The sequence below is a fragment of the Phyllostomus discolor genome, chromosome 2 (assembly GCF_004126475.2).
Source record: "Phyllostomus discolor isolate MPI-MPIP mPhyDis1 chromosome 2, mPhyDis1.pri.v3, whole genome shotgun sequence".
NCBI classification, from domain to species: Eukaryota; Metazoa; Chordata; class Mammalia; order Chiroptera; family Phyllostomidae; genus Phyllostomus; species Phyllostomus discolor.
In genome coordinates this window covers 80,636,008-80,755,243 of record NC_040904.2, presented here as the reverse complement: position 1 = coordinate 80,755,243, position 119,236 = coordinate 80,636,008, and the positions used below count along the sequence as shown (strand labels likewise).

General features: G+C 38.1%; 2 protein-coding genes and 1 pseudogene across 6 annotated transcripts; 2 read left to right on the top strand and 1 right to left on the bottom strand.

Moving 5' to 3' along the window:
- Window positions 1-9,296: 9,296 nt before the first annotated feature.
- TBC1D23 (TBC1 domain family member 23) lies at window positions 9,297-77,867 on the top strand. 4 transcript variants are annotated; one of them, XM_036018010.1, is made up of 21 exons: window positions 9,298-9,513; window positions 11,781-11,858; window positions 15,217-15,221; window positions 32,340-32,451; window positions 34,029-34,134; window positions 35,126-35,330; window positions 40,682-40,805; window positions 44,165-44,289; window positions 44,373-44,419; window positions 45,323-45,426; window positions 50,313-50,435; window positions 52,547-52,639; window positions 54,958-55,128; window positions 57,209-57,251; window positions 58,745-58,854; window positions 66,012-66,151; window positions 67,632-67,676; window positions 70,713-70,801; window positions 73,217-73,352; window positions 75,131-75,325; window positions 76,214-77,867. In XM_036018010.1, coding segments are annotated over exons 3-21 (2,052 nt in total). In that variant the 5' UTR covers window positions 9,298-9,513; window positions 11,781-11,858; window positions 15,217-15,219; the 3' UTR covers window positions 76,296-77,867. The 4 variants fall into 4 exon arrangements, with proteins under 4 accessions (XP_035873904.1, XP_035873903.1, XP_028359770.1 ...); XM_028503969.1 differs by lacking the exons at window positions 11,781-11,858; window positions 15,217-15,221 and having other exon boundaries at window positions 9,440-9,513; XM_036018011.1 differs by lacking the exons at window positions 11,781-11,858; window positions 15,217-15,221; window positions 50,313-50,435 and having other exon boundaries at window positions 9,297-9,513.
- Window positions 77,868-88,244: 10,377 nt separating this feature from the next.
- On the top strand, window positions 88,245-105,143 carry NIT2 (nitrilase family member 2). Of its 2 annotated transcripts, XM_028505180.2 has the most exons (10): window positions 88,246-88,349; window positions 91,838-91,956; window positions 93,501-93,621; window positions 94,653-94,741; window positions 98,847-98,940; window positions 99,444-99,518; window positions 100,608-100,686; window positions 102,333-102,431; window positions 103,309-103,364; window positions 103,742-105,143. In XM_028505180.2, exons 1-10 carry the CDS (start codon window positions 88,322-88,324, stop codon window positions 103,831-103,833), a joined length of 852 nt encoding a protein of 283 aa, XP_028360981.1. In that variant the 5' UTR covers window positions 88,246-88,321; the 3' UTR covers window positions 103,834-105,143. The 2 variants fall into 2 exon arrangements, with proteins under 2 accessions (XP_035873902.1, XP_028360981.1); XM_036018009.1 differs by lacking the exon at window positions 103,742-105,143 and having other exon boundaries at window positions 88,245-88,349; window positions 103,297-103,365.
- Window positions 105,144-117,743: 12,600 nt separating this feature from the next.
- On the bottom strand, window positions 117,744-118,339 carry LOC114491085 (annotated as a pseudogene).
- Between the last annotated feature and the right edge of the window lie 897 nt (window positions 118,340-119,236).

The following is a 119,236-nucleotide window of genomic DNA, read 5'->3' as shown; positions in this document are numbered from 1 at the left end:
CAAACAGAAGACATGCTCACTGGAAGAAATACTAACAATCGATCGATGTGTAAGGTGAATGTTCCCCCAAGTTCTACCCACCAAAAACTATCACAGTTAACAATTCCACATATTCTTTTAGACCTCTCTAGTTTATGCCCAAATATATATCTCACTTTTTAAATAAGTGACATCATGCTATTCACACTGTTATGAGTTTGCTTCCCCCCAACTCTTTTATTTTATTTTAAAATAAATAAATAACATAGTTAACACAATTCCCAGGGAGGAAAGTGACTTGCTCTTGGATACAGCTTTTTAAGACTAGATAGAACTAGAAATACACCAATGTACTATTCTGTCAGTGGTTGGGGAACGCTTAAGAGGTTTCTTTATTTAAATTTTTTCAGCTTTACTGAGATATAATAAATAAAATTAGAAGATATTTAAAGTGTATATGGTGATGATGCACACATACATTGTAAAAGGGCTCCATCTAGTTAACTGACACATCCTGCAACTTGCTTATTTAACTTAATATATCATAGACATCTTTTGTGTCGGTATACATAGCTTTAACTATTTATCTTAGCTGTAATATGGTATTTTATCATTCGATGTACCATCCAATGATGGATAATTTAGTTGATTCAATTTTTTTAACCATTACAAGCCAAAAAAAATACATCAATGGACATCCTTGTATTTACTCTTGCTCAATTGTACAGATATCACTATAAGGTAAATTCTACAGAGCATGTTTCAATGGGTATGTCTTTTAGATGTTGATGAGTATTTCCAAATTCCCCTCTAAATATATTGTACCAGTTCAGCTCCCCTAGCTGCATATGAGCATGCCATTGCCTTTTGTGCTCCTGAACTTAGCTTACATGAAAGAGACCAGAATAAAAAGTTTACAGGATTTGGATTCTTAGACCTATTGAGCCATGGCCCTGTTTCCTCCAGCCTACTACATCCTATTTCCATCAAACCTGTATCTTCAACGGGTCATCCTCCTGAGGCTCTGCTCCTCCCATGGCCACTAGCGTCAGGGTAACTCCCCCTCACCTTGTCTCCCATATCCAATCGGGGACTCTGTCTCTCATAATCTTTCTCTTCTCAGTCTCTCACATTCATTACTTTTCTTTGAGCTTGTGGCTAATATCCCAGTTCAGAATCTTACTGCCTCCTTCCTGACCTTCCCCATCCCTGATCTCTTCCACCTTCAGTTCAATCTGAACTTAAGACTATGATCATCTTTGTAAAACTCTCCTTGAATCATGTGGGCCTCTCCTATTTGGGAATCTTGATTCTCGGCCAGATCCTGGCTAAACTTTCTCTCCTGTCACTAGCCTACTCTACTAATCACCAGCATGCCTGGTGCTTGTCTACATTTGATCATGTTAGTCCTTCCCTGAAGTTTTTTCCCCATATTTCTGCCTAGGAACACTATTCAAGTGAACCATAAAGATGTCTGGGGGAAGAGCTTTCCAGATGGAGGGAATGTTGGGGTTGCAGATTATGTAGTGTCTCATAGGACATTGCAAAGATTATGACTAGGCAAAATTTAAGCATTATCATTATATATGAGTATATAATGTGTCTCTGCTGACAGATGGTCACTAAATGCTTTTTACAAATCCATAATTTTAAAAATATTTTTATGGCAGGAATAAATTATTTTGTGTTAGACTAAAGATGATGACAAATGATTTTGCCTCTCCCAGACAGGATTTCATTAAGCAGAAGCAAAAACTTCAATTTAGCAACTGCACCTACTTATGACAAAAAGGACCCTGAAGTAATGTCTTCCTTATTATTCATCTTTTGTGTGTATTTATTAGCTTATTTTTCTTATTTAATACAAATGACAATCATTTCTACTTTTAAAGAGGTGATTCTTAAATCATGATAGAAAACTACTTGCCTATTTTATTTAACTTGAATTCATATTACATATTTACTCATTGCTAATTCATAGGGTTGTTGGGAGTATTAAATGAATTAATAGAAGTGCTTAGAACAATGCCTGGCTTATAGTAAATGCTCTATAAGTACTTGCAGTAATAATGTTCTATGTATATGAGGCCTGTCTGGGAAAAGTCCAACCATTGTTAATATGGTTTGCGAGACATCCTTGTAACCTGGCAGCCAAGGAGAGTGGACTGGAATGCACATATGTGAACAATGACAACTTCACGTTGCTAGTCAATGGGAGTGGTAGATGCTATTGAGTGATCATGTGTATGTATTGTGTGGCTGACGCATTCAAAATAACTGAGTGAGTAGAGCAACAAATCTGCATCAAATTTTGCGTTAAGCTTGAATATTCCTCCATGGAAACTATTCAAATGATTCAGAAGGTTCCAGCTATGGGCAACTGGTGATTGGCAGCTTCATCCCGACAATGTGCCCACTTATGCATCACATCTCATACAGAGTTTTTTTGGTGAAACATCAAATCACCCAGGTGACTCAGCACCTCCACAGCCCAGATTTGGCACCCTGTGATTTATGGCTTTTCCCAAAACTAAAACTACCTTTGAAAGAGAAGAGATATCAGACCACTGATGAGATTCAGGAAAATACAATGGTGTGGCTGATGGTGATTGGGAGAACTGTGTGAGGTCCCAAGGTACCTACTTTGAAGAGAACTGAGGTGTCATTGTCCTATGTCCGATGTTTCTTGTATCTTATGTCTTCTTCAATAAATGTCTCTATTTTTTATATTACATGGCTCAGTACCTTCTGGATAGACCCTGTATATACAATCCATTCATTCATTTATTCATACAGCTAGCTAATTATAACTATGTACTGAGTACTATGTCAAGCACTGGAAATTAAAAGCATATTAAGCTGGCTGCAAGGATCCCATGTGTAGTGGAGAAAATAAATGTATAAACACATAATCAAAATAAAGTGTGATAAATTCAATAACTAAGGTATATTTAAGGGGAAGTGGTTGTTAAAGGGCAAAAGGAATGATTCTGGTTGAGAAAGAAAGTTACAGAGAAAATGTTGCTCCCAGCCATATGGTTAGGTGTAACCAGTTGATGAAAGTTGGTAGAATGTAACAAAACAGAGGAAATTACCTTTAACAAAAACATCAAGTCATGGAGCAGCAGAGTGCATGTGGGGCCTGTAAACATGGAATGGCTGAAGTATACTGTATGTATACTTCATACAGGATAGGGAAGAAGGAAAAGTACTTGAGATTATGAGTGTAAGGGCAAGGAATTTGGACATTCTTTACAAGGGATGGCGAGCAATTGAAAGATTTTAGGTAGATTTCCATTTTAGAAATAGGCAACAAGAGGCACAAATTCAATACCTTGGAGGACTAAGCAAGTACCAAACATGTAAATTGGGGGCTGGTCTAAAATTTTGGGAAGTGGTGGGGAGATAAACTGAAAAATGTATAAAGACATTTAGGTTATTAAAAGCTACAACAAAATTAAAGGTGCTAAGAAAATAAGTCCAGCCTGAGAGCTGCCAGTTTGAACCCCTGGTATAGAGGCTTGGGGAACAGAGTGGAAGGAGGAGGAAGTGAATTAAGGAACCCTTTCATGTAAAACATAATGAGAAGCAAGAGAAAAGCTGCAGGGGTGGAGAAGGACCATACCTGAAAAATATTTAGGGAAAAAATCCATAGGCCCTGATGGCTTATGGTAAGGCAGAAGGAAGGAAGCTAGAAAATTTCCACATTTCTGGCTTAAATGACTGGATATATGGTAAAACTATTCACTTCTATAGAAATGGTAGAAACTGGGGGCAGGTAGACACAATGAGTTTGGCTTTAGAATATTTAGTTAGGAGTGCTTGTGGGTTATCCAAGTATGAGCTCTCAGTAGAAAGCTAGATTTATAGATGCAAAGTACAAAAGTAAGGCTAGGGTTGGAAAGACAGATACAGGAGTTGTTGGGTTATAGGTGGGAATTAACAACAGAAAAGTGGTGAATATTGTCCAGGGAAAAAAAGTGTGAGCAAAATTATAAGAAAAATTCTTTATCTAACAATTTTAATACTTTATGTATCTGTGGTCATTTTCATATTCAGTATATCCTAAAAATTTAATTTTGTATCTTTCTTATGCAAATTTAAAATGTAGAAATAACAGTGAAAATCTATATACTTACCATGGGTATTAGAGAAACCAACCTGTAAATAACATATATAGAAATTATAACACATCCCTAAAATTTTTACACATATTTCTAAAAGTATATATAATCCAAAGTGCATATAATTTTGTACAATTACCTTAGATGGACCCTTGCTATTTTATTTGGCAAGACACACAGCTAAAAGGGTGGGTGCAAGTGCCTGACGTGTCTGGGGACAGAGGGAATGGCACAGTCATGGTCTGAGGACACTGTTCACAGATAGTATGTGCACGCATATGCAAGTGTGTGTACTCACAAAAAGCAAGAAGTTAAGCTTTAAAAACCAAAGCTAGTTCCAGCTCATGTATTGTTTACAGTCCCTGTTTCCAATAGCAGTGACTCAGCCATAATAAGCGCCTTTTGTCTCAAGCATTGGGGAACAAATTTGGACTGAGGAAAGGGAGGAAAGGTCTCCACATTAAAGAACATACATCCCAAAACCAAGAATGGGTCAATCCCTATCCAAACGTTTTCTTTGGGTCTATATCCATAATCTTAAAGACTTGTCTTCAATTAGCAAAGAGAAATACTGGAAGGATAATGGAGAAACATTATGGCTGCCAGCTCCTTTTAATCACTGTTTGCTCAACACTTTTAAATGAATTAAAAGCAGATGTTTAAATTGCTGCCAACTGTTCACTTGTCAGCAGTAAATGGGAATTAATTTGGTTTTGTTCATCATTAAATTAAATGTTAGACTTCAATAGTTTAAAGAGTCTTGGAATGAAGGTCCTGATGAGATTTTAAAGTTACAAATAGTACATAATTTTGGTAACTGTGAAAACATTTGTTGTTGTAAGATAACAATAAAAATTCTGAAACCCTCACACAATATCTGACAAAACAAAAATCAATTTTGTGTTATTCGACAAGAACTTTTGGGTGCCATCTGTACCTTCAGCCCTGCATTTGCCATAGTGGAAAGCATGAAAGAACTTAACAATGTGTGCCATTCTTGGTGTTCAAGAATACAAGATTGTGCCCTGGCTGCTGCCCACTCACTTGGTCGGGGTGTCTTCCAATAAACTGAGTTCTTATCAAGCTGAACTCAGCTTGACAGATGTCCTGAACTTCACAAGCAGGAATCATACAGGAAGCAGTAGGGGGCAGTCTTTGAGATTCTATGCTGGAAAAAGAAGCTCCTGTAACAATTTCACTAAGACAAAGTGGCTTTACCAACTGAGAAAGAAAACCTTTGTAACTGTACATTATTCCTAAAATTTAGAAGGAGGAGAAGGAGGGGTACCTCTGGAAGCTAGCTAAGTTATATAACCCCCAAACCCCAACAGTCGGAGTACTTAGATTAACTAAGTACCCACTTGTAGACTTGGCTCAAGTGTATAGAACAAACTCACTAACTTAATAATAATAAACTTACTAACAACTTTCTTACCTCTGTATGTGGGGCATTTAGATTTGCCAGGTGCCTGCTTGCAGCTTTGTGCCTGTATGTGTTTCATAAATAAACTTGCTATCTCGTTTCCACTATACATGTTTGTTTCTCGCTTGAATTATTTTCTTGTGGGCGAGACAAGGCCTCCTGACTCAGGTCTCTCTCCCCATCTGTAACAGTATTATTGATGAAATCTTCTTACAAAAGGAGAAAGCGGTAATGTAAGAAAATACAGGCAGATAATGTCATCATAAAATTCCATCTAGCATTTGAAAAGGTTTTTATTTTAAGCAGAAATCTACTACTAAAACTTAACATATTCTACAATAATCCAGGTAAATAGCAGGACTTTGAGGGTTTTTTTTAAAGCACAAAAATACTCAAAGTTTCACCTATAAAAATTTGCATCCACCTAGAAAATGTTCTGTGGGCATAGTGTGGTCCTTGTCACCTCAGAGAGTGAGGCATGTTAGGGAAAATATGGTCAAACCTGGTCCAGAGTAAGAGGAAGAACTCATGATCAGAAAGCTCATCAGCCAGGCATTGTACACTGACTCAGCAACCTGGAGATCAACAACCCAGTGTGGTGTTTGTCACTTCAGAAGACAAGCCAAAGTGAGGGGAAGGTATAGATGATCCCGATTTAGAGCAAGAGAAAGAGGAGAAAGGGCTTATGGGAAGAATATTCATCTATCACTGAGATCTGCAGTAAGTCAGCAGCCTGTATATCAACAGGCTAAACCTGAGCAAACCTAAAGAGTGAACCAGTGGAACCTGTTCAAGAAAAAGAAATCAAAGAAATACCAAGTTCAAGGCCTTGACCTAACAACCAGATTCCTAGAATTACCACTGGAGGAAGAGGATGTCATTTTGGTGAATATCATGACCTCAGAGTATGTTCAGTAGAGCATAAAACAGGTTAATGAGAAAAAGGACAGATGACAAATATTTCACAAAATATCATTGCTAAACATTTTCAATTGAAACCTTATCCCCCAACGGGTTATATACTAACTAACATCATATTGATCCTATCTAAGATAGGCTACATAATTTGTGTGGGCCTAGTGCAAAATGAAAATGAGGAGCCTCTTGTTCCAAAATTATTATGAATTTCAAGATGACAATTGCAGAGCACTAAACCAAGTCCCAGGCCCTTCCAAGAATAGGGCCTTGTGTTATTGCACAAGTTGTATACCCATGAAGCTGACCCTTTCTACAGAATGGAGAACTGCTTGCAAATGTCAAATAATATATTCTTAATGAAATAATATTTTACCACATGGTGTATAAAGCAGTCAGTGATTTAATTACACTCAAGATAAATTGTAGCACTGGCCCATGTGGCTCACTTGGTTAGAGTGTTGTCTGGTAAACCGAGGTCACAGGTTCAATTCCCAGTCAGGGCACATGCCTGGATTGCAGGTTCTGACCCTGGTCATGGCAGCTGATCTATGTTTCTCTCTCACATCAATATTTTTCTCCCCCCTCTCTTTCCCTCCCTCCCCCTCTCTCTAAAATACTCAATAAGCATGTCCTCAGATAAGGATAAAAAATAAATAAAACAAAAAGTTTTAAAAAATGAATTGCAACTGAGAATTAGAATCACCTTAACAAATGAACAACTGCTTGCTATGTCACTGAGTTAATAGCTTTTAAAACCTTCTGAAATTTAGAGAACCTTCTGAAAAGCCACTGACAGGAATGAAAGGGAACCAGCAGAAGTCCTGAATATTAGGAGAGTAATTTGACCTAGATTCATGTCTTTTAGTCTTCCTGTTAGCTGTGATCTAAACCCTCATTCCATGTTAAAAGAAATTTTTCCCATAGAAAAACTGAACAGCATGCAGATCCTGGGCTTGGAAGTAGGTGCAATAACATGTGGCTCTGTATTATCCCTCTTTGGGGAAGAGAGTGAACATGTTTTTGATTATAAATAAATAGCTGTACTATGATTTGTGCTGATTTTGATCAAATACTTTCTAAAATTATGAAACATTTTAGAGACCAAAGTACAGACTCTAAAGAACACTGAACACCCACATAGCTACTTCTCAGTTCTTAAGAAACAAAATATTAAAAATATAACTGAAGCCATTTCCTGCCCTCCCCTAAATATAATTGTGAGAACTACAGAACTTTCTGCTGATAAAAATACTCTGTTCAAGCCCCTGCACTAAGAAACTTGGCCAAACTCTAGCATGGTTTCTAGCAATATAAGCCTGTGTCCCTAGGGTGACCCCAGGTCCTCACTGAACCCCAGCTCTCTATTAAGTGCCTGACTGAGAAAGCTCAACGCTGCCAAGAGAATTTACTGTTTGTTCTAGCCAACAACACCTGATGATAGGCTCCTGACCTCTCTTTCTTGGACTATTTACTGGAAAGAGCTTATGATTGTGAATCCATATCTCATAACTTAGAACTGTTCTCCCAAGGACCTAAGACCATTCCTTTGAAATGCAATCATCCAGAAGGATACGGCCTCTGTCTCCCAGTCTCTGTGGGAGGATAGAATTCGTACTTCAAATATTACCAGCTAACAGACACAGCTGGCCTAGTCACAATTACACTGACCAACCCTTTGTAATTTTTCACTTCTCTGACTAATGAGCCCCTACTCTCCCCCTTCCTCATTCTCCCTTTAAAACCCCTAGTCACCTCTGCACAAATCAGAATGGAGCTCAGCTCTTTCCCCTACTGCCAGCAGTTTCTGAATAAAATCTCTCTTTACTGCTTGAACTAGCGCCTGGCTGCGTTTGTTTTTGAGAACTGTCATTCTGATCTTTGTATATATCATTTCCCTAATTTTTTTTTAAAAAAGACATATGTATCTATTCATAAACAATATATTGTTTTGTCTAAGGCCAAATATGAATGACATATGACCAGTCGTTCTGCAGTTCATTTAACATCATACTTTTCAGATTTATTCATATTGTTACATGTAGCTCTACTTGGTTCCACGACCTGCAAAATCATTTCGGGACGGGGAAGCGGGGGAAGCATTTCCTTAGGTCCATCTTTCTGAGCCTGTGCCACACCCCAGGCCCGGGAAGGGTCAAGCGGGGACTAAAAGCCAGTGGTTTAGTTGCGGTGGTGGTGTGACCAAGCTTGCATGTGGAGAAGGCCAAGGAGCCCATATGTGTGAAGGGGAAGTATGGTGGGAAGAAAAGAATCGTGAGCAGCTCTCCCTGCTTGGAGTTCGAAGAATTTTAGAATCCTAAATTTGAGCTTGACCTTCCAGGCTGTTAGGAAGCTATAGTTATAAAGATGGGAAAGTAGAACATATTTCTTTTACTGTTTAACTTCTTTTATAAACTAACTTTCAAGTATTCAAACATAAAGTATGTAGCCTCCATTTGTTCTTTTAACTGCACCGTACAAATAAAGATGAACCTGCCATTTTTCGACACCCTACTTTCCTCAAACCCAGCTTTTATAGAAGAAAATTACTGAAATGTGGTACGTTCCTACCTCCTAGCTCCACGTTCGAAGTGGAATTCCCACCTCGTCTCCTCCCTCCACTAGTTAAGTCTCTCAACACTAACTTCTTAAGTGCCACGCCAAGAAGGCAGGAAGACCCTAACTGGACGTCCAGGAGCGACTCTCACCTGGGCTTCCTCCTGGAACTACCTTCCCCACCAAGCTCCGCCCGCCCCGACCAGCCTGGGCCCCGTGGCATCCTGGGACGTGTAGTTTTGGAGGGGAAGCAGCCTCATCCTGATCTCCTCCCCTTAAAGATGCCTTTGGCCCTCAGGACGCCGTGACGTGGTGTTCCTCCCGTCCCTCGCCTACTTCCTCGTTCTTTCCCTCTCCAGAGTCTCAGCCCTAGGCTTCCTAGGGCCTTTTACGACATTGGGTTTCAGAGTGTATCTCGGCGCCCGGTCCACTTTTCGGCAAAGTGACGTGGAAGTCAACAGCAATGGCGGAAGGAGTGGAAGTCCCGCCGCTGCCACAGTCTAGCGACGACCGCTGGTGAGTGGGAGCCCGTGGCTGATTCTCGCTGCTCTTCCATTCCCCTTTCTCACCACCCTGCCTGTCTCTGAGGCCCCAGCCGGCACCGGCACCGGCGTGGAACCGGGAGGCCGGTCCTCCTCCGAGTCCCTCGCCCTGCCCCGCCCCCTCTGCCCGCCGGGTCGCCTCATCCATCCTAATGCCGGAGGGGCTAAGACCGGACTGGAAGGGAGAAGGGCGTCAGTGGTCGGGGTGCTGGGCCTTAGTGCGGCCCTCCGCCTCGTCCCCCGGTTTCCAAAGTGTGCTACAGGGGGTGGGCTCAGGGCCGGGTTTGGCCGGAGCCCCTGGTCGTGGGTGTTAGAGTGGACTGCTGAGGAAGTTTCGCGGTGCGGGTCTGAGGCGCTGGAATACCACTTGAAGAACAGAAATACCACTTGAAGAACAGACCACTTGAAATCACCTTTGCCACCTTTGCCTGCGGGGTCAGAGGTTGAGACACACACCCACGGAGGATCCTTCCGACATAGTTGATATATATGTTTTTTAATCTTAGTTTTTAGTTCTCGTTTCGAGCTCCAGCAGTTTCCACCGTTCGTCTCTTTCACACAAGTCATCTTTTCCTTCCTACCACTTTCCTCACAGCTCGAGCTTCACAGCTTTGGATGCAACGTGGGCCGTTGCTCTTGCTGCTCCCAAGCGCTTGCATGCTTACCTGATTTATACTCGGGGTTTTGGGGAGCCTCTCCAGTAGATTTTTGGTAGACTTCAGTCACGCGGTGTTGTTCATCTTTAGGAAAGGCCCCTACTTTTGAAATAGTTGATGTTCACAAGACATTTTTAGGGACATCGTAAAAAAAATGGAACCTTGAGAGGCTTGTCGAATTTTTACAGTCAATTTAAATGTGTTAGCCACATGTATTAGATAATTACAGGTTCCGCTGTTCATCAAATGTCCATACAGCTCATTGACATTCTGCATAAAATAATACAGAATATTTGTACATATGGACTTGAATCCCTGACAAAAAATGGAAGTCTTTGAAAGGGATAGGTAGTACAGTACTTGGGAAATTCACCTCTCAATTAGCTGACATCTGGTGTTACTTTAGTGCACGTACACTCGAAGGTGTAGGAGGAAAGTTTGTGATGACCTAGATGTAGTTTCTTTCCTCAATTTGCTTATTTTGGAGTTGGGGGTCTCTGACAGGTGCAGTCAGTGACAAGGTAGAATTGATCCAGTTCTCTGGGAATGTGAATAACAGTGCTATGAGACATCAGGGGGCAGAAACCACTTCCACTTGGAGTCACTGGGGGAAAACTTCATGGAGGCAGAGGTGTTTGAATTAGGCCTTGAGGAATGAAGAGGATTTGGACCAGTGCTGTTCAGTACAAAGTACGCTGTGAGCCAAATATGTAATTTAAATGTTTCTACTAGCCATATTAAAAACTAAAAAGAAACAGGTGAAATTAATTTTCATTTTGTATGTTATTTAATCAAACATACCCAAATATTATTTTAACGTGCAATCATTGTTAAAAATAGATAATTTTACATTTTTTTGTACCAAGTCTTTAAAATCCAGTGTGTATTTTACATTTACTCTACATCTCAACTTGGTCTAGCCACATTTTAAATGTTATATAGCCACACATGGCTAGTGACTAACATGGGATAATTCAGTCAGATTAACGGATTGGAACGGCCTCTGAATGGAGTGATAGCATGAGCAAGGACATAGGCAAGAAAATGGATTTGTTTGGAGAGTATTGACTCGTACTTCATGAAGCTTGCTGTTTTGGAGGAATGAATTGTTGTGTTTCAAACTGGCTGTTATCAGATGCTGATTGAAGGCCAGGAGGGAAATATTTCTAGAGTTAAGGTGTCTTTGAGGAGTTTTTGTTCAGAGGAGTGTGAGCATGTGTCTGGTTCACAGGGGCAAGGAACATGGAGTGCATGGTTGTTAGGAGTACCATTTGGTCTCTTCTAGGGTTGCTTTATCTTTGATGTGGCCTTCTGTTTTTCCTCTTTTAATTGTCGTAAGTGGAGGAACCCTGAGTTTTTCTGTGATTTCTGCTTTCCCTCCATTCTGTTTTAATTGTTCTCCTTTTTCTCTACTGACTCCACTCATCTGTCCCCTAGAAGTGAATCTGAGTAGTGTCAGAAGAGATATTAGGATTTGGAGCCAGTGGTTCAGTAAAGCCTCTACTTTTAGACTGCTTGGTTAATGGGTTGTTACAGAATAGGGAGGTTTTACTCTTTAAAAAAATGCTGTCATGTTCTTTTTCAGATAGAAATTTTTCTGAAGTGTGTAATATCTCATTGCCCAATTTAAACTCATCTAAATAACTTAGGATCATCCAGTTTTGCAAATATAAGTATATAAGAATAAAGCTAGATCTCTGTTTTTAAGGAATTTGTGATCTAGTTAGAGGAATAACTAAGAAAATCAGTTACTGTTACAATTCTGTAACATAGTGAGATCTTTAGAGCAGATAGGGTAGATTGTCGCTGTGTTAAATGACCCCACTCAGGGATCCCATTTTGAGAATGCTTGTTACCAGTTTTTCCTATTTTCTTTCTTTGTTGTTAGTGGTATCTCCCAGTTTGTTCCTGATCTGTGAACCTAGGTAGCTACATTTGTTGAAATTGTGTATACATTTGTAAAAAGGCTCAGGATGGGGCCTGAAGATCTTAAAAGTATGAGATGTCACTTTTACTTACTTACTGGTTTTCAGTCATGTTATAGATTACTGCTTCTCGGAATTTAAATATACAGTGGGTTTACCTGGGGATCTTGTTAAAATGCAGATTCTGATTTAGTAGATTTGCTTGGGACCTGAGATTCTGTATTTCTGACTTACTAGCTCCTAGGTATTGACAGTTTTGCTGGTTCATGGACCACATTCTACTTAGCAAGGTTCTAAATAATGCATATTTCAGAACGAGTTTGTCAGAGGGATTTATCTCTCTATATTATATATTATATGTTATATTGTATCACTTAACATTGTACTATAATTTATTGGATTACGTGGTTTATCATTGATTACTCTTTAGATAGTGAACTTCTCAAGGGCAGTGGCTGCTAGCAGGTAGCTCAGTAAATGTTTATTGTCTGAGTGTATGTATGAATGAATACAGACTTTTGTAAAATCGTGTGCAATAATATATCAAGCTATGATCTCATATAAATTTTCAGACTCCTGTGTTTTGTGAGCTGTATAATTGCTGGTATAGTGTTCACTTTTTATGGAAAGCCAAGGTTATCAGAAAGTGCCTCAGCTCTCAAACTTTCTGAAACTGCAGCCATATAGTTACATGGAGATATTCTTGTAAAACTGTATAGTTAGTTTGAAATGATCTAAGTTTAATTAATATAAACTACAGTTATTAATTAGAGTGCAAATATTGGTAATTGTTCTTCTTGGTAGTGAAGAAACCAGCCTTGGATTTGAACATTAGGTGTCATTTTCTGAGGCTTTCTTCCTGAAATAATTCCTGAAGATTAAATCATCATTAAATTTTTTTTTGTATAGACATTAATCGTGTAACTGTTGGTATTCAAAGTTTGTTTTGCTTAGTTTAACATTTTTGTACAACATTGACTTTAAAGTCATTTTAATTTATTGCTAAACTTGTCAGTTCTGTAAGGAAGCCTCTGTTGTTAATTTAAGATGTGAATAGAATTGTTTTGAGAATAATAGGGTCTTTTTCAAAGTTGTATGCACTTTGTGAATAGTGCTTTCAATGCTTCCCATTTCATAAGTATTGAAATAGGAGAGATTTAAAATGTCACCTGAGGAGTAGGTAATTGCAGTTACAGATATGATATAAACAAATAAATGCATTTAATATGAGAGAGGATGGAACCTGTTGTTGAAGGGTATTGACAGCCTGGGATCCTGGGAAGGCTAGACTAGATATTACCTTACAAAAAATGAAGAGGAAATGAATCTTACTATCCTGAAATAGGGGCTTTTAAGTGCCAAGTGATTTTGTAGACTATAAGCAGAGGGCAAAGATTAGAAATTAAGAAGACTTATTTATACCATGTACATTAATGTTTTATTGTAATTCAGGTTTTACTGTTTTTAGAGGTAATTCATAAATAATAATTCACTTCTATAATTTAATAACATTTATTTGTATTTACAGCAGGGAGTACAGGTGCTTTCCCTATCTTATTGCGCAATTCAGGTAATTCTGGAATACCCAGTTAAGTGTACAGCAGTGTACAACCCAATTATGAGTAAGGTGTCTTCTAAACAGAATTGATAAATTATACTTGGCAAATCATTTCTGCTGTTTATGCAGAAATGTGGATTCTACTTGGTATAAACTCAAGACAGTGCCGCCACCACCCATCCCCCGTCTATCAAAAAGCAAAATAAGGCGAGGGAGGGGAAAAGAAAAAGCAAAATAAAGTTTAGCAAAGTATTCGTTCATAACTCATTCAAAAAACATTAACTTTTTCTTCTATTTTGCAACCATACTCAACCATTTCTGTGAGCATCCTGATTATCAGTGTTTTGAGCTCTGCATCTGATAGGTTGGCTATCTCCTCGTCGCTTAGTTCATTTTTTGGAGTTTTGATCTGTTCTTTCATTTGGACCACATGTCTTTGTTTTGGCATTCCTGTTACATCATAAGGGATGGAGCCTTAGGTATTCACCAGGGTGGGGCAACCCATGCTACTGTGTTATAGCCAGTCCTCTCTGCCCCTCCCACTTGTCCAGATGAATGTTTCTTTTTTAACTCCTTGTTTATCTGATTTCCATACAGTTCAATTTTCTGGCAGTTCTGGTTGTTTTTTTTGCTTTTAAATTTGTTGTCCTTTTGGTTGTGTGAGGAGGCAAAGTGTATCTACCTACAGCTCCATCTTGGCTGGAAGTCAGTATTTTTTGTTGTTGTTTTTATTCAGTGATATTGGAGAAATAAGAAGCTTGTTTTTAAAGTAACTTCCTTAATGACTATTTTCCCCTTTAAAAAGTTTCTAGCCTTTTTTTTGAAGTATAAAAGTGACACATAGAAGGATGTATGTATCTCATATTACGTGTATGATTGAATACCAGAAATTCTTGAGCTTTGTTTTGTAGATTCCACTTAGATTTAATCACTGCTGTGAAAATAAATGAGAACCCCTTTTACCAAATAAATTATAATCAATGGTTGGAATCCAAGTTTAAAAAAAAATCTATCATCTCCTTCTTTGCCAGGTTATGATCTCCATTGGTAAAGTACTTTGGAAGGAATTGTCCAATGTTGCCAAGTGTTGTCACTTCATTTGCAATAGTTGTTCCTTTATTTACCAAAATGATGTTTGCAAGAAAAGGAATATTGGTGGTATTTCTTTCCTCATTATATTTTGGATAAAGTGGAAATTTGTAATAGAAACTGTACTTTTCTGTACGTTTGTGTCAATTTGTGCTGTTTTCATTCTGTTCTTTCTGGTAGTCAAAGGAGACAATCTATTTTCAGTTTCCAAATAAACTACTGCTTTGTTTGGAGGAAGGAACCCTGATGCATTTCTTTGTGCATTAAAAATGCTGGAAAGTCACCTCATGTGTATAGAAAAGAGCAGTGTTTTAGGAACTTTATTTTAAGGAAGCATGAAAGAGGAAAAGATTTAGAGCACTTTCTAAAGTTAACTTCTACCAAGTAGAGAAGTAGAGAATATCTTAGTAGAGAAGATATTCTTCTATTTTATTAGCCAAGTCTTACAGCAAATGCATTGCAACCTTACACATACAGTAATCTAAGTTTTTTCTTAGCAGAGGAAGGGGCACCATTGGTGCAATTTGAGCTACATGGATTATAGATCAAAAATAAGTCTGTGAAGGTTTACAGCATCTGTCCTATTTGTAGTTAATTTTAGTAGTTTACAGAAAAACATTCTGTGATCTCCATCTCCTTTGCCAATTATAGTGCTTAAATACTGTAGTTATCATGTTTGTTTGACTCCTCAAGTCAAAAGGACTAGGTTTAGCACCTTCTTTACTTGGCACCTGGTTAAACACAAATCCTGGGAAGGATTACATTATTTGAAAAGGGACTTTCCTAGAGTGGCTTTTGTAAACTTGATCTTGAAACAGAGTTTCACCAATTGTGTGTGTGTGTGTGTGTGTGTGTGTGTGTATGCCCATATTTGTGTGTTGGCATTCAAATATACAACTTGTTAAAATGCTCTAACAGGAATGTCTGGTTCTGACAAAAGTCTAGATAATTTCAAGATTTCACAATAATCAAATTTTGCTCTCACATGGTCATGGTCATATTATTTGTTGTTAGGAAGTTTTGATAGTTTGAGATGGGTATTTAAAAATAAGTTACATAGTACACGTTGTAGTCATTGAACTCCATCCATCTCTACTATATAAGTTAATCTGTAACAAAGTTGTGGTAGTAATTTGTAACCCGTGTGCTAACAATAGTAGCAAAATAGGTTCAGACAAAGCTTTAGCACTGTTGTCTCATGACGTGGGCATTAAGAAATAATCAGAAATATGGTGGCACAAAGTAAGTCATGCAACCACAACTCAACATGTGCAACTTAGCACTGTTACTCTTACACAATTTACTGGTGCTTACAACTAGTTAGCTGATCATTTTTGAGTTTTAAATAATTGATCAGAAGTTTGTGCCTAGGTATAATATATACATGGGCAAACTGACCTGTCATGGTTAATCTGTGCTTATAGTGGTTTATGCATTCTAAACAAATATGAATAGACCACACCTCAGGAAGAGCTGCTCCCACCTCTGTTCATTCAGTTTTAGATAATAAGACTTGGGCTAAAATCTTGGGATAGTCAGCTAGAATGTAAACTATGTAAGAGCATGGACTTTTGTTTTTTAGATTATTTATTTATTTATTTATTTATTTATTTTTAAGGTGAGGGGAAGGGAGGGAGAAGGAGAGAAACATGAATGTGAGAGAGAAACATCAATCAGTTGCCCTGATTGGAGACCAAACCAGCAATCTTTTGCTTTGTGGAATGACACCCAATCAACTGAGCCTCATTGATCAGGGCAAGAGCATATGGACTTTATCTTCACTGCTGAATCTCCAGTGACTCACACAGTGGCTAGCACGTTGTAGGTGCTCAGTACATATTTGTTGATGGTTTTGAATTAAAGAATACTTTTGTCAGGGAAGGAAAGAATTCAGATCATGGGTTAGAGATATAGGAGAATTGAAACTGAAGGAGTGTTTTAAGGAGAGGCTAATCTTGGAGAGTATGTAAGGAGGACAAGGAATGAAAAAGATGATAATGACTTCTTGGAGCAGTTTTAGTAGAGCAGTGGAGAGTTTCAGTTATTGAGAAGAAAGTAAGGGGAAATGAGTGGAGACCGTATTTAGGGAGTTGAACTCTAAAGGGAAAGAGAAAGATGACTTCTTGAGAGGAAATAGGTTATGTATAGGAACTTTTGAATAAGCACATGTGGAAATATTTGAGGAAAAGAGAATGACAATCACAGGCTATACTGTTCTTTACATTTCTGAATACTAGAGATACTTTAGGTGAAGATTTCAGAGTCTGTTTTATCACTTGGCTCTATTTAATATGCCAGTAGACTCAGAGGTTTGAACAATATCCTATGCAGTAGGATAACATGTTTAAGATGTTTAGATAGGAGCCTTTGAGCTTTTATTGATTTCCCCAGTAATTCAGTTTTTGTATTTTTATTTGAATCAAACAATAATATATCTTAGACCCTGACATTTTAAGACATAAAATCAATTTTTTTAAATTTGGCAATTGGGTTTTCTTTACAATTTCTCTGTACTCTGCATTTCAGTTTTAAGTGATTACGTATATTCTAGGTCCTAAGTGGTCTTTTTGAACTGTTACAATCTTTCAATCTTTTTTTTACAATTACAGAAAAGGATTGAACTTAAAATTTTTTGAAAACTGGTGATTTGACTTAGCTTACTTGATAGACTAAGAAGCTCCATGAATTAAAAAAAAATTTTTTTCCAATCCAGAAAACATCCTGTCTTAAGTGTTTTTAGAAATTTATCTCAGTATTGTCAGGTGTGAAGTTGAATAGGCTATGGGAAATTTTATAGACCATAAGTTGCTGGAATTATTGCCAACTGCTTAATTGTAGGGCTATTTTATTACTTCATTTTTTAAAAAAACATACTATTTATTTTGTCTTTAAAGATTTGTTCTTGACTAAATGAAGTGACTTAGCAATTCCTATACATGTTTGCTCTTGTCCTCTAATTTTAGCTTTTTCCACATTTTATTGTTTTTTATGTCTCAGGGTTTGTGTCACCTGTACCCAAATATGGTTCATATGAATAATACCTCACTCTCTGACACTGCTCTCCTTTGCAAAACAGTGAAGACTTCAGTGTCTATGGGAGTCCTGTATGGAGACTATCCTTAAAGAGAAAGTTGAAAAGGACAGATTCAGGCAAGCTGTAGGCATTACCATGGAATGGAAGGAGGACTCAGGGATATTTTGGTAGAACAAGATAATTCATATTCTGTATGAATACTGTCCACCTCTTTTGATTAGGTGGTATCTGGTACTATCTCCATTTTATAGGTGAAGAAACTGAATTTGTATCCTAGGTCACACAACTAGCTGTTAAGTGTGTGGAGTTTTCCAATGTCATGTTTTCTAATTTTAAATTTTATACTGTTTTGCATTAATAATACTTTGCCTCTAAAAACCTTTATATCCTTAATTCCTTGGTACTTTTGCTATTGAGCTGCCATGGCAACTGTTTAGGAGGTTCTTCTTTTCTACTATAGTTGTTAACATGTACTGCTAATCAATTTGAGGAATTAAAGAGATGTTTGAACCCTTCACAGTGATATACTCACTTCAGTGAAACGTTAAGTGAGAGTTTGACACAGTAGCTTCCTCTTGAAGTCCTAAATTAAAGAGTTCCTAAACTCCTTCTAAAGAGTTATTTTTGGGGGTAGTATTTTTAGTGAAGATGTAATTCTTGTATCATAAAATTCATCATTTAAAGTGTGTAATTTGCCCTGTTTAGTGTGTCTCAGTGGATTGAGTGCTGGCCTAAGAACCAAAGGGTCACCAGTTCGATTCCCAGTCAGAGCACATGCCTGGGTTGTGGGCCAGGTCAAGTAAAATCTTTTAAAAAAATGAAGTGTATAGTTCAGTGGTTTTAGTATTTTTACAGAGTTGGGCAGTCATAATCATTATTTAAGTTTAAAATATTTTCATTATCCCCCCCCAAAAAATTCCATACCCATTAGCAGTCACTCTCATCCCCCCTGTCACCCCAGATCCCTGGTACTGCTGATCTGCTTTCTTGTCTATGCATTTGCCTATTTTGGACATTTCATGTGAATGGAATCATACAATATATGGTCTTTGTGTCTGGTTTCTTTCACTTTGTATCATATTTTTAAGGTTTATCCATGTATCTCATGCATCAGCACTTGATTCTTTTTATTACTGAGTGATACTCTACTGTATGAATATATCACATTTTATTTATCCATTCATCAGAGGTGACAGACATTTGCAAGGTTTCTACTTTTTGGCTGTTATGAATTAAACTGCTGTAAAAATTCATATGTAGGTTTTTTGTTACTGTCTTTTTAATGTAAAATTATATAATATAAAATTTACCATTTTAGTCTGTACAGTTCAGTGAAAATAAAGTTCACTCACAATATTGTTTAACTGTCACCACTATCCATTTCCAGAGTTTGCCATCATCTCAAACAGAAACTGTACTTCATGCACAGTAAATTCCCATTCCCCCTACCACTGGCCTCCAGTAACTTCTATTTTACTTTGTGTCCTTAAGAATTTGCCTATTTTTGGTGCCTTATATAAGGGGAATCATACAATATTTGCCCTTTGGTGACTGGTTTATTTCACTTAGCATTTGTCTTCAGAGTTCATCCATGTCGCATCGCAAGTGTCAGAATTTCCTTCCTCTTTATAAGGCTGATTGATATTCTGTAGTATGTATATACCACATTTTGTTTAGCCATCTATCCATTGATGGATATTTGGGTTGTTTTTGGCTAGTATGAATAGTGCTTCTTTGAACACGGATTATAAATAACTATTTGAGCCCCTGCTTTTAGTTTTTTTGGGTATATGTCCAGAAGTGGAATTGCTAGATTATATGGTAATTCTATTTTTGACATTTTAAGGAACTGCCCAACTTTTCCACAGTGGCTGCATCATTGTACATTCCCAGCAGAGCATAAGGATTCTAATTACTCCACATCCTTGCTGTATGTTTTTGATGCTAGCCATTGTAATGGGTGTGAATTGCAATTATCATGGTTCACATACAAGTTTTGTGTGGCTATATGTTTTGAGTTTTGAGGGGTATCTATCTAGGAGTAGAATTGCTGGGTCATACTATAACTTTTAACATTTTGAGGATCTGTCAAACTGATTTCCAAAATGGTTGCACCACTTAACATTCCTATCAGCAGGGTGCGAGGGTTCCAGTTTCTCCACATTAAACACAATACTTGATATTATGTCTTTTTTTTATATTAGCTATCATAGTTATACTAACTAACCACTGCTTTGAACATGCTTGTAGCTGAATCATTTTACTCATTCTCAATTATTGCTGGGTGAAAGGGTATAAATGTTAAAAAGGCATTCATAAATATTATTTAAATATTCAAGCAGTGCATACAAATATAGTACATGTTATTTACTCATGTACTCATGTATTTACTTATTTATAGTACATGTAATGTACTCATGTTATACTGACCGATGCTGTGTGAGAAGTGAACATTTTATTGCCATCTCCTTTTTCAGAAGTAACCACCTTCCACAATTTTTGTTTTGTTTTTGTTTTAATGTTGTTGTTTGTTTTGTTTCTAGAACACAGTTTTGGTTTTCGTTCCAATGGCTACCACCAGCACCACCATAATTCTAAATATCTTATGCCTGCATTACTTAATTTTTAACATTAAAATGTATTGAGTATTGAATAATTTTTTAGGGAATTTGTGCTAAGGATAAGTGGGAAAGATTAATGCAGGGGAAATTTAGAAAGTAACATAAATACCAAGCAGTAGAGGAATAGCCAAATCAATTAGCCATTAAAAGTCTGATTTTTAAAAAATATTGAGTGACTTAGGGAAGTGTTCATAATATAGTTGAACAATATGAATAAATGAATCTTTCAGGGTATAAAATTATATATTTAGTATAATCCAGTTTTGTTTTCTTTTTGTACACATACACACATTTACACACACACACTTATATATGAAGAATTGAAAAAGTAATTCACTGAATGTGAACAGTGTCTCATGGTAGTGAAATTGTGACTGGTTTTTAAATTTTTTAATACATTGGTCAAATTCTCTAAAAAGATTATGTTACAGTAAGGAAAGTCATTTTTAAAAAGTTAGTGTTGTCCAGCAATAACGAGAGGTAGTAGTTTTCATTGTTTCTGCTTATTGAAGAATTGTGTCAAGTATTGTATTTGTAATCTGTGTTCAGAAATTTATTTAAGCATCAACCAACCACATAAGGTAGGCATTGTATTTCTATTTGTGTTACTTGCTTAAGATCATATGGCTATTGAGTTGGGCCAGTAATGAATCTCAGATCTGACTTTAAAGCCTAAATTCTTGAACATTTGTGAGATACTGAATAAAGTTGTTTTTTTAAATTGTGAAGTACATATAAAACTTATGTTAATTATTTTACGTGTACAGCACAATACGCTGTAGGATATTCCCATTGTTGTGCAGCCAGTCTTCAGAACTCTTATTTTATAAAATGGAAATTCTGTATGCATTAAGTACTGCTAACTCCTCATCCCCCTCTCCTCCTGCCTCCAGTCCCTGGCAACCACTATTCTACTTTCTGTCTCTGAATTTGACTTTTCTAGGTACCTCATATAAGTGGAATTATATAGTATTTCTTATTTCATGACTCCTTTATTTTACTTAGTGTAATTTTCCCAAGCTTCATCCCTGTTATAAATATGTGAGAAATTTCTTCCTTTCTAAGGCTGAATAATATTCCATTGTATGTGTATATGTTCCATTTTGTTTATCTGTTGAAGTATATTTAAGTGGGTTCTACCTTTGGCTATTTGAATAATGCTGCTGTGCACATGGGTGTACAAATATTTGTTTGAGTTTCTGCTTTGACTTCTTTTTTAAAATATATTTTATTGGTTATGCTATTACAGTTGCCCTGTTTTCCCCCTTTACTCCCCTCTACCCTGCACACCCTCTCCAACCCACATTCCCCCCTTTAGTTCATGTCCATGTGTCATAAGTTCTTCAGCTTCTACATTTCCCATACTATTCTTGCCCTCCCCCTGTCTATTTTCTACCTATTGTCTATGCTACTTCTTCTCTATATTTTTCTCCCTCTCTCCTCCTCCCACTCCCCTGTTGCTAACCCTCCATATGATCTCCATTTCTGTGGTTCTGTTCCTGTTTTATTTGTTTGCTTAAGTTTACTTTTGTTTTAGGTGTGGTTGTTACTAATTGTGAGTTTAATGTCTTTTTTTACTGTTCATACTTTTTATCTTCTTTTTCTTAGATAAGTTCCTTTAACATTTCATATAATAAGGGCTTGGTGATGATGAACTCCTTTAACTTGACCTTATCTGAGAAGCACTTCATCTGCCCTTCCATTCTAATGAAAGCTTTGCTGGATAGAGCAATCTTGGATGGAGGTCCTTGCCTTTCATGACTTGGAACACTTCTTCCCAGCCTCTTCTTGCCTGTTAAGGTCTCTTTTGAGAAATTAGCTGACATCCTGATGGGAACTCCTTTGTAGATAACTGTCGCCTTATCTCTTGCTACTTCTAGAATTCTCTCCTTCATTTTTACCTTGGGTAATGTAATTATGATGTGCCTTGGTGTGTTTCTCCTTGGGTCCAGCTTCTTTGGGACTCTCTGAGCTTCCTGGACTTCCTGGAAGTCCATTTCATTTGCCAGATTGGGGAAGTTCTCCTTTATTATTTGTTTAAATAACTTCTCCACCTGATGCTCTTCCTCTTCTCCTTCTGGTACCCCTATAATTCAGATGTTGGAACGTTTAAAGATGTCCTGGAGGTTCCTAAGCCTCTCCTCGTTTTTTTGAATTCTTGTTTCTTCATTCTTTTCTGTTTGGTTGTTCCTGTCTTCCTTCTGCTCCACTCCATTGATTTGAGTCCCAGTTGTCTTCTCATCACTATTGGTTCTCTGTGCATTTTCCTTTATTTCACTTAGTGTAGCCTTCATTTGTTCATCTAATTTGTGACCAAAATCAACTAATTCTGTGAGCATCCTGATCACCAGTGCTTTGAACTGTGCATTTGATAGGTTGGCTATCTCTTAGTCGCTTAGTTATGTCTGCCGTGGAGCTTTGATCTGTTCTTCCGTTTGGGCTTTTTTTTTTTTTGGTCTTGTTGTACCTGTTATGTATGAGGGGTGGAGCCTTAGGTGTTCACCAGGGCGGGTCAACCCAGTTGCTGGGTTGTGACCTTGTATGTGGGGGCGGGGTCCGAGAGGGAACAATGGTGCCTGCTCCGCTCTCCCTAGGACTTCAGTCCCCTCTGCCGCTTCCCACAAACAGATTGGGCCCTTCTGGTGCTGGCTTCTGGGCGGGTGGGCTTGTGTACTTTCTAGGACTCTGTGGGTCTCCCCAAGGAGCTCTCCTGTGAGGCTGAGAGATTCTCCCCGCCTCGACCCTCACAGGTGTTTTCAATTGGTACTTTTAGGCTTTGTTGCCCGGTGCTGGGTCCCTGGGTTGTGCGGTCTGTGTCGCTGCCTGTTTTCACCTAGTTTATCTGTGCTCGAATGTGTGACAGCGGATAGCCAGCTGCCGTGCGCTCCTCACTAGGTCTGCTCGTTGCTTCCCTAGCCCAGGGTCTGCCACTGGGTCAGTCAGCTGCCCCTGCCCCTCTGGGGTCTGCCAACTGCAGCCTGTGCCCTGCATGCTGGCGTCTGCCAGCCACTGCATTTTCCTGCTGGGACCCCTCGACCCCTCTCCGTAGGCCTCTGACTCCACGCCCCCTTACCGGTCTGGATGAATGGTTGTCAGACTTCCATTCAGTTCATTTCTTTCTGTTCTGGTTGTTTTTTTTTTTTTTCTTTCTAAACTTTTGTTGTCCTTAGTTTTGGTTGTGCAAGGAGGCACAGTGCATCTACCTATGCCTCCATCTTGGCCGGAAGTCTGCTTTGACTTCTTTTAGGTGTATACACAGAAGTTGAATTGCTGGATCATATGATAATTCTATTTTATAATTTTCTTTCTTTTTTTTATTTATTTTTTATTTTTTTAATATATTTTATTGATTATGCTATTACAGTTGTCCCATTTCCCCCTTCACTCCCCTCCCCCCTGTGCCCCCTCTCCCACCCACCTTCCCCCCCTTTAGTCCATGTCCATATGTAATACTTATAAGTTCTTTAGCTTCTACATTTCCCGTACTATTCTTGCCCTCCCCCGATCTATTTTCAACCTACATTCTATGCTACTTATTCTCTATACCTTTTCCCCCTCTCTCCTCCTCCCACCCCTACTGCTAGCCCCCCCTTGTGCCCTCTATTTCTGTGGTTCTGTTCCTATTCTAGTTGTTTACTTAGTTTCTTTTGGTTTTGCTTTAGGTGTGGTTGTTAATAATTGTGAGTTTGCTGTCCTTTTACTATACATGTCTTTTCTTTATCTTCTTTTCTTAGATAAGTCCCTTTAGCATTTCATAAAGTAAGGGCTTGGTGATGATGAACTCCTTTAATTTGACCTTATCTGAAAAGCACTTTATCTTCTCTTCCATTCTAAATGAGAGCTTTGCTGGATAGAGCAATCTGGGATGTAGGTCCTTGTCTTTCATGACTTGGAATATTTCTTTCCAGCCCCTTCTTGCCTGTAAGGTCTCTTTTGAGAAATCAGCTGACAGTCTGATGGGAACTCCTTTGTAGGTTACTGTTCCCTTATCTCTTGCTGCTTCTAGGATTCTCTCCTTCGTTTTTACCTTGGCTAATGTAATTATGATGTGCCTTGGTGTGTTTCTTCTTGGGTCCAACTTCTTTGGGGCTCTCTGCGCTCCTTGGATTTCTTGGAAGACTGTTCCCTTTGCCAGTTTGGGGAAGTTCTCCTTTATTATTTGTTCAAATAACTTTTCCACTTGTTGGTCTTCCCCTTCTGGTACCCCTATAATTCGGATGTTGGAACGTTTAAAGGTGTCCTCGATGGTCTTAAGCTTTTCTTCGATTTTTTGAATTCTTATTTCATCATGCTCTCCTGCTTGGTTGATTCTATCTTCCTTCTGGTCCACTGTGTTGTTTTGAGATTCAGATTCCTTCCTTTCACAATTGGCTCTTCTCCGTGTGTCTTCCTGCATCCCTTTTATGGTAATCTGCATTTTTTCATGTAATTTGGATCCAAAATCCACCAGTTCTGTGAACTTCCTGATCACCAGTGTTTTGAACTGTGCATCTGATAGATTGGCTATTTCTTGGTCACTCAAAAGGATGAGTCCTGGGGGTCTGATCTGTTCTGCTGGAAACATATCTTACGTCTTTCCCCGTCTCTCCTATTATTTTACTTATTTATTTTTTCTCTGGTCTGGTCGCTCTTGTTACGGTGGGGGGCGGAGCCTTAGGTGTTCACCGGTGCTGGGCGCCCCAGTCGCTAGCTTGTGACGTTATATGTGGGGGCAGGGGCGGGGGCGGGGACAGGAGGGATCAATGGCGACCCTTCCGTTCTCCTGGAGTCAGACACTTCCCTGGGCTTCTGGGCTGTGAGCTCTGCCCTGATCCCCAGTCGCTGCCCCACTGATTCCCCCAGCCGCCGCTTGCGTACTCAGGGATCACCGCTGCACCGCTGCGCTCTCTCCTGCGTCCAGGATTGCTGTCGCGCCGATTCTGCGCCAAATTTCCCCCGACCTCCGCGCGCCTGTGACCCGCGCCAGCCCCATGCCTGCTCGCTCGGCTCGTAGTCCCCTACCAGTCTGGATGTATGGGTCTACTTCAACTTCTAGGCTGTCCGTCTTCCATTTAGATAAAACCTCTGACAGTTCTGATATTATGACTGCAAATCATTGTTGTAAATTATTGTTGCTGTGTTCTTGGTTGTGCGAGGAGGTACGGTGCGCCCACCTATTCCTCCATCTTGCCGGAAGTCTATTTTATAATTTTCTGAAGAATAACTTTGCTGTTTTCCATAGTGGCTACACCATTTTACATTCCCACCAACAGTGCACAGAGTTTCCGTTTCTTCATATCATTTTCCAATATTCATTGTCTGTTTTTTTTTAATAGTGGTTATGGTATGGGGTTTTTGTGTTTCTTTTGTTGATTATGCTATTACAGTTGTCCCATTTTTTTTCTCCCCTTTATTCCCTTCCACCCTGCACTCCCCCTCCCACCAGCATTCCCCCACCTTAGTTCATATCCATGGGTCATACATATAAAAAGTCTTTGACTTCTCCATTTCCCATGCTATTCTTAACTTCCCCTGTCTATTTTGTACCTACCGTTTATGCCTCTTATTCTCTGTACCTTTTCCCCCATCTTCTCCCCACACACTCTCCTCTGATAACCCTCTATGTGATCTCTATTTCTGTGTTTCTGTTCCTGTTCTAGTTCTTTGCTTTGTTTGTTTTTGTCTTTGTTTTTTTAGGTTCAGTTATTGATAGTTGTGAGTTTGTTGCCATTTTATTGTTCATGGTTTTGATCATCTTCTTTTTCTTAGATAAGCCCCTTTACATTTCATATAATAAGGGCTTGGTGATGATGAACTCCTTTAACTTGACCTTATCTGGGAAGCACTTTATCTGCCCTTCCATTCTAAATGAAAGCTTTACAGGATAGAGTAATACTGGGTGTAGGTCCTTGCCTTTCATGGCTTGGAATACTTCTTTCTAGCTCCTTCTTGCCTACTAGGTTTCTTTTGAGAAATCATTTGATAGTCTTATGGGAATTGCCTTATAGGCAACTGTCTCCTTTTCTCTTGCTGCTTTTAAGATTCACTCCATATCTTTAATCTTGGGTAATGTGATTATGATGTGCCTTGGTGTGTTCCTCCTTGGGTCCCAATTCTTTGTGACTCTCTAAGCTTCCTGGACTTCCTGAAAGTCTATTTCCTTTGCCAGATTTTGGAAATTTTCCTTCATTACTTTTTCAAATAAGTTTTCCATTTCTTGCTCTTCCTCTTCTCCTTCTGGTACCCCTATGATCTGAATGTGGGAATGTTTAAAGTTGTCCCAGAGGTTCCTAAGCCTCTCCTCATTTTTTTTTTTTTGAATTCTTGTTTCTTCATTCTGTTCTGGTTGAATGTTTCTTTCTTCCTTCTGCTCAAAGTTGTTGATTTGAATACGGGTTTCCTTCCCTCACTGTTGGTTCCTTGTACATTTTCCTTTATTTCATTTTTCATAGCCTTCACTCTTTCCTCTATTTTGTGACCATGCTTAACCAGTTCTGTGAGCATCTTGATTACCACTGTTTTGTACCTTGCATCTGCTAGGTTGACTATCTCCTTGTTGTTGCTTAGTTATATTTTTGGTGCTTTCTTTGTTCTTTCATTTGGCCATATTTCTTTGTTTCGGCATTCCTGTTATGTAGTAAGTGGCGGAGCCTTAAGTATTCTCCAGGGTGAGGCAACCCACTCTCTGCATTGTGGTGCTGTATGGGGGAGATAATCTGCTTGCTCAGCTCTCAGCAGTGTTTCAGTCACTTCCGCTGTTACCCACAAACAAATTGGCCCATTCTGGTACTGATTCCCAGGTGGGGGACCCCCTGGGTCTCTCCAACAGACTCTCCTGTGAGGCTGATAGTTTTGCCCACCACCACAACCCCACAGATTTTTATAGCCAGAGGGTTTGAAGCTTTATTTTCCCAGGCTGGAACCCTGGGTTGCACTGTCTGTCTCATTCCCCAGTTGTTCCTCCCTGTTTATCTATACAAAGATGTGGGACCATCTAGTTTGCCAGCTGCTGCCTTGCCCACTGCAGTCCTCCTGCTGCCACCTTGCTGCAGGTCCTTTCCACCTCAGCTTCCCATTTCCTCCCCTCCTATAAGTCTGGGTGAATGTTTCTTCTTTAATTCCCTGGCTGTCGGACTTCCATACAGTTCGATTTTCTGGCAGTTCTGGTTTTTTTGTTTGTTTGTTTTTAAATTTGTTGTTGTCCTTCTTGGTTGTGCGAGGAGGTAAAGTGTGTCTACGTACACCTCTGTTTTGGCCAGAAGCCTGGGTGATGAAAAAATGAAGGTCATGCTAAGTGAAATAAAGGAAAATATACAGGGAACCAGTAGTGATGGGAAGGAAACTGGGATTCAAATAAAGAATTTGGAGCAGAAGGAAGAAAGAAACAACCAAACAGAAAAGAATGAAGAAACAAGAATTCAAAAAAACGAGGAGAGGCTTAGGAACCTCCAGGACATCTTTAAACGTTCCAACATCTGAATTATAGGGGTACCAGAAGGAGAAGAGGAAGAGCATCAGGTGGAGAAGTTATTTAAACAAATAATAAAGGAGAACTTCCCCAATCTGGCAAATGAAATGGACTTCCAGGAAGTCCAGGAAGCTCAGAGAGTCCCAAAGAAGCTGGACCCAAGGAGAAACACACCAAGGCACATCATAATTACATTACCCAAGGTAAAAATGAAGGAGAGAATTCTAGAAGTAGCAAGAGATAAGGCGACAGTTATCTACAAAGGAGTTCCCATCAGGATGTCAGCTAATTTCTCAAAAGAGACCTTAACAGGCAAGAAGAGGCTGGGAAGAAGTGTTCCAAGTCATGAAAGGCAAGGACCTCCATCCAAGATTGCTCTATCCAGCAAAGCTTTCATTAGAATGGAAGGGCAGATGAAGTGCTTCTCAGATAAGGTCAAGTTAAAGGAGTTCATCATCACCAAGCCCTTATTACATGAAATGTTAAAGAGATTTATCTGAGAAAAAGAAGATAAAAAGTATGAACAGTAAAATGACATCAAACTCACAGTTAGTAGCAACCATACCTAAAACAAATAAACTAAGCAAACAGCTGGAACAGGAACAGAACCACAGAAATGGAGATCATATGGAGGGTTAGCAACAGGGGAGTGGGAGGGGAGAGAGGGGGAAAAGATAAAGGGAATAAGAAGCATAATTGGTAGGTAGAAAATAGAGAGGGGGAGGGTAAGAACAGTATAGGAAATGTAGAAGCCAAAGAACTTATATGTATGACCCATGGACATGAACTAAAGGGGGGAATGTGGGTTGGAGGGGGTGTGCAGGGTGGAGGGAATGGGGGGAAATGGGACAACTGTAATAGCATAATCAGTAAAATATATTTTAAAAATTTATGTATGTATCTATTTATTTAGAGGGGAAGGAAGGGAGAAAGAGAGGGAGAGAAGTATTGGTGGAAGAGAGAAACATCGGTCATCTGGTTGCCTCTTGTACTCATCTGAATGAGCACCAAACCTGCAACCTAGACATGTGCCCTGACCTGGAACCAAACCCATGACCTTTGAGTTTGCAGGACTATGCCCAGCCAACTAAGCCATACTGGCCAGGGCTTGAAAGCATTCTCAGTGAAAGAAACCAGAGACAAAGACCACATGTTTATGATCACCTATATAGAATGCCCAGCATAGATAAATGTGTAATGACAGAAAATAAATCAGTGCTTACCCGGGCTGACAGCCAGGTGGGAAGGAATAGAGAAGGCTGATAATAGATAGGTTCTAAGTGCAGAAATACATATGTGAAAAAAAATTTGGTAACTGAACTGTCTTATTTTTAATCTCCCATTTGTAGTGTATACAATTAAGGTTTTCATAAATTTTGAAATGTAGGGAAAAGAAGTTTTTAAGAACATTATTGGGGGAAACAATTTAGAAAAAAGTATAATACATAGTTATTTTTTCCTCCTGGCAGGTTTTACTCTAACGTTTTATGTTTTAGGAACATCAAATATATAGTCTAGTTACTTTTAAAAGTATTATTTTAAATATGGCTCAATGTATGGCTTATTTATACAATAATTATAAAGTTTCAAATTGAATTAGTTAATCCTAGAAGCATTTATAAACACGTTTTATTTTTGTAGTGCTTGAAAATCTATATCCTATCTTCATCCTAAGCCCCATCCTCCTTTGTCCCCTTCCCCAACTTTCATTGTGCTGATTTCCATATACTAGAATTCGTTCAACATTTGGTTGAGGAATAAAAATCTAATTCATTTGCTAGCTTGAATATAAACAGTAACTAATTTCATGTAAATTTACTCATGTTTGCCTTGCTATAGTTCTAAGGAACAATGCTTAGATTAGGTGATTTTGCCACAGGAGATCAGGTAAAAAGAAATTCTGATATGTTTTATTTAGGTTTTGAAAATGTCATTTATAGATTGGCAGTAACTTACAGTATTATACTAACATATTACAGTTTGAACAATACAGAGCCAGGAAAAGATGCATTTCTGCTTTTCTATAATCCTAAAACTTCGGATATGCTCTGCCTTGAACCATCTGCGCAAAAGAGACAGTTACTTATTTTTTATACCTAATAGGGTAAATGGACAAGGCCTGTACTTTTGTATTTTAATACCTGTCTGAGTGTCCTGTATATTTCTATCAACCTTTAGCTTGTAAGGTCAGCAACAAGTTGCCAAAATCAAAGACTTAAAAACTATAATCTGTATAATCACATCTGACCAGACTTGTGTTTTTCTTTTCAGTGTTAGGTATTGCTTGTTCAAAAGTAGAAGGAAAATTCTACTTGAGAGCTCAGTGCCATAGAGTTCCTATCTCTTGATACAAACTTGACCTTTTTATGAATTATTTAACTTTACTTATTTTTAGTTCTTTTACTACTTTTATAAGCACATTTATAATATTGAAGTTCTGATAACTGAACCTTTGAACACCATGCTTAGAAGATAACGTTACTTTTAATTATTTACTTTGTGAGAAGTGCCTTTTACTACTGAAGGTGGAGCATTTCTGCTTTCTTAGCTCATGATTGTGCTGCTGGGGACTATGTTTGTGGTTCCCTGGGGGCAGCATCCAAGAATCCAACAGTGGCTGTATCAACAGAGATGTGCTTGTACTTTTCTATGATTTAAAAAGTATGTTGAGGATTAAGCATTTTACCCCCAAATACCAATTACTCTGTTGTCTGGAATAGTAGGGGATTTGGAAAAGTTACTTAAAAAAAAAAAACAAGGGTTTTGCACTGAAAAGTAGAAAAATTCTAGTTCCTCATTTATTTGGTAAAAGTATTTCATCTCATTAAATGGTGTTTTTAGTTTACACGTTTAATTGTTTAAAAATATGGTATTTATTCATCAAAGATTGTTTTAAATTTTCTTTGTTCTATGATTACAGATAATACTTCAGATTCTAACAGGCTGTCTTATAGACTTTGGCCAGAATAACATAAATAGATAAACCTCAGTTTTTATCAACTACAGGCCTGAAGTATTTCTCAGCAGTAGACTTGATCTCTCTTTCCCTCACTTTCCTGTTGAACAGTTTTGGTGGCCATATAGCAAAAGAGCAAAATATTCCTTGTGTAGTTACTAGTTATCTTTTTGTTCATATGAATTTATAGTACCGTTGTTAAGAAACCTTTCAAGTTTGATCACAGCTTTTCTCCGAAGTGATTATGTTTTCAATTAATTCTTTTATTTTAAGAGGGCAACACTTTAGGAAATTTATACATTTGAACTGATATTTTTGGAATCCTATCAATATGAGAGATTTACATTACCTTATTAAGAAAATGTGGAATGAGAGTAATTTATTTTTCTCAGAATGACAGAAATGACAATCTTGATTCTGGTGGCATGCTCTGCCTTTCAGGCTGCTTCAAGGAATTTTAGAAATTGTCTAGCTGAGTTACAAATTTTTATTTGTAAAGATTTCCTGTGTATTATATGCTAAAATTCTAAGTAGTGACTGAAACTTCATCTTTAGAGAATTCCGAAGAAATTACTAAGTGCTTATTTGTTGGCCAAGAAACAATTCATACCTTTGTGAAAGTTTTTAAATTATTTTAACTGTTTACAAACCAAACTAAAATCTACTTCATACTTTTCACCTAAGCAGAGTAGACTGAATATGACTGCTTGTTGATTTACTTGATAATTTACTTGATGTGGTATTATTTTTCTTTAATATGTAATACAGTGGTGCCATTAGAACCTTTGTTTTTCCTCTAACATTTATTGAATATTTACTGTAAGCTGGGCACTGCTCTAGGCATATGTTTGTATAGTTATATACTAAATATACCTTCTCATAATGCAGTGCTTTGAATTCCTGACTGAATTTTGTTTCTCCTTGCCACTATCTAGCATAATGTTAAAAACATAAATTCTGTTAAAATTGAATCCTGGCTCCACTACTTACTAGACATATGGTCGCAAACTACATAACCCACTTTTGTCTCAATTTTTCACATCTGTAAACTGGGGGCAATGATATAACCTTCTTCAGAGGGTTGTTGTGAGAGTTAAGAAGCAAAACAAAACAAAAAAGAAAACATATGAATGTTTAGAAGAGTGCCTGGCACACGGCTTGTGTTGTATTTAATGTTAGCCATCACTACCACCACAAATACTACTATCACTGTGACTTAATACTGTCAGCTGGCTTGCCCTTTGTTATCTTTTTAAATTTCTTTAATCTTAGAAAACAGATAACTAAGCTTGTTAAATTAAGTGCAAATTGAGTAAATTGAGTGTATGAAACCTGAAATTTCCTTCCAAAAAACCAAAATGCTGTGTTTGCTTTGGCATTGCATTTTGGCTGCTGAGAACATTTTTATCTTAGACACAGCCTTTAACAAACCATGCTTATAAATGTCTCTGGAATAAGATAAAATAAGAATTAAAATTTCCCTTAATAAGTAGGACTTTTTTTTTTTTTTTAAGGGAAAAGGATCTTGAAGAAGCTCTGGAAGCAGGAGGTTGTGATCTTGAAACTTTGAGAAATATAATTCAAGGGAGACCACTACCCACTGATCTGAGGGCCAAAGTTTGGAAGGTAACTGGAAACTAAATAAATAAAATGTGATCATTAAGAATAATATTTGAGAATGTTTTCAGTTGTCTTAGTTGCAGACGACTTTATTAGCCTATGGGCATGCTACATGTAGAAGATTTTTCAAACAATAACTTACTAAAATGTTTCTGTAATGTTCAGTATATTCAATAATTTAGGTTTTGAAAGGCAATTTTTTGTAAGCCATTAGAAATGATGTTTATTTAGAAATGGGGGAAGGGGATTAGGTCCCTGGGTGTTAGAATTACAGGAAACTTTTCTTCTTTATTTTCTTCTTTATTCTCCAATGCATGAGTATTTTCATTTTTTTTTATCTTAAATTAAGATTTTGTTATGATTACAATAGAAATACTTATTTTTGTTAAAACATGTATATGCAAAGGATAAGCTAAAAATCATCTGTTATCTACCATCTGTAGGTAAAATACATAATAATGTCCTGGTATATATCTTTTTACTTTTTTACTCTTTGCATTTATATATATATATATATATATATATATATATATATATATAAAAGAAATGGAATTATAACTGTATATAGCATTCTCAGTGGGGATTTTTTTTTAATGTATATGTGAAGGATTCTTTTTAAAAAAAAATTTTTTTATTTATTTATTTTTAGAGAGGGAAAGGAGAGAGACAGACAGACAGAAACATCAATGTGCAGTTGCTGGGGGTCATGGCCTGCAACCCAGGCATGTACCCTGAGTGGGAATCGAACCTGCGACACTTTGGTTCACAGCCCGAGCTCAATCCACTGAGCTACACCAACCAGGGCTCGCATTCTCGGTGGTTTATTACAGAAATGTAAAACACAAAAGTTGAGACACTTGTATAATGAACACCATCACTTAGCTTTAACTGTTAATCAACATTTGGCCAATCATGTTTAATTAATATTCCAATTCTTTTCTCTTCACACTGGATTAACTAACTCACTGGATTATTTTAAGGCAAATCCTTGGTGGTACACTAAAATACTTTTAATATGAAAGTCCAGAAGATAAAAGACTTTTAAAATAACCATACCATTAAACTTGAAAGAATAGTAATTCCTTAGTATGTCCTCACATGAGTGAAGGGAAAGGGAGCTCTCTGGGGTGTTTTTAATAAGGACACTAATTCCATTTATGGGGGCTCTGCTCTCATGACATAATCACCTTGCAAAGGCCCTACCTCCTAATACCATCACATTGGGGCTTAGGATTTCAATACATACATATGGAGGCTGACATAAACATTCATCTTACATAACATTGATGATGTTTGTTTATAATAAATTTATGTATGTAATCATGTAACTATTTTGCATCATTCCTTCTATTCACTGTATTGACAGGGAGTAGTACAGTTTAATTTAGGAGGATTTAAAATGATTGTGCTGTTTCATTGTGAAATGACTAAGCTCAGTGTGTGGTGGAATATAGATGCATTACTTTGTAACCTTTGAAGTATGCATTATTATTCCTAAATTCAGGCCTTTCCTTGTTTCAGCGTCTTTCCAAGGAAAGAAATAACATACAAAGCTACTCACTTTTTAAAAATTTTTCTTCCAGATTGCTCTAAACGTTGCAGGAAAAGGTGATAGTTTGGCATCATGGGATGGTATGTTAGACCTACCAGAACAGAACACTATTCACAAAGATTGTCTAGAGTTTATTGGTAAGTTTAATAATTGTTTTCAAATAGTAAAACAATTTCAAAATAATAAATTTGGGGTGGAGTAATCACTCTTTAGTAGAATTATCTTGTTATAATTTGGGATATGTTGAATTTATAAAGGCCTAGTAAATATTGTAGCTTTAGAACTTTTCTTTTGAAATTCTTACAAAATATTGTCTAATATTTTAAGAAAGGGAGCCCAATTTTTAATGTTTTTATATCATATGTTTAATTCCTTAAGTGTCCCTACAGTTTTATTGCAGTTTAAAACATTTTTTGTATAATTAAAATACATATATGATTGTATATAGTTCTAAATTAAAGGAAGCTGTGTTCTAAAAGTGTATCTATGTAAAGTCATAGGTCATGATCTGCTATAGAAAAACTAAATCATGGTTAAATAGTTTTCCAGCCACCCTGTGAGGTCTTTTTCAAGATTAAATTAATTTATTTTATATTTCTTTTTAATAATTCATCTATAGGCTGTTGGAGTCTTTTTGTTTCTCTTTCCATTATATTCTGATGACGTTATTAAGTATGCTCTTGTTTACTAACCAGATAGGAAACAGTGTTGCTGGTGTGGGCAAAGGAAAATTAATTTGGAAGTAGAGAATGAATCGCTTTACCTGCCCTTAACAAAGCTATAGTGGCAGCTCGCCATCACGGGGTAGATGATAATCTGTTGTTTAGAAAACAGTCTTTTTATTTTCTTGGAAAATGGGTTGTGACTCTCTTTCCTCCCTTTATACTTCAGATCAGATGATCCATTATTATTTAATCTCTATTTAGGTCAAGTGTTATTAAATTAAGCAAGTAAATGTTGAACGGCTAGTAAATACTGAATAATTATAAGGAAAAATGTGCTTTCATGTAGTGATGCCATGCTCTAAATGCACTAACATAGTATTATATATTTGTAAATAGGTATTATATTCAATAATAGAGCCTCGAGCAGGCGTTTGGTAACTTTATTTTGACACTTACTTTCTAGACCATCTTACAGTGCCAGAAGAGAAGGCAGCAGAATTACTTTTGGATATTGAATCTGTAATTACTTTTTATTGTAAATCACGTAACATTAAATATAGCACGTCCCTTAGCTGGATACATCTACTCAAACCACTGGTGCACCTTCAACTGCCACGCAGCGATTTATACAACTGCTTTTATGCTGTCATGAATAAGTACATCCCCAGGTAAAATATGATTTAGTTACTTATTTTAAAATGAATAACGGTCTAGTTTGCTTGATCTAAAGTTGTTAGATTTACTCTGGTGATAAAATGAAAGGATTAAATAATTTTGAAAGCTGTTTGAATCATAATTGTTACTTGACTTTATTTTTGTGATTATAAACATTTTCTTAAAGATTTTATGTATTTATTTTGTAGAGAGAAGAGAGGGGAGGGAGAAAGAGAGGGAGAGAAACAGCAATGTGTGGTTGCCTCTCACAAACCCACTATTGGGGACCTGGCCCACAGCCCAGGCATGTGCCCTGACTAAGAATCAAACCAGTGACCCTGTGGTTCTCAGGCCGGCGCTCAATCCATTGAGCCACACCAGCCAGGGCTGATTATAAACCTTTTTTTAAGGATTCTTTAGTTAAAAATTTATGTTTTTAGAGTACCATATTTTGCTGTGTATAATGTGCACCCATGTTTTTTATGCACATTGTACACCGGATTATTATGCCCAATGGATGTAAACATTCTATCCATGTATAATGTGCATCCTTATTTTTCCCTCAAAAATTTGGGCAAAAAAGTATATTACACATGGCAAAATATGGTATATACAAGTATATATGTAGCATAATGCTATACTTTTTCAGTGATATCTTCACCTATAAAATAAAAATAGCATTATACTGTATAAGTGAAAAGTAAAAATTTTGGAGTGTGACAGCGAGTGACGTGCTGGAGTCTTAGTTTTAGAAATACAGACACAAACAAGTAATCAGAAGTGTACTGAGTGTGAGGAAGGTGAAATAGCACTACGAGAACGTATAATAAAGGTGGCCAAACCTGCCTTTGAGATCAGGTATGGCTTCCCAGGACAAGTGACACTTAAGCTGAAACTAGACAGATGTGTAAGTGGTTGGGTGTTGGGACGGTAAGTGGTGGGGGTGGCACTCATGAGGCCAGAAAGAATCCTTGTAGTAGCCAGTGCTATGGATCAGGTAGTCAGGATTTTAGAGCCAAAACTTTCAACATCATCTAAACCAGTGGTTTGGCTTCACACTGAACCTTGGGTACAAATTGGAATCATTGGGGCTGCTCTTAAAAACCTGATGCCTGTTTGCAACCTGATAATTAAGTCAGATCTCTGAGGAGAGCACGCAGGCATCAGTGTTTAAAAGCTTCTAAGTTGATTACAGCATGCAGCCAACGTAGAGAACTGCTCTTCTGGAGCTTGGTAGTTAAATGAGTACCATTTTTTACTACTCTCTGTGGTAACACACTGTATTAACTGTGGGTCACAGGTGGCAAACACAAGGTCCACAGGCCAAATCTAGCTCTTCACTTTGGCTTATCCAGCCCAGCACCTTGTTTCTGCCCAGCGGCAGTGCGTAGCTCTCGCTTAGCTGTTAAGGAATAGTTACATTTATGTATCCTAAAGTGAGTTTGACACCCCTGCTGTAGGTGCTTTGTGTATTTTTTCATTTAAATAGTGACCACTCTAGAGTAGGTATCTCTGATTTACAACTACAGAAAATGAAACAAAAAGAGATTAAATGATTTATCCAAGATTATACTTCTTGTGTGTGACTGAGTCAGGATTTGAACCTAAGTTTGAATGGACACCTGTGCTTTACTAATATGGTTCTCCACACTGGGTGCTTGTTAGAATCAACTGAAGACTTCCCCCCCACCTCCCCTTTTTTCTTTTTACTAATAGCTCTATAAGATATTATTCACATATCATAAAATTCATCCTTTTAGTATATACAATTCAGTGGTTTTTAGTATAGTCACAGAGTTGTGTGACTGTAACCACAATCATTTTTAGAGTATTTTTGTCACCTCAAAAGGAAATTGCATAACCCATTAGTAACCAACTCTCCATTTTCCTGCAACACTCTCAGCCCTAGACAGCCATTACTCTACTTTCTGCCTCTATAGATTTGCCTATTCTGGACATTTTACATAAATGGAATCATATAATATATGGTCTTTTGTGACTGCCTTCTTTCACTTAGCATAACATTTTAAAGATTTATCCATATTGTAGCATATATTATTATTTCATTTCTTTTTATTGCTAAAGACTATTTCATTGTATGCATATAAAACATTTTATTTACTCATTCAGCAGTTGATGGACATCAGGATTTTCACTTTTTGGCTGTTAGGAATAGTACTGCTGTGAACATTTGTGTACAAGTTTTTGTATGGACATGTAATTTCATTTCTCTTGGGTATATACCTAGGGTGGAATTGCTGGACCATATAATAACTCTGTGGTTAACCTTTTGAGGAAGTGCCAGACATTTGCACAACAATTGCGTCTTTTCACATTTGCCATCAGCAGTGAATGAAGATCCCAATTTCACCACATCCTCATCAACACTTGTTTTTTTTTTTTACTATAGCCATACTAATAATGATTGTTAAGTGATATATTATTATGGTTTTGATTTGTATTTCTCCTACAGGTAAAGATCTTGAACATCTTTTCTTGTCCTTAGTGATGATTTGTGTATCTCCTTTGGAGACATGTTTGTTCAGTTGAAGAACTTTTAAAACATGCTGGTCCTTGAAGTTTCAGATATAAGCAGATGAGTTAGAGGCTAGGTGTGGATATATTTTAAAAACTCAGGTGATTCTAATATATGCCAGAGTGGAGAACCTCTTTACTATCTTGAAGCCATAGTGCTTCCTGTAAAGAAAACAGACCCCAAGATTCCAGGACACACAGCTAAGGTCATGGTAGATCCAAGACTGGAATTCATATTTGGGAAATAGTTATACTACGTCTCTTAACTGCTTATATTTTAGCACCTCTCAGCATAACAGAGCTAGTAAGAGCAAGGGGCATGAGGTTCCAGCTTTCTTTATAGAGACTGTTGGTGGTGGATTATAGCTAATAATAGAGGGGGAAAGTAATGTTGAGCTGTGTAACACACTGTCTTGTCAGGTTCCTCCAGTTAACTGTTTTCATGAGTTCTACCTGTAACATAGTACTTCAGCCAGAGTCAGTGTTAATGCCCTTGGTTGGAACACAACTCTGCAAAATTGTGCTAGAGGAACTCCATTATAATAACATCTTTTTATTGCAGATTCAGATGTAATGTGGATAGAATTCTATCAAGCACAGTGCCTTGTAGGAAAAAGTAACTTCGCAGTACACAGATATTAAATGAATAGGTGCTGTTGCAATCAGAGGCTGACTCTCTGAGATGTCCCACTTTTTCTGAAGATGAGACCACAAACTAGGCACTTGTTCCTATAATGTATACCCCTACTCAGTCTATAAGCATTGCATTGATAAAGTAGGGAAAGTATTTAGACTAAGGAGAAGATAATCTTCAGTCTCTGGCACCTGAATTATCAACCTAGGGCCTTTCTACACAACTTCACTGCCAAACTGCAGTATTAAAAAATGGCAGATAGTCATACCAAAGCCTGGCATTGACCTCAGGTCTTGGATTTGTAGAACTTATTTTTTCTTCCCACTTGAATAGCATTTTAAAACATACATAACGTACAGAGTAATATTGAATGTAAACTGTAGTTGAAAAATAAAAATAATAAAACAAAAACATGATGCTTTTATGTTAAAACTGTGCCATTCATTTCATTAATTCTTTTGCATGAAGCCTTTTACCTTAATTTCTTTACAGTTTGCTTTTTTAGACTATACCCCTACCAAAATACCACTTGTTAAAATATCAAATTACATATATGGAAGGGTAGTATGGGATACTTTTTAAAAATATTTTATTTATTTATTTTTAGAGAGAGGGAAAGGGAGAGAGGAAGAGAGGGAGAGAAGTGTCAAGTGTGGTTGCCTCTTGCACATCCCCCACTGGGGGCCTGACCAGAGACCCAGGCATGTGCCCTGACTGGGAATCAAACCAGTGACCCACTGGTTTACTGGCCCGCACTCAATCCACTGAGCCACACCAGCCAGCATGGATAATTTTTTTTTAATGTTTCAGAGGCATACTTAATCTCCTGTCCTTTTTAAAAAAGGTTTTATTTATTTATTTTTGAAGAGAGGGTAAGGGAGGGAGAAAAAGAAGAAGAGAAAATATCGATGTGAGAGAGGAACATTGATCAGTTATCCTCTCATAGTGCCCCAATTGGGCAGTGAACTCACAAGCCAGGCATGTGCCCTGACTGGGGATCACACCAACAACCTTTTGCTTTGCATGATGATGCCCAACCAACTGAGCCACATTGGTCAGGGCAGGCATAATTGTTTGATACCCAATTTCTGTGTACAAGTCTTAGTTTCATCACTTCTTAGATAAGTGACCTTGGGTGAACTACCTAGCCTTAGTTTTCTCATCTGTACAATAGAGGAAATACTAGTGTCTATTTCATAGGGTTGCTTTTAAAGATTACCTGAGATAACTGTAAAGTTCCTGTTAAGTGTCTAGCAAGTGGTATTTCCTCAATATAAAGGGACTTTTATTATGATGACCTGTACTTTGACTTGTTTATGTTTTTACTAATTTATTTAGACATACGGGAACAAGGAAAGACATGGGATGGTTATTCAGTAAGATGAGTGTTTGGCACCTCCTAGAATTCACATAAAGCACCTGGTACCCAGGCCACTTAAAAAAGCTTCTAAGGCTCTTCTAAGTGTGTCTATTCTGAAATGTTCAGCTGGCCATTTCAGACTTGTACCTTTGCTGAAGGACAGTACTAATTGTGTGCATTAACTGTGGAGCTTACCTGAAGCCTTCTTAGGAGTTTCTTCTTTTGGGACAGGAGAAAAAGAGGGCTGAACTTCTTCAGGACTCTCAAGATCTCCATTTGGGATCCAGAACTTACCAAACTACCCTAAGTAGTCCTGCTGTTTTCAGTGGTCCCTGTAGAGCTTTTTTTTTTTTTTTTTTTTTTTTTTTTTTTTTTTTTTTTTTTTTAAGATTTTATTTTATTTTATTTTTAGGGAGGGAAGGGAGGGAGAGAGAGAGAAAGAGAGAAAGAAACATCAATGTGTGGTTGCTGGGGGTTATGGCCTGCAACCCAGGAATGTACCCTGGCTGGGAATCGAACCTGGGACACCTTGGTTCCCAGCCCACGCTCAATCCACTGAGCTACGCCAGCCAGGGCAAACTTTTGTTAGAGTACTGCCTGGGTTCACCTGGGGAGAATCTCCCTAGACTTAGCTATGGACCTGCTGTTTCTGTGATACAAATTTTCTGTCAAATCACGTCCATTAGATGTTAGTAAGAGAGCTCTGCCTGGTTGTAGACTCGTATTCAGGTGTTCTAGGAGTAGGGAGAGGAGGCGTACATTACAGGAGGGTTGGTTACTGATTTGATCATTTCTGACCTATTAATGCAAGAAACCTGTCTTCTCTTGTCTTCTAGGGATTGTTCCCTGAAGGGGAGACCGTTTCATCTTTTCCGATTACTCATCCAGTACCATGAACCTGAGCTTTGTTCTTTTCTTGATACAAAGAAAATTACTCCAGACTCCTATGCACTCAACTGGGTAATAAAGTGAAAGTAGGAACACTTAATGAAAAATAGATTTCTACAAAACTATAGTTAGGGGTTTTTTTCCCCAAGGAAAAGGAAGAAAGTACTTAATTATAGACCATTACTGCTTAAATCAAAGGAGTAAAATTATTGGCACTTCATCAATAGCTTGTTTTGCTCCTCACTTATGTTAGTGCAGATTATTTAACATGAAGGTTAGTGTTTTGTTGTTTTACAATGAAATATGTCACATATTTATGAGGTCTGTCCAGAAGGTATTGGGTCATGTAATATGAAAAATTAAGACATTTATTGAAGAAGATACAAGATACAAGAAACATTGTACATAGAACAATGATGCCTCAGTCCCCTTCAAAGTAGGCACTTTGGGACTTCACATAGTTCTCCCGGTCACCATCAGCTACCCTGTTGTAGTTTCCTGAATCTCGCCAATGGTCTGAAATCTCTTCCCTTTCAAAGGTGATTTTAGTTTTGGGAAAAGCCAGAAGTCACAGGGCATCAAATCTGGGCTGTAGGGGTGCTGAGTGATGTTTCGCCAAAAAACCCTGCATGAGCTGTGATGCATGAGCGGGATTGTTGTTGTGATTGCCCATAGCTGCAGCCATCTGATCATTGGAATAGTTTCATGGAGGAATGTTCAAGCTCAGTACACAACTTGATGCAGAGTTGTGGCTTTACTCACTCAGTCATTTTTAATGTGATAACCAGACAATATACATGCTCACTGAACAGCAGCTACTGCCCCCACTGACTAGTATAGTGGAGTCGTCATTGTTTAGGCATGTGCATTCCAGTCCACTCTCTTTGGCTGCCAGGTCACATGGATGTCATGCAAATTGTTCTCGTTACATTACTAATGACTGGAAATTTCCCAGACAGACCTCATATATATGTATATACGTATATACACAAATATACATAAATACAGACATATAACCATATGTATGTAATATATGATAACTGTCAGTTCACTTTAAAACTTAGACGTGATATTCAACAATGAAAATTACTTAAAATATCAAATGATTAATATAAAAGAATACAAAGTATATCTCACTGCTCTGACATCCTATATTTGTATTTTCAGTGGGAGGTCTTATTTAAGATCATGGTTTTCAAACCTTTTGGTCTCAGGACCACTAATAAATACACAGCATTTATTGAGAATCCACTGTTTATATGGATTGTGTTGACTAGAAATTAAAATTAAGAAGTCTTTATTATTCATTTATTAACTTATTTAGAAGTGATGATAATCTGTTACATGTTAACATAAATACCTTCCTTTTTCAATAAAAAGTAACTTTTTCAGAAAATAGAATAGTCGCATTGTTTTATATCTTGTAAATTTCATTAATATTTGGCTAAATCACAGACAGGTAGATTTTCATATCTTCTGGATTCAGTCAGTGATACGACCACATGTAACCTTTGAAAAATTCTATTGTTTGTAAGAGGATGAGTATGAAAAAGGCAAATAAAATCCAAGTATTATTAAGAAAATAGTTTTGACATCATGGACTTCCCCATAAATCCTCTTGGAGACTCCCAGGCCTCTCAAACCACAGTTTGAGAACTGATCTTCTAGGTGTAATTTAAGATCTTTCTAAAACCATGATTGGGTGCTAGAAAATATATATTCAAAAATTAACATATTCCATGATCGTGTCTTACCTAACCAGGAAATTCCATTTCTGTCACTATTAACTGTGTGATTTAAGATAGCCTCTGAGCCTCGGTTTCTTCATCTGTAAAATGGGAATGATAATAGGACCTATCTTAGATGGTCAGGGGATGAGTTAGCAATCAAGAAATGCTGAGAGAATCCTAACTGATTTGAACTCTGTCCTATTAAATCTGAAACTATAGCAGCCTATTCTTTAGTTCCCTGTTGGCTACAGTCTTATCACTTTGAGTTAAAATGATAAAATACCTATAAAATTGTAGCTTCTCTGAGACTCATATGTTGACATTAACTACTTATTTGTCTTGAAATAAGAGACTATTTTTTTAGCATTCTAATACCTAATAGAGATCTCTCTGGTCATGTCATGCATAGGAAATGCCATTTCTGTTGCTAGTACTCAGTGCTCTTAGCAGATTTTAACTGAGTACTAAAAGGACTGGTGTCTCTTCAGTTGATGCCCCAAATAGTTCATTTTTGCTACTAATATCATATCTATAGAATGGAGTCTTTTCTTTTTAATCATGAGGTGAAATAAAACTAATTCATAAGCCCTGAAAACCTGTTACTATGCACAGTGCAATGGTAGTTTTAGTTTAGCTGAGTGAGGTTAATGATCACCATATATTGCCATTCCTTTTGTATTTGCATCTTCTAATCTGTATTTGTAATAGTAATTTTTAAACAATAACAAAAAATACCACTACTATTATGTAGTAGTGGTATTTAAAAGTTTTGTGCTCAAGTGTAGTGGTAGTTACATGGGCTGTGGCATCTTAAGTGTTTATTCTAGTCCAAATACCACCACTCACTAGCTCTGTGAACTTGGGAATGTTATTTAACACATCTGTTCCCTCACTTATAAAACAGGGAGAAAAAAATTTTTTTTCAAGGCCTGTTATGTGAATATTTAATACTATGACGGTAGCTTAGTACCTGGCTTAAAATATGTGTTCCCATTAGCTGCCTTTAGCCATTAAAAATGTTTTAAATTTACACCTCTATATGGAATTGTTTCTGTACCTAATGAAAATAGAAAGTATCACTGAATTCACAATTTTAAAGCACAGTTGGGCTTTAGATAAACTTATGCATTAGCAATTTTTTTTATTTAGAAGAGAAAACCACAGAGCTTCTGAAACCCACTGAAGGATATAAATGTTGTCTCATCTATTTCAAATGATATACAAGTATATTTTGAGAGCAATTCACATTTATATTGTCATCAAATTTGGGGGGGATGCTTTTAAATTACAATGTTTGAGTCTCACAATTATAAGTCCTGGAATAGTTATGCTAGTTATCCTTAGTTCAGTGGGATATCATGTTAGTTATTATCCTGTGGCAGATATGTGACAGTTACCTTAGGTATTCTTACAACAATGTAAGAAAATGGGTAGTAGTAATACTTTTGTTTTTAAATAGAAGTAGAAATGAAAGCTTTAAAGTTTGTTTTGTGCCCTAAGTCAGGCAGCTAGTAAGTGGCTCCATTGTGCTTTGAATCCCCATGTTGTGCCTTTGGATTATATATACTAAAATTAAAGTGCACATTAAATTTCAGGTGCAGACAATTTGATGTAATGTTACTCGTGCATTTGCTTTAATACTTTTAAAAAAACAAGTAATTTCTAACGATTTACATTTGTCATTTTATTGCCTGATTACAGCTTGGAAGCCTTTTTGCATGTTACTGTTCCATTGAAGTCACTCAGGCAATATGGGATGGATATCTACAACAAGCAGATCCATTTTTTATTTATTTCTTAATGTTAATAATCCTTGTTAATACAAAGTAAGTATCAAGTTGGTTAGATTTTTCTCCTCTATTCTCAGAGTACTCCGTTAATATTAACTCATTTGATTCTTTGTTTACAGAGAAGTTATTTTAGCACAGGAGTCAGACGGCAAAGAGGAAGTTATCCGTAAGTAGCATTTAATGTAGAAAAAACATTTCACCTCACTTAACTTTCTTAAACTCAGTTTCCCCACCTATAAATTAGTCTAAAAGAGCTCTGAGGTTCCCATTCAACTCTTACACACTCTTCAGGTACAAACCTTAGACTATTTTCCCCAGTTTTTCTACATTATTCATTCATTCATTCACATATGTTTTTTCACTTTTTCATTCCTTTCCATATACTATTCCTTTGCTTTCATTGTTCAAATAAAATGCCTTACCCTCCTCTCCTTTCTCTTCCTCCTGTCTCCCTCCCTTCCTTCCTCTTTTTCTCTCCCTCTTTCTTCCCTTCTTTCCTGTCCCCCTCCATCCCCAGCCCCCCTCTTCCTCAGTTTACCTTTCAATTCTCTGTTTTCTTTGTATCTCCATTGTGAAACCTTGGTTCTCCTTTTAGGTTCTGCCCACTCTAGCCCCCATACAGATTTAGTTATTTTCTTTCTACGTTGCCTGGCACTTGGTACTATCTGTATTATAGTGTTTATCTTGCTAAATTTTAATGATTTATTTTAGCTTTTCTCACACAAGACTAAGTTCCTTATATTAGTTTCTTAGTCATTTTTATTTCCATGGGACCTGGCACCTATTAGGTGTTTGTTAACTAGATAAATAACAGTATTTTGATCAAGGCTAAAGAATTTGATTTGATTGCTTGGCACCATCATTCACTAACAGAATTGCATTAATAGTTTCAGCTCCTCTGGGGACATCCACAACTTCCTAAATAGTTTTAGAGGCATCACAGTTGAGATACCTTTTATATAATTTTATTATATTGAGAACATTCTAGCTTTGATACATAAATAGTGTTCATTATTATATTCTTCATAAACAATTTTTAAATGTTGTTATGTCTATAATCCTATTTCAGAATTCTTGGAAAAAACTCCATCCAGTTTGAATCTAGAAGATATAGAAGACCTTTTCTCTCTGGCTCAGTATTATTGCAGTAAAACACCAGCTTCATTTAGGAAGGTATAAGACAAGAAATTCCCAACTATTTGGTATTTCCATTTTGCACATTGTTTTATTGTTTACATTGTATCCATTTTGGTTATTCAGATGTTGCAGTTTTGTGTGATTGTCCACTGTAAAGACTCTCCCTAGTGAAGGAACAAACAGATTAAAAAAGATGGTATAAAAATGTACTAAAATCATCTCACCTGTACTCTGATACTTATTATTTCTGATCATTAGAAAATTGACTATAAGATATTTCCTAAATTAGTGCTCTCAACTTTAAAAATTATATTACAAAAATCTAATGGAGCATGTATAATTATGCCTTCTTTATCTGTAATTCAGCTTTGCACAGCTTGACCGATGCAGAGCTGTCTTATAAGCAAAAAGGGTCACTTAGCCCCATAAACACCTAGACTCTTTCTCAGACCAGACAAATGCATTCAAGAGAAAGGACACCAGATTAGAAGCATGAGTGCTGTCAGGTCCTAGAAAGTAAAAGTCCAAGAAACAAAAGCTCATAGTGGAGGAGGTACAGAAGTACCTCAACAACTGGTGTACTGCACACAGGTTTGTCTGTGACCTTACGTGCCCATGAGAGCATTATTATTATTTTTTAAGACAACTTGCTAGTTGGTAGTTATGTCACTGAAACATCAAGATGAGGTTATGTTCAATGTAGCATGTTTTACAAGGCAGGTAAGAGGAATCTTTTAAGAACATTTCCCTTGAAACTCATTAATTTAAAAGGAGATTCTTTTTGTTTCTAGGAACTAATTTCAGCTATTTTATAATTGCCTTATGTAGATTGCCTCAGTTCCTAACAGTGTTGAATAAATCAGATGGTGGAATAGTGGTTTAGGATGTCGGGTGAAAAAGAAGTCTTATAATTTTTTTTCCATTTTTAAATCATTTTTATTTTTCAATTACCATTGACATACTTACTGTATTTGTCTCAGGTGTACAACCAGAGAGGTTATATATTGTATAACTTACTAAGTGATCATCCTGATAAATCTCACACCCATCTGACACAATAAATAGGTATTAGAATATTATTGACTATATTTTCTTTGCTGAACTTTACATCTCCTGACTGTTCTATAACAACCAATTTGTACTTCTTAATCCCTTCACCTTTTTCATCCTTCCCCCATCTCTCCTCCATATGTCAGCCATCAAAATGTTCTGTGTGTCTGTGAGTCTGTTCTGCTATTCATTTATTTTGTTCTTCAGATTCAGTTGAGAGATATGTATTTATTACATTTTCTTATTCATATTTTTTATCTTTTTTTCCTTCTTCATAAATAAAACCCCTTTAACATTTCATCTAATACTGGTTTGGTTGTGAAGAACTCCTTTAGCCTTTTCTTGTCTGGGAAGCTCCTTATATGTCCTTCAATTCTAAAGTGAAGCTTTGCTGGGTAGAGTAATCTTGATTATAGGCCCTTGCTTTTTATCACTTTGAATATTTCATATGCCATTCCTTTCTGACCTGCAAAGTGTCTGCTGAGAAATCAGCTGACAGTCTTACAGGAGCTCCCTTGTAGGTAACTAACTGCTTTTAAGATTATCTCTTTGTCTTTATGCCCTGGCTGGTGTGACTCAGTGGACTGAGTGCTGGCCTGTGAACCAGAGGGTGGCTGGTTTGATTCCCAGTCAGGGCACATGCTTGAGTTGCAGGCCAAGACTCCAGTAGGAGGTGCTTGAGAGGCAACCACACATTGACATTTCTCTCTCTCTCTTTCTCCTGTCTAAAAATACGTAAATAAAATCCTAAAAAAAAAAAAGATTCTCTCTTTGTCTTCAACCATTGCGTTTGAATTATGATGTGTCTTGGAGTGGGCCTCTTTGCATCCATCTTGTTTGGGACTCTGTGCTTCCTCGACTTGCATGTCTATTTCTTTCACCAAGTTAGAGAAGTTTTCTCTCATTATTTTTTCAAATAGATTTCCAATTTCTTGCTCTTTCTCTTCTCCTTCCAGCACCTTGATGACATGAATGTTGGTATGCTTGAATTTGTCCCAGAGGCTCCTACTAGAATTCTGCATCTAGTAGATTGCTTGTCTCCATTTTATTTAGTTCTGTTCTTTCATTTGGAACAAGTTTCTTTGTCTCATTTGCAGCCTCCCTGCATTTGTTTCTGTGTTTTAGGTAGAGCTGCTGTGTGTCTCCCAGGCTTCATAGAGTGGCCTGATGTAGTAGGAGTTCTGTACATTCCAGTGGCACAGCCTCCATGATCACCCTAGCTGGGCACTTAGGGTGCATCCCCTGTGTGGGTTGTGTATACCCTCCTCTTTTAGTTGAGCCTTGATTGCTATTGGCACATCAATAGGAGTGGTTTACCCCCAGGTGGATCAGCTGCAAGAACTGGCCTTGACCACCAACCACTGACCTCTGACCACTGTGGAGGATCAACTGTACAAGAGAAGGACTTACTTCATCAGGGTTCTGGTGCCTGCTGAGTCTGCCCCTTAAGTGTGTTGCACACACTTGTGGAGGTGGTTGAGTGGTAATTCTTCGATCTGTTCTGAAGCTGTCCACTGGATGTACTGGCTCTGAGGCCTCCAGGGAGGTGGCAAGCCAAGATCAGCCACTACCTCTGTTTTGCCCCAGGGCCACCCTCCATGAGCTACAAAGCAATCTGCAGATAGTTGTACTTGTGCTGGGCTTAGAGGTGCTGAGGCGAGGCCAAGCAGCAAACCAAAGTCCGCTGTTGCTAGTGCTAGGGCTGGGACCACTTAATGACAGGTACGAGGCAGGCTGAGGCCAAATGTTGCTTATTTCAGAGATTTTAGGAAAATCTGAAGCATGAGCCAAGACAGGCCATTCGAATGGAAAAGCCACTGGAAACAGCTTGGGTGGGCCTGCAAGTGGGGTGGGGCAGAGTCTCAGGGAATCAGCAAGGCTGCGCAAACAGTATGAGCCAGGTTGATGGAGTTTTGAATATGACTCCCACTTGTTGGTTCTGTGTGGGGAGGGCTCAGAAAAGGAACAATGGCGTCTGCCAGCACTTATTTTTTTTAATGGCTTTTTTTAAGTATACTGTATCGATTATGCTATTACAGTTGTCCCATTTTTTCTTTTTATTTTCCTCCTCCATGCACACCCCCTTCCACCAATATCCACCCCCCAACCTTAGTTCATGTCCGTGGGTTGTATATATAAGTTCTTTGGCTTCTCCATTTCCCATACTATTCTTAACTTACCCCCTGTCTATTTTGTACCTACCATTTATGCTTCTTATTCCCTGTACTTCCCCCCCATTCTCACTCCTTCCCTTCCTCACTGATAACCCTCCATGTGATCTCCATTTCTGTGATTCTGTTCCTGTTCTAGTTCTTTGCTTTGTTTGTTTTTGTTTTTTAGGTTCAGTTCGTAGTTGTAAGTTTCTTATTATTTTACTGTTCATAGTTTTCGTCTTTTTCTTACATAAGTCCCTTTAATATTTAACATATAATAAGGGCTTGGTGAAGATGAACTCCTTTAACTTGACCTTATATGGGAAGCACTTTGTCTGCCCTTCCATTCTAAATGAAAGCTTTGCTGGATAGAGTAATCTTGGATGGAGGTCCTTGCCTTTCATGACTTGGAATACTTCTTTCCAGCCCCTTTTTGCCTGCTAGGCTTCTTTTGAGAAATCAGATGATAGTTGTTAGGGAACTCCTTTATAGGTAACTATCTCCTTTCCTCTTGCTGCTTTTAAGATTCTCTCCTTCTCTTTAATCTTGGGTAATGTAATTATGATGTGCCTTGGTGTGTTTCTCCTTGGGTCCCACTTCTTTGGGACTCTGAGCTGCCTGGACTTCCTGGAAGTCTTTTTCCTTTGCCAGGTTGAGGAAGTTTTCCTTCATTACTTTTTCAAATAAGTTTTCCATTTCTTGCTCTTCCTCTTCTCCATCTGGCATCCCTATGATTTGGGTGTTGGAACATTTAACAGAGGTTCCTAAGCCTCTCCTCATTTTTTTGAATTCTTGTTTCTTCATTCTGTTCTGGCTGAATGTTTGTACCTTCCTTCTGCTCCAAATCATTAATTTGAGTCCAGGTTTCCTTCCCTTCACTGTTGGTTCCCTGTGCATTTTCCTTTATTTCACTTTTCATAGCCTTCACTTCTTCCTCTATTTTGTGTCCATACTCAGTCATTTCTGTGAGTATCCTGATTGCCAGAGTTTTGAACTCTGTACCTGATAGGTTGGCTATCTCTTCATCACTTAGTTCTTTTCCTGGAGTTTTGATCTGTTCTTTCACTTAGGCCACATTTCTTTTCTCAGAGCACCTATTACGTTGTAACAGGCGGAGCCATAGGTATTCATCAGGATAACCTACTTCTCTGTGTTGTGGCACTGTATATGGGGAGGTGTTTGAGAGGGAACAATGCCCCTTGGTCAGCTCTCGCCCTGCTTTTAGCCACTTCCCCTGCTATCCACAAGGAAATTGGGCCCTTCTCGTTCTGATTGCTGGTGGTTTGGTTTATGTACATTCTAGGACCCCTATCTGAGGTGGCTCTGGAAAATGGTTTTTCTGTAGTTTAGTTGTAATTCAATGTGGTTGTGGAAGCAGGTGTGTACTGCATTTATCATCTTCCCCAGAAATCTTATCCTTTACTTTTCAGTTTTATTAAGAGGAACAGCTTTTATTCTTCAGATATAGTGAATAACTGTAGAGTATGTTGTTTCATTTCTCTCATTTTGTGTGAATTCTGACAGGGACTTTGTATGTAGTCTTTTTATAGCTTTTAGCGTACAAGATTTGAGATGATATATTAAGTTTTATAAGTCACACCACTCAAGGATGTTATATAGTTATTTCTCCTTTTATCATGATTTATTAAGAATAGTTTTAGGAAGAAAATTTGATTTTGTTTTTTCTTTATAGTGTTTTAAAGTTTTCTCTTCAAATAGGATAATCATCACCTATTTGGTAGTACTTTGTTGGGAATTAAGGATGACGATGCAGACCTGAGTCAGGCTCTTTGCCTGGCCATCTCGGTGTCAGAGATCCTCCAAGCAAATCAGCTTCAGGGTGTAAGTAAAGGATACCCACAGTTTTGTCAGAGGACTGTACCCTTGAAATGTTAGGAACCAACATTTCCTTTATGTTTGTTGATTTCCACAAATTAATTTACTGCAAAAATGTTGTCATTTTGCTTTTTTTTTTTGATGTGCTGAATCTTCTGTCCAGTCATTTTTATTATTTTTTAAAGATTTTTATTTATTAGAGGGAGGGGAAGGGAAGGTGAAAGAGAGGGAGAGAAATACTATTTGGTTGCCTCTCATACATGCCCCAATTGGGGACTAAACCTGCAACCCAGGTATGTGCCCTGACCAGGAATCGAACCAGGGACCTTTCACTTTGGGGAATGATGTTCAACCATCTGAGCCACACTATTCAGGGCCAGGTAGTCATTTTTAAACTGCTAATGTTGGCACTATTTTCATTGTCAGCAACGAATTATTTTAATGCCAATTTTTGTAAATTGTTAAACTTTTTTCACTTTACCAAAACAACTTAATGGTGTGTGAAGTACTTAGAAGTGAATTTAGCATCTAACGGTTAAATTCTGAGCTGTTACACAACTAATTGAATTACATAGTTAAACACGGTAAAGCATATAGCAAAGGAGAATTGAGGAAATACACCATATTTTTTTTGTCTATTGCTTTCTTCATGAAAATCTAATGAACTCGTTCTTCATTATATGATGTGTTCTTTATTACTTGATATGGACCCCAATTCGTGGGGTCCGCCACATTGTGGATGAGACACAAGACATTCACACAGACTACCGAGTCCTGTGGAGGAAAATGTGAGCATGGCTTTTCTCTCAAGGAGAGCAAAAGCTGTGGCCCTCGCTGTGACAGGCCTTTATTGGGTTTCTCAGCACAGTACATGATGGTCTTCATTTACTATGCACAGGTTTGCTTTAGGTGGTTACCTTTTACAGAAAACAAAGGAGCGGATGCCACTTGTCACATCACAGAAAAAGGATATTTGCAAATGAAAAGGGAAAAGTAGTTGAACCAGTTACACTTGTCCTTGGAAGGTTTAGCATGGATTTTAGGAAGTTACTTTTCAGTAAAGGTTTGCTGCCTCAATTCAGGGTGAGGGAGTTTTAGCAAAAGTGAGTCTCAAAGTGGCCTAGATACATTGCAGGCCTGATTCCCCATGGGAAAGCCTATCCATGGGCGTGGGTCCTGTGCATCTCCAAGTGGGAGCTGGGTCCACACCATGTAGCACGATCTCCTACAATGACTAGTATTGCAACATTTACCCATATATGTGTGTATTTGGAGTGTGTAATGTTTTTCCAAATGGAGGAAGAAGAATGGACATGGGAAAATGCCTTTGACACTAGATCTTTTTAAAACAAATAATTCACATTTTTTATTAGAACTATTATTTAAAAACAAATGGAGCCCTGACTGGTGTGGCTCAGTTGTTTGGGTGTTATTCTATGAACTGAAAAGTCGCCTGTTCGATTCTTGGTCAGGGCACATGCCTGGGTTGCAGACCAGGTTTCCAGTTGGGGGCATGCAAGAGGCAACCAATCAATGTTTCTCTCCCTTTTTCTCCCTTCCTTCCTCTCTCTCTAAAAATAAATAAAATTTTTTAAATGAAAATATGTAATCTAGTTTAATGAGACCCATGTGAATTTCTTCAGTTCAAACTGGCATTTGAGAACCTCCTTCACCCACCAAAATAATTTTTAGTTCTTGTGTGAATTTAATTGTTGATAAGTTTGTAGATTTATTTGCAGAAACAGGAATTGTATCTAGATCTGTGTTTGTAACTGTTTTTTTTAAAACATATTATTTTTAACATAATAGATATTAAATTTGAATGTACTGTAATTAGTTTTATAGTTCAAACTGACATTATCTTGCTTTGTATTTTAAGACTTCCTGGTCAATAACAGTATATACAAAATGTTTTAACTGTTTAAAATGAAGAAAATTTTTTAGGATCTTGAGGTAATTTTCTAGCACCTGTACTGATTGGATCCTTCTGACTTTTTGTGAGATCAGTTTTTTAATAAACTTGTTTCTCCTCCTTTGGTGAATTGTTAGTACTGTATTGTGTAAAATGTAACTCTCATGGCAAATTCCAGTACATCAAAAAGTTGTTTCTTTCTTAGGAAGGAGTCCGCTTCTTTGTGGTGGATTGCCGTCCTGCAGAACAGTATAATGCTGGGCATTTATCAACTGCTTTTCACTTAGATTCAGATCTGGTTAGTATTAATGCTTATTAAAAATTTATTTTAATTAAGAATTTTTTTCTTTAGCCCATTAATATACATGTACCTAATTAGAGGTGTTTTTCTTTCTGCTTAAGGAGGGAGTCTCTGCCCTTATGATAAACAGTATTGCTCTCGGGTTGCCTTTTCACCCAGGACACCCTCTGGTCATGATGAAAACATTGTTTACTGTGGCTTACCATTGCCATGTCAGTAAATTCTAAGCTTCTTACTAAAGTTACCTGATGTAGCACTTAGCATAGTGCCTTGCACCTAGTAAATATTAGCTCTTATTATAACTGGATAATTATTCTAAAAGTTTTTATTATAAGCCTTTTTTTCCATCATAAGTACTTATGCACAAAATAAACTAATTTAATAAGGGTAGCACTGGCATATAGGTGCTGTGTTGTTAAATCGCTGTCCTTGGGCCACTTTAATTGAAGAAGTAGATGAAATAGTGAAATATTGCCATGGCCAGCATGGCTTAGTTGGTTGGTGTGTGGTCCAATAACCGAGGGGTTGCTGGTTTGATTCCTGATCAGGCACATGCCTGGGTGTGGACTCAGGCCCTGATTAGGGCGTGTGCAAATGATGTTTCTCCCTCACATCTCATTTTTCCCTCTCGCTCTGTCTCTCTCACCCCCCCTCTTTCTCCCCCTTCCCTCCCCTCTCTCAAATGAGAATAAAATAAACCTTAAATAGTTAAGTATTGTCAGAGATGCTTAGAGCAGTTGGTAGACCTATGACTAACATCATTTAAGCCATTCTGGGGTTATTAGAGCCTCAGGGAAAGGGAAGACAGACAGAACATGAACCACTTTCTGTGATGGGGCAATATGTGCTTTTCCCAGCTTGTCTGAAAAAGTTAACTGAGGCGGAAAAGCATGTAGAAGGGCCTAGGTGGTGTTAAGAGGAAGCTCATGGAAATGGAGATAAAACAACGCAGAGAGTTTTAGGTGCCATAGGTGAAGTAGAAAGTCCTAGCTTGTTTGCATCCTGAAAGTGAACTCTGCCTTTCTCTTCCTTGATTTATCCAGGAAGACTTAGATGGTTTTAAAATTTACTAAAGTGATTCATGAATACTTGAATGAAAAAATTCAAAGAGAATTTCCAGAGTTAACTATTAACAGCTTTCTTAATCTTCCAGATCCTTAATATGTATTTACATGTTCACTTTTTTCACTTGCATTTTCACCTGGTAACTCACTTAACAGTTTCTTAGAGATCTTTGCATTTAAGTACTACTTTTCAATGGCTGTATAATACCCCATGGTACAGCTATACCAGCTATACCTTAATTGACCTTTTTGATTGATGTACATTTGGGTTGTTTTCAGTTTTTTTATAATAACCAGTGCAGTTTACATCCTTATACATATATTGTGAACTCTTGCAAATACTTCTGTAAGATAGAGAGGTGTGGGTATAGAATATATTACTAGAGACTACAGTATTGCTCTTTAAAAAGACTGAACCAATTTATACTTTACAACTGTTTATGAAAATGATTGTTTCTTGCCATCAGCATTACTGGACATTACCAATTGTTTTTTATTTTAAAAGAATGATAGATGAAAAACAGTGCTAAGTACTGCTGATGTTAAGCATCTTTTTGTGAGTATGATGTTTGTGTGTTTTTTATAATGTGCATCTATGGTTTGTCCATTTTTCTATTGGATTTTCACTGCTTTTTTAATGTTGTCTCAGTATAGTAGCTTCAAAAAAATTGTAGTTACTGACATATGTGTTTCCTTGAGGGTAAAAAATTAATTTTTTCATTTTTTATCTGTAATGTGTAGATTAGGGCTCATAAATAAAAGGCTTCTGCTATTTCTGGCTATCTTCTAAGAAATATTAATATATGACTTGCCATGTGAGTGGGAATAAAAAATATAGCTTGTTTTAGATATATTGTTTTTAGTCTTGGGCCATTCTACTCAGTGTTAAACTTTTCTTGTCATGACACCTAAGGAACACTAGTTTGTTGTTTAAGAAATAAACAATAAGTGCACATTTTTTTCTAGAATGTTTTCTTTGTATAATGGTATCTCTATACCATGGCCCACCATACAGCCAATTTAATCAGAAATTCCTTTGAATTTTCAACTTCTGCTTTAACATATTATATACATTTATATATATTTCTTTTTTCTTATCCTAGGGATTTTATTTATAAGAGCCTCTTCTTTTTATTTGTTCTCATGGGGGATATTTAAATGTTTTTTTTCCCCTGGAAAAATATTTCAGATTTTACAAATGTTTGTGAAACACAGGCTTGGCATGTTTTTAATTTTTTAAAAATTGTATAGATGCTCCAGAATCCATCTGAATTTGCACAGTCAGTAAAGTCCTTGCTGGAAGCACAAAAGCAGTCCATTGAGTCTGGCTCCATTGCTGGTGGGGAGCACCTCTGTTTCATGGGCAGTGGCAGAGAGGAAGAAGACATGTATATGAACATGGTCCTGGCACACTTTTTACAGGTATGTGCATATATCATTTCAATTTTGCATTGTTACTGCTATCACCTTTAAGAAATTCTCGTGGTATTTTTGTGCTATTATCTAATACACTGTCAAATTTATCTGTATTCTTTCCTTACAGCTTATATATTTTGTGTCTATCCCCAGATTTTTATGTGCTTATCAGGTTTATTTTTTGTTTAAATTTTGAACCATCTGGAATGTTTTTCTGTGTAAGAAGTAAGGTAGGAAGCAAAAAAATTTTTTCAGGAAACCAACCAGTTGTGCTATCAATTTGAAATACCACCATTTTAATATACCGAATTCCTCTATGCATTAGCATCTATTTCTGGATTATTCCATTGCATTGATATTTATACTTATTCATATCCTAGTACTTTTTACAGTAGCTGTATAATCAATTATTTCCACTTTGAAATTCAGTAAATATACAGGTATATTTATTCACGACACTAATCACGTTTTTTTGTGTGTTTGAGTATTGTCTTTGGCACAACTAATCTGTTACTGTGATTTTATGCAATCTGTATCCCTTCTCTACAAAGCTTCACTCAGTTATGGCTCTTTTGTTATAATAGTAGTTGTTTATTAGGAATTCTTTGGTAGTTTATATATTAAAGTCCTCATTTTGTGTAATTCTGAACTATGTAATCAGGAAGACAGTAAACATAGTGTTGCACGGTCCATTCAATTAGGGTCCTTTCTATTCATGTTGTATTTTACCAGGAATCAGGTTTTAGAAAATTAGTCTAAAGGACAGAATCCTTGAAAGACAAAATGAGAGAAGCAACAAGGTATTTGGGGAGAGATTATAAGGTAACTTTATACCTTATTAAGAAAAGATTTTAGAAACTTAATACACAATAACAAACAGGGACTCAAAACTGATTTTAGTTATAAATTTAATTGGTCTGTTCTAAAAGTGCTCTGGTATAAACTGTATATTGTAAGGGATGTCAGATGGCAAGAATTTGGAATATTGTGAACTTTATTTTTATAATTCAATTTCTTTTTGTTTTAATTGTTGACACTATTACAGGTGTCCTCCATTTTCCCACCCTTTGCCCACCTCCACCCAGCCCCCTCCCCGGGCCTTCACCACACTATTGTCTGTGTCCATGGGCAGGTTATTGATGTGGTTTCAGAAATTTTTTTCTTCCATTTTATCTTGGAAGATTTCAAATAAATCTAAAAGTGAGGAGAGTTGAACTTTATAAACTCTATGTAAAGATATAATCTCATTATTATTATGCTTTACTTTAAAAAATCACCTAACCAGTATTCAGGTTTCCCTGAATTTCCCAAGATCCAAAATAGGACATTGCACTTAGATGAGGTCTTTAAGTCTTTTTTCATTTATAGATTTATAAATTCTCTTTCATATTTTTTCCCTTGCATGTATTTGTTGGGAAAAAAACTAATTACTTCATCTTACAGAGTTCCCTCATTCTGGATTTTGCTGATTGCATTCTTATGGTGTTGTTTATTAGGTTATGTCCCTGGTATTTTCTGTAAACTGGTGATTAATTTAGATAGAGACTTGATCAGATTACTTTTGGGGGAGAAAGGAGGTCCTGGTTGGTGTGTACTTCCATTAGGAGGAAAATAAATACTACCCAGTTATCTGTCTTTTTTGTGTCTCTCTCTTTTTTTATTATTGCTTATATCCATTAATTTTTAGTAGTTTGTAAAATGGTAAAATTCTGTCATTCTTTTAATATTTCATTTTTATAAAGGATAAAAAATATTTTGAGAACTTTAAAATATTCTAATTACATCCAAAAATTCAACTTAATTTTGATTTGACTATTGCACTATTGGAACTATAATACAAATAAAATTATAGTCTCATTAGAACCATGAAATTGTTCCCTCCTTCCCAGCCAAGCACCAGACCTTACAATACACAAGTTAAATATATGTACCTCTCTTTGCCAAAGTCCAAAATGTCAAAGAAAAGAAAAAGTCCAGAAAGTCAACATACAACCTTATATATTACATTTCTCAAAATTTATAAAATTATCAGAAGTTCTAATTAAATTGCATTTTGGAATAATTTAAATTTTATTTTCCATTACAGAAAAACAAAGAATATGTGAGCATTGCCAGTGGAGGATTTATGGGTAAAATTTTAATTTATTAATCCCTTTGCCTGCATGTTTCAGTGGAAATCATATTATCATCAGAACTGATTTATAGTAACCAAGTTAGTTCATGGATATACTCTTCCTTCAGTCATTCAGTATTTTCAAAAAAGACAAGGCCAGCAGAACATAGATAACAGACAAATATATCATAGGTAATTGAAACAAATAAATATTTAATGGAAGACTGTAAATAGATGTGTTTAAATTAGCTTGTATTTGCAAAAAATATTTTAGTACAGATGCACGAAAACTGCCCACATGATTTGCCTCTACAGAGGAGTAGATAGGACTAGGAAAGAAGAGTATGAGGAATACTTTTCACTCTATACCCTTCCTTCTTTTGCTTTTTAAGTCTGTTTTGTTTTCATTTTATTTTTGAATTACTTAAGGTTAACAGCTGCTAAAAAAAATGTCAGCTCAATGTAATAAAACAAATACGCTGATGCTTTCAAATCTGTGGAATCATATCTGGTAATCTAGGATAGTAAAATAATTGACAGAATCTCTGTAGGCAAGTATTTGAGAATGTATGAAGAATTAGGTCAGAGTAATAAGACTATAAGAAGAGTTTTTATTTTTTACAAGAGCTGTTATTTAAGAAGACAAACTTGCAACTAGTAAATAAATCCTGGAGCACTAATGTACAGTTTAGTGAATACAGACAATGTTACTGTATTGTAATCATCAAACTTGAAAAGAGACAAGATCTTATTTATTCCCACCACAAAAAAAAAGAAGTGCCAATTATAATTATCTTATGTTACAATTTAGAATTTTTGGTAGATTAGGATCTATTTCCTGTTGGTCTTTGTTGATATTAGTAAGGATTATGATTATCTCCCATTTGGCATGGCCTGATAATTAACTATCTTTGAAGCTCCTACATAGAGTGGTCTACAAAAGGGATTATTGTAATAAATAGATGAAGCAAGTATTAGCCTTAAAGTAAGAATGATTTATTTTCCAAGAAAAACCTCTCTTTCCAATGACAAAGATTAATTGATGTCTTTTTATAAAACAAAAGCCACTGTAAGTTTTCTTTCTTTAAATTAGTTTACACTTCATATTATTTTATATTCATTTCAGGTGTAACCATAGGTTTTTCTATTAATGTTTTATGTCATTAAAAAATGTTGCTGAGATCATCAATTCATACTTGGAAGATTACCTTCCAAAAGGGAAAATATGAAGCCTATATATACAGTTATTGTCACCCTTAGGGTCAATTAAGAAAAGTCATATGTGTTCAGAGGAATTAGAAGGAAGGAAGAAGAGGAGGGGAAAGTTTTCTGTAGCTTGGAGTCCTTTACTCCTTTTCAGAGATACAGAAAGAAATACCTGTGAGATGTCCTTGGATCCTTTTTCATTCAGCTATGACATGTTTATTATACCTCTCTGGTAATGAATCTTTTCAAAAGGGGTTGATATGTCAGGTGTTGTTTTTTTTTTCTTTTCTTGCTTATCTTAAGCACTGCAGCAGCACTTGGCAGACATTAATGTGGATGGACCAGAAAATGGTTACGGCCATTGGATTGCTAGTACCTCAGGCTCAAGGAGCAGTATCAGTTCTTCTGCTGATGTAAGTGTATGTGTTGAGTATGTTACCAATTCAGATAAATACCCAGAAAAGGTAGCTAACTATTAAACCCCCACCATAACAGAAATGGAGTCAAAATACTTCAAACACGTACAGTGAGGAATCATGTTATTGTGAGATTAGTGAAATGATGGAGGAGGCCTGCACAGCTCACCTAGCCGAGAGTGCAGAGATCTGTCTGCTGAATTCAGGTTTCTCCCTATCCAGCTGCAGTTTGACATCACCTAGTGACAGTTTTCTGCTCCAGCTAAAGTATCTATCAATGGAGATGATTCTGAGTCTATGATGAGCTGGTAATCTCAAATTGAGCTTATTCTAGGAATCTCCCAATTAGTTTGAGCCAAGATAATACTGAGGCTTATGGTCCTTTCTTCTACACACCATGTCTGCTCCTCCCCACCACAATCTTATTTTAGAACTTTAGTCCACCCATATTTGAGAATGGGTCAAGCAGAGGAAGATAGGAACCCACTGTCACTCTCATTATATTCAATTTTTAGTTATTGAGATGTACATTCCTGGATTTTGCTATATCGGGTAAATCCATTTTTCTGTTCTCCTCTGAAAATATTTGGGCCATAAATCTTTTGCATTTTTTCAATATTTCATGTCAGTCAGATTAGATGTCATTACATAATTTCTTTAATAAGTAGTAGCCCTCATCTACCTAATGATTATTCTTTAAAACAGCAATAGAAGGAAAACTGCAGTACAGAGTCACAGTTACTAGCTTTGGCTTACTTGTGTAACACACTGAGATGTTCACATTTTATCTCTGCAACTTATTTTATGATCTTCAGTAAGATCTTTTCAATTCTGGTGTCTTCATCTGTGCAAAACAGATGGAAATAACAGAACCTTCCTCATAAGGATGACATGATTAAATGTGCAAGTGAGTGGAAAGTGTAGTACCTATGGTTTACCTATTTAATAGTAGTTATTACAAAATTATAACTCAGCTTATATTAATTGAGGTTTATATTCAGCTCTGTGAGTCAAAGCAAATTATTGTCAGATTATGAACAAGTAAGCCTTCTTTGAGAATTAAGTTTTCAACTTGATCCTCCAGGTATCTAAGAGTTCTTCATGTGAGATCACCGTGTATTTAATAAACATTTGCCATTTTCAAAATAGTATTCCATTATATGGACATATCATTTCTCAGCACCCTATGGAATATTTACATTGCTTCTAGTCTTTTATTATAAATACTACTACAATTATTTTATGTAGTAATATATTTACATATGTCATGATTATTGAGTCCTAGAAGTAGAATAACTTGATCAAAAGATTAATTATCAGTATCCTTGGAATTCTGCATTACCACCAATAATAATAATAATTCAACATTCTTCTGATTTATATTTTCACTCACAGCATTGGGTATTCTGTTGAAGTTTTTATCTTCAGATTTGAAAAACACTGATTTAAGCTGGGAAAGAAACTGTCTTAAAGATGTGTTGTATTCAAAAGTACCAAAGTTCCATAGTTAGTGTATTTTGGTTTTGAATTTGGATATGGAAATAGAAACACTTTTTTTGTATTGCTTAATGACTTACTCTCATAAAAATAAAAACATGTCTACTATAGCATCATATATAAATATGCAAAGTATAAAAACAAAATCACCTGTATATCCCTCTCAGAGATAACTGCTATTTGTAATTTGAAGTATTCTCCAGATCTTTTTAATGCATGTGTATTTTAGTATTTTAAAAGTACTGATCAGAGTATACACATAATTTTATTTTCTGCCTTTTGACTGAACATTTGAGCATTTTCTAGCATTTTAAAATGCTTTTATTTTAAAGCATGGGTTTTTTTTATGTCTGTATAATTTTCCATCAGATAATACCTAAATCCTAGGGCACTTTCTGATTACTTCCTTCTCATAAATTTTGAAACTTTTGACCTCTATCACCAACTTGCCCTCTAGGGTATATGGGAGCAATCCTATGAAACAATTTAAGAATTAGACTCACACTTGCCCTGACCAGTGTGGCTCAGTTGGTTGGAGCATTGTCTCATAATGAAAAGGTTGCGGGTTCGATTCCCATCAGGGCACATGCCTGGGTTATGGGTTCAGTTCCTGCGCAGGGCATATACAATCCCTGGCCCAGGTGTGTACATGAGGGAACCAGCTGATGTTCCTCTCTTGCACTGATGTTTCAGTCCCTTTCTCTAAAAAGCAGTGAAAAAATGTCCTTGGCTGAGGATATTTAAAAAAAAATTACACTCTTGCCGGCAAGATGGAGGAATAGGTGGATGCACCGTACCTCCTCGCACAACCAAGAACAGAACAACAATAATTTACAACAATGATTTGCAGTCATAATATCAGAACTGTCAGAGGATTTAACTAAATGGAAGTCGGACAGCCAAGAAGTTGAAGTAGACCCGTACATCCAGACTGGTAGGGGACAACGAGCCGAGCGGGCGCGGGGCTGGCGCGGGTCACAGGCGCACGTATGTCGGGGGAAATTTGGTGCAAAATCGGCGCGATAGCAATCTGGGGTGCAGGAGCGCAGCGGTGCAGCGGTGATCCCTGAGTACGCAAGCAGCAGCTGGGGGAATCAGTGGGGCAGCGATTGTGGACCAGGGCAGAGCTCACGGCCCAGAAGCCCAGGGAAGTGTCTGGCTCCAGGAGAACAGAACAGTCACCATTGTTCCCTCCCGTCCCCGCTCCCGCCCCTGCCCCCACATATAACGTCACAATCGTGACTGGGGCGCCCAGCCCCGGTGAACACCTAAGGCTCCGCCCCCCACCGTAACAAGAGCGACCAGACCGGAGAAAAAATAAATAAATAAATAAAATAATAGGAGAGATGGGGAAAGACATAAGACATGTTTCCAGCAGAACAGATCAGTCCCCCAGGACTCATCCTTTTGAGTGACCAAGAAATAGCCAATCTATCAGATGCACAGTTCAAAACACTGGTGATCAGGAAGCTCACGGAACTGGTTGATTTTGGATGCAAATTACGTGAAAAAATGCAGATTACCATAAAAGGGATGCAGGAAAACACACGGAGGAGAGCCAATAGTGAAAGGAAGGAATCTGAGTCTCAAAACAACACAGTGGACCAGAAGGAAGATAGAATCAACCAAGCAGGAAAGCATGATGAAATAAGAATTCAAAAAATTGAAGAAAAGCTTAAGACCATCGAGGACACCTTTAAACGTTCCAACATCCGAATTATAGGGGTACCAGAAGGGGAGGACCAACAAGTGGAAAAGTTATTTGAACAAATAATAAAGGAGAACTTCCCCAAACTGGCAAAGGGAACAGTCTTCCAAGAAATCCAAGGAGCGCAGAGAGCCCCAAAGAAGTTGGACCCAAGAAGAAACACACCAAGGCACATCATAATTACATTAGCCAAGGTAAAAACAAAGGAGAGAATCCTAGAAGCAGCAAGAGATAAGGGGACAGTAACCTACAAAGGAGTTCCCATCAGACTGTCAGCTGATTTCTCAAAAGAGACCTTACAGGCAAGAAGGAGCTGGAAAGAAATATTCCAAGTCATGAAAGACAAGGACCTACATCCCAGATTGCTTTATCCAGCAAAGCTCTCATTTAGAATGGAAGAGAAGATAAAGTGCTTTTCAGATAAGGTCAAATTAAAGGAGTTCATCATCACCAAGCCCTTACTTTATGAAATGCTAAAGGGACTTATCTAAGAAAAGAAGATAAAGAAAAGACATGTATAGTAAAAGGACAGCAAACTCACAATTATGAACAACCACACCTAAAGCAAAACCAAAAGAAACTAAGCAAACAACTAGAATAGGAACAGAACCACAGAAATGGAGGGCACATGGGGGGCTAGCAGTAGGGGTGGGAGGAGGAGAGAGGGGGAAAAGGTATAGAGAATAAGTAGCATAGAATGTAGGTTGAAAATAGATAGGGGGAGGGCAAGAATAGTACGGGAAATGTAGAAGCTAAAGAACTCATAAGTATGACACATCGACATGGACTAAAGGGGGGGAACGTGGGTGGGAGAGGGGGTACAGGGTGGAGGGGAGTGAAGGGGGAAATGGGACAACTAATAGCATAATCAATAAAATATATTAAAAAATAAAATAAAATATATTTAAAAAAATTACACTCTTTACATTAGCTACACCAGGATGACGTTTCTTGACCAATTAGAGGCCTAAGTGAAAATGTTTTAAAAAGTAAAAGTTTACAAGAAGTAAATGTTTAAAAGTTTAACTACATGAATAATATGCTGACTACAGGCATCCACCTTATTTTATTGTGATTTGCTTAATTGCACTTTGCAGCTAGTACGTTATTTTAAAACTGAAACTTTGTGGCCACCTTGCATTAAGCAAGTTCAAACAAGTCTATTGGCATCGTTTTCTAACAGCATTTGCTTACTTTATGTATCTCTGTTACATTTTGGTAGTTTTCACTATTACAAAAATTTTCATTATTATATTTGTTATCTGTGGTCAGTGATCTTTGATGCTACTGTTGTTCATTGTTTTGGGCTGCCATGAACTGTACCCATATATGATAGCAAACTGGAAAAATGTGTGTACTCTGACTGCTCCACCGATTGGATCGTTCCCCCATCTCACTCTCTTTCTTCTCAGGCTTCTCTGTTCTCCAAGACACAACAATAACAAAATTAGGACAATTGATAACTTACAGTGGCCTCTAAGTGTTTGAAGTGGGAGGAAGAGTCACACTTCTCTCACTTTAAATCAAAAGCTAGAAGTGATTAAGCTTACTGAGGAAGGCATGTACCAAACAGCCAAATTCTGAATGCCAAGGGAAAGTTCTTGAAGACAATTAAAAGTGCTACTGTGGTGAACATGTGAATGATTAGAAAGCAAAAGAGCTTTATTGCTGATATGGAGAAAGTATTAGTGGTCTGGATAGAAGATGAACCAGCCACAACATTTCTTAAGCCAAAGCCTAATGCAGAGCAGGGCCCTAACCCTCTTCAATCTATAAAGGTGGAGAGAGATGAGGGAACTTCTGAAGAAAAGTTTGAAGCTGGTTAATGAGATTTAAGGAAAGAAGTTGTCCCCATAGCAAAAGTGCAAGATGAAGCAGCAAGTTATCCAGTAGATCTAGCTAAGATAGTTCATTAAGGTGGCTACACTAAACAACAGATTGTCAATGTAGATGAAACAGCCTTATGTTGGAAGAAGATGCCACCTAGGATTTTCATAGCTAGAGAGAAGACAATGTCTGGCATCAAAGCTTCAAAGACCAGTCTGTCTCTTATTGGAGGCTAATTGGTGAGTTTTAAGTTAAAGCCAGTGCTCACTTTATTCCAAAACTCCTAGCGCACTTAAGAATTATGCTAAGTCTAATCTGCCTGTTTCCTATAAATGGAACAAGAAAGCCAGGATAACAGCACATCTGTTTACACTATGCTTTACTAAATTATGTTGAGCCTACTTTCAAGACCTACTGCTTAAAAAAAAAAAAAAAAAGATTCCTTTCAAGTATTACTGCCAAGAGCTCTGATGAAGACATACAAAGAGATTAACATTGTTTTCATGCTGGTAACACAGTGTCCATTCTGTAGCCCATGGATCAAGGAGTAATTTTGACTTTCAAACCTTATTTAAGAGACACCTTTCATAAGGCCATGGCTGCCATAGGTAGTGATTCCAATGATGGATCTGGTCAAAGTCAATTGAAAACCCAGAAGGGATTCACCATTCTAGATGCCATTAAGAACTGTTGTGATTAATGGGAAAAGGTCAAAATACCAACATTAACAGGAGTATGGAAGAACTTGATTCCAACCCTCAGTGGATGACTTTGAGCGTTGAAGACTTTAGTGGAGGAAGTAACTGCAGATGTGGTGGAACTAGAATTAGAAGTGGAGCCTGAAGATACCACTCTATTGCTGCAATCTCTTAACACTTTAATGGATGGGGAGTTGCTTCTTACCGATGAGCAAAGAAAATGGTTTCTTGAGATGGAACCTACTTCTAGTGAAGATGCTCTGATAATTGAGATGACAAAAAAAGGATTTAGAATAGTATATAAAATTATATATACTATTAATTTATAGTTTCTATATACTAATAGTTGATAAACCAGTGGCAGGGCTTGAGAGGATTAAGTCCAATTTTTAAAGAAGTTCTACTATAGGTAAGATGCAGTCAAATAACATTGCATGCTACAGAGTAATTGTGAAAGGAAGAGTCAATCAATGAGGCAGAATTCATTGCTGTTGTACTTTAAGAAATTTCCACAGTCACCCCAATCTTTAGCAGCTACCACCCTGATCAGTCAGCAGCTGTCAACATCGGGACAAGACCAGCAAAAAAAGACTTGCTGAAGGCTCAGATAATAGCATGTTTTAGCAATAAAATATTTTTCAGTTAAAGTATGCACATTGTTTTTTTTTTTAAGACATAGTGCTATTGCATACTTAACAGACAACAGCATAGTGTAAATGTAACTTTCAATGCACTGGGAAACAAAAAAATGGTGTGACTAGCTTTATTGCAAAATTTACTTTATTGCAGTATTCTGAAACTGAAACTGCAGTATCTCTAAGTTATGCCTATGTATACCTTTGCTCATTTTTATAGACTAATCTGAGTTAAGAAAAGGTTGATAACTTGATTGTTTATTGAATAAGGCAGATAACTTCATACTCCACACATTATATGTGCAATGTGTATCCTCATTTTCTCTTTCTACCTTCCGTTCCTAAAATGGTCTCACCTAGTGTATCAGTTTTCTTTGGCTGCCATATCAAAATATGATTGACTGTGGCTTGAACAACAGAAATTTTTTTCTCCAAGTTCCAGAGACTAGAGGTTCGGGGTCTGTGTTGGCAGGTTTTTCTCCTAAGGCCTCCCTGGCTTGCAGTTGCTACCTTCTTGCTGTGTCCACACATGGCCTTTTTTCTGAGCAGGTACCCCTCTGGTGTGTCTCCCTCTTCTGTAAGGACTTCATTCATTGGATTAGAGTCCACTCATATGATCTCATTTAAACTTCATTACCTCTTTAAAGGCCCTGTCTTCACATATAGTCACTTTCTGAGGTGCACTGGGAATTAGAACTTTAACATAGGAATTTAAGTAACCTTTAGCAGTAGTGTATCTTGAATCATTTGGAGAGTTCTTTAGTAATTTCTTTTTTTATTTTTTTCCAGGGTGAATCCTCTAATGGCTCAAATGACAGAGGAATGAAATCACTAGTAAATAAAATGACTATTGCTTTGAAAACAAAATCCGTTAATGTCAGGGAAAAAGTTATCAGTTTTATTGAGAATACATCAACGCCTGTGGACCGGTGAGTTGCTTATATGGCATGAGCTTATGATGAGTAATTAAAACTAAGAAAAGTATTTCAGAGTAAATATTAGTTGAATGTGTTCTAGAAAAGGATCGTGAAGTACATTTTTTATTAGATGGTTTCAGTTTTCATTATAATTGTGAGATGTCCTTTATTGCTGTAAAATTTGTCTATAGATTGCCTTCTTTTTACCACTGCTCAGAATAAGGTGCAGATAATGATTCTGTGCATTTATGCCATTTCTTAAAAAACTATTCAAGTGCCATTTTACGTTTATCATGTCATATGGTGGCTGCTACCCACATGTCAAATGGATAGGAATCATCTAAATGCAGTAATCTTTGTAGCAGGAACCTCTTCCTCTGCTTCAGGAATTTAAAAACCTAGAGAAGTTGTCATGCTAAATAAAGCAGAAATCCATTTCTTAAGTTTAAGTGTTCAGATCTTCATAGAATTTTGTTCACTGAATATAATGGACTTTTATTTTCCCGTGATTTACAAATGAAGGGCACAGCCAAAAAATAATAAACAAGTTTAAGAATATTTGTTATATTGTTTCTTACTAGAACTGTGAGTGTACAATATGTTTTTTCTTCACACTTTAGCCTAACTGATCTTTCTTGTTCCTTGGGGTCAAAACTCACCTAATAATTCTGCAGAATTTGTTTCTAAGCAAGCTTAATCTTGGAAATGTGTTACAGTATTTAATTTCACTGTTATGTCTTACTTATAATATCCTAGGTAAGTTGAAATATTTGACTTTTAGACTTAAATGTTCACTTGTAAAAGTATAGTACATACACATACAAAAATACACTTTCCCCCCATTTAGAAAATAGTAAAGAAGAGGTTGTTTTAACCAATTCAGGTAATTGTATGTTGTATAAAATAGTCAACAGATAAATAATATTAAAGTATTTTATCATGAAATGATTTTTTTGCTCATTGATGTACACGTTTGCTCTTAAAAGCCGCTAATCTTTTTTTTTAATGATTTTATTTATTTATTTTTAGAGAGGGAAGGGAGGGAAAGAGAGAGAGAGAAACATCAATGTGCGGTTGCTGGGGGCCGTGGCCTGCAATCCAGGCATGTGCCCTGACTGGGAATCGAACCTGTGGTGCTTTGGTTCGCAGCCCGCGCTCAATCCACTGAGCTATGCCAGCCAGGGCTAATCTTTTTAACTTTAATTAGTGCATTCTGAATTTAGAGGACTATTACTACTATATTTTACAGCACGACATTAAAAATCTTATTTTAATGAACTAATGATAACTCTAAATTGTAGGCTTCTCTTTGTTAAAGTGTCACTTGAAACAGGCTTCTTTTTCATTTTTCCTTGTACTTTGGGTGATTGAAACATTTTCTTTATAATGTACACTCTGCGTTAGAAAAACTGATTATACCGTATTTTTTGTTTTAAAGCTGTTGTGTTTTTTATAATCATTTTGTTCTGTCCTCTGCCTCAATTTGCTATAGAATGTCTTTCAATCTTCCTTGGCCAGACAGAACATGTACAGAGCGGTAAGCCAATGAGTAGAGCAGCTTTGTTGGACCATCCTTTTCCTTTAGCATGCTTCATGCTATCTATAAAGCTCCTGCTGTCTTGGCTAAAATTTCATGTAGCTGTTTCAAGTGCTAAACTTTTCTCATTCTGCTTTTAGGAGTATATGTGATGCTGATCTCTTTTTGTCTTTTGCTTTGATCATTAAATTTTTTTTCTTGCATGATTCTTTGCATCTCCCATTCCTCAGATGAAAGTCAAGTACATTCAAACCCAAGGACTTCATAAACCTACAGCTTATATTCTGACACAGAGGAAGTTGAAACAAAGAAAATATATAGTCTCAGAGTTGGCTGGGTATTAGCTTTGGAGCTCATTTACTTTTGTGTCATGCCCTAATGGTAGAGAAAATCATAGTACCTGAAAAAAGGCACAATTCATGGTTCAAATTCTGGTTATTTCATGTACATTGTATCTAAATATTTTTAGATTTTTCTTAATGAGATGTTTGTATGTATTAATACTTCTATGTAGCTTTTTCAGTTTCTATACTCAGAATTTTTCTGCAACTTAAATTAGAATTTCAATTATAGCAATATCTATGAACATTTTAAAAGAAAATCTAGTCATACTTAGAATGTAAATTGAGCTTTAGAATAATGGACTTGACTTTTTCTCAGGTCATTTCAATATTTCCAATGACTGGAAATAGCATTTCTAAAAACCAAGTTTACTCTCGACTTACTGATAAGAGTTTTTATTTGCTGTGATCGTTCCTACACAGTATTAATTACAGGGCTTCTATTATAACTTTTTCTAAGACTATTTTAAAGGAAATTGTATCTTTTAAAATTATAATGTTTGTGAATCATCTTTCTGTTATCTCTTATTATATAACCACTGAATTAGTCTAGTTTTACTTAACTTGCAAGTTTTCTCCCAAATTCTTAATTTTTAAAAAATTTAAATGATTTTCACTGGTCCAAAGGCAAATAGATGTATCTATTTTGAATACAGAATTTAGTGAAATGAAACGTTAGCTCTTTCTGAACTCAACAAGTTAAGTAAAAACCTGGTCAAACCATTTTGTAGATGTTTATTACTTTCACTAAGAAAGCATAGTTAACTACTTTTATTTTTTAAAGTTCATCCATTGAATTTCATTAATTTCTAGCCAGTCTTTTTTTTTAAAGATTTTATTTATTTACTTTTAGAGAGAGGGTAAGGGAAGGGAGGAAGAGAGGGAGAGAAACATCAATGTGTGGTTGCCTCTAGCATGCCCCCTAACTGGGGACTTGGCCTGCAAGCCAATTCCCTGACTGGGAATTGAACCAGTGACCTTAGTTTGCAGGCTGGTGCCCAGTCCATTGAGTCACACCAGCCAGGACTCTGGCCAATCTTTTAAGAGCCATGTCAGTAATCTTTAGCAATCTTGTTTATAAAAACTCCACTGTTATAAATCTAGATTGATGATGAATAGCTTTTTTTTTTTTATTTGTCTCTTCACACTTGGTTTCTGATTCAAGCATTTACTATAAACATTATTACTTTCTATGTTATAGTAGGCAGTTTTGGTTATGCATTAATATTAGGAGAGAAGCAATAATTTAAATCTCATAATTTTATAATTTAGATGGCACTAAAGTATTTTTAGATAAGGCTATATTATCTTTCTCTTTGCTTTTTGTAAGAAAACTGAATCTGAGTTTCATAGGTGTTTAAAGAACTTTTTAATGATCATAGTTTGATCATTTTCAGGATAATTTTACATTATATATATTTGAATATAAAATCAAATGATTTTATGATTTTAACTTAATCAAAATTTAAGGTATGTATAATAACCTAACTTACAATTCCCAAAGAGTGTCTAGTTATACACTTGACTCTCATTTTCTGTTGAGAATGTTGTTTTGGAAAAAGTAAAGATTTAAGCCATTTTCAACAAAATTAGGTTGTGATAATTTTTATTGATGAAATGTATTAGAAAATTATTTAAAATACATATTTGATCTCCATCTTCTGGAAAAATTGAATTCTAAAACATGTAACTTAATATTTTCCCACTTTGGGCTCTTCTTGATAACATGCCAAAGGAAAATAAAAGGCACAGTTTTTCTTCATACCTTATCCTACAAATAATACAATGTTTATTCCCCAGAAACTCATAGTGTTTTTTTGAAATACTTTAATTGTATTTCTTGATTTGTTTGAGATTACCTGCAAAGTAATGAGGTTAAGTTTTTATGTTAAAAAGAGAGGTCACACTTCCTGCAGAACTAATTAACTTTGAGTTTATATGTTGTTGATGCTTCTTTCACTTGAAGAAGAAAGGCAGATTCAAGTTCATGGCTTATTTACATTTATGTACATTATGTAGAATCTTACTTTCTATTAAAACAGTAGTAACAATAAAATAAATTGGGAAGACACCCATATGAGAACCTTAAGCAATCCTAGAATCTGAAAGTTTGGTTCCATAATCTATATTGTCCAGCAAACATGTATGTTAGCACTTGCCATATGTCAGGCATTGTTCCAAGAGCTTTACAAAATATTAACTGATTTAACTCTTACAACAACCGAAGGGTAGATACTATCATCATTTTCATCGGAGTAAACAGAAGCACAAAAAAGTTTAGTAACTTCTCTAAAGCCACACAGATCTAAGCCTTGGTTTTAATATGAATATTAAAATGTTTCAGATTCAATTTTATTCACAGAATATAACTGACCCTTACATTCCCATACAAATGAAGGATACAGCCAAGAAATAGTAAACAAGTTTAAGAATATCTGTTAATATTGTTTCTTACTGGAACTGCAAGTGCACAGTGTATTTTTTCTCTATATATTAGCCACTGAGTCCTTAATGTCACCTTTGCTAACATGTTTTCTTACCATATCATTTCTTTAACATAGCTATCCTAAAACTGGGTTGTGCATGGGTGAACAAAGAACATTATATTTGTTTGAATATTCAAATGATAGTTGATGAAAATCTTTCATAACTGCCTAAGTGATGCTTCCCCCCTCCCAAAATTCTTTGAACATAGGCATGTGAGTAGCAGTGACAGAGTGGGCAAGCCATACCGCGGTGTGAAGCCTGTGTTCAGCATTGGGGATGAGGAAGAATACGACACAGGTGCAGTAGTACACTTATTTATAGACGTCTTTCCTCAGGTACCAGCAGTGACTATATAGAGATTATTCTGGGACTAGCAAACAACTACTTAAAAAATAAAAGGCTCAGTGAGATTCTGTAGAAGAGATTATAGACTTTCTATTAAGAGTTTGGTTTTAGACACCTTAAGTTCTGCCTACTAGAAATCCAAGCAGAAATGTTGAGTAGCCAGTTATTGTAGAAGTCTTTAGCTGAGGAGACAAGTCTGAGATAGGATAATCTAGAAATCATCAGTGTACAAATAGTATTTAAATCCATGGGACTGGATTTAAATCCCCTTCATCCACCCCCCGAGGAGATTGGGAGTTGTGGGGCTGATGTTCAGGGAGTTCCAAAACAGGCATCGAAAGAGCCTTTTGAAACTAGAGGTGATATTTTAAAGGGCCACAAGATGGAGATATTGTGCCAGGGAAAGTTGTCATCCTTTGTGTGATTAGTTGTCTTTATAATTTTAAAATGATTTATTACTGTGGTTCATAATCTCACTGCTAAGAACAGTATACAAATGTACAAAATATGAAAAAAGAATTCCCAAATCTCACCTTACTTTTTCCACTTAGTAATAGTAATATCTTGCATATTTTCCATCTCAGCCCATGTACCACCTCAGTTATTTTACTATCATATAAACATATCATAATTTATTTAATCAGTCTTCTCCCACTGATACTGGTAGTTTTTTTCTGTTTCAAATGGCAACAGATATTTTTATACATATGCGTAAATGAACTTTTGCAAGTGCACTCAGAGGGTAAATTTGTAGCAGTAAGCTTCTTAGGTTATAGGGAATCACATTTGATATTTTAATACATTTTATAGAATCACCTTCCAGAAAACTTGCATTGAGGCAAATGCGATTTTCTATTTGCTATTTCTCATTGTTTAGCTCATGTTTTCCCATCCTCTCTTTTGCCATGTTCCTGTTACATTATTTCTCCCTGACTATCTCAACTCCTTCCTTTAACAAAGGGGAGAACAAATGGATGGATAAACTATGGTATATTTACATAAATCATACACACACACGCACACATATTTACACTGTGGAAAACTACACAGTAATGAAAATCAGGAAGCTAAAGCTATGTCTATTAGCACTGATACATTTTATAATGTTGGTAATGAGGTAGCTATTACAGAATACTACAATAGAATAGGCTATTATTTATATAAATTTTACCTAAAATGCAAAACACTTCTTTTTTTTAAGATTTTATTTATTTATTTTTGGAGAGGGAAGGGAGGGAGACAGAGAGAAAGAGAGAAACATCAATGTGCAGTTGCTGGGGGTCATGGCCTGCAACCCAGGCATGTACCCTGACTGGGAATTGAACCTGCGACACTTTGGTTCGCAGCCCGAGCTCAATCCACTGAGCCAGCCAGGGCACAAAACATTTCTCTATATTATTTAGGGATATTCATATATAGTTAAAGTAAGGAGCTGATTAACATCAAATTCACATAGTCACTATTTCTTAGTCGGGAAGGAAGAGGAATGTGATTGGGGAGAGATACACGAGGGCTTCACTTTCTTATTTAAGCTAGAAGTGTATAGATACATGAGATTTCCTTTTTTTATTATGTCTCTTTATATTTGAAGTATTTCTTAAAAAGCAAAGGGAAAAACCTTTATAATTATTAATCTTAGGGACTGTACTTTCCCTTTCTTAAGTGAGAACAAAATAACTAGAATGTTTTCTATTTTTCTTATGAAAAAAGGTTGACTTTTACTTACTTACCCCAGGATGGATTTTTTTGTTGTTGCTATTTTTCTTAAAATCAGAAAACAGCAAGACAAAAAGAACTCTGCATTTGCCCTTGAGATAGATGCTTGTTCATCCATCTGTCTACAGACTAGTCATAGTTCATAGTTATGGTTATTTTGGGTTTTTAAAAATATTTTATTTATTTAATTTTAGAGATAGGGGAAAGGGAGGGAAAAAAACATCAATGTGTGGTTGCCTCTTGTGTGCAAACAATGGGGACCTGGCCTGCAGCCCAGGCATGTGCTCTGACTAGGAATGAAACCGGCTACCCATGAGTTTGCAGATCAGCACGCAATCCGCTGAGCCACACCAGCTGGGACCATAGTTATGTTTTCTGAATCAAAAAGTTTAAATTTCTCAGTTAGTTTAATCTTTTAAAAGTGCATTCTCAGTATGTTCACCTGACTTTTAACTATATAGAGTGACTTTTCATAATAATATTTCTGTATTAGTACCCACGGCATAAGGAAATATAGAAGGATTAGAATTGATTGGGTGTTTTTCCAGCCCATATGCTTAAAGTACTACTGAAATTGTTTTTCAAGCTGTTAAGAAATGTATCATTTTTAAAGATGGTAATGCCCACTTTTAACTCTTCAATTTTTTATAGATGAAATTGACAGTTCTTCCATGTCAGATGATGATAGAAAAGAGGTTGTAAACATTCAGACTTGGATAAACAAGCCAGACATCAAGCATCATTTTCCTTGTAAAGAAGTGAAAGAAAATGGACACATGTTTCCTAGGTACTTTTAAAAATGTCTTTTTCAGAAGTAAAATTGAATTTAGAGAAATTAATAACATAAAATTGAACTATAGGAGAAGCTTTATTTATCCAAGTACAATAAGATATAATTTACTTCTATCAGTATATATATAGTTTTGATTTTTAGAAATGTTTTTATGTATTTTTTTGAAATCTTAAAAAATGTTGAAGAAACAGTACATTGAATACTGTTATAAGCCTCTCCTAGATTCACCAACTTTTAACTTCTTTTCACACTATCCCATCTCTGTGTGTGTGTGTGCATATATGCACATATGAACTTCCCTTTTGCCAAGACACTAAGCAGCAGCTTACAGATACCACACTTTACCCCTAAATGCCGCACAATAAATCTCCCAAGAAAATCTCCCAACTCCAATAGCATCAGCACATCTTTTAAAACCCTGAGAATTAACCTGATTCAATATATAGACCATACTCAAATATTTTCAGAGTGCCCCCAGAGTATCTTTTATACTCTTTGTCAGTACTTCCTATTCCAGGATCGAGTCAGGGTTTACACGTTGTATTTGTCTGTTATATTGGGTTGGCCAAAAAGTTCCTTCAGATCCCCTCCCATTCTAGTAGTGCTTAATTACCTTTAACTTCATTGAAAACAATTTTGTTACATTCTATTGCGACAGCTGTCATATCACTGTGCACTTAAAAAAACTTATCAAAATTGATGAATTTTTCTGCAGCCATTTTAATATTGAAGATGGAGAAAATATGCAACATTTTTGGCATATTATGCTTTATTATTTCAAGAAAGGTAAAAACACAACTGAAACACAAAAAGAGATTTGTGCAGTATATGGAGAAGGTGATGTAACCCATCAAATGTGTCAGAAATGGTTTGCTTGGTACTATTGACAGTTTGGCCAAATAATTCTTGGCATTGGTTTTACAGCACCTCTGGCCTCTGCCCACTAGAAACCAATAGCAGAAGATAGCCAACATACTCAAAATATCCAAACCAATAAAATTACTGGTAAAAATGAAAAAATGTGTCTCTTATTTTACAGAAGCTTTTTGGCCAACTCAGTATTTAGCCTCATTCAAAGTACAAAGTACTTGACCCCACACCACTGCTTCCCCCTTTTCTTCATAAAGAATGAATCCTTTGAGTCTAGGCCTGTTGTTCTGCCAAAAATCCCACATTCTGGACTTGTCATATAATGTTCTTATTGTATTGATATTACCTAAAAGTGTATCAGTATTATCATTATATTAAAACTGAGCTGAGATATAAGATGGGTGAGTGTTACTAATTCTGTGCCCATTTTGTCTTCAGGATCCAGTTACAGAATATTATAAAATATGTAAGACAGCCCAACTAATGCTTAGTGGTCTTTGATATTAGGCATATGCTATGGTATGTTGAATGAAATACTTTATGCATGTAGATGATAGTGTAAAAGTCTGAAAGGTAGTATATTTCATATACCATATAGAATAAGTTCTAAAAATCTATTACTTTAATCATATTGTACATATTATAAAATGTTATACCTTTGCTCTTAAACAGTTACAGGATTACCTGTTAATAAAACATTAATTTTGTATGCAATTAAGGGAAAATTAAAAGCTTTTATTAGGTAGCTTATTTGTTTATAATGAACCTTTGCAGTTTTAACTCAAAAGTAATTTCATCTGGAGTTGAACATTTTTTTTATAATTGAGGCTGTTGATGTAACAGCTATTTTAAATGACATTTGAAAAACATTCTTTTTGTATTTTGCTTTTTCCCCTCTCAAGTCATCTGTTGGTTACTGCAACACATATGTACTGTTTAAGGGAGATTCTTTCACGGAAAGGATTGGCTTATATACAGTCTCGACAAGCACTAAATTCTGTGGTTAAAATTACATCCAAAAAGAAACATCCTGAGTTAATTACTTTCAAGTATGGAAACAGCAGTGCTTCAGGAATAGAAATCTTAGCCATTGAAAGGTAAGATTTTCTTGGCGTGATTTTATCTGAATTACTGATTTAGTTCATTATTAAACACAGTTTGTTTCTCTATTTTGGGCACTAGTTGGTGGAATAGGATACTCAAACCACTTTTATTAATATTTGTCTCTGTCTTTTTCTTCCAAATCCTTATCTGTTGGTTTAGCCATTAGCCATTACGTGATTTCAGTAAGTGCCATAGCTGACTATAAAAAAAACTTTTTGACAGAAGGGTCTTTAAGAATAATCTATTTCAGTGCTACACTAAATGCTGGTTTGCAATTAAATAAGAAAATTGTCTCAGAATGTAAGGCAATGTTTTTATTTTCTTTCATCAAATTCTTGTTTTGAAAGAGTGTCCTTGAAATCAGCCATGCACTGAATGGTGTAGTTTAATTTACAATCTGGTCTAAGCTCCTCCACTTGTCTCATTGTGGACCAGTGACAAACAGTTCATGGACTGGCACAAAGGCCACACACCACACTGATCTCTAAACTAAACCATATTTAATTTACAAGATAAACATATGAAGCCAAGAGGGATTGAATGACTTCCAGATCTTCACCCCTACCTTGCAATACAACCAAATATAGCCGTTCTGACTCCTGATCTCCAGTTCATTCTGTCTTGCTCTCTACACTATATGAAAAATCACCTTGCTTTTTACATTATTTTATTTGCTTCCAAATATGCTTTTGAGTATGTTAATGTAAGTTATGGAAGGGCATGGGAGGGCAGGGAAAGCTTCCCATTGGAAGTGACATCTAAGCTGAGTTCTAAAGGTAAAGGACTGTATTGTGTGTGTGTGTGTGTGTGTGTGTGTGTGTGTATATATATATATATATATATATTTTATTTATTTATTTATTTATCTCCCCCCTCCCCAGATACTTGATCCCAAATGCAGGAGATGCTACCAAAGCCATAAAACAACAGATCATGAAAGTTCTGGATGCTTTGGAAAGTTAATGTGAAAGAAAATTACTTCAGAAGAAATGAAAGCAACCAAGAGAAACATGGACATTTTCCTGACTGAATACTAACTGGAGACATTTCATTTGCTTATGGGGGTGCTTGAATAACAGGTCTAAAAAATGTAAATTATTATAATCAATCTCTGGACAGTTAAAAAAATTTTAATTTTCTTTTGTATTTTTGGTTTTGTAAAATGATTAATTATAAAAGTCAGTTATTGAATGACTTTAAAGTAACTGACCCAGTGCCCTTATAAACTAAGGGAGCAGAATGCAGTTCTGTTTTGAAGAGCTGTTTTAAGGGAACATGCATCACTTTCAGATTTAAAAACAATCATACACATACATATTTGCAATGTCTTCACTGACACTTAGAGAGAGAATTAGTTGAAAAAAAAACCTTTAATTGCTGCATTTGGCTTTACCCACTGAGCGAATATCAGAAACTAAAAAATATTACATAGATTAATAATTAGCTTGCTGCTTCTGTTCTTAAAAAGAATAAAATCTTTTTAATGAAATGGGTAAAGATTCCAGCCAACTGAGAAATTCAGTCCAGCTAGTAAAATGTTGAAACATCAGTTTCCAAACATCTTCTTTGCACCATTAGCTATTAATTTGAAGATGATGTGTTTTAGATACTTAACTTCATCCTAATGGTTTCTATGGAGCATTTAAAAGCAATGTAAAAAGTAGGTAAGCATGTTAAGATTACAATTAACATTTTGAGGACAGAATTGTATTTGTACAGATGCCATTGGTCTTTATTACAAATGGAGTATTTGGTTTAGGATATTTCAAAACGCAAGTTGAACACACACTGATTTATCTTCAGTGAGATTATGGTCTGTGACCACAAATAATCCACTTAAATAAAAGCCAGATAATCAGAGGGATGTATAAACTGTAGTTGTTTTTATCATCAGTTTCTGAAATTTCTCTTCTTTGGTTTTTGTCTTGTCTTACTAGTCTGAAACTATTTTTATTCTCTTAATATGACAAAACTGTAAAGTGATCTGCTTTATTTTACAGCTTCCTTAGTTTAATTTATTGAGGTCTGTATTGGACACATTAGGTAAGAGAAATCCAAGAACACATTTGATTGAGGACATGGAACAATTTCTTGTAAAATCTATTTGGGAAGTAGCAAATTCTTACAACCTACCGTGTCTTAAAATGTGATAGATTATCTCTAAGGAGTTCATAGGAGAAATGTTTAGATGTGCCCTGTTTGCAGACAGTTATTTTAATTTACTTAACGGAAATCAAGTGAATAAAAGGCAGCATAGGCCAATATATTTTATTCTAATACTTAAATAAAAACAGTTTACTTGGAGTGGTTGAAGACATTTGCATGAAATTGCACCTGGTGCAATAATTGATATTTATAACTCTCCCCACAACTGTTATATTACATTTTTTTTCCTTGGTGCCCCTTTAAAAATGTCCTGAAGTCTCATTTTTTTGCCTATTTCAGCTATGGGACTTTTTACATAATATTAATGTAAAGATGTTGTGTTACTGTTTATAAATTACAGGTGTAAATAAATCAATGCAGTTTGCTCAAAACTTTGTTCTTAATAAGTCTCTTTTTCTCTCCTCTCCCCCATTTATAAATCTCTATAGATAGCAAAAAATTAGAAAAATGAGGATTATCATTTCAGTAGAATATTTAAATGTTCATATTTCAGGTTCAAAAGTATTTAAGATTCCTATTTCTGTTCACCTAGGTGGGGACAGTGGAAAGAGGTAATTTAATGACTTTAAATTTCCCGTGTAGTAAACTGAACTTCTTAACTTCTCTGAATTTCAATTTGTTATCTGTAATAACACCAGTTATTTGTCATGAATATTAAGTGAAAATTCATTTCATTAATCATTAGGCACTTACGTAGCTCATTCTCCCTTTACTGGCTCACTAACCACAGAACTAGAATTCACTCTGGGATGTCTGCCTCTGGTGGACTCCCAGGATTGCAGAGGCTGCAACGATATGAAGTTGGTATTATTTTCAAGTTGTGAAAACCAAGATTCAAAGAAACTGAGTGAGAAGGGATAGTACTTGTATCCCCTCTTCTTAATCCTCTTCCTGGGAATTACTATTCCTAATAGGTATAAAATGAATTCTGTATATAGATTTGATGCCACTTGCTCACCATTAATAAAGCATGTTTTCTAGTAAGGATGATAAATTTGTACTGATGTAATCAACCATTTTTGCCACAGGTATGTTTCACACAGGACCTTTGACTCCATAGCATGATATTCTAACAAACTGACCAGCCATAGATTGGCAGTTGTTTTTGTTTTGTTTTAATTGACATGTTGACTTAGGGGAAACCCAACTCTGTAGGTTGAATGTGTGATGAAAGTAATATCCCATCTTCAGAGTAACATCTTTTGGGGGGAGGGTTTTTATTTCAGTTTTATATTTCAATTACAGCATATATCCATATTTTACATTAGTTTCAGGGGTATAGCATAATGGTTAGAACATCATCTGGAACTTTTAAAAAAATAACATTTATAGAAATACAAGCCACTATAAAATTGAACTTCTTGAAAGTCTACAATTCAGTGGTTTTTAGTCCATTTCAGAGCTGTGCAACCATCACCACTGTTTAATTCCAGAACATTTTATAATCCCCCCCCAAAAAAATCCCATACCCACAGCAGTCACTTCCATTTCCCCCATCCCTCCAGCCCTTGGCAACCACTAATTACTTTCTGGCTCTCTGGATTTGCATATTCTGGACATTTCATGATAAAAGGGGATCATACAAGAAGTGGCTTTTGTGTCTGGCTTCTTTCATTTGACAGTGTTTTCAAACTTCACTTGTAGCATATATCACAATTTTGTTTTTGCAGCCGAATACTATTCCACTGTATGGGTATTATCACATTTGTTTGTTTGTTTTAAATATATTTTATTGATTATGCTATTACAGTTGTCCCATTTCCCCCCTTCATTCCCCTCCACCCTGCACACCCTCTCCCACCCACATTCCCCCCTTTAGTTCATGTCCATGTGTCATAAGTTCTTCAGCTTCTACATTTCCCATACTGTTCTTACCCTCCCCATCTATTTTCTACCTACCATCTATGCTACTTATTCTCCATACCTTTTTCCCCTCTCTCCTCCTCCCACTCCCCTATTGCTAACTCTCCATGTGATCTCCATTTCTGTGGTTCTGTTCCTGTTCTAGTTTGCTTAGTTTGTTTTTGTTTTAGGTGTGGTTGTTAGTAATTGTGAGTTTGCTGTCATTTTATTATATATGGTTTTTATCATCTTTTTCTTAGATATGTCCCTTTAACATTTCATAAAATAAGGGCCTGGTGATGATGAACTCCTTTAACTTGACCTTATCTGAAAAGCACTTTATCTGCCCTTCCATTCTAAATGAAAGCTTTGCTGGATAGAGCAATCTTGGATGGAGGTCCTTGCCTTTCAGCACTTGGAATACTTCTTTCCAGCTCCTTCTTGCCTGCAAAGTCTCTTTTGAGAAATCAGCTGACAGTCGTATGGGAACTCCTTTGTAGATAACTGTCCCCTTATCTCTTGCTACTTCTAGAATTCTCTTCATTTTTACCTTGGGTAATGTAATTATGATGTGCCTTGGTGTGTTTCTCCTTGGGTCTCACTTCCTTGGGACTCTCTGAACTTCTTGGACTTCCTGGAAGTCAATTTCCTTTGCCAGATTGAGGAACTTCTCCTTTATTATTTGTTCAGATACAAGTTTTCCACTTGTTGCTCTTCCTCTTCTCCTTCTGGTACCCCTATAATTCAGCTGTTGGAACATTTAACAATGTCCTGGAGGTTCCTAAGCCTCTCATTTTTTTTGAATTCTTATTTCTTCATTCTTTTCTGTTTGGTTGTTTCTTTCTTCCTTCTGGTCTACTCCATTGATTTGAGTCCCAGTTGTCTTCCCACCACTATTGGTTCCCTGTGCATTTCCTTCATTTCACTTAGTGTAGCCCTCATTTTTTCATCTAATTTGCGACCAAATTCAACCAATTCTTTGAGCATCCTGATCACCAGTGCTTTGAACTTGCATCTGATAGGTTGGCTATCTCTTGGTTGCTTAGTTGTATCTGCTGTGGAGCTTTGATCTGTTCTTCTGTTAGGGCCTTTTCTTTTGGTCTTGTTGCACCTGTTGCGCATGAGGGGCAGAGCCTTAGGTGTTCACGAGGGTGGGGCACCCCAGTTGCTGGGTTGTGACTCTGTATGTGGGGGCGGGGTCCAAGAGGGAACAATGGCTCTTTCTCTGCTCCCTATTGGATTTCAGTCCCCTCTGCCGCTTTCCCCAAGCAAACTGGGCCTTTCTGGTGCTAATTACCATGTGGGTGGGCTTGTGCACATTCTAGGACCCTGTGGGTCTCTCCAACGAACTCTCCTGTGAGGCTGAGAGATTCTCCTGGCCTCAACCCCCACAGGTGTTTTCAATCAGTGCCCCAAGGCTCTATTTCCCAGCGCTGGGATCTTGGGTTTTGTGCAGTGCCTTGCTTCATAATTGCTGCCTTGTTGGGTCTGCCAGCTGCCGCCTGTGTGTCCAGGGTCTGCCCGCTGTGGTCTTGTGTGCCCAGGATGCTTTATGCACCTGGTGTCACTGCTCTTTGTGCCGCCACCCCCTCCACCTGGCTGACCGACTCCACCCCTCCTACCAGTGTAGATGAACGTGTCTATTTTAACTCCTTGGTTGTCTGACTTCCATACAATTCAATTCTCTGTCAGTTCTGGTTGTTATTCTGTTTCTAAATTGTTGTCTCTATCTTGGTTGTGTGAGGAGGCACAATGTGTCTACCTACGCCTCCATCTTGGCTGAAAGTTGAAGAGATCATTTTTAACTTCTTTCTTTCCAATATGGATACCTTTTCTTTCTTTTTCTTATGTAATGGCCCTGGCAAAAGCATCCAGTACAGTGCTGAACAGAAGTGTCAAGAGCAGCCTCTCTCCTTCTCTCCCTCTCCCTGGCACTGATCCCATTGTGAGGCCCTTACCCTCATGACTTTTACCCTAATTGTCTTTTAAAAGCCTCATCTCCAAATTACTACCACATTGGTGGTCACAGCTTCAACATATGAATTTTAGGGGGACACAAATATTGGCAATAACAACGTTTTTGTCAGGAGGGGTCTTAGATGTTTCAAACTTTTTTTTGCATCTAGTAGGATGGTCCAATGACTTTTCTCCTTTATTAATAAGGTTTATTACATTGATCAGTTTTTCGTATGTTAAACCAACCTATTCCTGGGATAAATCTGTTGGTCATGGTGTATACAGTGATCCCTCACCTATTGCAGGAGTTATGTTCCAGGGACCCCCAAGATAGGTGAAAATCCTCAAGGTAGTGACGTTATATTTATTATTTATATCTATTTTAAGGCTTTATAAACCCTTCCCACATTCCTATAAACCTTTCCCACTCTCTTATTAACCTTTCCCACACTTTTACAAACACTTCATATGCTCTTAAACACTTTCAACACACTTAAACCTACATAATTTTAACAACATAAATTTTATATGGGTACTCACCAGCGAAGTATACTACAACTTGAATGATGAAGATCATGAATTATGTAGCTGTGCAGTACTGATGGCGATGAAGGTGACGATGAGATGAATGTACTGCACAGCCAAGAAGAGCATTACAGCTCTTCTGAAGGCACCACTTCATCAGGTGCTTCATCAGGTGGTGCAGTATCTTCGCCCTGGGCCGTAACTTCTATTTCTGCTAAAGGAGTAGGCATAACTGATCTCTTCACCCGAGTGATGAACATAGTTATGGGGAGTTGCTGGCACTGCTTTTTATCCTCAGAGGCAGCTTCTCCATGCAGAGAAACGATCTTGAGTCCAAAGCATCTCTGAAATTTGTCAAACTAGCCCTTGCTGGCACTGAATGGGGCTGGTCTGGTGGGAGAAGCACTGGACGGTCCTGCTTCTGAGTCATCATCATCGTCTTCATCCTCGTCATCATCATGAACGTCCATGCTTTCCCCCAAACTATTATAAAGTTTCTTGTCCTTCATCCAGATAGTGTTGGTATCCAGCAAGATATTCTTCTTCCTGTAGTCATTTATCCACAGGGCCAACGCAGCTGCCATCCTCACAATGGCCTTATTGTAAGAAGTGAACACCCTCTTTGAAGTCTTGTTAAAAGTCATTGTTGCCGTAGACCTAATATTCTTTTCGTCTTTCTTTATGTAGTGAGCAGTAGATTCATTGATCCCGTAATGGCAGCCTACAGCCACATAGCTTTTACCTTCCTTTAACATGTCAAGAAGTTCCACCTTTTCTTTGATGGTAAGCATATTCCTCTGGCGTTTGGATTCACTGCCAGAAGCCTTAGAAGGTGCAGGCGCAGAATATTTGGGTGGCATCGTAGGGCTTGAAATAAATTCAAACTTTTGTGAAAATTTCACAAAAACACCACAGAGCAACACTACACGCAGCAATCAGGTGACGGTGTGAAGTGGACAAGGAGAGATACTGAATGGACACAGTGCAGGAGAGCAAACAGACTGATGGAATGATCACTGAGCCAATCAGCGCCTAGGATACAGAACACAGTGCTGTGGTTGGTTGCCTTCCATTCCATCAGCCAATAGTGAGCCATGTACAATCTCAGGTTGGCAAACTTGCACAAGCCGTAGTGGTGTACTGCATTTCCATTGTGTACAGTACAGTATTCATCCACTGATGAAATACATACTACATTTTATTTTAATATTTTAATATGTTTGAATTAACATTTTAAATAATTTTCATACTTAAAAAATTTTAGGCAATAATTAAAACCATAAATACTATATAAATACCTATATACCACAAAATCCCAAGATATAGCAAAAACTCCGGGATACAGAATTAGATTTTTTTTTTTTAACCGCAATACAGTGAAGCTGCAATAAGTGAACCACGATATAGCGAGGGACAATTGTAATCCTTTTTATGTGTTGCTGGATTCTTGTTAGTATTTTACTGAGGCTTTTTGCATCTGTGTTCATAAGGGTTACTGGTTTGCAGTTTTCTTGTAATGTCTTTGGTTTTGGTATAAGGGTAATACAGGCCTCACAGAATCAGCTGGGAAATGTTCCCTTCTCTGTTTTCTCAGGGTTTATAAAGGTGTTTAACTTATGATTTTTAAAAAATACACTTTGTAGGCTGGGAATAGGAAGAACTTCATTAACTTGATAGTGTCTAGAAAACCTCCAGCTAACATCAAGTTTAATGATTAAAGACTGAATACTTTCCCCCCAAAGACTGGTAACACTCAATGATGCCTACTTTCACTCTTGTTCCTCAACACTGTCCTAGAAGTCCTAGCCAGTGCAATAGGCAGGGAAAAGAAATAAAAGACCTACAGATTAGAAAGGAAGAAATAAAACTGTCCTTGTTCATAGATTAATGTATGAATGATTTCAGTAAGATTACAAGAACATATGTACACATGTTCAACATGCAAAAATCATATATCTATACTTAGCAGTGAACAATCGGAAACCAAAAGCTTTGTAAAAAAAATACCATCTGCAAGCTTGCTACTCTTATATAGCAGGCAATGCATCAGCCTCAAAAATACCATTTATAGCAGTTCAAAACATGAAATATCTATGTATAAATCTAACAAAACATGATGCAGGATCTGTATACTGAATTCTACAAAACGCTTGTGGAAGCAATTGAAGACCTGCAATAAGTGGAGAAAATACTGTGTTCATGGATTGGGAGATAACATGTCAGTTCTCCCCAAACAAATTACAGATGTAACAGAATTCCAGTCAGAGTCCCAGCAAGACTTTTTGTTAATACAGACAAGCTGATTCTAAAATTCACATGGAAAGGCAAAGGAACTAGAATAAAACAGTCAAAACAATTTTGAAAAGTTAAAGTTGGAGGACTCACACTAAGCAGGGGTGTCCAAACTTTCGGCGTCTCTGGGCCACGCTGGAAGAAGAAGGGCTGTCTTGGGCCACATATTAAATAACACAAACATTAACAAAAACAAAAAAAATCTCATAAGTTTTAAGTAAATTCACGATTTTGAGTTGGGCTGCAGTCATAGCCATTGTGGGCAATGTGTGGCCGTCAGGCTGCAGGTTGGACACCCCTACAAAAGTTCAGTAATCAAGATAAGTACTGGTGAAAAAGACAGAAACATATTAATGCATAGAGCACATAGTTCAGAAATAGGCCTACACAAATAATGGTTAATAGTTTTTTGGCAAAGCTTCAAAGGCAATTCAATTGAGAAAGGATTTCATTTTAAATACATGGGTTTGAAATAACTGGATATCCACATACAAAGAAACAAACATCGATCTGTATCTTTTTTTTAAAAGATTTATTTATTTTTAGAGAGAAGGAAAGGGAAGGAGAAAGAGAAGGAGAGAAACAACGTGTGGTTGCCTCTTGTGTGCCCCCCCAGGGACCTGACCCACAATCCAGACATATACCCTAACAGAATCAAACAGGCGACCCTTGGGTTTGCAGGCCGGTGTCAATCCACTGAGCTACACCAGCCTGGGTTCAACCTGTATCCTATACCTTATACAAAAGTTACTCAAAATGGATCATATAGCTAAATGTAAACCTATTAAGCTAATAGGTTTTTAAACCTATTAAACTAATTTTAAACCTATTCAACTAATAGATGAAAGTGGGAAAATTTTCATGACCTAGGATTAGGCCAAGATTTCTTAAACATGATACAAAAAATATAATCCATTAAAGTTTTTTTTAAAAGATTGTATTTATTTTTAGAGAGAAGGGAAGGGAGGGAGAAAGAGGGAAACATCGATGTGTAAGAGGCATTGATCAGTTGGCTCTCACATGCCCTCTACTGGGGACTTGGCCTGCAACCCAGGCATGTGCCCTGGCTGGGAATCCAACCAGGGACCTTTCAGTCCGCAGGCCAGCACTCAGTCCACTGAGACACACTAGCCAGGGCATAATCCATTAAATTTTTAAAATAAATTTGACTATCAAAATTTAAATATTTTGCTCTGCAAAAGACTGTCAATAGAATGGAACAACAAGCTATGTGCTGGAAAAAATACTTCAGCAAAACTTACCCAACAAAGGATTTGTGTTGAGATTATATAAAGACTTTCAAAATTCAACAATAAGAAAACAGCCCAATTTAAAAATGGACAAAATATTTAAAACCTTCAAAAAAATCTATGGATGGCATATAAGTTCATAAAAAGATATTCAACATTATTAGCTGTTGGGGAAATGCAAGTCAAACCACAACAATACCACTACACACCTAATTACAGTCACTGAAGTTGAAAACAAAAGCTGACAGTGCCAAGAGCTGGCGAGAATGTGGAATAAGCAGAACATTTATATATTGCTTGCGGGAATGCCAAATGGTCTAGTCACTCTAGACAAGTTTGCAGTTTCTTAAAAAGTTAAACATGTATAACCCAGGAATCCATTCCTAATTTACCCTAGAGAAATTAAAACAACGTTTACACAAAGCCTGGACAAGAATGTTTATAGCAGCCTTAAAATGTCCAAAGCTGGGAACAACCCAAATGTCCTTGAGTAGGTTAATGGATAAACAGATTAATAGATAAACAGATTAATACATCCATCCAGCATAATGCTCAGCAATAAAAATGAATAACTATCGATGGATACAGCAACATGGATGAATCTCCAAGGCAGAACGCAATATGAAAGAAGCACTCTCAAAATGTATTGTATGATTACATTTCTATTACATTCTGGAAAAGGAAAAATAATAGGGACAGAATTGGTCAGTGGTTGCCAGGGGCGAGGAGAGGGTGTGAGCATCAGGAAGCTGAACAAGGGAAGGGCTGTTCAGTACCCAGGTTGTGGTGGTTGTCACACAAATCTGCAATGTGTTAAAACTCATAGAACTATTGGTAGGCTGTTGTCATTTTTTAATTGACAGTCTATGAGAAAAGAGGTCAGTGTCCTTGACTAAATAGTCAGGTATCAGATGTTTTAAAAATTCTTGGGGCACACTGGTTGAAAATTGCTGGCATAAGTGATGGTGTCTACAAGTGAAAGAGGAAAGCTGAGAGAAGCTCTTTTAGAGATGCTAAATGTTTCAGACAATTGAGTTTGAGCTTATGTCAAGATGTGAATAGAGATGGCTTACAGGCATCTGAAGATGGTGGAGTAGCTAGCTCTTCTGGAGTAAAAAATAGAAATCTGACCAGCCTAGAAATGGTCATTAAAGCTGTAAATCATGGCTGGCAATATCAGATTGTTGCCTGGGCTTTAGAGATCCACTTAATTCGCTAGTTTTGTTCTTTGGCTACTTTTCAAATGTCAGATGAAAGGGAACATGGAAACACAAAGGCAGAGCTGCTGTGGTTAAAGGGGCAGCTAGTTGGGTGCTGGCAGGGAAGGCTGCACAGACTGTCTTCCAGCCTCTTGTATTGCTTCTAATAGAATACAGGTGATGAAAAGGCCCCTACAGCAAGGTGATTTGCCCTATGTTAACCTCAAATTAGTGGCAGAGGCAGAACTGGAAACGAGCAACCAGCTTTTTCATTGTACTCACAGAGTTCTTAAGAAAAGCTCAAAAAGCCAGTTCGATTCCCAGTCAGGGCACATGCGTGGGTTGCGGGCCAGGTCCCCAGTAGGGGGCACATGAGAGGCAACCACACATTAATGTTTCACTCCCCCTCTTTCTCCCTCCTCCCCCCTCTAAAAATAAATAAAATCTTTAAAAAGAAGAAAAGCTCGAAAACATGGCTTTCATTTTTATTATCGCTCTCTGCTTTAGAAATGACCTTATGCAAGTCAGCAGCTCCCCTGCATGTGATACAGGGAACGTGACACCCACAGGCTCTTCTTGGTCTTGATGGTCCTCTCATTAAAGGTCTTCCTGCTACAGAGCCTGGTCCAGAGAGTCTGTTAAAGCTTCAAAACCCCTATAATTGATATATATCCCCCCAATTTTTATTATGAATGTTTTAAAATTTAAAAACTTCTATAAGCTCTTAAATAGTACAATGAACAGCTATATATTCTCCTAGATTTAATAATGAACATTTTGCCATATTTGCATATCTCTACATAAGCACATATGTTCTTTTTGCTGACCATTGTCAAGTCAGATATCTGACGCTTCACCCTGAAATATTTTATGTGTCTCCTCAGAGGAAAGAACCTTGTCTGGCATATGTTTAATACCACTATACACAAATTCATTAAAGCATCAAATATCCAGTTCATATTTAAATGTCCTTAATTGTCTTAAAATGTTTTCACAGTCTCATTTAAAAAATTAGGGTCCATTTCAATGTAATCTAAACCATTACGGAGCACTGAAAAGAATATCAGGTTTTTATTTGTTCTATAATTTTTGATCCCCAAATTTGACAAAAGCACAAACAAAACACAACCAAAAAGCAATCCTGACTAGTAGGTATAAATGTAAAAATTGTAAAACCATATCACCAAAGATTTCAGTATATTAGAGGACTGAATTGTTGAGGATACTGAGTTTGAACCCTCAATTTCTCTTTTCCCCTCTCTCATTACACAGCAGCCTTATTAAGCAGATCCCACTGACGTCTTGAGTGCCTAGACCATCCTGGAAAATTCCACCCCGGTCACAGCTACTCGTTCAAATAGCCCAAGGCAGTCAGTATTACCGTCACAGTGCTAATCCAACCCACGACACAGACCTTTCGCTAAGAATTGGAAAGGTCGGTTGTTAAACATTTACCAGATTCCACCCTGATTCAGGTCGCCCTTTCTTTGTCCGTTTGTCTTCAGAGGCATTCGTTTTTCTGGACTGCGTGGGAACTAGCGGTTTCTCGTTGGCCCATTCAAACACCAACAGCGAGCGATTGCTGTGTGTCGAAGTACAGCAAGGAACCCACCCCAGCGCCGCGGGCGAGACCCGAGGGGTGGGGGCGGAGCCTAGGACGCGCGCCCCTCCCCTTCCGACGCGGACTTACCCCCTCTCGCCTGCCCCCAACGGCGCAGCTTCCGTTGGTCTAGAGACCACAGCTCCAGCGTTTCCGCACATGGTTCTTCCAGGGAGAGCTATGGCCAGTGAGTAACGCTGCGGAGCTAGGGCCGAGGGGAGGCTTCGGGTGCGGAGCCGGCGCGGGAGGGGGTGGGGGCGGTGGTGCGGGGCTGAGGCCGGACAGTCCCTGGCCTACCCAGACACGGTGTCCGCGGACCTCGGGGCTTGGGCGTGCGGGGCGGGAGGCGGCCGCGGAGCGCGGGCCGGAGCACTATTCCAGTTTTTCTGGGGCGCCGGCGGGGCCGCGGAAGCCGAGAGGCCGCGCCTTGCTGTCCGCTGGGCTCCTGCGTCCTGTAAGGTAGTGCCTGTAGGTGAGTTGCGGAGCCACCTACCACAAATTAACCTGCGCAGGAGGGGCAGGTGTTCATGTGAAATGCAAGTTCCGCCCTTCCAAGGACTACACTTGCAGTAAAGCCTTCTGTAATTATGGTAATTATGATACTTCTTCAGGTGTGAGAGCCTCTGCCCCGCGCGATTCTTAGACGCTTAGGTTTTGCACTAGAAGCGGGACTATCAAGTGGGGTTGCTTTCACACTCTTCATCTAAGATTGACTTTTGAACTTGGGTTTATTTGTGCCTTGAGTCCTATCGCGTGAAACCGAAGAACTTGTTTTCTTGATTTGGGCTGTGTTGTAAGAGGACTGGATCATTCGTTCCTCATTGCACCGCCCTGCCACACACACACGGAGAATGCCCTACTCTCCTGAGCAAAAAACTGGGCAAGCAGTTTCTGCATCTGCACCTTGAGCTTTAAGGTTGAGTATTAATATGTTGGTTACACGTCCCCATCCTGGATCAGCCCCAGGGGTAAATTTCCCCAGGGCTGTGCCAGATTCTTTCACAAGAGGCAGTGGAGTGCTCTGGATTTAGTCTGGAGACCTGAATTGTTAGTCTGGGCTCAGTTAGTATCTTTCCACGTCAACAAGTCATTTAATGTCTCGGGACCTTAGTTCTCTGACCTGTAAAATGGACATAAACTGCTCCTGCCTGGGAGTCTTGTGAGGTTCCCATGACATAAGATTTGTGGGAATGCACTTTGTTTTTCATTTCATCCTAGAGTGTGGTGCGAGTTGGTGGCTGAATGATTGTTCAGGTTTGATATAGAAGTCCTTTTACACACCTTCCTCTGGATGTGACTGGTATCTTTGAAGAGGTCAGGCATGACAGAGGCTGATAGACTTGAGAGCTGTAGTTTTTAATGCTGTGGATCTTCCTTGAGGAGTGTTTTCAAGTTACTTGACCCCCACCCCGCATAAAAACCCAAACTAACACACTAGGTGCCTATCCTGCTTTCCAGGTTCCAAGTTGGGATTGTTGGTTTGCCACCATTGTCTTTGTGCAACTTTCCCTCTGCAAGCCTCATGTTGCCTCATTTACAAAGTGGTGTTAATGAAACCTCACAGATGCTTATTTGTGTAAAGGACCTGGTATATTCCTGATGTTGTTCCCATGTTGGTCCTTGCACTTATTATATTTTATTCTTTTCTTCTCCCCCTGGGTAAGTCCTTCACTGTCAGACTATGATGAGTATTAAGGCAGCCACGGACCTACAAAAATCATTGTATTTTCATTTAACAGCTGAGGAGATGAGGTGACTAGTACCTCCCAATGATGACATTTTCCTGCCACAATCCCTCTGTGGAGTGGGTGATTTACAGAATGTCCAGCAATCCCAGGCCTAATTCAAGGCTGCTGCCTTTCTGGGTGGGCTGGGGGAGAGGGGAAGCCAGTCAGTAATTGGAATGTGGACGTCCTCTTTCCACCTCTCTGAAGCAGAGACAAAGCCCAGCTTCTGAGTTACAGTGGAGACCTTAAGTGGGTCTGTGTGATGTTCTGGTAATATTCTCAATATACTTGTTTGTCCCAAAGTAATCCCAGCTTTTGTTCCCTATTTTAGTTTCCTTTGTTTTCATGCAGATTCTGAGACTGTTTAACAAACTGCGTTCAGGGTTAAATTTAGCTCATCTCACTATATTTAGAATAAACCAAGGAATGGGACATCTGCATTTTCCTTACAGGGTTAACCCTGAGCCAAACTGGCCTTCATCAAAAGCTAGGTCTGTTAGTGTTGTCTCTTCTAGGAACATTTGCACAGTTACAGGAGAAACTCAGAGTGACAGCTCTGTAACAGTGGGGTTTTCAGACTGTAGAGCAGAGGTAGCATAGGGAAGGCAGGACATTACTGCTAATTCCTGAACTTCACAGTTTTGTAGGTTACGACATGCTTTGGATCTAGTGCAGTCTCCCCTCAAACCATGAGCAAAAACTGTATCAGTCAGTGTCCCCGTAGGACACAGACCACACCAGTCACTTGAACAGGGTAAGTTTTATATGAAGATTTATTCACCAGTATGCCCTGGCCAGTGTGGCTTGGTTGGTTGAAGCGTCTTCCTGTACACCAGAAGGTCGCAGGTTCGATTCCTGGTCAGGGCACTTGTTTAGGTTGCCAGTTCAGTCCCCAGTCAGGATGTGTATGGAAGGCAACTGATACATGTTTCTCTTCCTCTCTTTCTCTCTCTCTCTTCCCCTCTCTCAAGCAAATAAGTAAATATGTGAAAGAATTATTAACCACTAAGAAGTGATTACTATAAAAGCCAAAGAGAACTCTAAGGAATGTAGGAAAAGCAAATGTAGGGTGTAGCTCCAACCTCAAGGAAGGAATAAGCTTCACCTCCTTCCCCAAGGTTGACAACAGATCTTTTTGGCAGAGTTGGCTACATAATTTATGGGATCCAGTCCCCAATAAAAACATGGAGCCCCTTGTTTAGATAGGAGGAAGAAGTGCTGCTAAGGTTTCCTTCCTCAGCATCTCAGCATTTCATGGTGTTTTTTGCTTGTACTTAATACTGTTCTCCTTTGGGCACAGTGATATGCATTGGGTAGACCCTCACAGGTACTCACCGGCTGCCACATTCCCCTTCCTGCTGGCAACTAGACCTAGTCATCGTGTCCCAGTGGGCAATGGGGAACTTGAGACAGGCATCTACCCGGGACCCACTGCCCCAGTCACAGTGGGATTTCACCTTCTGTGCTGGGATGCACTCAGTTACCTGGATCAGGGTAGGCCCAAGGCCCAAGATCAAATAGTAAGGAATAATTCTGTGTCCAAACCTAGTTGTCAGGAATAGTTCTGTATTCGAACCTAGTTGTTTTCCTTCAAGCTGTGTTCTCACTTGTGTGAAAAACTGGGCCTGTCCACTTCACTTCAGGTTGTTGTGCTGGGCATGGGGCTTTGCCCTTGGCTGTTGCTGTATCTCAGAGTCTCAACATCACCATTTCGGACATTTTGGACCAGATAATTTGTTGTGAAGGAGTGACCTGTACATTTTGGCATGTTTAGCAGGGTCTCTGACCTCTTCCCAACAGATGCCAGTAGCACCCACCATTTGTGATGATCAAAAATGTCTCCAGACACTGCCAGCTGTCCTGGGAGGCAAAATTGCCCTTGGATTGAGAACTGCTGCTCTGACTGAACAGTCCGATTTCCTGACAACTGTTTTCTCTTCGTCCTCAGCTTTCCGCTTGGCCCTCATTCAGCTTCAGGTTTCTTCAATCAAGTCAGATAATCTCACTCGAGCCTGTGGCCTTATCCAAAAGGCAGCCACACAAGGAGCAAAGATAGTTTCTCTGCCAGTAAGTATGGAGGCAGCCTGCCCTTTCTGGGAACTGTTGACTCAGCAAAATAGCGTCTCTAGCTCTGGTTTTCCTCTGTGTCTGGAGTCCAGCAAGGTCTTTGGGAACTGAGATTGTCCATGTTTGTCTGGAAGATGGCACTTTGCAGGTGTCTTTGGGATGGGACATGCCATCATGGTTACAGAACTTTAACTTGAGGATCAACCTACTTCATTCAGAACTCTACTAGGTTGAAGCGCTTGCCTAAAGCTAAAGTACTCTGTACCTCTGATACCTCCCTTCTTTCCTTGTATAGCACTTCACAGGACCAGAAAGTATGGATTTTAGAGCTAGGCCTCCAATATTTTAAATAATTGTTGAAAACTGAAACTTGTTAGAGACATTTAGGAAGTTTGCAGTATCTTCCTCAAGCCAGTAGGATTCTGCATCCCATTCCTAGGTAATTTCTTTTAAAACAGAGCCCACTGAAGGTTGCACCACATTTGTTTGTCAGCGAAGTAGAATGTTAGCTCCAGAGCAGGACCCTGCACATGGCAGGGCCTGCATCTACTGGCTTCTTCCCTGGGCAGAGGGTCAGTGGTGGCACTATTCTGGACAGCCCCTCCCCCACTCTCCATGGGGCAGAGGCAGCCCTCTGCAAACTGCTTAGATTGGCTGGAGAATTTTCAGGACCACCTTATATTTTAGGCTCCAGGCCATCACAGATGCGTCTAGTGGGTAGGAATCTAACCAAGGAGCTAGAGATGTTAATGTTAATCTAGCCTTTGTTACCGGTCATGGGGCTCCACCGTACTTGTACCCTATACTTGGTCTCTTGTTGGTTATGTTGCCAGAGATCAGTCTACAGACCAGGAGTGAGAGCACTTGAATTCAGCATGTGCCCCTGTGTCTAACATGTGTTTTGTACAAACTGGTGATCCTCAGGCTTGAGTTACCTGGCACAGTGTGTGGTATACAGGTGATCTCGATAAACTTGAAGTGGATGATTGGAGTCGAAGTCTAGTTGTTTTTGCTTTTTTATCACAGAGCAGTTGAAGATAGACGTATCCTGAGGAATGAGTGATTTTGCAGGAGCTTAGTAATGGTTCATTTTACAGATGAGGAAATGTCTTTAACTTCTCTGGCTTTCAGAGGCTCATACTTTTGAACGTGTGGGTGCATCCCAATGCCCAAAGTCCTGTGAGGAAGCCCAGTTGTAGTGGGGCCTGGGTGCCCTGGGAATGCATACCTCTCCTGCAGGCTGGAGGGAGAGACAGTTCCAAGACAGTTCCAGCCTTCTGCCGAGGTGACCAGGATGTGATTGAGCGCACGTGTTCCTGTAGCCCCTGTAGCCAGCCCCACGGGAGCCAGCTGCTGAATCCTTCAGTGGCTACAGAGCTTGTAGCCCCAGGATGTCAGTGTTCTTTCTTTTTTTGTTTTATCGGCTGTGTTTACCCCTTTGAGAGCTGAGCTGGAAGCAGCAGCTATGTCTTCTTACAGCAGAACTTTAAAATGGGTTGGGTGCTTTGATTCTTTTCCCTTTTTCTTTGTAAACATTATTCTAGGAATGCTTTAATTCTCCATATGGCACAAACTATTTTCCTGAATATGCAGAGAAAATTCCTGGTGAATCCACACAGAAGCTTTCTGAAGTAGCAAAGGAGTGCAGCATATATCTCATTGGAGGTAACTTCCTACTGTCAAGGTATAATGGCCTAAACATTAAAAACATGAATATTTTTTGTTGTTACATTTAAACAGTGGAATATAAATTATCCATTGAAAAGAATGAGGTAAATCTATATGTAATAAAGTGGAGCGCTCTTCCAGGCACACACTGTTAAGTGGAAGAAGTGCAAGTTCAAGATGATACGAACAGGTATTCCCATTCAGATTAATCCCCACACGACAGGTTATTGATGTTTGTGTGTAGTTATGCGTGTAATACAGAGTCAGTATTGTGGAAGGACACACACCAAACTGATAATGATGATTTTCCCTGGAGGAGGAGAGGGGGGAAAGGGGCAGGTGGAAATGTGGAAAGAAAAGCCATAGCTGAGTGTCTTTCATTATACAAATGCAGGATTAAAATCTTTTTCTTAAAGAGCTATGAACAAAGTAGCTTTATGTGGTTTTGAGATAAATTTTAAAATGTTCTATTTGCTTCAATTAAATCAGTAAAACTGCTTAATAAATATAGCAAACAAAATTAGTTCTGTACCATGCCATATAAGAATTAGAAATGATTAAGAGGTGGAGAATTGAAAGCACAGCAAGAAGAGACAGAAGCAGGAACTAGAATACATTCAGTGGTGGAAAGACTTGGGGCTCACATTCCCATCTGGAGGCCTTTCAGGGTGCAGCTGTGTTGCAGGAGGGTCTGGTGGATTTAAGTTGTGCAACAGTGAATTCTCCATGTTGCTTTGATGGTTCACATTACTGTAAGTGTTGCTCAAGGTCTAAGCTGAATTCTGAAACAGTCTGGAACTTTTGAAACCTGTCTTTAGCATTTTATTTAATTATATTTCATCTACACTGTAGAGTTTATCTCTGAAAGTTATATTCAAGAAGGAAAACAACTGATTAAGTGACCCTTAGAAGATAGTAAGCTTTATTGTTGGACCCAAGTGACATTTTATCAAGCCTTTGTCCAGTTCCAAAAGAATGCTTTTTTCAGGATGTTTTTTGTGCCTTTGTGTTTCTCCTCTCAATAAAAGGTTCCATTCCTGAAGAGGATTCTGGGAAATTATATAACACCTGCACTGTGTTTGGGCCTGATGGAGCTTTACTGGTAAAGCACAGAAAGGTAAGCAGGGCCCTGGTCAGTGTGGCTCAGTTGCTTGGAGCATCATCCAGTAACCTGAAAAGTTGCGGTTCGATTCCAGGTCAAGGCACATGCCAGGTTCCCGGTTCAGTCTCCAGTGGGGGTGCATATGAAAAGCAGCAGATCGATGCTTGTTTCCTCTCTCCAAAATCAATAAGCATGTCCTTGAGTGAGGATGGGGGAAAAAAATAGGTTAGTAGGGAATGTGGCAAGTCTCATTGCTTCTTGAGACTTTACTATGAATTCCCATAGTCCCCTCTTACATTGTACATACGTCAGGCATTTTGACTGGATGGCACAAGTGGCTGTTCTCGGCTTTTGGCACTTTGATATAAATTTTAGAGTCAGCCTGTCAACTTCAGCAAAGGGGAAACCTGCAGGTCTTTTAATTAGGATTGCATGGATGGATACATAGAGATCCCTTTGGGGAGGTTGGCATCTTTGCAGTAGTAAATGCATGTACATTTAGGATCTTTAAGTCTTCTTGGTAAGTTGATCCTTTTACTGTTATGAAACATCTGGATTTTTTTTAAACTTGTAATACTCTTTTTCTTGAAGTTTATTTTATCTCTGATAATACTGTAGCCACGCTTATACTTACTTTTTATATAGTGCATCTTTCTTTAATCTCTTATTTTTGAACTATATGTGTCTTTACATTTAAAATTTGTAGGCAGCATATAGTTGGGCTTTGCTTTTTTATTCATTCTGACAGTATCTGCTTTTTAACTGAAATGGTTACTCCATTTATAGTTAATATAATTATTGATATTTTAAGCATATAGATATTTTACTGTTTTTTCCTTTGTTTCTCTTTTTTTGCATTCTTTGGGGTTAAGTATTTTTTACAATTTCATTTTAATTAATCTATTGGCTTTTAAATATGCCTCTGTGCTTTTTTTAAAGTTGTCGCTTTAGACAGTACAGTTTGCATCCTTGCACAGTCTGCTTGAATTAATGTTATACTACTTCATATGAAATTTCCTATCTCCTTCCCATTTTTATACTGTAGTTGACACACACATTGCATCGATATACATTGTAAATCCCACAAAACCCTTATTTTTTAAGTAGCATGCATTTTAAAGAAATGAAGAGAAAGTTTTTTATGTTATGCACATATTTCCCCTTCTGGTATTTTTCTTTTCTTCCTGAAGATCCTAGGTCTATCTGATATTTGCTCCTTCAAATAGAAGGACCTCTCCTAGCTTTTTTGCAGTGAGGATCTGATAACTGCATTTTCTTAGTTGTTTATGAACATACCTTTAGTACACCTTCATTCTTGACAAATGTTTTGGAATAGAGTTCTGGGTGCACAGTTTGACACCCCCCAGCAGTTTGAGAGACATTATTCACTTATTTTCTAGCGTCTTTTTTCCTTTTTTTTCCCCTGATAAAAAGTCAGTGGTAAATTGTATTATTGTTTTCTGTATGTAATTTGTGTTTTTATCTACCTGCCTTCCAGATTTATTCTTTGTAAATTTCAGTTGTTAATATTTTGCTTCCAGTGTGCCTACATGGTTTTCTTTGTGTTTGCCTTGCTTTGTGCTTCTTGAATCTGCACATGTAAGTCTTTCACCACATGTGGGAAATTTGGGGGCATTATTTCGTTTTACGTTTTTCTCTCCCATTCTCTTACAAGGTTGCAGTGTTGATACTGTTCCTCCAAACCAGGTCACCAAGGCTTTTGTTCTTTGTTTTTATTTTTCCAATCCTTTTTCTCTCTTTACTTCAAATTGGGCAGTTTTCATTGATCTACCTTTAAGTTCACTGAGTCTTTCTTTTGTAATCTCCAATCTGCTATAAGCCAAACAAGTGAAATTTTTTACAATTTCAGATACTGAATTTTTCAGTTCTAAAATTTTCATTGGGTTCTTTTTTATAGCTTTTATTTCTCTACCATTATTTTTATTTGTGTAATTCATTAAGAGCAAGTCCTTCATTCCCTGGAGCTCCTTTAAAGTCTTTGGTATTGCCACATCTGGTTGTGTTGGGGTCTATCTGCTCCACTGATTGCCTTTTCTTTAGAGTTTAGGTTATGTTTTCCATTTCTTTGTGTGTATAGTAATTTTGTGTTGTACATCATTAGATGCTATGTTCTTGAGGTTCTAACTTCTATTTCTTTGAAAAGTGTTTATTTTTTTGTTTGTTTTTGTAAGTACAATAGTTAACTTGGATGTACTCAAACCCCAAATTCTGTGTGTGTGTATGTGAGAGAGAGAGAGAGAGAGAGAGAGAGAGAGGGAGAGAGAGAGAGAGAGAGAGAGAGAGAGAGAGAGAGAGAGGGAGGCAGAGGGAGAGAGAGAGGGGTGGGCAGCAACCTCAGCTGTCTAGACTGTTTAGCTGAGCTGTTTAGCTTGGAGTCTGCCCCATACATCTTTACTTCAGCGGTTAGCCAGAGATTTGGACAGATTTTGTTTGTAGAACTTGGGGCTCTTTGGCTTTGTCTTTATCCTTTTCAGGATTTGCCCCCTTACTTTTCTGCTGCTGTGAAGCTGTCTTCTGGTTCCTCGGGCCAGTCTGATTGTGGGTGGTTTCCCCACTGCTCCTAGCAACCCCTGGGGCCTTGCTTCCAACTGAATGCAGTAAACAAACAGGAAACCTACCCGGTACTGTTCCCTTCTAAGTATTGACTTCCCTTCAGGCGTTCCCTAATTTTGATCATTCTCCAGTGCTTTGCTTTTTATTTTGTCCAGAGTTCATACTTATGAGAAAGCTAATGGGCCTGATAGGAGCCACTCAGCTATTACTGGAAGAAGAGCCAGCATTGAGCTATTAACTCCATCATTTGAAGTGCATGTATGTCCACAATGTGCACTTGTAGGCTTTTAAAAATTTCACATTGTTTTTTATGGTTTTTCCAATATAGTCATATATCATTTGCTAGATTTATTCTTCATGAGTGGTTTGTTTATGCCTTCTCATTTTCTGTTTCTTACAAGCATATGGAGAAGTACAACTAATTATAAAAATACTGACCTTCTACATACACAGTAACCTTGCTAAAGTTACTCATTAATTTTAATAATTCATCCGTAGTTTTCCTTTGGAGTTTCTAGGTACACAATTATATCATCTGAGAATAATGACAGATTTAATTTTTTCTTTCTAATCCTTACACTTTCTGTTCCTTTCTTTTGCCTGGTTGCTGTGGTCAGGGCCTCTGGCAGAGTGTTGGTTGGGTAGCAGGTGTCCTTGTTTTGTTCCTGATCTTAGTAGGCAAAGGCTTCAGTATGTTAACATTAGTGTTTTTGTAGATACTCTTTATCAGATTAAAGAAATTCCCTTCCTGGAAGAGGTTTCTTTTTTGTTTTTAAATAAGCATGGATGTAGAAGTTACCAAATGATCATTATACACCTCTTGCAATGCTCATGTGACTTTCTCCTTTATTTTGTTAGTATGATAAATCAGAATTCAATTTGGAAGTGATATGTTACTCTTTATAAATTGCTGTATTTGGTTTGCAAAATTTTACCTATTTTTATGTCTTTAAATTTTTTTTTTAGATTTTATTTATTTACTTTTTGGAGAGAGGGGAAGGGAGGGAGAAAGAGAGGGAGAGAGATACATCAATTGGTTGCCTCTCACATGCCCCCAACTGGTGAACCTGGCTCACAACCCATACATGTGCCCTGACTGGGAATCGAAACTGTGACCTTTTGAGTCGTAGGCTGGTGCTCAATCCACTGAGCCACACCAGCCAGGACTAAATCTTACCTATATTTTTAATCTCTCATTCACTCTCCACCTCTCTTGCCAGTGTGTCAGTTTGATTCTGATTCTGAGGAGTTTTCAGTTAGCATTTACATTGAGTTAAAAAAGCAACATGTTAATTGGTTCCCATAAGAAACCTAGACATGGATTTGTACACCACCTAGGAAAGAAGGGTCATGAAACTACCATATCCCATGTTAGAATTCATTTTGATAAAGTGTCAGATTGTGGGTAGGTTGTGGGCTATTAAGGGTGCTGTTCGTACAGTTGATCTTAGATCACCCCCCACATCTCGCCAGGAGAGGATGTTTGTAGTTATTGCCGTGAACCCTGCTGCAAAAGAGGTAACCAAAGCCCTTATTTGTGATGCAGCTCCATCTGTTTGACATTGATGTTCCTGGGAAAATTACATTTCAAGAATCTAAAATACTGAGCCCTGGTGACAGTTTCTCGACCTTTGAGACTCGTACGTACCAGATAAGTCCACCTCTTTTAGCAGTCCCAGTAGAAGAGGATCAGGTATTCCTTCGTTTCTTTCTTACGCCCCTCCTTAATTTCTTCATACAACCTGGCTGAAAGACCAGAAGTGAGGAGGGCAGAGAATGGTCGGAGATCTAGAAAGGGCAGGCCTAATGGAGAACTAAGGGTTTGATGTGATTTTGCTCTTCCATTTGATCACAGCCCCCTATTAGTATGATGGCTTCCGGAGTGTACCTGCCAGGGCTTGCTGAACACTTCTCACTTAGATCATAAGCATTCAGTTAGAATAAATTTCTCACCTCCACTCTGCTGACGTAAGTGATGTATGAGGTAAAGTCCAAGCAGAAATAAGCTTAGAGATTTCTCCATCTGTGGGCCCTGTGTTACTGTATCCCCCCATGGTTTGTGATCATTACATCAGGAGGGTTTTCCCTGCCTCACTGTGCCGTGGGTTAGCTTTTCATCCATGCGTTTTCTGTTTGTAAGCAGCTTACTGCAGAGTGGGCCTGGGCATCTGCTACGACTTGCGCTTCTCAGAGCTGGCACAGATCTACGCAGAGAGAGGTGAGGCAACACTGTATTTGTGCTGTGTGGGTGCCTGGAGGTGTGAATCTGGGCTGGTCTTTGTGGGTGGAGGGAGCCCTTCGTTGGAAAAACTGGAGGAGAGGTCTTAATCTGTCCACTCCCATCTGCCTTCTCAGACGTCTGCTGCGTGTGGACAATATGGTTTTTCAGAGGTTGTGCTTTGACACATTGGGCAGCTAAGGCAGAAGACAGGCTCTTAAACATCTACTCTTCCCTCGGGCCCTTCCTGTTACTGTATTTGGAAAGAGTCACTTGGTAGAAATGAAGACATGGTTTTGCCTTGTGGATTTCACTATTCAATGGTCCTACATGTTGGGTACAGTAGAAATGTAGTGACAGACATTTTGGTCCAGAGAAAAGGTGTCCTACCATCTAGGAAGAGCACCAAACCAAGTCAGGAGGTCTGGGTTCTGGTTCCAACTTCTCTCCTAATTGGCATGGTACTTTGGGTGATTATTTACTCTCTAGAGCAGTGTGGATCTCAGTGTTCTCATAGGGACAGGGTGAAGAGTACGGAGAGAGAACTTACTAAAGGTCCTTGTATGGTAATCAGCAAATAACTATCATTCCTACTAGACTGGCGGAGCTGGTTTGATTCTGAATCAACTGTCACTTCATACAGTGAAGTGGGTGTAGACGGTGGGACTGCTCAGCAAGAGGTGGAGGCGCGTGGGCTCTGAGTCTCTGTAGTGTCCTGGCAGTGGCCACTGGAGCACCTGCTCTGCCCCTCTTGTCAGTTGAAAAGCATTACAGACCATGGTCCTTGGCCATGCAGAGCTAACCATGTGGCACTGAGAGGAATTTCAATGACAGTTCTCCACTTTTTTTTTTAAAGCAAAGTCACATGTTGTGGTTTTGGTTATCAGTACCACTTTTCTTGTGTGTGTTATATGAGTGTCTCTAAAGGAATTCAAAGCTGTAACTTAATGCTGCTGGCACTGACTTGGCTGACATCTTTTCATGCTTTTGAGGGAGTTGGAGTTTGGTCCCCCTGGGTGGAGAGCAAAGGGAGGGACTAGTGCGGTTGGGTGTTCTTTGCGTTGACTCTTCAGCCTTTCTCTCCCCAAGGCTGCCAGCTGTTGGTATATCCTGGAGCTTTTAATTTGACCACTGGACCAGCTCACTGGGAGTTGCTTCAGCGAGGCCGGTAAGAAAGTATGTCAGACAGACACAGCTTCAGGCATCTCAGTGTTTCTTTGTGCAAAGATTTCAGTTCTTTGCCATAGCAGCATCCAGATGTATTTTGAAAAGATGAATGTTTTCATCTTTCAGCCCAAAGGGAAGGCTTCTGCTAAGAATCTTCTCTTCAGAAGCCACAGCATCAACCTCACAGAGTTTGGAGACTGTGATCTTTGGATTTCCAATAGCAGTTAGCGCATCAGGCAGGCAGTGGTTTCATTCAGTGTGATTAGATGTGGGCTGGTGTCTCCGGGACAGTTGCCACCAACTTTTACAGAGACTCAGAGACCCATGGATTGTGTGGGTCCAGAGCCCCAGAAGCCACGGAAAAGCAGGGGTTTTTTAGCCTGATAGTCCTAGAGAGAGGTCTCTTCGGGGTCTTCACACAGCTGACCCTGTGCTGCTCAGATTGGGGTGCTCATCCCAACCGGACTTCCACAGCAGCTGCCAAGGACCTCATTACAAGCCCTTGTGCTTCTAAGCTGTACATCCTGGGCACCACACAGACATGTCTGGGGTGTCACAGTTGCTGTTTCCTTAGTCCCCTCAGGCTGAGGAGAGGTGAAGGGCAGACAGCAGAGGTGGAGGTCCCATGGAAGGGAGGGGGAGCATGACCCTCTGGGGGAGTAAATGTTCTGCAAACCGTGCAAGTACTGGTCAGAGATAGTAGTGTTTTTGATTAAATACTTTTTAAATTGAGTTGTAATATATTGAAAGCGTTCAGATTTTAAGCATACAGGCCTGTGAATGTTTACATACTCACCACCTATGACCAAGGTTCACCACACAGAACATTTCCGGTCCCTAGAATGCTCCCCTTTGCTTCTTCCAAGTCAGTACTCGCTGTTCTCCCTCCTGGAGATGATGGTAACTGCCTGGAGGGGAATGTAGAGGTGTCTGGCTGGTGGCATGGCAGAGGATGGGGTGTCTGATCCCATGGGTGTTAATCAATACAGTCTTGTCAAAGCAGTAAAAGCTTGGGAGAGACTGGAATGACTAGGTATGGACCTATTGATTGAGCCCACAGGGCTCCCAGGTAAGGTGGCTGGATGTACCCAGGCTGCCGCCTGACTTCTCATCTAACCTGACATGAGGGGGCTGCCGCATTGGCATGGAAGTGCCATGCAGCCCTTCCTGGTGTATTGCTTCCCCTGGTCCTGCCACCCCCTGCCCGACCCCTTGTCTTTGACCGCCTTGATTGGCATTAACCAGAGAAACTCTTTTACTGGTTGGCTCAGGCCAGGGTCTCTCATCTGTGGCAGTATTAACATTTTGGACTGGACAGTTCTTTGTCATGGGGGTATCCTGTGCATGGGATGTTTAGCAGCATCCGTGGCCTCCACCCACGAGATGCCAATAGCATCCCACTAGTTGTGACAATCAGAAAGGTTTCCAGACACTGGCAAATGTCCTGTGCTGGCCAAAATTGCCCCCAAGAACTGGCTTAAGTGATGAGATAATTTTTTAAGAGAGGGTTCTATGGCTTTGGGTGTTTCATATCTGAGCCAGCCTGCCCTGTCCTAGTTTTTAAAAGGAGGATTGGTACACATAGGATAGGAAAATATCTCAGATCTATAGTGTATGATTTAAGTGTTTTCTGTCCACTGACTACAGGGCTGTTGACAATCAGGTGTATGTAGCCACAGCATCTCCTGCCCGAGATGACAAAGCCTCCTATGTTGCCTGGGGACACAGCACTGTCGTGAATCCTTGGTGAGTTGCCTAAGCAGGGACAGGCTTACTAGGAGCTTAAGAGAGCTGACACTTGGACAGGCGGGTTGTCTGATTCATGGCTGGCCCTGCCCCTCACCCACCCCCATAGCCCCACATGTCTACCAGGTCTCCGTCTCTCTGTGAGGGAAGCTGATTTTTTGCTTTGGGGAGATTGGATTTCACTAGGTACGTATTTGAAGTCCTGCTTTGGGCCAGAGATTCAACTCTGGAAATAGTTTTTTAGATCGGCCTTCCCCCAGATTTATGAAGGAGTGTTGTGATTTCCAGGTGTGAGGCTCCTGCCAGGGTGTGCTTTCCCCAGACCCCACAGGCTGAAACCTTGCCTTCAAAAACTAAAGGCCATTAACATAGCGGTGCAGGGATCGCAGGCACAAGGCCAGAGATGCTGCAGATCTGGGCCATGCCCAGGCCCTGCCTAACAATCCCAGGGTTGGGGAGCAGCCTTGGGAGGTGGGAAGAAGCAGAGCCAGATCACCCTTGTGAAGGGTTCCTATTGACGTGCACTCATGAGGGGGTGGGAGGGCACTTCCTGTTGGTTATAGGTGGCTCTGTTCCCAGATGTGTGTCATAGAACAAAAACTAGGAATTTGCAGTTTAGAAGACATACTCCATGATTTTCTCACTAAGTCCTAACAGAGCTCTTATTTCCCACTTTGTAAGTGGAGATTACAAATGACTTGGCCCAAGGCCACACAGCCACTTACATGGTAGAACAGGAGTTTATACCCCTACTAATCTGAAGAAATCTCAGATTCCTTCTCCTTTGGCATGTTAGAAGGGGTAGAAAAACAGAGAGAGGTCTTGAATATCAGCAAACATCAGCAAATCCACGTACTCTCCCTGGAATCTCTTTCAGGGGGGAGGTCCTGGCCAAAGCTGGCACTGGAGAAACGATCGTGTATGCAGACATAGGTAAGATCTGCCCAGCACAAGTGAGGCCTCTGGCGTCCCAGTGCTCTGAGGCCAGATTCCATAGCTGGTGCAGCCCTTGTCACCTGGAGGGGTTCCTTTGTCCCCTGTCCCCTCCCTCCACACATGTGCTCCATTTGTTCTTGATTTATCCTTGGTTCTTTGGTTGGGTCCAGACGGTTATAGTTCAGCTTGGGTTTTTTTGGTTTGGTTCCAAATGACTCCAGGGGCCATGTCTGGCCCTCTGCCTCTAGGCAAGGCCTGTATTACTGGGTTACTTGTTGAGGCTCTGGTGGTTTTTATGCTGTTTGGGGAAAAATAGTCCCTTTGGTTAGTGAAGAGTTTCATGTTATTAATAGTAAACTTTACTGTTTTTGCAGACCTGAAGAAGTTGGCTGAAATACGGCAGCAAATTCCCATTTTTAACCAGAAGCGATCAGACCTCTATGCAGTGGAGGCAAAAAAGCCCTAAGATTATGTTTCCAATGTGCCACAAAATAGGAAGATGTGTTTCTGCAACATCATCAGTTCCCTGATGAATTGTTTATTGGAGATCCTTTTCCTAACTGGGAACTCTGGTTATGATGAGGAACTTCAGCACACTGGTACTCTCCACACTGTGTTAAATAGTCAAAAAGGACTAGGCTGGCACTGAAGGGCAGAAGGAGAAGGGGATGGCTGTAAACCTTATTCCATGCTTATCCTGCTTCAAAGCAGCTGGTAAAAGTATCAGATTTGGGTATTCTGGTGGTTGATTCACCTTATACAAATGTATTTGCATCACAAGCCTCTTACCTCATTGCTGGAATTGGAATCCGTATGTAGAAAACTGGCACACTCTTTTTCCAGCAGTACCTTCAGTTACGTTTTTGGTCTGTAAGTAGCTGTGGGAGGCAAGGTGATGGATCCTTGGTGTTTGCTAGAGGAGATGGCAGCCCCTGCAGCAGCTTTCAAGAAGGAGCTCAAGAGTCAACCCCAAACCCTCCTGGCCTTAGGGAAGGACAGTGTCACCAGAGAGCCCGTGGGGGGAGGCAGTGGCAGCATTTGGTCAAGGCAACAAGTCTGTGTCTGCAAGAGATTTTTCTTGGTTGGAGTGTCTGAAAGTCTCTCTCTCTCTCTTTTTTTTTTTTTTCTCCCTAGTAATTCTGCCTTCCAAAGGCAAGTTTTTAGCCTAGTGGTTCTCAGAATTCTTTTGCACAATTAAAAATTAAGAATTTCAGCTGTTATTTATGTATGTTATAGCTAGCAGTGAGCTGGTAGATGTTTAACAACCAGCTGTCTGAGAAAAAGCCCTGATTTTGTGGCAGCATTTGCCATTTTCTGTGGTGTAAATACTTCCACCATGGCCAAGTTCCATCTATCAATGTGACACCTCTACACATAGAGTAGGGAATACATGTGCACCATCTGACACATGTATACATCCAGGAAACCCCTGTCATCAAGGTTATGATCATACCCCCTACCCCCAAAAGTTTCCTTGTGTTCTTTTATAATTCCTGTAGCTATTCCTCTTGTTCCCAGGCAATTACTGATTGGCTTTATCACTATAGATTAGTTTGAATTTTATAGAATTACGTAAAAATGGACTCATGTTGTATCAATGTATACTTTTTGCCTTTCATTATCATTTGGAGATTTACCCATGTGTATGCATCAGTAATTCATTCCTTTCTTGTTGCTGAGTAGTAATCTGTTATGTTACTGTAATTTCTCCACCTGCTGATAAGCATTTGAGTTTCCAGGTTTTGTCTATTACAAATAAAGGTTCTCGTACAAGTTGTTTGTTTCTCCTGAGTTAGATATCTAGGAGTGAAATGAAATGGTGGGATTATGCGTGTGTTTCACTACCAAACTTCTTGAAAGTGATTGTGCCGTCATCATACGTCACTCAGCAGTCTGTCAGAGTCTGAGTGTGCTCCACATCCTCACCAGCAGTTGGTATGATCACTCTTCCTAATTTCATCCATTTTAATGGACATGTAATGCTATTTTGTTGTGGTTTTAGTTTATATTTCCCTAATCAATGATAATCCTGAATATCTTTTCACGTACTTCTTTGCTTATCTATATTTGGTAGTGTCCGTTCATCTCTTTCCCCATATTTTTATTGGGTTATTGATTAGTATGAATTCTTTATATACTCTTGATAAAAGTCCTTTTTCAGGTATTAATATTTTGCAGATATATTCTCAAGCCTGAGAAAAAAATGTCATTTCATTTTTTAAAGAGCATTCCTTAAAAAGGAAAAGATTTTAATTTTCATAAAAGCTGATTAATATTTTTCTTTTTAAGTTAGTCTTTTTAAAGTTGTATTTCTGTAAATGTATTTATGTATTATGTAAATCATCAAATGCAAGGCCACTAAGACTTTATCTTATTTAAGTCTATAAATCATTTTGAATTGTTAATTTTTCTTCTATATGGTGTAAGAGTCAATTTTTTTTTCTGAGGTTGCCAGTTTTATCCTATGCCTATTGAGTATTGTTGGCACCTTCAAGAAAAGTGTACTGACCATATATCTCTCGATCTAGTTGTGGACTCTCTAGTTCATCAATATTCTGTATATCTTTATTCCAGAAACTAACTGCATTGATTACTGTAACTTCATAATAAGGTGGGTTTTTAAAAATATTTTATTTATTTTTAGAGCAGGGAAAGGAGGGAGAAAGAGGGGGAGTGAAACATTAACGTGTGGTTGCCTCTCATGCGCCCCTACTAGGGACCTGACCCGTAACCTAGGCATGTGTCCTGACTGGGAATCAAAACAGTGACCCTTTGGTTCACAGGCTGGCACTCAATCCACTGAGCCACACCAGCCAGAGCTATAAGTCTTTAAAGTCAGGTAATATTAGTCCTCTGACTTTTTCTTTTTTTTATTTTCAAAATTGTTTTGACTATTCTAAGTTGTTTATATTTTTTTCTTTTTTTAACATATTTTATTGATTATACTATTACATTTGTCCCATTTCCCCCCTTCATTCCCCTCCACCCTGCACACTCTCTCCCACCCACATTCCCCCCCTTTAGTTCATGTCCATATGTCATAAGTTCTTCAGCTTCTACATTTCCCATACTATTCTTGCTCTCCCCCTATATTCTACCTACCATCTATGCTACTTATTCTCCATACCTTTTTCCCCCTCTTTCCTCCTCCCTCTCCCCTGTTGCTAACCCTCCATGTGATCTTCATTTCTGTGGTTCTGTTCCTGTTCTAGCTGTTTGCTTAGTTTGTTTTTGTTTTAGGCGTGGTTGTTAATAACTGTGTGTTTGCTTTTGCTTTACTATACATGTTTCTTTATCTTCTTTTTCTTAGATAAGTCCCTTTAACATTTCATAAAATAAGGGCTTGGTGATGATGAACTCCTTTAACTTGACCTTATCTGAAAAGCACTTTATTTGCCCTTCCATTCTAAATGAAAGCTTTGCTGGATAGAGCAATCTTGGATGTAGGTCCTTGTCTTTCATGACTTGGAATACTTCTTTCCAGCCCCTTCTTGCCTGCAAGGTCCCTTTTGAGAAATCAGCTGACAGTCTGATGGGAACTCCTTTGTAGGTGACTGTCTCCTTATCTCTTGCTGCTTCTAGAATTCTCTCCTTCATTTTTACCTTGGCTAATGTAATTATGATGTGCCTTGGCTCATCATGGCACATCATAATTACATGATGTTCCTCCTTGGGTCCAACCTCTTTGGGACTCTCTGGGCTTCCTGGACTTCCTGGAAGTCTATTTCCTTTGCCAGATTGGGGAAGTTCTCCTTTGTTATTTGTTCAGATAAGTTTCCCACTTGTTGCTCTTCCTCTTCTCCTTCTAGCACCTCTAAAATTTGGCTGCTGGATCGTTTAAAGATGTCCTGGAGGTTCCTAAGCCTCTCCTCATTTTTTAAAATTCTTATTTCTTCATTCTTTTCTGTGTGGTTGTTTCTTTCTTCTGGTCCACTCCATTGGAGTGAGACCCAGCTTTCATTCCATCACTGTTGGTTCGCTGTGCATTTTTCTTCATTTCACTTATTGTAGCCTTCACTTTTTCACCTAATTTGCGACCAAATTCAATCAATTCTGTGAGCATCCTGATCACCAGTGCTTTGAACTGTGCATCTGATAGGTTGGCTATCTCTCAGTTGCTTAAAAAAACTGGATCTTGGGCTTTTAATTCTGTTTGAGCCATCTGTGTCTCCCCCCACCCCCCGTTTGGTCTGGTTGTACCTGTTATGTATGGGGTGCAGAGCCTTAGGTGTTCACCAGGGTAGAGCACCCCAGTTGCTGGGTTGTGATGTTGTATGTGGGGGTGGGGTCCGAGAGGGAACAATGGTGCTTGCTCCACTCTCCTTGGAACCTCAGTCCCTTCCGCTGCTTCCCCCAAACAAACTGGACCCCTCTGGTGCCAATTCCCGTGTGGGTGGGCTTGTGCACGCCGTGGGACCCTCCAAGGACCTCTCCAGAGAGGCTGGGAGTCCCTCCCTGCTCCTCAATCCCCACAGGTGTCCTCAATCAGTGCCCCAAGGTTCTACTTCCCACCTGTGGGACCCTGGGTTTTGTGCAGTGCCTTGCTTCATAATTGTCGCCTCTCTGGGTCTGCCAGTTGCCACCCCTCAGCTGGGGTCTGCCAGCTGCTGCTTGCCTGCCCAGGGTCCACCCACTGCGGTCTTGCGTGCCCAGGCTGCCTCACGCCTTAGGTCCCAACATTCTCTGTTCTTTGTGCCGCGCCCCACGCGCGGATGCCCAACTCCGCCCCTCCTACCGGTCTGGATGATGCGTCTGTTTTCTTGGGTGTCTGACTTCCATTCAGATCAATTTTCTGTCAGTTTTGGTTGTTATTCTGTTTCTAAATTGTTGTCGTCTCTATCTTTGTTGTGCATGAAGGCACAGTGTGTCTACCTGTGCCTCCATCTTGACTGGAAGAAAGTAATTTGCATTTCTATGTAAATTTCAAATCAGATTGTAAATTGTTATGGAAAAGTCTCTAGGGATTTTGATGGGATCACTTCGACTCTTGAGGGCAGTTTGGGGGAAATTGACATCTTAACAGTACTGAAACCCTGACCCATGAACATGAGATGTCTCCTCAGTTATTTAGGCCTTCTTTAGTTTCTCTTAGCAGTGCTTGGTAGTTTTACAGTGAAGAATGAGGGTTTGTTTGTTTGTTTGTTTGTTTTGCCAAGGACTGCAGTTTTTTTATCTGTATGTAGTATTGTTTCATAAACTTCAGTGTCCAATTTTTCACTGCTAGTATATAAAATATAATTTATTTATTTAATCTTGTATTCTGAAACCTTGTTAAATTCAATTATTTTAGCAGCTTTTTGGGGGTAGTTTCTATATAATTTTTTAAAATAATTATGCCTATAAATAAAGTTTATAAAATAAGCTTCTTCCTTTTCAGTCTTGTTCCCTTGTATTTTTTCTGGCTTATGGCATCAGCTAGAACCTTCAGTACAGTGTTGAATAGAAAAGCACTGAGTGGACATATTTTCATTGGTCCTGACCTCATAGAGAAAGCATTTATTCTTTATCCTTCCTTCAGCTTGGGGAATTCCCTTCTATTCCTAGTGTGCTGGGAGTTTTTATCAGGAAAGGATGCTGGATTTTTTCAGATGCCACTTCTGCCTTATTGAGATGAGCACTTTTTTTTCTTTAGTTTGTTTTTATCATGAATTACATTGATTTTTCAATGGTAAACCAATCTTGTGTTTCTGTGAAAAACTTCACTTGACCTCAATATATTAAATTAAGTTCTTTTTATTTATTGTTGGATTTATTTATAAACATTTTAAGAATTTTTGCATCTATCTTCTAAGGTATGTTGGTGTATATTTTTTTTTTCCTTGTAATACTTCTGTCTGGTATAGGTCTCAGGGTCTGCTGGCCTCATGAAATGACTTGGAGTGTGCTCCCCGCTCTGCAGTGGTCTGGGAGAGCTGTGGTAGCTTGTTTGCATCTTGCCTCCAGATGTAATTGTGGCTGGGGGTTTATGTATTTTATTGATCTTTTCATAGAACCAGTTATTGGTTCCATTGATTTTTATCTGTTTTTAAAATTTTACTTTATTTCTGACCTTATTTTCTTCTTCTTGCTTTGGGTTCCATTTGCGCTTTTTCAGATTTTTCTTCAAGTGGATTCTGAGTCTCACTAGTTGAAGACCTTTCCTCCTTCCTTTCCAGTAGGTGTTTAGTCTACAAACTGCCTTCTAAGTAGAGCTTTTGTTGCACCCCAACCTTAGATACGTTGTGTTTTAATTTTCATCCAGTTTAAAATACTGTGTAATTTCTCTTCTGATTATTTTCCTGTGATCCAAGGGTTATTTATGTTATTTAGTTGCTAAATATTTGGGGATTTTCAAATCCCCCCAAAGTGTTACTGATTGATAATTTAATTCATTGTGGCCAGATAACATACCTTGTGTAACTTGAATTCTTTTAAATATATCAAGACTTGTTTTGTATCCCTCTGTATCTCTTAGTCACTGTTCCATGTGCTCCACAGTTGTTTGGCAGAGTGTTCTGTAAATGCCAATTAGGTCACATCGGTTGATAGTGTTTTTAAGTCTTCTAGAGCTGCACTGACTTTCTGTCTAATATTTCATTAAGTTGTTAACAGAGGGGTGTTGATATATCTAGGTATAATTGTGGATTGTCTACCATTACAGTTTTATCAGTTTTGTCTTTATGTGTTCTGAAGCTTTGTTATTAAGTTCATAAATCGTTACTATTATATCATCTTGATGCATTGGCCTTTTCCCTTATGATATATTGCTGTATTATTATTTGCTCTAAAATAACATCGATATTAATAATGCCACTGTAGCTTTCTTTTCATTATTATTGCCATATACCTTTTTCAACCCATCCTTTTAATTTTTTTAAAATTGAACTTAATTGGGATGACATGAATTGATAATAATATCATGTAAGTTTCAGGTGGTACGTTGGGGATATCACATCTATCTACTCTGCATTTGACCCCTTACCCTCTTTGTCCTCATGCCGCCCTTCTTCCTCTCTGGTGACCACCATTCTGTTGTCTGTATCTTGGAGCTTTTTTGTTTGTTTGTTTCTTTGTTTGTTGCTTTTGTTTTATATTCCACATATATGAATGAAGTCATACAGTTCTTCTCCTTATCTGTCTGACTTATTTCACTTAGTAAAATACACTCATGGTCCATCCATGATGTAAATGGCAGCATTTCTTTTACATGGCTGAGTAGTATTCCATTGTGTGTATTTACATCTTTATCCAAATAAGTTGGATAAAGACACTTAAGTTGTTTATATGTCTTGGCTGTTGTGACTAATGCTGCAGTGAACATAAGGGTACATATATCTTTACCAGTAAGTGTTTTCAGATTTTGTAGGTAGATACCCAGAAGAGGAATTGCTGTAGCTCTATTCTCAATTTTTGAGGGAAACCTGCATACTGTTTTTCATAGTGGCTGCACCAAATTTGCATTCCCACCAGAAGGGTGCAGGGTTCCCTTTTCTCCACATCCTCGTCAGCACTTGGTATTTCTTGTCATTGGTAATAACCATTCTGATAGGTATGAGGTGGTATCTTAAGGTTTTGACTTGCATTTCCCTTATAACTAGTGGTGTTGAGCAATTTGAATATATCTGTTGACTACCTATATGTCTTCCTTGGAAAAGTGTCTGTTCAGATCCTCTGCCTATTTTTTCAACGGGGTTATTTTTGTTGTCAAATTATGTGACTTCCTAATAAAATTTTGGATATTAGCCCCTTATCAGAGGTATTGTTTGCAATTATTCTCTCCCATTCAGTTGCTTGCTTTTTTTGTTGTTGTTGATTTCTTTAGCTCTGTAGAAGCTCTTTAGTTTAATATAGTCGCATTCTTTTATTTTTGTTTTACTTTCCTTGCCTTCGGGGATGAGTTCATAAAAACCCCTCTGAGACCAAGATTCACAACTTGAGTGCTTATGTTTTCTTCTATGCATTTTATTGTTTCAGGCGTTATATTTAATCATTGATCCATTTTGAGTTAAATTTGGGGCATTGTGTTAGATAGCAGTTTAGTTTCATTCTTTTGCAAGTGACTTTCTAGTTTCCCCAAAACTGTTTATTGAAGAGACTTTCCTTTCTCTATTGTATGTTTTTGGCTCCTTTGGTGAAAATTAGTTGCCCATATGTGTGTGGGTTTATTTCTAGGTTGTTAGTTCTGTTCCATTGGCCTGTGTTTTTCCAGTACCATACTGTTTCAACTACTGTAGCTTTATAGTATAGTTTGAAGTCAGGGAGTGTGATGTCTTTGGTTTGGTTCTTTTTTCTCAGGATTGCTTTTGCTATTTGGGACCTTTTGTGGTTCCATACATATTTGAGGATTTCTTTGTACTGTTTCTGTAAAAAAGGCCATTGGGATTTTGATGGCAATTGCGTTAAATATGTATACTGCTTCAGGTAATATGGCCTTTGTAAAACATATATATATTTATTTAGAGGGGAAAGGAGGGAGAATGGGAAAGAAATATCCATATGAGAGAGAAACATCAATCAGTTGCCTCCCATACATACGCTCCTGACCAGGTACTGAACCCGCAGCCTAGGCATGTTCCCTGACTGGAAATTGAACCAACTAACTTTTGGCTTTTTGGGATGATGCCCAACCAACTGAGCCACGCTGGCCAGAGTGGTAATATAGCCTTTTTAACAATGTTAATTCTTCTAGGCCACAACCACAGGACAGCTTTCCATTTCTCTGTGTATTGTTCAGTTTCTTTCAACACTGTCATACATTTCTCAGTGTGCAGGTCCTTCACTTCCTTTGTTAATTTTTTTCTTAGGTATTTTATCCTCCTTGTTGCCATTGTTAATGGGATTGTTTCCTTCATTTCTGTTTATGATATTTTATTGTTAGTATATAGTAATGCAGTAGATTTTTATATATTGATTTTGTAACTGTTGTATCTGTTTATTATTTTCTGACAGTTTTAGTGGAGTTTTTAGGATTTTTCTGTATTTGGAATCCTGTCATCTGCAAATAATGAGTTTTACTTCTTCATTCCCAGTTTGGATGCCTGTCATTTCTTTGTTTCCAATTGCTTTGACTAGGGCTTCTGCTGCTGTGTTAAGTAACAGCGGCAAAAGTAGGCATTCTTGTTCCTAATCTTAGATGAAAAGCTTTTAGATTTCACCACTGAATAGGATGTTAGCTGAGGGTTTGTCATATGTGGCCTTTATTATGTTGAGCTAGTTTTCTTCTATAACCATTTTATTGAGTGCATTCATTATAAATGTATGTTGTTTCTTGTCAAAAAACATCATACACTTTGTATCTTTTTTTAATGTTGTGTATCACATAGCTTGATTTGCAGGTGTCGAACCATCCTTGCATCACTGGAATGAGACTCGATCATGATGTGTGTGATTCTTTTAATGTATTGGTACATTCAATTTGCTACTATTTTGTTTAGGATTTTTGTATCTCTGGTCATCAGAGATATTGGCCTCTAAGTTTTTAGAATCAGGTAATTTTGGGCTTCATAAAACGAGTTAGGAAGTATTCCCTGCTCTTCAGTTTTTTGGAAGAAGTTGATAAGGATTGGTACTAAATTTTCTTTGAATGTTTGGTAGAAGTCACCAGTGAAGCCATCTGGTCCTGAACATTTGTTTTTTGGGGGAGAGGTTTTTGACTACTGTTTGTTTTTCTCCTTTTTTTTTTTACTTTTTAAACATTTTATTTATTTATTTATTTATTTATTTAGAGAGGGAAGGGAGAGAGAGAGAGAGAGAGAAACATCAATGTGCGGTTGCTGGGGGTTATGGCCTGCAACCCAAGCATGTACCCTGCCTGGGAATCGAACCTGCGACACTTTGGTTTGCAGCCTGCGCTCAATCCACTGAGCTATGCCAGCCAGGGCTGTTTTTCTTTTTTTTTTTAATAACTGATAGTCAAGTTATTACAAAGGTTGGTTTAAGCGTCTGCAGTGGTGAGTTCAGCCTCCATTCCTGGTTCAGTACTGACAGAAAAAAATCTGCTTAACAGTCTCAGAAGGATCCTGTGGATCCTCACCTGGAAATGATTCCAAGTCTGTGCACCCAAAACTAATATAATATTGAACGTAAAAACTGCCCCAGGGAGAAAACTAATATAAAATAATATTGAACGTAAAAACTGCCCCAGGGAGCTTTTCTTAACAGTGATTCTCAGTATTGGTAGGTATCCGACTGGTTCTTTCACACTGAGGCTCTTTTCCTTCGCACCTCCTATTAGGCCAGCACACCTCCTCCAGAGATTTTACATCGCAGCTGCTTAGAATAATTCTAATTTGGTGAATCACACCTCTGGTTGCATGGGTGTCTTTCCCAGTGCCTTTGGAAGCCATGGCCCTGGCGAGGCTCTCTGGCCACTGCCTTCCTCGGTGAGAGCAAACAGAGGTGAGTCTGGAGCAGAAGAGTGCGGAATGCAGTTCCACTGCAGCTGCTGCCGAATCTTCCTTAGAGTCAGTTGCTGTTCCAATTTCTTTATCTGTCACTGCTCCATTTAGTTTTTCTAATTCTTAATGATTTGGTCTAGGAATGCCATATATTTCTAAGAATTCGTCAATTATTTCTAGGTTATTCAATGTGGTGGCATATAGCTTTTCATAGTATTCTTGTGTAAGCCTTTGCGTTTCTGTGGTGTCCACTGTAACTTTTCTTTCATTTCTGATTTATTTTTCAGTGTATTTGTTTTTATTTTTTTCTATTCATTTATCCCCCTTATGCCCTCTGTCCCCTGCAGTTACCACACTGTTGTTCATGTCCATAAGTCCTTCCTTTTTGCTTGATGCCTTCACCCCTCAACCTCCCCGCATCTGCAGAGCTATCAGCCTGCTCTCTATGAGTCTGTCTCTATGTTTATTAGATTGCACATGAGTGAAATCGTATGGTATTTGCTGCTAACTGGATTATTTTACTTAGCATAATGTTTTCCAGGTCCATCCATGCTGTCTGTCACAAAGGGTAAAATTCTCACTGTTACAACCGAGTAAACATTGCATAAATGTCCCATAGTTGTTTCATCCACTCATCTACTGATGGGCACTTGGGTGGCTTCTATGCCGTGGCAATTGTAAATAATGCAATGAACGTAGGGGTGCTTATGTTCCCTTGAATTAATGTTTTGGGTTTCATCAGATAAATTCCCAGAGGTGGGATCAAAAAGCAGATCCATTTGTAATTTTTTGAGGTATCTCTGTACTGCTTTCCACAGAGGCTGCACCAATTTTCATTCCCACCAACAGTTCATGAGGAATCGCCTTTCTCTACATCCTCTCCAGCACTTGTTGTTCGTTGATGTATTGATGATAGCCATTCACACAGATGTGAGATGATATTTCACTGTGGTTTTAATTTGCATTTCTCTGATGATTAGTGATGTTGAGCATCTTATGCCTATTGGCCATCAGTGTGTTGTCTTTGGAGAAGTGTCTCTTTGGGTCCTTGGCCCATTTTATAAGTAGATTGTATATTTGGTGTTTTATAAGTTCTTTATAAGTTTGGGATATTATCCCCCTGTAAGATGTATCAGTGAATATGTTCTCCCATTCACTGGGTTGTCTTTTTATTTTGTTGATGGTCTCCTTTGCTGTGCAAAATCTTTTAGCTTGATGTAGTTCCTTTTGTTTATTTTTTTCTTTGGTCTCCCCTGCCTGAAGAGATATATCAGAAAAATACTGCTACGAGCAATGCCTCAGACTTTACTGCCTATGTTTTTTTCTAGGACTTTTTTGGTTTTTGGTCTAACATTTAAGTCTTTAATCCATTTTGAATTTATTTTTGTTTGTGTCATGAGAAGGTGGTCTAGTTTCATTTTTCTGCACATATCTGTCCAATTATTTTCCCAACACCTTTTATGGAATAAACTGTCTATTGAATAACTTGCTTTCTCTGTCAAATATCAGTTGACTAATGGTGTGGGTTTATTTCTGGGCTCTCTGTTCTGTTCCGTTGATCTGTGTGTCTTTTTATGCCAGTACCATGCTGTCTTGATTGGTATGGCCTTACAGTTTGATATTAGGTAGCATGATTTCTCCAACTTTGTATTTCTTTCTCAAGGTCACCATTGCTATTTGGTGCCTTTTGTGGTTCCAATATAAATTTTTAAAATATTTGGTCTAGTTCTGTGAAATATGTCATTGGTATCCTGATAGAAATTGTATTCAATCTATGGATTGCTTTGGGTAGTGTGGACATTTTAATGATGTTAATTCTTCCTGCCCATGAACACAGTATATGCTTCCACTTATTTGTATCTTCTTCAGTTTCTTTGTTCAGTGTCTTATAGTTTTCTGAGTACAGGTCTTATACATCCTTGGTTAGGTTATTCCTAGGTATTTTATTCATTTTGAAGCAATGTTGAATGGGATTGTTTTCTTCATTTCCTTTTCTGTTCATTATTGGCATATAAAAATGCAACTGATTTCTGGATATTAATTTTGTATCCTGCTACCTTGCTGAATTCCTTTATCAGTTCTAATAGTTTCTTAGTGGAATCTTTGGGGTTCTCTCTGTACGGCATCATATGATTTGCAAATAAAGACAGTTTTACTTCTTCCTTTCCAATTTGGATGCCTTTTATTCTTCTTCTTGTCTGATTGGTGTGGCTAGGACTTCCAGGACTCTGTTGAATAAGAAAGGTAAAAGCAGGAACCCTTGTCTTGTTCCTAATCTTAAAGGGAACAGTTACAGTTTTTGCCTGTTGGGTATTGTAAATCAAGCTGCAATGAACAGAGGGGTTCATATATTCTTTTGAATTTGTCTTATGGGTTTCTTTGGATATATACCTAGATTTAGAACTGTTGGGTTATAAGGCAGTTCCATTTTTAATTTTTTGAGGAAACATCATACTGTGCTACACAGTGGCTGCAGCCGTCTGCATTTCCACCAACAGTGTTTGAGGGCTCCCCTTTCTCCACATCCTCACTAACACTTGTAGTTTGTTGGCCTATTGATGATGGCCTTTCTGACAGTGTGAGGTGATAGCTTATTGTGGTTTTAATTTCATTTCTCTGGTGATTAGTGATGTTGAGCATCTTTTCATGAGTCTGTTGGCCATCTGTATGTTCTCTTAGAAAAGTTTCTCTTCATGTCCTCTGCCCATTTTTAATTGGATTTTCTTGCATTCTTAATAAATTGTGGATATTACCCCCTTATCTTTTTAAATTATGAAATCTATTTTGTGTGGTATAAGTAATACTACACCTGCTTTCAAGTGGATACCATTCACTTGAAGAAGTATCTTCCACCCCTCACTTTGAGCCTATGTTTGGAGCTGAGATGATTCTCCTGTAGGCAACATATAGTTGGGTCTTATTTTTTAAACCATCCTGCTACTCTGTGCTTTTTGATTGGTGAGTTCAGTCAATTTACATTGTGGCTGATTACTGATATATGAGGACTAACTATGGCAATTTTATCTTCTGTTTTCTGATTGCTTTGTATCTCTGTTGTTTCTTTTCCCTTGTGATTCTGCTGTTTTAGTTTGGCAGTTTTGTATGATTTTTTTCTGTTCTCTTATTTTAATGTTATGTGTCAGTTCTGTATTTTTGTCCCGTGATTACCATTAGGTTTGTGTAAAATGTCTCACACACAATTGACGTGTTTCGTCTGATTACCTCTTTGCTTCCATCCTATGTAAATATTCAGTCCTTTTTCTCATTCCCTTTTTTATTTTGTTGTCACAAATTATCCCTTTTTATTTGTGCATTAATTACAAAATTACAGTGGTTGTAGTTAACTTTAATTCCCCCTTTCTCTCCTTAAACCTCTGTTATAACTATTTAATATACTATTCTAAAAAAGATTTATAGTTTTCTGCTTCTGTCTGTAAGTCATTTTACCAAGGCTTTGTGTACACTTGTCTTTGTTTCCAGTGAAATAGCTCCTTTTAACAGTTCTTGTAGTTCTGGCCTCTTGGTGGTGAATGCTTTTAGTTTTTAATTGTCTGGAAAAGCCTTTATTTCTCCTTCATATCTAAAGGATACTTTTGCTGGGTATATTATCCTTAGCCGATGGTTCCTGTCTTTCATTATTTTTAATATTTCCTTCCACTCCTGTCTTGTAATGTTTCTACTGAGAAATCTTATAGTAATTTAATGGGGTTTCCTTTTTAAGTTAGTCCTTTCTCTCTGGCTGCCTTGATAATTCTTTGTCATTTATTTTTGACAGTTTGAATGAAATGTCTTGAAGAACATCTTTTTTGCATTGATATAATTAGGTGTCCTATTACCTTCCTGTATTCTAGAGTCCAGTTCTTTCCATAGCAAAGGAAGTTCTCATTTTTTTTAAGTAGGTTCCCTGTATCCTCATGTTGCTCTTTTTTCCTACTGCATAATTATTTTTAATGTCCAGAGTTTATAATATGACAGCCAGAGCTTTCTCCCAGATTCAAGTTTATAAATTCTCAATTGGCTTGTGAGGTCATGAGGGATGCTCCTTGTCTAATTTGGTTTCTGGAAGACTTCATTCAAATCCTCAATGGCCATCTGATGAAAGAAAGTTAGGTATTTCATCTTCTCCAGCTTTATCTCATATTGCTCAATGTTTTTGAGAGACAATGTCTTTGAGAGAAACAAAACACTCAGCACAAATTCCCACACCTTTTTTTTCTTTGGCCTCCACCAGGACACTAGACTTATCCTCTGGAACAGGAACCTTAGGGCATTAAAGTTTTTCTCAAAATTATCTACCAAACCGGTCTTCACTATACTGGCCTTGCAGTAAGCCCAGTAATAGCAGATGGATTCTCAGGTAGGGTAGCCAACCTGGAGGTGAGGCTGTCATACCAGGATTTCAGGGAGTTAGCAGTGGCCTTCTGGTCCTGGGGTATGATCTCCCCAAAAGCTTCCCAGTCAATGGCTTTTAGAGGAAGTTTTAGCCCAGTCATCTTGAGATCCCTGACCAACCCCAGTGGTGCACAGTCCACAGCCCCTGGTGTTGCCCTTTCTAATGTAGTCATTCTCATAGAGGTCTTTAATTGTTTAACTTTATTCTCTCTCTTCTTCCTCCTGGGTCATTTCTGGGTTTGTTTAAGATCACTGATTCCCTGTTTTGTGTTGTCTGCTCCATTCCCAGTGCTCTCTGCTGGATTCATCTCCTTTATTGAGTTCTTCAACTCGAGAATTTTTGTTTGGTTCATTTTGTAGAGTTTATTCTTTTTGGTAAAGTACTACTTTTGTTCATTGATTTTATTCCTGAGCTCTTTGAACTGCCTTTCTGAGTTTTCTTCTGTATCACTGAGTTTCTTTATAACTGCAACCTTCAATTCTGTCATTTAAAACACCGTCTTCCATGGCTTTCAGTTTCTGGAGATTTCATTTTCTTTTTTTTTAATATATTTTATTGATTATGCTATTACAGTTGTCCCATTTTTCCCCTTTCACTCCCTTCCACTATGCACACTCCCTCCCACCCTGCACACCCTCTCCCACCCACATTCCCCCCCTTTAGTTCATGTCCATGAGTCGTACATATAAATTCTTTGGCTTCTACATTTCCTATACTGTTCTTACTCTCCTGTCGATTTTCTACCTACCATCAATGCTACTTATTCTCTGTACCTTTCCCCCGTCTCCCTCTCCCACTCCCCTGCTGATGATCCTCCATGTGATCTCCATTTCTGTGGTTCTGTTCCTATTCTAGTTGTTTAGTTTGCTTGTTTTTGTTTTATGTGTGATTGTTAATGATTGTGAGTTTGCTGTCATTTTACTGTTCGTATTTTTTATCTTTTTCTTAGATAAATCCCTTTAACATTTCATATAATAAGGGCTTAGTGAGGATGAAGTCCTTTAACTTGACCTTATCTGAGAAGCACTTTATCTGCCCCTCCATTCTAATGAAAGCTTTGCTGATAGACCAATCTTGGATGGAGGTCCTTGCCTTTCATG

Coding starts and splice junctions, on each gene's coding strand:
- NIT2 (XM_028505180.2), top strand. CDS start 88,322: ATGGTTCTTCCAGGGAGAGCTATGGCCA. Junction 91,957..93,500: donor CAAAGATAGTTTCTCTGCCA/GTAAGTATGGAG, acceptor ACATTATTCTAG/GAATGCTTTAATTCTCCATA. Junction 103,365..103,741: donor GATCGTGTATGCAGACATAG/GTAAGATCTGCC, acceptor CTGTTTTTGCAG/ACCTGAAGAAGTTGGCTGAA.
- TBC1D23 (XM_028503969.1), top strand. CDS start 9,461: ATGGCGGAAGGAGTGGAAGTCCCGCCGCTGCCACAGTCTAGCGACGAC. Junction 40,806..44,164: donor ACTCCTATGCACTCAACTGG/GTAATAAAGTGA, acceptor GCCTGATTACAG/CTTGGAAGCCTTTTTGCATG. Junction 73,353..75,130: donor AATGGACACATGTTTCCTAG/GTACTTTTAAAA, acceptor TCCCCTCTCAAG/TCATCTGTTGGTTACTGCAA.